General features: G+C 39.0%; 3 protein-coding genes across 6 annotated transcripts; 1 reads left to right on the top strand and 2 right to left on the bottom strand.

Annotated features, from left to right (window-relative positions):
- Window positions 1–38,508: 38,508 nt before the first annotated feature.
- Window positions 38,509–63,747, bottom strand: LOC108260375 (carotenoid-cleaving dioxygenase, mitochondrial). 2 transcript variants are annotated; one of them, XM_017460626.3, is made up of 12 exons: window positions 63,596–63,747; window positions 57,179–57,365; window positions 56,688–56,899; window positions 54,336–54,451; window positions 53,800–53,902; window positions 53,558–53,686; window positions 49,273–49,433; window positions 48,796–48,963; window positions 48,577–48,714; window positions 41,752–41,934; window positions 41,250–41,360; window positions 38,509–41,108 (listed from the first exon to the last, which is right to left on the bottom strand). In XM_017460626.3, the coding sequence occupies exons 1-12, from the start codon at window positions 63,621–63,623 to the stop codon at window positions 40,992–40,994; spliced, it is 1,653 nt and encodes a 550-aa protein (XP_017316115.1). In that variant the 5' UTR covers window positions 63,624–63,747; the 3' UTR covers window positions 38,509–40,991. The 2 variants fall into 2 exon arrangements, with proteins under 2 accessions (XP_017316115.1, XP_047007857.1); XM_047151901.2 differs by lacking the exon at window positions 63,596–63,747 and adding an exon at window positions 63,282–63,574.
- Window positions 63,748–65,634: 1,887 nt separating this feature from the next.
- Window positions 65,635–98,219, bottom strand: LOC108260373 (carotenoid-cleaving dioxygenase, mitochondrial). 3 transcript variants are annotated; one of them, XM_053677148.1, is made up of 14 exons: window positions 98,099–98,165; window positions 95,231–95,317; window positions 86,724–86,754; window positions 84,837–85,023; window positions 77,495–77,706; window positions 75,964–76,079; window positions 73,229–73,331; window positions 70,189–70,317; window positions 69,229–69,389; window positions 68,798–68,965; window positions 68,535–68,672; window positions 67,316–67,498; window positions 66,438–66,548; window positions 65,635–66,289 (listed from the first exon to the last, which is right to left on the bottom strand). In XM_053677148.1, exons 5-14 carry the CDS (start codon window positions 77,682–77,684, stop codon window positions 66,173–66,175), a joined length of 1,416 nt encoding a protein of 471 aa, XP_053533123.1. In that variant the 5' UTR covers window positions 77,685–77,706; window positions 84,837–85,023; window positions 86,724–86,754; window positions 95,231–95,317; window positions 98,099–98,165; the 3' UTR covers window positions 65,635–66,172. The 3 variants fall into 3 exon arrangements, with proteins under 3 accessions (XP_053533123.1, XP_017316112.1, XP_053533124.1); XM_017460623.3 differs by lacking the exon at window positions 86,724–86,754 and having other exon boundaries at window positions 98,099–98,219; XM_053677149.1 differs by lacking the exons at window positions 84,837–85,023; window positions 86,724–86,754 and having other exon boundaries at window positions 98,099–98,164.
- Window positions 98,220–123,767: 25,548 nt separating this feature from the next.
- Window positions 123,768–125,794, top strand: timm8b (translocase of inner mitochondrial membrane 8 homolog B (yeast)). Its single transcript, XM_017460716.3, has 2 exons — window positions 123,768–123,983; window positions 124,285–125,794. Exons 1-2 carry the CDS (start codon window positions 123,867–123,869, stop codon window positions 124,450–124,452), a joined length of 285 nt encoding a protein of 94 aa, XP_017316205.1. The 5' UTR covers window positions 123,768–123,866; the 3' UTR covers window positions 124,453–125,794.
- The last annotated feature ends 18,385 nt before the right edge of the window (window positions 125,795–144,179 follow it).

Here is a 144,179-nt window from a genome sequence, read left to right as displayed (position 1 = left end):
AGATCGATTTGAACCCTAAATTCATTTAGAGTCTATACAGGCTCTGGCTTCTCTTTCTGTTCTAGCTGAAGCAATATGGCACATGGGGGATGAGGACATACACTGTAGTGGTAAGTGGTGCACACAGATTAATCATCAACACATACACACACATGCACGCACACACATACACACACATGCACGCACGCACACATACACAAACACACACACACACACACACACACTCATATGTGGGCACATACACCATCCTCGTCCAGCTGTCGAAGCCGGCGCTGTCGCCATAGCGACAGCAGAGTGCTGCTCAACATCCTGGCCAACAGCTGCTCTCTGTGGATATGGTATTGATTGAGTCTGTTCTAGCCCCACTCTACCCAAATGTCTGTGTGTGTGTGTGTGTGTGTGTGTGTGTATGTGTGTGTGAGTGTGTTTTTGTGTGTGTGTGTGCATGTGTGTCCCAATGCACCTGATACTGGTACAGCACCTCATCTATGAGCCTGCCATGTACATATCGTGTGCCTATATTAACTATTGTGATTACTCTAAGTGGACCAGCTAATACTAAACCCTATAAAAATGGCCCAGCACTGGTCTCATTGTTCCTGTGTAGGGCGGGTGGTAGGTCCTTCACAAGACCCTTCATTTCCTTTCAGCACACTGTGTATCATCAAAGCCAGGATTACCGTGGGCCAAGCCGGAGATCCAAACCTGAGCACCTGACAGATCTAAGCTTATTAGCTCTCATGAAAAGGAACCTGCACAGGAAGAGTTTAGAGGTTAGAGTTAGCCAGAGATGAAACATACAGAAGAAAATTTGCTAATGTTTCACCTCACTTTTAGATGCTGCAGAATAATGGGGGAAAGAGAGATAAATAATCAGTTTTTGTGTGTGGTGTTTGAGAGAGAGAGCGAGCGAGAGATGAACTTGAAGTGTTATGAAATGCACTTTTTTTGTACCAGAGACAAACGTCTTTTTAGCTGACTATCACCTGCCACTTATCCTTCTCATGCAGTTTTATCTTGAACTTTATCTTGTCCTATCATCACCATCTCTTCAGAAAACCTCTCACAGCTCTTAGAAGTACCATCTAAGTCCAGTCAGTGTTTTTCTTTCTTTTGCTTACTTTGAGGGGAGAACATTTCTACACACACCTGTGGTCTAGTCACCCCTTAATCCCCAAGTCTCTCCATTTCCATTAATTTTGGGATTTATCTTTACTGAGAAAAATCTAAGGAGAGAAACCTGTTCCTCTGTTGTTTATCTTTACTTCCATGTGATCAAAATCTTATTTTGACCCAGTTGATACAAAATTTAAATGGTTTTTGCTGTTTAAACGTCTGTATATGCAAGTCTTTATTTCGAGTTAGAAAAATAACAATTGTCTTCTTTTAAATGCTTTTAAATGCTGTTTCAAATTTATTTATACTAGCAGGAATCATTCTACACTTATCTATAACTAGTCATAGAGCTACTGGTGGGTTAAAAGTCATAACTTTACTTGCAGCTTTATTTTTATGAAGTGCAACAAACACTGTCCTTTCTCTCCATCTCTATGTGTGCATCTCCCTTCCCCAATTCAAATCTCAATTAACACCTTTTGCATATTGCTTTACCACCCAATGACTCCATATGCGTCTGTCTTAGTGTGCCTTCTACATCTTACCCTGCTATTTGTTTTCTGTTCATTCTTCTTTATTTTGGTTTTATAATTATTGTATTATTCATCTTTTTTATTATTATTATTATTATTATTATTATTATTATTATTATTATTATTAATAGTAGTAGTAGTAGTAGTAGTAGTAGTAGAAGTAGTAGTAGTAGTATTACTACTACTACTACTACAAATACTACGTGGTTTTACGTTGAAAGTGTCCTTGGGTACCCCGAAAGGCCCTTATATATAAAATACCTATACTCATCCAAATTCCTATTATTATTTATCTGAAATTATATTGTGTATCATTTGTGTTTAAAATCAGCTGCAAATTAACCATGATACAAAAATCAGTTCACTGATCTTAAGAAAGAGGTCTAAACAGGTTGCATGGATTTGATACACAATTTGGTACATGGTATTAGATATCTATCTATGGACTATTGTTGTAGGATTGTTGTGGCATGTACACCTATGCACTCTCCACTGAGAGAATAAGTTGGATCTTGAAACGGAAACCAACAGCGTGCTGTAGATTGTATGCTGCACAGTTTCACTTTTGAATAATAAATAAACAAATAAATAAATAAATAAATAAATAAATAAGTCATAACAATTTGGAGCATTTTATATAACTAAATTGTATGAAATGTTACTCAGGTTGATTTTGGCATTAAGGATGAGTCTAGAGTTTGTGTCTTTTCTTTTCACTGGATTTGTGAACAATATAACAAAATATATGAACAAAATCCAACCAGATCACCAAGGTTGCCAAGTGAATTGATTGTTTCCAGTTCTGCCATGTTCATTGACTACTGACTACAAACCATCTCAGGCTATTTTAGGGAGGTGGGAGGAAACTCCTCTGAAACTGGAGGAAATCTGTATAGACACAAGGACAACATGTGAACTTCTGCATAGACAGTAACCTGAGCTCAGGATCAAACTAGTGACCCTGGACCTGTGAGACGGGAACACTACCTGCTGCACACCTGTGTTGTCTGTGACCACATTACATGCAACTACACTGTATTTATCAGTTAGAGGTTATTTGTTTCCAGACCAATGGGATGAAGGATAGCCCAATTTGGGAGGCACAACTTGTCTTGCTTGCACATTGCCTATGCTCAGTGCACAAACATCAGATTCATTATGTGACACATTTGTTCTATGGCTTTTGTAGGTTGGAGGCCTTGTGTAACTTTAGAGTCGAGTTAATTATACTGTATATGAGAAAAAACTAAAAAAAAAAAAAAAAACACAACTTTTTATTTCATACATTTTTGTTTAGATTTCTATGTACTAATTTCCTATTATAAATATCACAACTTAAATATTTTTCCTTTTGCCTTGATATAAGTGCAATTACATTTCTGCACATATTAACTTATTTATATAAGAACTATTTTTAAAATATCGAAATAATTTGGTACCAATTTTATATGAATCCAACAAACCATTTTTGCACAAATATTGCCTATTCTTACATATTTTAATTTTTTTTTTTACTTTAATTAAAAAAATCTTATCTCATAAAACCCACTAAACCTTATTTGAATTAACACCTATAGGTGTGAATTCAACAATGTAAAATACTACTGAATTAATCTATTAATATATTAATTAATAGGTAGTTGACCTATCTCAGTCCAGTGATATTGAACATGGTATCATGAAGAATGTGCACAAATTTGAATATTAAAAGTGAAGACAATGAATTTGAATATCTTTATTTTTGTGTAAATGAAACTATGACAAGTTATGAATAATATGCTAATCCCACTCCCAAGCTTAACCTTCATAACGTTTCATACTTAATTCAATCAAAATTAATTGTGTGAATTGTAATTAATGTTCGATTTGAAAAATGTCCTGACTTTTTACATTTCTTTTTACATTTAAAAATCACTGCTCCTACTTTTAAGAAAGATTTTGCACGATACAGATGCTATGACTTGTGTACAATTTTCTGTATTTTTCCCACATCTGTGCTTTATAATATAAACAAATCTAAATACTGTGCATGGCTCAGTACATATAAAAATGACTAGTGCTGTTTCATCTCTGTGGCCACTGAATATACAGTATCATCTTCATTTATTCCACATTCTAGCAGACAAGCTGAAATTGTGACACATTGACTATATAGATTTGAAAACAGTTAGTTACAGCATTTTATTGTTTATTTAACCCTAAAATACAAAAAATTATGAAAACATTTTAAGATTCCATTTTGACCATGGTGCTGGAAAATATCACACATTTTGACAGCTGATTTCTGATTACAAACTCAGTTGATTAGGCTTATAAATATATAAAATTTTATGGCATTCACTGTGTATGGAACTGACATTTTAGAATTCTTTATACAGACTGACTGAATGCACCCCCATTTATTTGTTAAATTGTCTCTGATCTCTGCAGAAAGCGAGGGTACGATTAAATAATTAAATAATAACATTTCTCTAAAATCATTTCTCTGAAATCTATTTATGTTGTATTTAAGTTGTGACAAAGCAGTTATGTTATGGGCAGAAACAAATGGTCAAAAACAGATTTGTCGTCCTTTCTGGCTGCTTGCCAGAATTCAGCCATAGCAATGTCTGTCTGTTTTTCCCCAGACAATCACACACATATAAACATTTATATTTTGATACATTTAACCACTATGTAGTTTAGAACTTCTCACAAATTTTCACTGATGTAATTGTTTTGTTTTTTTTAAACACTGACATTTTTAAACAATAGCTTCTTATAAGGTTTTGCCAGGAAAGTCTGACAAACTTACAACTTTTAATATACATTTCATTAAGATATAATATTCAATCAAAACCTATTTTAAGTTATAAACAGAACACCTTGAAAAATTGCATCTGTACAGGCAAGTGCATTTATTATTCTGTTCAAATATGCAATTCAATAATTCTAATACCATGCATTGATATCATTTAACTAGAGTTCTGTGTAACATGTAGCTATATTTTATAGCTACATGTTACTCAGACCTCTAGTTAAATGATAGAGGTCTTCTGTGCATACTTTATGCACAGAAGTGTATAAAGTATAGCATAATAGGGTAATACTTTAGAATACAGATCCATCATTAATAATTAACGCACTACTGCAACACTCCTGAAGGCCTGCCTCTGAGAGCCATTCGACCTCTGCAACTGGTCCAGAATGCAGCTTCTTGACTTGTTTTCAACCTTCCTAACTTCTCCCACACCATCATATTGCTACACTCCCTCCACTGGCTTCCTGTAGCTGCCCGCATCAGATATAAAACACTGATGCTTTCCTACACAGCCAAAAATGGACCAGCACCCACTTACCTCAAAGCACTTATCACACCCTGCACTGCACCACACTCCCTCCGATCCTCTAGCACTGCTCAACTGGTCCCACCATCTCTCAGGGTACAAGGAAGACATGCATCAAGACTCTTCTCTGTTCTGGCACCTAAGTGGTGGAATTATCTTCCCCTAGATGTCCAAAAAGCTGAGTCAAACCATGTCTAAAGACCTACCTCTTTCTAAAGTGCATAAATAAACACTTTTCATTAAAAAAAAAAAAAAAATGTCTGTGTGTTTTCTTACTATATTACCTCCCAACCGAGTTTTAAGACTGAGTTTAGCCTCCAACCTAGTGAACCAGTATTGGGATGTATTTATTGATAGAGACTTCAAAGCACTTCTGTAAGCTGCTCTGGATAAGGGCATCTGCCAAATGCCATAAATGTAAATGTACTAAAAAACTATATTAATAATGACTATTTCTTTCATGCCTCCTGGTGTACTACTAAGAAACTAAATACAGTTTCATAATTAATGAGAAACCACTACTGTTAACGAATAGACAAGATTGTTTACATAATCAATAGATAATAGCAGACTTATGATTTAGGTAAGCTGTTAATAATTAATAATTATCATTCCTCCTAGAGAACTATTTACTAACTATGGATCATTTTAAAGAAATGTCTTTTTAACTGCACATTTTGGGACCTTACTTCTATCGCCGATTTTCCATCATGCTTTTGAACTTCACCCATATTTGTAATATTTTTTCCACATTATTATTAATATATAAATAAAGAGAAGATAGCTTAGGTCCATAAGTCTCACCAAATCACTAGCGAGTCATGGAGACTACTGTAACATTTCAAGTCATAAGCCGTACCCCAAATGCCAGACAAATTTTAACCTGCAGTGCATCCGGAAAGTATTCACAGCGCTTCACTTTTTCCACATTTTGTTATGTTACAGCCTTATTCCAAAATGGATTAAATTCATTATTTTCCTCAAAATTCTACAAACAATACCCCATAATAAGAATGTGAAAGAAGTTTGTTAGAAATCTTTGCAAATTTATTAAAAATAAAAAACAAAAAAAGCACATGTACATAAGTATTCACAGCCTTTGCTCAATACTTTGTTGAAGCACCTTTGGCACCAATTACAGCCTCAAATCTTTTTTTGCGAATGATGCTACAAGCTTGGCACACCTATTTTTGGGCAGTTTCTCCCATTCTTCTTTGCAGGACCTCTCCAGCTCCATCAGGTTGGATGGGGAGCATTGGTGCACAGCCATTTTCAGATCTCTCCAGAGATGTTCAATCGGGTTCAAGTCTAGGCTCTGGCTGGGCCACTCAAGGACATTCACAGAGTTGTCCTGTAGCCACTCCATTGTAATCTTGGCTGTGTGCTTAAGGTAGTTGTCCTATTGGAAGATGATCCTTCACCCCAGTCTGAGGTCCAAAGTACTCTGGAGCAGGTTTTCATCAAGGATGTCTCTGTACATTGCTGCATTCATCTTTCCCTCCATCCTGACTAGTCTCCCAGTTCCTGCCGCTGAAAAACATCCCCACAGCATGATTCTGCCACCACCATGCTTCACTGTAGGGATGGTATTGGCCAGGTGATGAGTGGTGCCTGGTTTCCTCCAGACATGACGCTTGCCATTCAGGCCAGAGAGTTCAATCTTTGTTTCATCAGACCAGAGAATTTTGTTTCTCATTGTCTGAGAGTCCTTCAGGAGCCTTTTGGCAAACTCCAGGTCGGCTGTCATGTGCCTTTTACTGAAGAGGGGTTTCCGTCTGAACACTCTAATATACAGGCCTGATTGGTGGAGTGCTGCAGAGATGGTTGTTCTTCTGGAAGGTTCTCCTCTCTCCACAGAGACACTCTGGAGCTCTGTCAGAGTGACCATCAGGTTTTTGGTCACCTCCCTGACTAAGGCCCTTCTCCCCGATCGCTCAGGTTGGCCGGGTGGCCAGCTCTAGGAAGAGTCCTTGTGTTTCCAAAATTTTTCTATTTACAGATGAGGGAGGCCACTGTGTTCATTGTTACATTCAATGCTGCAGAAATGTTTCTGTACTCTTCCCCAGACCTGTGCCTTGATACAATCCTGTCTCGGAGGTCCACAGACAATTCCTTGGACTTCATGGCTTGGTTTGTGCTGACATGCATTGTTAAATGTGGGACCTTATATAGACAGGTGTGTCCCTTTCCAAATCATGTCCAATCAACTGAATTTACCACAGGTGGACTCCAATCAAGTTGTAGAACATCTCAAGGATGTTCAGTGGAAACAGGATGCACCTGAGCTTAATTTTGAGTGTCATGGCAAAGGCTGTGAATACTTATGTAAATGTGCTTGTTTTGTTTTTTATTTTTAATAAATTTGCAAAGATTTCAAACAAACTTCTTTCACGTTGACATTATGGGGTATTGTTTGTAGAAAATTTGAGGAAAATAATTAATTTAATCCATTTAAGAATAAGGCTGTAAGATAACAAATGTGGAAAAAGTGAAGTGCTGTCAATACTTTCCAGATGGACTGTATCCAGTGATTTATTTATTTAATGTACCTCACAGAAATATATGCTTCTAAGTAAGTCTTCTACCTCATGGTTAGATGATTCTATACTTTAGCATTAGGTTTTCATTAATAACTATTGTAGGGATCATGGTAGCCCAGTAATAATGACTCAAGTGTTACCAAATCCTTCAGAAGGAATTACTAACCCAAACCTTACAAAAACTTCAAAAGCTTACAATGACTTCAGTGTTTGGTTGCACATGATATTTATTCATCATAACTGGGGGAACAATGCATTATAGATTTTTTGTTTCTGTTCACTCAATTGTTTACATATTTGCATATCAGTAATCACTACATATTAAGACTCAGACTCAGTTTATGTTTCACTCAAATACTTTATTAATTCCAGTGCATCATTTAACTAGTTGGAGTGCACACATTCTAGTTTATATTGTATTGTAGAAACTTTTGTCAACACTGTTTTCTTTTAATTAAGTTGCCGTTGTTTTGGATGAGCTGAGGAGTAGATGACTGGTCGTGTGCATAAAGGACCAGTATGTCGCATTCACTGCTATTTTCACTTCTGTTTGCTGGTACCAAGAGGCAGATTGACTGTGGGGAGAGTGGAATGTTTGTGTTCGTTTTTTTACTTTCTTATTCATAATCATGTATTTATATATTTTTTTTCTTGATTTATTTGTTCCTATCTTTATTTCAATTATTCAGCTAGCCTTGTCTTTAATGTTGTACTTTGAAGTTTGTAGTTTGTTTCCCCCCTGTGTGTCTAAAGTGGACCAGTCCGTCTGTATATATCTTTATTTTATGTTGATTTATTTGTTGTCAGTTTGCTTCTGTTCAGTTCTCAGTTATTTGAGGTTAGTTCTGTTCAGTTTGTAATAAATAGAACATGATGTGGCCCGCGTTACAAGTTGACCTCTTTTATAGGCCTAAATATTGATTTTGATTATTTGAATTTAATTTGATTTATTTGTAAAAATATAATTTGATTTATTAAACTCTTTCTTTGGGAAACTGTGACCCTTGTCTACCTTGGTCACTCACAAACAGCTTACCCAAATCATAAGTCTGCTATTTATTTGTTGTCAGTTTGCTTCTGTTCAGTTCTCAGTTATTTGAGGTTAGTTCTGTTCAGTTTGTAATAAATAGAACATGATGTGGCCCGCGTTACAAGTTGACCTCTTTAATATTCCTAAATATTGATTTTGATTATTTGAATTTAATTTGATTTATTTGTAAAAATATAATTTGATTCATTAAACTCTTTCTTTGGGAAACTGTGACCCTTGTCTACCTTGGTCACTCACAAACAGCTTACCCAAATCATAAGTCTGCTATTACCTATTGATTATGTAAACAAGCTTGTCTATTCGTTAACAGTAGTGGTTTCTCATTAATTATGAAACTGTATATAGTTTCTCAGTAGTTCTCCAGGAGGCATGAAAGAAATAGTAGTTATTGATTAGTGACCTACCGCTTTCATCTGTATGCTATTACTTATTAATTATTTTTTTTTGTTTGTTTTTAGTAAGTTAATAGTAGTTACTAGAAAGTTAATATTGCATTATACCTTTCTTCCTGTGTAGTTAATCATTAATGACCGATCTGTAGTCTAAAGTGTTACCCATAATAGCTATGGCATAGAATGTATATAAAGTGTAATGAATACTCTTTCTTGGTAAAGAGACTCTGTCATCCTTTTATTTACTGTATAATGTCTGTGGTGGTTAGATTATGAAAAATGTATCTAGTTAGCAAATAAAAGGTTGCATATAACACTTCCTTCTCTCTCTCTCTCTCTCTCTCTCTCTCTCTCACACACACACACACACACACGCACACACACACACACACACACACACACACACACACACACACACACACACACACACACACACACAAAATAACCCCATGTTTATGTTACACAAGAAATGGAGGCACCAGAGTATCCTTATAATAAAATGTATATTATTGAGTGATAAAAGGAAATGTCACTTCTGAACATACATTACCTGCAATCTCATTCAAGCATTTTGTATCGACTGGCCTTGTAACCATAACGAAAGGACTTAATGTGCTGTTATGAGAATTCACGGAGGTTCCTGTTTATGCTATAAGTTATGTAAAAAGACTCAGGCCTGCATTGGAATGGATTTGCTATAAATCCTGTCATTTTGTCTGTAGCTGAAAGAGACACACTTCTCTGAACATTCTCGTGACAAAATCCACATCTCACCCATATACTCAGGTCAGGTACAATGCAGAGAGCTGCAAATATATCTTTAGCTGTGGATTTGGAGGTATTTCAGTTTGTTTGAGTTCATCAGACACCATAAAGCCGTGCTGCTCTTCATGTCCTACTAAAGTAAGACACACAGAGCAAGTACTATTTGTCCAAAAATAGGTTTTTCAGGCCTTTAGCTATTGGATATAACACCAAGAATAACAGAAGGGAATGCAGCGCCAAATCGAAGATATTAAAAATCTGCTCAAACCAGCATTGTTTTTGTTATTTTTCCTCTTTGTCAAGCAAAGAGTGCTTATGTTATTTCTGTTTTTATTTGGATTTTTCTAACTTTCAATAACCTGCTCCAGATCACACAAAGGATAAGAAATACAAAAAAAGCCTCAAATAATCTCAAATACAATCTCAAATAATCTCAGTCTACTTTGAGGGTAGCTAAAAATAAAAAAAAAACATACTTAATTTCTTAACATTTCATAGGATAAATACTGCTGATGAGAACAGTCATGGGACTTAAGCAATTTTGACATGATGCTAGTGATAAATAACCTGTTTACAAGACAGAACACAATAAACATGCAATGCTGCTATCTGGCTATGTCTAAGCAGTGTTTGCTATTTCGGAAGGAGCTTCTACAATGAGGTTTTTGAAATGCATGTTTTAAATATTTCATATATTTTCTCAAAGTATTTATTTAGCAGTCAGTTTGTACTATTTTAAATACCAGATTACCCCTAAATACCATATTGATTGAGCACAGGAGCACAGTTGTAGAAGGGAACCTGAGAGAATTGCTTATGATGGTAAGAATATTGATAATGAAAAATTAATAAATTGCCAACATCTTTCTAATTAGCAAATAAGTTGCATGATAGGTAAATTGCACACATTGGCCCTCATTTATCAAAGTTGCATAGAAACAAGTGCAGAAATGAAGTATGACAGACTCTGTGTCTGATTCAAGAAACTGTCACTTGACAAATGATGAATCTGTCCACTAGTCCCCTATTTGCAAGTCATATTTATAAGGCACACCCCAATTTATACTCATATCCATCAAATATACATTAAACACATCCTAATGTATGCAGATGCAGATGATGCAATAGTGAGCCAATAAAAGGAAAGCATTCAGCGGGCTATCAAGACCCAAGGAAAGAAGTAAATGTAACAGAGGTGCTTCTGTCTGAGGTTGCTGCAAATAAAGATAACAGTTATCAGAATAAAAATCATTTTATATACATTCACATGTATTAGGAATTTTTCTAGATGTTTGACAAACACACCCATCCCAGACAACACAGCATAATTACCATCATAATGTACAAATATTGCACCAAATATACAAATATGACACCTTTAATGGAAATGGTAGGATCAGTTGAAATTTACATCACAGTGGAGGTAGAAATAGTGGCTGGATGCAGTTCAGGGTGCATTAAATAAAGTGCAACAATCGTGATATATAATAAATAATAACAATAATAATTATACAGTAATGACAATATCAATAAAGAATAAGAATAAGAATAAGAATATTTAAGGTTTAGTGGTTTAGTGGTTAGCATGTTTGCCTTGTACCTCTGCGATTGGGGTTTGGATTACCACCTCCACCTTGTGTGTGCGAAGTTTACATGTTCTCCCCATGCTTTGGGGGTTTCTTCCCCCAGTCCAATGATATGCGTTGTAGGCTGATTGGCATCTCTAAATTGGCTGTAGTGTGTGAATGGGTGTGTGTGTGTGTGTCTGAGATTGTGCCCTGTAATGGGTTGGCACCCCGTCCCGGGTGTCCCCCGCCTAGTGACCCGAGTCTCCTGGGACATGCAGTACAGAAAATAAATGGATGGATAATATTTAACTTAAAATGCTAATAATAATAATAATAATAATAATAATAATAATAATAATAATAATAATATGCAAGTGTGTAGTGCAGGAAATATGAATAAAATTATTATTTAAAAAATTTAGTGCAGATACATTTAGTATAACATTTAGTGCTTGTTACTGGCAGGTCATCATTGTATTGATTACTGAATGTTGCTTAGCCAGCCAGTTTTAATGATGTGCAGTTTTTGTTAACAGGGAGCATAATCACTTGAGTGAAGTGACAGTGCTCACTGATGAGTTATTTAGGATGATTGGGGAGGGGAAGATTTCCTGTGCTTCCTGATGTCGATGTGCATCAGTGTGGTTTTAAGAGAGTAGAGCTTATGGTTGTTCCAGCTAAACCAGGAGGCTAGTTGTTGACCCTCCTGGTAGTACTTTGTCACATCCCCATTGGTAATGAAACCAATCACAGTAATGTCATCTGCAAATTTTTGAGAGGACTCAACCTTCTCGTGCTCCATTGCTGAGGGTTCCGATATGTTCTGACCAATTCTCACAAACTGCTTACAATCAAACAGAAAGATTGTGATCCATGCACAAATGGAGCCAGGTACTTGCAAAGTGATGAGTTTCTCTTGTAGGTGCTCAGGGACGATGGTATTGAAGGCCGAGCACAAATCTACAAAGAGAATCCTGGTATATGTGTTTAGAGAGTCTAGGTGCTTTAATATGAAGTGAAGCCTGATATTAAGTGCATCATTTACCGAGCTGTTGCTTCTGTGGGCAAATTGCAGTAGATCCAGAATATCCTGAGACTGGTTTTGAGAAATCCCATCACCAGTCTTTCAGTGGTCTTCATGATAACAGAAGTGAGGGCTATTGGTCTCTCATTATTCTCATCTAATCATTAAGGCCAGTTATCTTTGTTTTTTGTTTTTTTATTGAATTTTTTAACTGGGACAATGACCAATGTTTTTAAGCATGCATGAACAGTATTGAGCTCCAATGACCAGTTGAATCTGTCCATAAGGATAGAGGACAGCTGATCAGACAGTATTTGAGGGTGTCAGGTGCAACAGAAACAAGGTTGGCAGCATTCCTTACACTTACTTTTTTTTAATCGCCTTCTCACCTCATGTTCTGTGATGATGAAGATGTGGGGGGGGGTCATCTGTCACTCAAATCTGTAGTAGAAGTTGTTTATCTGGTTTGGAAGATGGGGGTCATTAGTGCAGTCCTTCCAGATGGAGGAGGAATCATTAGAAAAAAAGTTGTTGATTCAGATTATCCAAGTATTGCTGTTTGGCTAGTTTGATAGCTTTCTCAAACTTGTGCTTTGCCTTATTGATTTCTCCCACCTCCCAAAAATATATCATTGTCAAGCTTTTGTTATTGTCATGTCACATGTTGTTGCATGTCCAAGCCTTGCTCGTATTCTGCATGTTTTTGCCTTGTATCCATTGTTTACTTTTGCACTTCATACAATAAAAATCTGCACTTGTCTTCATTGCCTCTACAAATTTCTGACAGGCAGTACACCAGATCCAGATGATGCTGTGCTATAGGTCTGACTGTAGTCACTGGCTCTTACACAGATAGCCACAATGTGCACATGGCATGAAAAAGGAAAGGAACAATGACTGTATGTCTGCTGTACTTATACCAATTACCATGCCATACAGTCACTTTGTACTTTGTTGAAGATCTTGGCATGCATGCAAGTAATATTAATCAACCCAGATGGAATGCAATATAACTTCCCTGGAAAAGGCTTACCTGTCAGGTAAATCTCAGCTGGTCACATGCACTTATGAAGATTTGAATTTGGGTACATCATTATCTGGGGCCCTTATGAAACTGGGCTGTATAAGTAAAATGAAACTTGGCTGCAGGTATGTGTACATTCAATTTCAGATTCCTTTCTGAAGTCAGACCAAAGGCATGAAATAACTATGACTGTTTTGCAGGAGGCAAAATGGATCTAAACTGAAAGTTCTCTGCTGTCTGGGAAGTTATCAGAATAGCAATAACTTTAACTAATTATAGTTTAAATGGATTTATATATATACGTATATATATATATATATATATATATATATATATATATATATATATATATATATATATATATACACCTACCCTACACCCACCTACTTTTCTTTTCTGGCATTAACTACTTCTAGTTAATTTTTTTTATCTTTGGTAGATCTGTCATTGTTTTCTTTCCACAGCCACTATGCCTTTAAATAAACAACTATGTGCTAGGTAGCTAAACCGTTTTGTATGAACTTAGTCGTTACCTAGCTTAGGTGTCCATATTTCCCAGTAAAGAAAGTAACGAGGACTTTTATTTTAACAACCTGTTACTATACCTTGGCGGAGACAAGCGTGGACAAACATTCTTGAATGTGTGGGACAGATGAAAGACAAAGTACAGAAGAAAATCAAGGTCAGGCGATCAGGCAAACAGGTAATACTAGGCTTAGGCAGAATCGTAATCATAAAACAATGCGAATATCAAGACCAGGTTGGCAGATACAAAAACTAAGGCTTGGTGCATGACAGAGACGAGGCTCCTGAGCATTTTCTTCATGAGGCGCTGAAGTTAACGAGGCCTTTTATAACTTATGGTGCCTCACAGGTATTCGTACTCAATATTCCGGCGAACTTGAGCGCAGGCATGGCTGGGAAGTGTAGTCCTCATCCGCCATGTTTGTAGGCGGCACTGTAAAGATGAGTACTGCAGTCGCGTGTTCGCCATGGCTTAACAGCACCCCCCCAAAGGGCTCACTCCGGAAGCCGAATCCCTCCGAGGCCTCCCTCTCCTCCTGGGTCCTGGTCTATCTGGATGAGCTGCGTGGAAGTCTCTGGGCAGATTCGTGTCCAGAATGTCCTGGGATGGGATCCAGCATTGCTCCTCTGGGCCATACCCCTCCCAGTCTACCAGATATTCGAACTTTCCTCTCCTACGTCTGGAGTTCAGGATGTCGTGGACGGTGGGTGCGTTCCCAGACCTGTTCACTCCGGCAGAACCACTCATCTACCGCTGGTGAGTCAGTGGGGAAGGCATTCCAGGGGAACAATGGAGGCTGGTAGCCCAAGACACACTGAATTGAGGTGAGCTGGGTGGCGGAATGCCGTAGCGAGTTCTGTGCATATTCCTCCCACGGTAGGAAGTGGCTCCAGTCCCCTGGATTGGTGGAGCAGAAGGTTCTGAGGAACCGTGTGACCTCTTGGTTGGCCCGTTCTGCCTGTCTGTTGGCCTGGCGGTGGTACCCGGATGTGAGTTTAACGGTGACCCCCATCTTCTCCATGAAACTAGCCCAGACGTGAGACATGAACTGTGGACCCCTGTCACTCACAATCTCCTCTGGGATGCCGAAGTATCGAAACACATGTTGGAAAAGGAGTTCGGCTGTGTTAAAGGCAGATGGGATGGCCGGTAGTGGAATTAGGCGCAGGGACTTCGAAAACCGATTGATGATCACCAGTATCCGGGTATTACCCTGCGACTCCAGCAAGTCTGTTATGAAATCTAGGGCCAGCTGGGACCACAGGCGGTCAGGTATGGGTAGAGGTACCAATCTCCCAGCAGGTAGAGCGTGCGGCACCTTGGACTGAGCGCAAGTGGAGCATGAGGATACAATGCACTGTACCTCCCTAGGCATATGGGGCCACCAATATTTCTCAGCCAGCTGTTGGTAAGTGCGACAGGTTCTCGGATGACCTGTTTCTAGTGTCGTGTGGGCCCAGGTGATGAGTTCCAGGCAGTACCTTTTCGATACTAACTGTTTCCCGGGAGGACAGGCTGTCAGGATTCATGACCTGGGTATGTGGGCTAAGGCTTGATCTAGGGTCCACTCCATGGCACCCACAATACAGGAAGGGAGCAAGATATACTCTTCCTGGTCCATCCGACCTTCTGGGGAGTGGATGTGAGATAGTGCATCGGCCTTTGTGTTCTTTGTTCCGGGCCTATAAAACAGAGCAAACTGGAACCTGGAAAAGAACCAGCGAGCCTGGCGGGGCATGAGATGTTTGGTGCTTCTCAGATACTCAAAATTTTTGTGGTCCGTGTAGATAATAAATGGGTGTGCGGCTCCCTCCAGCCAGTGTCTCTACTCCTCTAGGGCCAGCTTAACAGCCAGGAGTTCTCGGTTCCCCACATCATAGTTGTGTTCAGCTGGCAACAACTTCCGAGAAAAGAATGCCACGGGATGCAACTTGGGTTTGTCTCCGAATATTTGAGACAGATAATCCCACCTCAGACACCTCAGACACATCAACCTCCCCGAGGAACGGTCTGGAGGGATCCGGGTGTCTGAGGATGGGGGCTGTGTTAAAGGCCCGCTTAAGCTTCTCCAGAGCCTCCTGGGCGATTGGGGTCCAAAGGAGTTGCCGGAGTTTACCTCTCAGGAGGAATGTCAGGGGTTGCGCCACCTTACTAAAGTCTCTAATAAATCACCGATAAAAGTTTGCAAAGCCAAGAAAACGCTGCAACTCCCTGACGGTTTGGGGAGTGGGCCATTCCACGACCGCTTGAGTCTTGCGTTGGTCCATGGCGACTCCCCTCGGGCTAATGACATACCCTAGGAATGTGATCGTGTGTTGGTGGAACTCACACTTCTTGGGCTTTACATAAAGCTGGTATTGCAATAAGCGACGCATTATTTGCCAGACATGCTTGATGTGCTCCTCTAGGGATGTCAATTATACCAAAATATCGTCGATGTAGGCGATGACGTACCTCCCCAGCATGTCCCTCAGGATGTCATTGATTAGATTCTGGAACACTGAGGGGGTGTTAGCGAGCCCATACAGCATGACCAAGTACTCATAGTGTCCGGAGAGGTACTAAAGGCTGTTTTCCACTCGACCCCTTCCCTAATGCGGATCAGGTTGTACGCGCTACATAGGTCCAGCTTCGTAAAGATGGTTGCGGACCATAGCTGTTCCAGGGCTGAGGGAACGAGAGGCAGGGGATACCGGTACTTTACTGTCACTTGGTTGAGGCCCCGATAATCAATACATGGTCGAAGTCCCCCTCCTTTCTTCTCTACAAAGAAGAACCCGTCAGACACGGGGAACGTGGAGGGTTGAATGTACCCCTGCTGGAGAGCCTCCTGAATGTATTCCTCCATGGCCCGCTGTTCAGCTTGGGAGAGCGGGTACACACAGCCCCGAGGTGGACTGAGGTGGACTAGCTACTTGCTCTCTCCTTGCTGAACACCTTGTGGAGGTCACGATATTCTAGAGGGACCTTGACTGGGACAGGGGACTCTCCACAGTCGAGGTGACCACAGGGACCGTGGGACCCCTCAGACAATTGTGCAAACAATACGGGGACCATTGGGTAAGTTGTTTGTTCCTCCGGGGACTGGCTCTGGTGGCAGTGGACTACTCAGCGTGGGACGGTTGGTATGGTGTAGACGGTCCAGCCGTATTGTTAGGTCTATGAGATCATCGAGGGTCAACCCGCCCTGACAGTCTAACTCTTGAACCAATTCAGGGTTTATCCCCTGACAGAAAGTGGTTTTGAGTGCTGGTTCATTCCACCCGCTCCGGGCAGCGATGGTGCGGAATTCCAGGGTGTATTCCAGGGTGTATTCCACCGCATCACGTGAGCCTTGTCTGATATACAGGAGTTCTTGGTCTCCTATCCATCGGGGGAATGGTCAAAGGTGCGCTGGAAATGGGAGAGGAGGTCCGTTAGCCAGGGTCTGACACCGCCTCCTCGCTCCCACTCCGCTGTAGCCCATGCCAGGGCGCTTCCGGTGAGCAACTCCATGAAGTGGGCCAGTTTACGGACCTTGTCTGGGTGGCTTTCAAAGAACAGTGCGCATTGTAGCAGGAAGCCCTTGCATCATTCCGGCCCCCCAGCGTATCTCTCTAGTGTAGGCAGTGGCGGGTGGTGCGCCACCAGCGTGACCAGAATGTGTGCAGCCGGCATGGCCAGAATGTGCGCAGCCGGTGAGGCCGGAATGTGCACAGCCGGTGCTGGCTGGGCATATGCTGGGGTGGTCGGTAGTGGATACATCGCTGTAGCAGAAGGCGTCACGGTGTGAAATGTGGAAGCATTCAAGTGTTTAACTTCCTCGCACAACTGTGATATCTGGTCCCACTGCACAGCTAACACGCAGCTAATGCACAGGTGTTCGTGCTCAACATTCCGGCGAACTTGAGTGCAGGCATGGCTGGGAAGTGTAGACCTCGTCTGCCATGCAGCACTGTAAGATGAGTATTGCAGCCGCATATCTGCATGTCTGCCATGGCGTAATACAACCATTCACAAGTTCCATTTGAATGCGTTATAACACCAAATGGTTCACATAACCTGAACCATTTTTTACTAATGAGGTTGTGAGAAATTGCAATCAGTATACAACATTGGCCATGCAAAGGGGAGACACAAAGTAAAAAAGAAAGGTTGTGCAATGTGTCTGTGTGTGTATGTGAGTATGTGCATGTAAGTGTGTGTAAATAGAAATCGCTCTCTCATACATAGCACACCACATTCATTACTAATGGGACAGAACTATATAAACACAACAAGGTTTGTGTTCATAAGTGGAAAACAAACATACAGGAGATGATGATTTATAGTGCTGTTTAACAGTTCAATTAACACCTTTAAACGTTAGGTCTCCATGGTGACTTCATTGTTATTAAATAGTGTCATATGATCAGTAAAAGTAAAAAGAAAAAACAACACGGCGAAAATCACTTCCAGGCATTTTTCTGTGGACTTTGTTTAGGTGGAAAGTTTTTTTTTTCCTTTGAAAGATCTGTTATGTAAATAATCATACACAGGATGGTGTGTTGTTGCAATACTAGCCAAGACTGTCTGATCACACTGCATCAGATACCGGTCACGCCCGAGGGAGCTTCCCACAGCGTGGAGCTCACAGTTATATATGAAACTAATGTTTACAGTAATAATTTCTATTATTGATTTTTTTTTAAATATTCACATTAAATATTACATTACATTACATTCTTCTTCCTTTAGTTTAGCTAGATTGCAATAACTAATCATATTCTAACTAATCAACACTCACTATTTTGTATTTAGGGATCCAGTAACCAGCAACGTCAGTGAAATTGTGTTCTAATTTTCTTATAAAAATTAATTGTAATTCTACTGTATCGGTCAGCTGGTAGTAACATGTTAAAGCATTGCGTTGGCAAGCAATAAAACTGTAACTACATGTTTCTTATGCTATAGAAACCGTTTACCACACACACACACACACACACACACACACACACACAAGCACACACACACATACACACACACACACACACACACACACACACATTAACCCTCACATTCCACTGCAGTAGCCTAGCCAATAAGCTGTTTTACAGTGTGTCTTGTACTGTAACATCTGGGCGTGCTGTAGCCTGTTAAAAGTTAAGCTAAAGTCAAATACAACTCCCCCATTCCACTTCTATGGTCTATCCAAAAAAGTAATCTTCCCCAAACACTTGAAACACATTCTCTTCATGTGCAGCAGTTCTTTATCCCCCCCCCCCACCGGTGTCTTTCTGAGGGATTGCGTGTTTGTGGGGTTTTCAAGATTTTCATTTTACATCAGTTCATTTCCTCCACTGGAATTTTCTATTCTTCTTCCTCCCTTTTACTTTCTCACCCTTTATCGCTCTCTCTCTCTCTCTCTCTCTCTCTCTCTCTCTCTCTCTCTCTCTCTCTCTCTCTCTCTCTGGCTTTGTGTGTTGTGTGTCAGTCCTCCCTTTCCCTGGCCTCTTTGCTTGGTGAGCCTTTAATTCTGTTTTGTTCTCTTTTTCCCCCTCATCTTGCCTTCTTTTAACTTGCGAATTTTCCTCTTTTTCACTTCTTTTTGGTTCAACTACTTTCTCAGATCTTTGTAGTGCGAAAAATGCCCCCTGTCTCACCCTTCTCACTTTCTACCTCTCGCTCACCCACACACACTTTTTTTAATCTTTAATCTTTCTTTGAACCTCCCGCCATCTCAATAATCTGCAACCCCTTTTCCTGTTGCCCTGGGTAATACTTCTCTATTACTCTTTTTATTATCACTCTGTCTTGTTCTAATACAATTTTAAAATTACTCTTCCCCTATTCCTACTTTTCTGACTAACCCATTTTAAAATTAAACATATTCCAGTTTTTTTTGGACTGTAAGATAACAGACCATAATGGTAATTATTTGATGTTAAATTACTTATATAACAAGTAATCCACATTTATTTTCAAATACAATACAGCATCCCTAACTTTATATAAAGCTGTCAGATATGGGAGATCTCTCTCTCTCACACACACACACACACACACACACACACACACACACACACAATTAGAACTAGATCTATGTGTTCCATATTTAAGTTTGTTGTGTACATCTTTGTGTATTACAGTTAAAATCATAACATAAAATGACTTAGTATAGAGTTGAATCTTGCATGCAAAATGTGAAATCAACAAAGTCTCACTGGTGTTACCATAGCAACTTGGACCGCCAGTAGAATGCCAAGTGTGTGTGACTGCACCGCTGGCACTGCAGGGTCTACCATCCCTTATTGAAGGGGCTCTCCACTCCTCTCTTCTCATCATGTGCAGACATCTGATAAGCGGGTGCACTTAAAAGGAAGAGCAGGACAGACTTTTTTCACAAAGCTGTAATTAGAAGGACACTGGATCACTGAGACAAATGCATCGGTAGTCTTTAATCAGAGTACCTCAATCAGTCTGCTTTTGTACTGTATGTAAAATGTACCTAAATGCTATTTATGTCACAGTTGCAGTTATAGTAAATTCTTAATATTTAGCACAACTTAAAGTGATCAGGTGATCAGGTGACCAGGGGTCAAACTTTCCCTCATAAATACATTATAATTAATTTTAGGATTTGTACCAAATATACTAGAGTTCACGATGAAACTGCATGCAGCTTGTTTATAGCATAGCATTTATTTCATGAGCACAATAGTGTAATTACATTTAATTAATGGTGCAACCCCTTTACATCAGGTTAAACAAATGTGCTTCAGCTGCTGTCAAATGATTGTTAAATATGGGCCAGAATTTATTTATTTAACCATTTATTATCTGAAAGAGCTACGAAGGTAGCTCTGTTGTCCTGCAACTGAACAGCACTGACTTAATTTTAACTTACATGAGCCAAAAATAAAATTACATTGCTTGCATTTCAAATATATTGTTAAAAATCTGCATTTTAAAAAATAAATCCTATTTTGCGCAGCTGCATCAGTTAAAAATTAATTTTTTTAGTGCAAAACTATACTATGTACACAGCTTCTGTACACAGCTTCTGTGTACATAGGTACTCATGCAATATATATTTGGAAAGCTAATATTTTTGTTATTCGATTGATATAAAGAGCAGCTACAATGAACGTCTCACTCAGACCACCAACATACAAACAAACACTTACAAAACTGAGGCAACTCACATTTGAAGCCTCATAGTAGTCCACTGATCAATAACATCCTAACAAAAACAGACTTATTACGTTGGCAAAGCTACAAACAGTCCGATCATGTAAAAATATTTAGTCCAGAACACATTATTACATCAGTAAATACCCATGGACTGTCGCTGCATCATTTCAAATTATCGGCAGATGTGCCTAATCTTTCACGTACTCTCTGTTATAACTTTGGTTCGCTTGTGAATATTTCTTGGGTGCTCCTCAAAACACAAATTGATGCTCCTCCGTACTCCAGTCCGTGCATCCAGGTGTATCCTATGCGGAAGTATTTCTTGTTGAAAAACCTGATGCACGTATTGAGATCTGCCACAATCTCAAACAAAAAGTCCTTTAATGATGTAATGGAATTTTGTGTGAAATACAATTAAATAATAATATGCTTACAATGAATATTGTAATTAATTGAGCCTTGCATGTTTGGATATGTAAAGCTACACAAAAGATGTGATAATTTATGTATTGTTTATTAATTCATTGTTGAATAACCCAGACATTTCACACACTATCAGTGTATTTTACTTTATTAAGAATGTTGTTATTAACCAAGCTCCAACAATATAATGGCACATCAAAAAAGCAGAACAGCAGATACCTGAAGCGCAGTGAGGTAATCCAGCTGAGCACAGTCATCATTAATTGATGTCACTTTGACGCGTGAAGCCTATTGCCAGTTGGGTGGATGACTGGCACATCGTATAGCCAATGAAATTCTGAAAAATATGATATGCTGCTTTAGGGGTGAGTTTCAACACTTCACTTTAAAAGTCCATGCATAAAGCTGCATAACCAGTGGCAAGTGTCTCGTTTTTCTGTGCGTAAAAGTGCGCAAAGGTTTAAATTATAAATATACATTTTGTAGGTTGATAGATATATGATATGATAGCTATTAGTGTTATCTTTCATTAATGCCCCAAATAATGAGAAAAATGAAGATTAGTAGCCTTTTTATCCTAGGTATGTGTCCATGGTAACCAAGGTCTCCTTGGGAGTCTCCAAAAGATGAGTTTGGTAAAACATGTTTAGAAAACATGTGTAAAATATTAATTTTCTTTGGTATTGTTATCAAATCTGAACTTGGACTAGGTAAGGCTATATGATTTGGTGCAATTGTGTTTTCCAGCTAATAGCTCCCAGTTGTAGTCATCTGCAGGCATCTGTACTCAAAAAATTAAAAAATCAACTGGAAAAAAAACCCTTCTATTTCAGTGTGTTCAAACTTCTATTATTCAGTAACAGTAGCACTTACAGAAAACTTTAGAGTGTCACCTTTAAAAAGAGACCAAAACCATACATGTACTCAAAATGTTTCAAGAACAGTTTTAAAAGTAGGTTTGATAGGTTTTGAAAGTAACTTGAAAGTAAAGTAATTAGTAATGTGATTACTTTTTACATGCAGCAATCAGTAATGTAATCAAATTGTAATTTTAAAGTAGTAATTAGTGATCTGTAGTGGATTACTTTTTTTGAGTAATTTACCTAACCTTGGATATATATATATATATATATATATATATATATATATATATATATATATATATATATATATATATATATATATATATATATATATATATACACACACATGTGTGTGTGTGTGTGTGTATATATATATATATATATATATATATATATATATATATATATATATATATGACACGACACATTTGCACACTCATTCACACTTGGGCCACACTAATGGATATATAAATATAGTTAGTTGGGCATTTATATTTAGTAACACAGAATATTCTATTGACCTGAGTTAACAGTAAACCCTTTTTTTTTTTTTTTTTTTGGCAGGTTGGGGGGTGGGATGCATGTGGGGGGGCTGTAATGTGCTTTCTGGTTATTGAGCATGTGAGAACATGAGCAAGGCTTATTTTTAGTTTGATTGAATACTTAATTATTTAAATGCTAAATCTTTGTTATTTATGCACTGACCACCATTCATTCCTTCATCTTATTAACAAATTCCCATCCCACACTTGCAACTTGCTTCAGGTCATGACTAGCCACTGGTAAAAAAAAATTGTACCTTCTCAGGTTGCTCATGGGAAATGAGGTCTTCTCCTAGCACTGCTTTCAACCCTGCAATGGGGCCTCTGTAACGCACTCTCTGTTCCCTCGGTTCTTCACTGAAGATGTTGAGTTGGCGACTCTCCACGTGGCATTAAAGCGCTGCGACATTCCTGCTGTCTGTGCTTAATCTGCGGTGTCAGCTCGGGTTAGCTGGGCCGCACTGGAGCCGAGGGAATATTAAAAAGCCCAGAGGCAGAATTCCTCTTGAGTAGAGGTGAGGAGTACAAGAGAAAAGAAAAGAGAAAGAAGCAAGAATGAGAGACGTGCTATCAGCTTGCTCCAATATCATAGATAAAGTGTTCGAGCGCCAAAAAATGGGGGTGTTACATGAGACGGCACCATAACTATAATTGCCATATGTTTTTGTGGATTCATTTACAAATATGCACGTCTACCCATATGAAAAATTATGAATGAGTAAAGTTAGAGTAGATTATAGCAACCTGATTTGAGATAGAATAAAAAAAATGCTCAATTTCAGAAAATAACGAATTAGTGATCTTGAAATTGTAATGGCTTGTGCAAATAAAGCAATGGAGCATCACAAAGCTACAACTGCACAAGGGATTTCAAATTGAAGAAATATGAACAAAGAAAAAGTCAGGTACAGTATATATAAATAAGTATTGAACACATCAACATTTATTTAAGTAAATATATTTCCAATGAGGCTATTCACATGAAATTTTCACCAGATTTTGCTATTCACTCAAGAAATCCAAACATCAAAATACATAAATGAAGTCATGTGTAATAAAGAGGAATGACACAGGAAAAAAGTATTGAATATGCTAACCTAAATGTATTTAATACTTAGTGGAGAAGCCTTTGTTTGTAATGAGAGCTTCAAGACGCTTCCTGTATAAAGAAATTAATTGGCCGCAATATTCACGTGTGGTTTTGGCCCATTCTTCTAAACATATTGTCTTTAAATCTTGTTCAATTGGATTCAAGTCAGGTGATTGACTGGGACATTTTTTCAACGCCTTGATTTTTTTTTCTCTGAAACCAACTGAGAGTTTCCTGCATGCTTTGGATCGTTGTCCTGCTGGAAGGGCCACCCACGTCTCATCTTCATCATCCTGGTGGATGGAAGTAAATTCTTCTCAAGAATCTTCAGTACAGGGCTCCATTCATCTTCAATTATATGAAGTCTGCCAGTACCATGCGATAAAAACAGCCCCACACCATGATGCTTCCACCTCCAAACTTCACTGTTGGTATAGTGTTTTTATTGTGATGTGCAGTGCCATTTTTTCTCCAAACATGATGTGCAGTTTGACAGCCAGAAAGTTACATTTTGTTCTTGTCTGACCAGACTACACGTTAACTTTTTTAGTAATGGAGTCTTGCGGGGTGAGCATTAGCAGTGAAGTGCATTGCCTATTGTTTTCTCTGTGACGATGGCACCTACTGCTTCCAAGTGTTTCTGGAGCTCTTTCTGAGTGGTTCTTGGCTCTTGGGCTACTCTTCTGACTATTCTTCTGACTCCCTGGTCAGAAATCTTATGAAGAGCTCCTGTGTGTAGCAGGTTGATGACGGAGTGATGTTGCTTCCACTTGCGGATAATGGCCCCAATGGTGCTTACTGGAGGATTCAGAAGTTTTGTAATACGTCTGTATTCGGTTTCATAAATATGGAAAAACAAAATGTCCAGGTACTCTGGCAGAAAAACAGCCCCAAAACATTAAAGAGCCACCACATATTTAACCATGACATACTTTTCCATATGGCTACCTCTCTGTGTGGGCCAAAATCACTTCTGGTGTTTATTGCCAAAAAGCTCTATTTTGGTTTCATCTGACCATAGCACCAAATCCCATGTGAAGTTCCAGTAGTGTCTGGCAAATTGAAGACGATTGAGTTTGTTTTTGGATGAGAGTAGAGGTTTTTTTCTTGAAACCCTTTCAAACAACTTATGATGATGTAGCTGAATACAGATTGTAGTTTTGGAGACTTTCTGATCCCCAGGATGCAACTAAATTCTGCAATTCTCCAGCTGTGATCTTTGGAGATTTTTTGGCCACTCGAACCGTCCTCTTCACAGTGTGTAGAGACAATATAGACACATGTCCAATACCAGGTTGATTCACAACATTTCCAGTTGAGTGGAACTTCTTAATTATTGCCCTAATGATGAAAATGGGCATTTTCAAAGCTTGTGTTATTTTCTTATAGCCACTTCCCATTTTGTGAACAAGCTTTTGATGCACAACTATATTCCTTGGTCTGACACATTGTTATGAATGACTAAGGGAATTTGGCCTATGCATTCCTCTTATTTATACATATTTATATAGTCCACAAGACACGATAATAGCTGTATTTATAAAAATTACACCATTCAAAAGTTTACACACCCTTGATTCTTAATACGGTGTGTCATTACCTGGATGATCTATGACTGTTTTTTGTTCTGTGATGGTTGTTTATGAGTCCCTTGTTTGTCCTGGGCAGTTAAACTGCCCACTGCTCTTCAGAAAATACTTCAGGTCCAGCACATTCTTTGATTTTCCAGCATCTTTTGCATATTTGACCACTTTCCAACAGTGACTATATGATGTTGGGATCCATCTTTTCACACTGAGGACAACTGAGTGACTTGTACACAACTATTACATGAGGCGCAAACATTCACTAAGAGCCAGGAGGATGTAAACCTTTGAACAGGATGATCGGTGTAAATTGTTAGTATTTTGTCTTCTGGGAGACATGTAACTATCTTATTTAGTGTCTGAAGGGCAGTACTAAATGTAAAAAAAAAAAAAAAAAAATCTTTAAACAAAATTATAAGAATTAACACCAATCATTCTGTTTAAAAGTCAACTCCCAGGCCTGCAGTCATGGCTGCTGAAGAATAAAACACCCATTGACAGACATCATGAGCTCTTTCACATACATGTTGCCTTAATTCTGATTGCACACCTGGCCTCAATTACTTATTCACACTGCACAATATATAAGGACACTCATTCTACCACTACTTTGTGACATATACTCTGGGTCTTGTACCTTCGATACCAAGCCTTACTGTTTTGCTATCACGTTTTGGATTAATTCGCCGGTTTTCAAATGAAAGCTTTTAACCTGCAACTGTCACGTTCTCCTCACCTGACATTAATATATACTTATATTAAATAATAAACAGGTTGGCCATGTGCAAGAGTACCATGAGTAGCAATGTAGCAATATTCTTAACATACAAAATTTAGGCAGTTTAGGACTGCTGCATGATACAGCTGATTTTAGATGTAAAATATATAACTTCAATTAAAATACCAACAAAAAATAAAACCCCTAGTTTATAAAATTTATGGCATTCGTTAGAGTCTGGCACAAGTATTATTATTTTTTATTTAATTTGTGATTTTCTGTAGAACGTTTGTAGAAATATACCAGATATTTGATAAGTGAGAGCAACAGAAATCTCCGTAATTATGTTTTTATTATTATTTTTTATGTTACAGTAATAGTCTCTAGTGATTTGGAGGAGTTTTACATCTTATATATCATTAAAAACAGCCTGTCCATAAGTGTGAACTTCACAACCCAGATAAGTGAGAAGACCTTTTTAGGTAACTAGCTAGTGAGCAGTTATTGAGGGTGCTTCTGAGCACAAACTTCTGAGCTGAGCTAGTTAAGGTGAATATTTTGTAGGTCACCCAAAACTGTTATTAGAAAGTCAAACAAAGATTGCAAGTCAACTTAATTAAACTAAATGAATAACTTACCTGTGGCACATGCACTTAAAGCATAAAATTACAGGGACAGGCTTGGTATTAATACTTCTGACTGAAATTAATTGTTAGGTGAAGATGAGATCCTTCAAACTAACACACACACCACAAACACGCACACACACACACACACACACACACACACACACACACACACACACACACACACACACACCAATTAACACAACTGTATTTTATGAAATCGACTACATTTTGTAAATTTGATGAATGACTATTAGGGCACTTTCCATTGAAAATGCAAAACTTTACCATTGTTAAATTTAAGAATATAATTTGTGTCAGCTGAAGATAGGGTGTATACGGATCCATTTATAGTGTAAAATAAAGCACTTAGCCTTGGGTAAGATCAAGTATATCAGATCAAGGCTGCCTTCATCAGAGCTTTTGTTCTCTGCAAGTCTATATTTAATGCATGTCCTCGGTTATTGAATCTAGACCTGAGTCGGGTTATTTTAGTGGAGATAATTTTTAGATTAGAGCCAGGCTAGTGTGTGAGTTGTAGTAGGGAATAGAGCACACTGTATGGTTCTGTGGCCAGCTGCAATTGAAATAGTGAGGGGGGAAAGACACATCTATAAAGCGGAGAATCATTTTCCAAGCTTAAATCCGTTGCGCCTCTTTGATGCCTGTAAACTCTTGCTTTGCATTTTCATGACCATTTTTGTGCACAGAATGAATTTTTTATGCCACAAAATGCATAAAAAATGTCATGAAGAAATCAAATAACACTTTGCTTCACTTGGTTCACACAATGAAGAATTACATTAAAACAAAGCCTTTAAATATTGTTAATGATGTGATAATTGTTAAAGATGTGAATATTTTGTGAACAAATATCAAATGGAATTCTACAGGTTGTGCACTGCATAGACAAAAGAACCTTTAATCAAATGAAGAAAAGGCTTTTGAAGGAAAATAATTTTGCAAATCAAATGTCATTAGGTATAAAATTACACATTATGCAACACAAAACCATTATGTACCTCTCTGTAGTTATTTTCTTCGATGAAATACTCATTTTATAAACATAACGGGACAGTTAATCATAAAATCCATTATTTTTTTGTGATTCACAGCATGAATTTCATGTTTCACAAAATAAATCTGGTATAAAATTAATTTAGTAACTTACAAAAGGTATTCCACGACTCATTAATTTCATTCTCTGAAAAGAACTTATTTAATTGTGGGGGGTTTTTGTTTATGCTTTGAAAATGACCTTGTTGGGCTTAATATATTTAAACAGATAACTTGACCTTAGATTAAATCTCTGTATACTTTTTAAACAGCTGTGACGTGCAGGTCCATTGATGTGTGTGTGTGTGTGTGTGTGTGTGTGTGTGTGTGTGTGTGTGTGTGTGTGTGTGTGTGTGTTTGAATGAGGGCTAAACAAGGTCGGAGAGATTGTTACTCCACAGCGACTCCCTGTGTAGTGCCTCTCGCTCTCCCAGGGTCAATGAGTGCGTCCTGTTACCCAGAATCCCCCTGGCCCAGTCAAATATGCCGCATCGTACTGGTCCTTTAAGAGTATGAAACAGGAGCCTCCTGTATGCCCCTAACAGAGACACATAGGCAGCCAAGACAGAGCAAGATAGAGAGAGTGAGAGAGAGAGAGAGAGAGAGAGAGAGAGAGAGAGAGAGAGAGACCAGGGAGGAGGGGAGATAATGAGAGGGAGGTGATATTGAAAAAAAAAAAATAGAGAGAAGGAGTGAGAAAGAGAAAAGAAAGAGAAAATAGAGGAAGAGTACAGAAAGGGAGTGAGAAAAAAAAGAGGGGGAGAGGGAGGCCAGCATGGAAGCTTAAGTGGCAAAGCAGGCATGAGAGCAGAGAGGAAGACAGAGGGATAAAGAGAAAGAAACTTACCATATCCCTGCCCCCCACTCCAAAACCCTTAACTTGCTATTATTCATGTTGTAATATTGGTTTGCTCTGTGGTGCTGAAAGGAAGCGGCTGTGTTGCTAGGAAAGCAGAGAAGCAGCCCTTTCTAATTGGCTGTGAAGATCCTTTTCATTATCCAATCAAAACTCTGGAATCAGCAGGAGAGCATGTAAAAGAGAGAAAGTGAGACAGTGAGAGAGAATGAGAGAGAGAGAGAGAGAGAGAGAGAGAGAGAGAGAGAGAGAGAGAGAGAGAGACCAGCAGACTTAATTAATATGTCAGGCATGTTTTATAGGTTGGAGTAAGTCTGAGCATAGATGCATTGAAAATACAACAGGAGATGTGTGTTTGTATGTGTGTGTGTGTGTGTGAGAAAGAGAGAGAGAGAGAAAGGGAGAGAGAGAGAGAGAGAGAGAGAGAGAGAGAGAGAGATTACTATGACCGTTCCATACTCATTTAATGTATCAGTGCTCCATAAGATGCTGGTGAAAACACCATTAAGCTCAAATTAACTTATTAAAGCATCTAATATAATTACTATTTAATAGTAATTTAATTCCTTCCGTTTTCCAGTAACTGCTAAATATATATCTGGCACCTTTGTTGTTAACTATAATCATGTAATGTACAACACTGTTGTGTTGTAATGTAATATGTATAATAACATGTAATGTATAATAACACAGAATCCCTTCCAGCATGAGATAAAATATTTTACTTTGTTTCCAGCAACAGTACTGTATTAAATAATAAATAAGTTTCAAATGAAGTTAAAAAATATTCATCTATACTTATTGACATAAATAATGTTTAGTTCACATGATAAGGTATTTCATTTATACTGTATTTAATTTTGTGTAATGTTAGGGGTTTCTCTAAAAAATGCTATTCAAATACCATCACACATATTAAGTTAACCACACCCTGCTTGGATGATTTCATCATATTAATTCTAGCATATAATTTACAACCTCTCAGTGAGGATGGGAACAAGGTCATCCTGGAAGACACTGCTCCCATCAGGATAGAAGTGTTTCATCATAGGATAAAGGTGATCAGCTGGAAGAACTCATTGGTCTGCAGCCATGTATAGATTGACATGACCTAAACCACATAGTTACCCAAAAAGATACCCACTGCATTCTGTGCCAAGTTCAATCTTTAAACTGAAAACCTTCTTACAATCTAATTAGAATCAGAAAAGTTGACAAATGGAAGATGGCCTACAGTACAATCTCAGGTCACTATAAATACCTGGTGATGCCATATGGACTGGACAATGCAGCTCTGTCTTTCAAGCATTTATTAACAGTGTACTCCAGACACAAGTTCTGAAAATTTGATTGCCCCCATTGATGGCATTTTATGTATATTCTCTAAACCAACACATCTGGAAAAGAATTGAAAATCTCACTGGCTGTGGAGAGGTTTTAAGTCACCTTTCTGGGTAAGACAAGAGAGTACAGTCATAGACAAAGCCAAGGTCCAACCAGTAGCTCAGTGGCCCATTCCTCAAAGCATCAAATACTGAAGATTCATTCAAAATATCACCATTATTGCAACCCCTCTCATGTCACAACTACTCTGGAACAACCAACTGGATCAAGTACTAAACACCCAAAAACAAGCATTCACTTCAGCCCCGCCTGCCAGTTCCACAATGCTCCAGGTTGCCATATTGCTGTTGACTTCATCACAGATCTGCAGTCCACCAATACTATTCCACTATATTAGTGATGATAGACTGCTTTTTATTACTTCTCTTTCAGCAGGTTTTCAGATATTTGTAATGCAGTATCCACTGATGTACCAGTTGTTGACAAATGCTTAAAAAAGTGAGGTACACTGACAGTTTAAGATAAGCATTTCAATGACTGAGATATCTTCTACAATGTGTCCATTTTTTACTTCTTAGAGAAGCATGGAATTGAATGCTTTTTAAATGAAATGCTGTTTGGTCCATTGCCATTTCAAAACAATTTTGAAGTACAATTCTAATACAGCCCTATGTTGTGCTGGCATCCCAGCCAGAGTATATTCAGACTTTGAGGTGTACCATGATGATGATGAAGATGAGTGAATGAATGAATTCTAATACAAGTTCACTTATTTATGAAACCCTTTTGTCAGCAAATTTAATTATTTTAATGTCCTCTAACTAGAATGGTATTCAAAGTTTTATTTATAACATTGTTATGAAGCACTATTTAAACCTTGTACAATGTTCTTGAAAGTGTCCTTTTTAAAAACAAATTACAGTAATAATCTTGTTCAGTCTTCCAATGAGAATGAGAGTGTGTTGTAAAAAATAAAACTTATAATTTTACCTCATGAGATTTGGCACTAGGTGTCCTAAAAAATCTCCATCATCAGTATGATTGAAGCAATTCCTATTAATGGTCTATAAATTCTCTATGCATGTACCCTTCAAATAAAAGTATTTTGGATGAAACCTGGTGGTCCACTGATTATTAGGATGTTGCCAAAGTGTACATCAAATGATGGACATACAGTTATTAAGTAAGAAATAATTTATTACCTCTCACAGTGTTTAAAATGCTGTTTGTGATAAAATATAGAATGTGTAATCAATAGTATGTTGTTAAAAGCTTCGCAGAAGGAAAGAAATAAGTTTCTTGATACACATTGTCCCTTTCTGTCAGTAAGCTTTTTTGTTCTGCTCTCAGGAGATTTTTGTTTCCTCTCATCGGCAGCCGTTTGAAGAGGCAGTGGGAAGCTCAGCGTGCAGATGTCTCAGGTGGATTTCCAGGGCAGCAGGGCATGAACACACACTCACACACAAGAAGTAACTTGACAGCTGTTTTTTTTTTTTTTTTTTGTTAGCAACATATGGTGGCTTCTACCAAATAACTAATAAATTGGAACAAATTCAACTTGCATTTATTTATTTCTGTTTAAAAGGTTTACAAATGGTGTATACATATGCTCTATGGTTTCACTTGAAGTCCAGTATTTAATAATGGGAACAAAGTCTGTCTTCCATGTAGCAAACCGCCCTACAATGGCAAACTGCAATAACTATATTGTAGTTGCTGCATTTTGCCTTTGTATGGCAGTGTTGATGCATGTTGTTTTATGTGTGTTGTTTGTTTGTTTGTTTACTGCTAACATTCCACCTTATTGTCCCTCTAATTAATTAATCATTCATTTATTCATTTAATTTGATTTCAATTAATAATCATATCATACCAAATGTTGGTTTGTATTTTACAGTTGCAATTATTTATGATTGCAAACACTAAAAGTACAAAGAAAAGAAATGCATCACTGAAGAACTGATCGTTTCATTTGCATGCAGTGACAACAGCACACAAAATGTAATGCTTATGGTCTGAGTGAATCACTATACAGTGAAAAACATGAAAAACGTGTGAAATATTTTGGTGCAAATATTTCATTTTACTGAAGGTGTTTATGATTTTGTTTCATTTTGCTGACAATATATGATGATTTACAACACATGTATATAGTGTTGAGAAATGTATTAGAGCATCTGAGACACTTTCCAGAAAAGGGTCCAAGCAACTGAGAAAAAAAAAAACCCCTGTAAAATAGATAGATTAGTTGGGATATGAAGAGGAGAAAGGAAGGGGACAGAGAGTATAGGAGGAGAGAGGAAATGTGAAGGAGGTAGAAATAGATGGGGGACAGATGGGAGGATAGGAGAATGGAGAAATAGAAGAACAAAAGGAAGAAAGTAGAGAGGTAGAGCACAAAGAAGAAGGGTAAAGCGGCGCCCACACTGATCATGCCCTAAGAGAGTCTGGACAGAGACAATACTGTTCTCGGATCATAAAATACAGGAAAACTTCACATTTTCTTACATATAAAAATTGTGTAACCATTGTGTTAACGTTATGAAGCCAGCTGTAATTATAACACACCTCGATAAAAACATGGCACCAGACAGTGGGACATAATTATTCACAAGTTTAAGTACTTTCAAACATTATATATGTCATAGCAGACTGCACCATCATGACATCTTTTTAGATTATAAATTAAAATAAATTTACAGCATATAGAAAGTAAGGTTTGTGCAACTTCAGTGAATTTCTATAGAGTTTATGCATATACGCACGAGTGAATATATAGACGCAGTATGTGTCCATTTGCAACTTCTCCACACCATGTGTTATCAATTTCAATAGATAGTTCTAACTCATTTATGTGGTGTATGCCAGTTGCAGTATGGTGATGCCTGGCAGCCAGTCAGGTGATAGCTTTACGTATAGGTTTCACCATAACCAAATCCAATTGTGTGATGAGTGCACATCAACAGACATATTCCTGTGCTAGGGCCTACTGCAGTGCAGACCCAGACATTCATTCATTCAGATAGGCTCCAGAGCCTATCTCGGGAACACTAAGTATGAAGCGGGAATACACCCATCGCAGGGCACCATGCTGACACATTCACACCAAGGGGCTATTTATCTTGCCAATCCAACTCCTGGCATGGTTTTAGGGGTGGGAGGAAACTTGAGAACCCAGAGAAAATGCACACAGACATAAGAAGTTAGGCAAAAATTGAAAATATTTAAGAGAGGCTGGAAGCAGTGAAAATACATGCATCTGCTATATGCTTCATCCATGAGACAGTATAAAGACAATCAGATGACAACTATATGGCTTACAAGCATTGCAAGTATGTTATGCTCTCCCTTTATTAATTAATTTAAAAGACCTCCTGTTTGCCCCATAAAAGCACCAACATTGGCTACAATTCTATTTCAGTTCCTCATACAACAAGAGCAGCCATTATATAATAAACTGCAACTTTGATCCTGTCCTTACTCATAGTGAATGTCTGGGAATACAGTTTAATGAAATGAGTATAAAATGCATTTTGATTTTGGGGATTTCACATCCCTTCTGTCCTTATTCAGATGCCACAGGATGTATAAAGCATAAATTACATTTAGCATGCATAAAGCATGCATTTAGACACCTCTAAAAAGAGTCTGGTGTGAATTGACCTTTAGTCTGAATTAAACTTGGGTTTCAAATTCAGTTTAATATTCTGGGAGTCTCTTTGATATCTGAACTCACTGTGACTACTGGGAACAATTAGAACATGCAAAAACCTAATTTACATATTGATTCCTCCCCTAGTTTACATGAAACACAATTATTATGTGTATTTGACTTCATTTAGGCCTAAGCAAGTCGATTGTCTTCTGCCTTGGTTCAAGGCATGCCGGTGTCCACCATCAGCATACTAATAATATAAATGATATAAAAATGTTACAGATCTTTATCACTAATCCGTAATGCACATAATGTCTAGAAAAAGTGTCTTAAATGCCTGTCCTTCTTACCTTCTCTGTGACATACAGTATTTGGAACTAAATAATATGCAAACCATAAAATATATGATTGCGTTGTTTTATTATTAGGAGGTTATACCAAGGAAAATTTGTTAAATAATTAGCTCCAATACATGCTGGTAAATATGTAATAATAATAATAATAATAATAATAATAATAATTTTATACAACCTTACAGTAGGCTACAATATTTCTTTGTGGAATTGCAATCATTTCATGGCATGTGTTTATTCAAATAGAAATAAGCAGACTCATTTTTATTAAAGTAAAGTATAGAAATATGTTTATAAAGACACACACTGTATTGAAAACAACACGTAGCACATTAAAATGTGTTTTAGAAAAAAAAGTTCACAGAAAAATTTCACAGTTTAACTTGAACACACTTAGGGTTAACCCTAACCCTAACGCTTTGCAAATCAGTAGTTACAGAGGTAACTGTGGTTCTGTGAATTCCGGACAGAGGCAGTGCTTAAGCACTAATGGATTATTGCAACGGCAGCTAGATAGATCAAGAGAATATACCAACAAAGTCACGTGATGACGTGGGCTGAGCTTCAAGGATAATAACCACATTAGCTCAGCATTCAGCCTCAGTACACCATTCTCATGCATTCCAAGTGACAAAGAACTCTGATGGTCATCCGGAATTCACAGAACCACAGCACCTTAAGAAAAGATGCCAGAATCCTCTGGCAACCAACGTATGTACAGAATAATTCACTAACAGACAATGCGTGTAAGTCACTAATATGTTTAGTGGAAGCAATGACTAAGAGAAAGGCAGTTTTCAGAGATAACCACGTAAGGTCAGAAGACTGCAAGAACTCAAATGTTGGCAAAAATAGAAAGTCAAGCACAAGTGGTAAATCCCACCTGGGAAAATGGGAGGCGGCCTTAAGTGCCTTGCACAAAGGTATGGGAACCAAGTTAAAAGCCATCAACAGGCACATGATATGCAGAGATGGCCGCAAAATATACTTTCAATGTGGAAGCAACCCTGCCTGCATCCAAAAGGTGTTGCAAAAAACTCAACACTCCTGGAATCTCACAGCATACAAGATCTAACTCACGATCCCTGCATTCCCGTGAAGAGAAAATATCGTGCAGCATAGAGCTGACATGTGGATGCATCTCTAGCACAAACAATAGTATGAACAACAGCAGGTTCACATTCAGCTAGAAGTGGGTTGGACCCAGTGGCAAAATCCAGAACTGCAGATGGGCTGGATCTGGGTACCAGACCCTGCCCTCCATCTGCAACAACAGATCCTTCTGGGGCAGAAGCTGCCATGGTCTGTCCACCAATAGTCTCAGAAGTATAGGAAACCAAGGTCTGGCTGGCCATCGGGGTGCTATGAGAAGCACCCTGTGGTTGCACTGGGAGATCCTGTGTACAGTCTCCCACAACAATGGAATAGGAGGGAAGGCATAAAGTAGGCAATTCGGCCATTTGTGAGTCAGTTCATCTAGTTCCAGTGGGTTGGACATCTCTGTCCTCGTAAACCACAAATGAGAGTGAGTGGTCTCTGCAAAAAGATCCACCTCTGCTTTGCCAAACTGATGCTATATGCTCTGCACCACTTTCAGGTGAAGCCTCCATTCTCCTGAATGCAGACAAGCCATTGATAGAGTATCTGGCTACCTGGTTGTTAGACTGAGGGTGGTGCACCGCCCTCAGGGATGCTAGTCAGACAAAAGACCATGTGAGAATCCTGTGAGTGAGATGCATGAACCGACCTTGTGCCACCTTAATGGTTCAGGTGAAACACCATTGAGGTATTGTTAAACAGGAAAAGCAAATGATGATCTGCTACAGCTGGCAAGAAGTACCGCATGGCTAATAAAACCGCATGTAACTCCAGGAGGTTGATGTGGTCCGTGGACTGATCTGGAGACCAATGGCCACACACACCCCAGTTATTCTACATTGCGTCCCAGCCAACGAGGGAAGCATCAGTTGTGACCACCTCCCAGTGAGAAGAAATGAACTCCTGGCGATTCCACTGTGTCAACACATGGACACAATGGTGGGAAACAGATATCAGCTGATGACAATGTCTGGTGTGGTTCAACTTCAAGCTTTTGTTCCACTGCTGGAGAGGCCTGAGGTGGAGCAGGGCCAGCGGAATCACCAAAGTGGCACTCCATAAGGCAACATTGCTCCCAGCCAGAAATGAGAAAGGAGCTGTAGAATCTTGTCTGCCTGAGCAAGTGACAGGGTAGCAAACATTGTATGGGAGTTCAGAGACATTCCAATACAGGTAATCGATTGCGCTGGACTAAGGCAACTCTGTCATATTCACTGCGAGGTCCTGGACCAAAATGGATACAGAGCCACACTCATGCACCTTTTGAATACACAAGGGGCCAGGGACATACCGACTGGTAGGACCTTGAACTGGTAAGCTTGGTTTTTGAAACTGAAATGTAGGACCTTTCTGTGTTGAGGTGTGATCGGAATGTGAACGTATGCATCCTTCAAGTCGATGCTCATAAACAAATCCCCAAGCATGACAGACTGAAGAACATTGGCTGTGCGTAACATTCTTCAGAGTCTTCAGAAACAGGTTTAAATGCTTTGAATAAAGAACTGGATGAAAACCACTGTCTCTTTTGGAACAGGAAAATAAGTTGAATAAAAACTGTCCCTCTGAACGAGGGGGTGTACCTTTTCTATTGCTCCCTTCTTCAACAGAGAACAGATTTCCTGGGAGAGAGCGACTGAATGAGCTTCATCCCTGATCAATCCTTGAGAACTTGTGGGACTGGCATCAAAACTGCAGGGCATTACCCATGCTCATGGTGGTCAAAACCCAGAGATACACAAATTAATTTCTCCAATACTGTAGGTGTTGCATTAAAAACAATCAACGGCCAGCCCAAGCACCTCAGGATTTAAGGGTGCAATCTTTGGTGGCTGTGGGAGGGTGCTGGCATGGACCCACTGGCTGCTGCTGAGGAGGTTGGAAACCTCTAGGATCCTCTGCCATCCGGTGCCCCTGTGAGCTCTTAGGTTGCAGAGTATGATGCTGGTGGAAGTGATGGTCTTGTGTCGTATAATGATGGTGAGATTGAACTGGTGGCACTTTGAAGACAGTATTGAGCTGCACCTGTGTTAGCTGGCGATTAGCCTCCGATAATTTCACCTGCTTTTCCAGCAGCACCGTACCAGTAGGCCCAAAGAGGTGCCCGGGAATGAGAGGAAGGTCCCACAGGATCCTTTTACAGTTTTCAGGCAATTCTGCCTGAGCAAACCACACTTGGTGGCGCCCTGCCAGGAGTGTTGTGGAAAGTATACCCAGCTTGCAGGTCACATGGCCCATGGTCAGAAGTGCCATCTGCAGGAACCGAGAGACTGAGGGATCAAACTTCGCTGACTCCAATGTTCTGAAAGTAGTGAGACTGACAGACTGTATTCTCTGCACTGGTTATGTAGGCAGTTGTATGCTTTCTTCCAGAGCAAGTCTGTGCAACCACATTGGGCACTGGGGCATCGCATGTTGCCCCGTAAAAGCTTGGTGGGCAAAACCACTAGGGCTGCAACAAATTTCAGGAGCTCAGCCCACTTCAATAGAATCTGTGTCAGCCATAGACGCCAGTGTATGAACAGTCTTTGACTGCTTGAGAACTTGGCCATGAAATCTTTGCATGGTCGCATAGCAAAGGAATCTCTGGGTGAGAGCTGTCTAAAAAAGCATTGGATTGTGCTGGTTGGGCAGGCAGCTTGTCCAGCCCTAGACAAGAAACCGCCTTCTGGTAAATGGCGACAGCATCATCTGAAGGGGACGGAGTCTGCCTTGATGACTGAAGCGAATCCCAGGGAAGGTTGTACAGTGCCATCCACAGTTTCACTGTTGTCATGAAACAATTCAGAAACACTTGTAGAGTGCACATCCAAGTCAAGCTGACAGGAAAGAAAAGGAGAATTAGGAGACTCATCCTCAATTCTGCTACTGGCACCACCCTGATCCACTTGTGTTATAGCCGCAGGAGAGGCAAACCCTTCTGGTTGAAGAGATTGAAGCAGACACCTTATGCCTGACATCTCAGAAGAGAATTCACTTTTTTCTATGTGGGGGGGCACCAGCTGCACAACAGACACACAACATTCTCTGACCTCACAAGGCCCACCTCCGAACTGGGGTCCAACTCCGAGATGGAGCCATCTCTATGACATGGGCAGCATGGGTCTGTGACAGCATCTCTTAGATGTTATGAAAACCCAGGAGCGTGCTGTCACAGCTTGAGGGGGATATACTTAGCTGCTCTGTAAGCTGCACTAAACAATGTGAAAAAATCACTTATCATGGTAAAGCAAGAAAGCGAAAGAGGCTGAATGCTGAGCTAATTTGGTTATTATCCTTGAAGCTCAGCCTACGTCACCATGTAACTTTGTTGGTATATTCTCTCGATCTATCTAGCTGGTGCTGCAATAATCCATTAGTGCTTAAGCACTGTCTCTGGCAGTCAGGAGGAATGAAATAGAACACCTGTAACACACACACACTATTTGCTTGTACAATTTATCTGATTGTGCATGCAAATTAGCACTCATTATTTTAGATCTTATAAATCAGGGCCTGTATGTTTATCAATCTGCCTCTCATGGTGCTATCTGATGTGCAGGGATTATAGAAATTTAAGCTCTCATTGCTAAAGCAGAGCAGATAATGCCTAGATTTATACAAAGAAATAAATGAATAGTAATTAACAACTGGGTCTAAAAAGATGCTAGGTGACTACCCAGAGTCCAAAGTGGTTGCATTCTGTTGTCAATCTCATTACAATTACCCACATCTAGCTGCTGTGAAGGCATACTGCCTCCTAGTGGACAAGATCTCAAACTGTCTGTATAATGTTTATCCTGATGTGTATCATACACTCAGGACAAAGTTTATTTTTGTCTTTTTGCCATGAAATTGCTGCAGATAATTCAAAGTAAGGACTCACACCTAACACAGTGTTTTACAGCCTGTCTATCAACTACGGCCAATAAAACTGAGTGAAACAACACTGGCACTTCTATGTATAAAAGTTTGTCTGCAGTTTATCCTCAAAGACTTTGAAAATCTATGAAATCTAAACCTATTTTTTAAAAATTCCCAACAAGCAATTTTTATTTATAGAAACATTGGAGACGATGTTCAGAATACTTTACAGATGCAGGAAAAGTTACAGAAGCAGAACTGCCAGCAGATGGCACTGGGCACCTGTTAATGAAGTTATCAAACAGTATGCTGATTAAAATTGGGTTTTTATTCATATAATATTGCTAGCCATATTCTATTGCATCTTTTTTTTTCCCCTATGTGAGTGCATGCAGTAAGATACACACAAAACTGTGTGGTAGGAGTTTGTGAAAGCTAAATGTTTATTTAATGTTTATGGAAGGAGACTCGAACATTTCAATGTTTCTTGATGTCTAATATTTTAGTCCCGAATCTCCCATAGATGATCATTTGGTTTAGAATCTCTGACAGCAATGGCTGTAGCATATAATTTACATAATAAATTAATAATCAAAGGATTTACTGAGTTCCCGTACCTTGTGGCTTATAGAGGAATCATCCTGGAAGAATCCACTGCAAAAAATGTTCATCATAGGATAAAGGTTGTCAGTAAGAGTAACTTTGATTTTGTAACTTTTTATTGAGTCGCAGTGCCCCTACCCTCTAAGGCAATTAAAGGCCCCCTGCCCCTACCTCAAAAAAATTATAGTGAAATGGTCCCTTGTACAATACTGCTCAGCATTATCACACCATCTAGCAGTCACAGCAGATCTGTAGCACACTTGAATTGAGGCCCAAACCTGTTCCAGGTTGACAGTGCCCCATGCACAAAGCATACACAAAAATTTATGGTTTGCCAAGGAAAACCCAGAGAACCCTGACCTCAACCCCACTGAACACCTTTTGGATGAACTGTAACACTGATTGCACCCCAGGCCTGCTCTCACGAACATCACTGGCTGACTTCATTAATGCTCTTGATGCTGAATGAGCACAAAACTCCACAACCATGTTCTGAAATGTAGTGGAAGCCTCACCAGAACAGTGGAGGCTGTTATAAAAGCAAAAGGAGACTACATCTGGAATGGGATGGTCCTCAAGCACATATTGGTGTGATGGTCAGTTGTGCACATAGTTTTGGCCATAATAGTGTATACTAAAAAAAATCACAGTGTGGTATGTATAATTTAGTTGCAAAGTCTGGCAAGTTCAATTTTAAGTTAAATTTAAAATTTCAGCAAGTGGTGATGGCATGAACTTATTTTTAATAATTCAAAGCAACCAATCTTATTCTTTTAATAGGGTAAATTTATATTTATGGCAGTTTTACTAAAATGATTCAAATGAAATAACATCTTAGTAATATGGGAACATGAGATCTTATATATTTGATGTTTAGGTGGTTAAATATGAACTAATAATGATAAATTTGTAGACCTTTTATGAATGTCATCACAGTGCAGCTATGTACAGTGCAGTGCAAAACAATGTTATACATACAGTTTAATAGTTTCTGTTAGACCTTTTTTCCCCAATAAACACCCTAGTAAACTGTCGTTTCAGAGCCTAGGTTATAGATATTCATTCATAGATAATAATATATAATATATATATATATTTTTTAAATGAATAGCATTAGTTTATGACCTTTCAAAGGCTGACAAAAATGCTGACATGGCCCAGAATTTCAGTTTGACACACCTGCTCCAAGGGTCAAGTGGATCCAAACCATGCTAGCCAACAGCAAAACAAAACAAAACAAAACAAAAAAGTCTTTTAAGTGAAAAGATAAACTTATAAACTTCGCCAGAGTTTCTTGTGGTGGCATTGGATGAAATTTGTTCTATACTGAGGAGCTGAACGTCCCATGGAAGCCGTATGGAATGTTAACAGGCACTTCAGCTCTTCCTAGTTCCTCAAACGTCTTAGCATCCAGAACCAGCAGGAATGTACCTTTATCCTAACCCCCCCCCCAAAAAAAGAGATACTTTCAGAAAGTACACTCACTAATGATCAAGAAATGTAAACTGTTAGATATTTAGTTGAATGTGTCTATAATTTGACAATTTAAAAACTAATAAGCACTTCCACATTGTCATACCTCAGTGGGTGTGATTACAACAGATAGGATGGCTCCATCATCTTCTTCCTCTGCATTAGGTGAGGGGACGAACACAGGCTCAGATGGATAGAGGCCTGACTGATACCATGCCTAACCATTGAACACAAAAACAGACAGATGCACAGTTATAAGTGGGATGAAACAGCATAAAAATGTGTCATAAATATACAACTGGTAATGAATTATTTAATATACAAATGTAAATTTCATAATTCATTACCAATACAATAAAATGTATGCTGTTTTAGAAACCTTGCAATATATATCCACTGGATGTAAATATAGTAAAGGTTTTTGTAATATTTTCTATACCACTATAGTCTCAAAATTCCATATTTCATACTAACTATAAAATATTTTAGACTATGACCATACAGTCATAGCCCTAATAACAATAGATTCAATGTAACATTATTTCCTTCCTGTAATATCAAAATTAACCTCTGAAAAGTTATGAATTACATCCCTGGTATGAGCATACCTTGAGCTTTTTAGTCTCCAGGTCCATCTTGATCAGCGAGTCTCCCACAAGGTGGCCAAAGCCACAGCCATAGAAATAGCGGTATGGTTTGGTGTTGCACCTGTCGTAGTGAATGTGAGGAAATTCCAACCCCCCATAATCCAACAGTTCATTGTCATGCAGATCTTCGGACATGCAGAACACCTGGTAGGTAATGTAGAATTATATAAGAGATGCGACAACATTATAACGTCAAAAACAAATTTTTGGCAGTGTGGACTTGGTCAAGCATCAGCAGTGAATGAGAGACACAGAATGAGTAAGTAGTGAGTGAGTGGTTAATAATGAAATGTACAACCCCAATTCCGAAAAAGTTCAGACAATATGGAAAATTAAAAAAAAAAAAAAAAAAAAGTCATTTCAAACTGCAATTCACCCTGTACTATATTGAAAACACATTACTAACACATTATTTGATGTTTTACTTTGTGAATTTAATTTATTTTTGAAAATATACACTCATTTCAAATCTGATGACTGCAACACACTACAAAAAATTGGGACAGGCGCCTGTTTACCACTGTGTAACATCACCTTTTCTTTTAATAACACTTATTAAGATTGTGGGCACTGAAGACACCAGTTGGTTAAGCTTAGCAAGTGGAATTTTCCCCCATTCATCCATTATGCATTTCTTCAACTGTACTTCATTGCCTTATTTTGTGCTTCATAATGCGCCACACTTTCTCAATCGGAGACAGGTCAGGACTGCAGGGAGGCCATGCTAACACCCTCACACTCTGCTTATGCAACCATGTGCTTGTTTGTCTTGCTCTGGATGGCAGCATATGTTGCTCCAAAATGTGTACATATCTTTCTGCAGTAATAATGCCCACACAGATGTGCAAGGTACCCATGCCATGGTCACTGACCCACTCCTACACCATGACAGACATTGGCTTTTGGACCTGACGCTGATAACAGCTTGGATGGTCCTTTTCCTCTTTGGCCCAGAGAACACGATGACTGTTTTGTCCAAAAACTATTTGCAAGGTTTACTCGTCAGATTACAAGACACAATTGCACTGTGCTACTATCCATCTCAGATGAGACCGAGCCCAGAGAAGTCAGCAGCACTTCTGGATATTGTTGATGTATGGTACTATGCTTTGCATATTAAAGTCTTAACTTGCATCTGTGGATGCAGCTGCGAATGGTGTTCACTAACAAAGGTTTACCAAAGTATTCCCGAGCCCATGTCAGGATATCCATTACAGACTCATGACGGTTTTAAAGACTGTGACAACTGAGGGATCTGAGCTCATGTGCATTCAGATTTGGTTTTGACTGTGACTTTTACACACTGAGATTTGACCAGATTCCTTGAATCTTTTAATTATATTGTGCACTGTAGAAGGTGAAATATCAAAATACTACCGATTTGTTTTTGGGGAATTTTGTTCTCAAAGTGTTGGATTATTCACAAAAACTATTAACACGCTCAAGGGCCTGTCAGTATTTAACCGCTTATCTTTTGGAATAACTTCCACGCCCTCCATTTTCCAGCAGATTGTGGAAAATATGATGAAAGACCTCGATGTGATTGTAAATTTAGATGAGCTGCTCATCACGGGCAAAGATGAACAGGAGCATCTGACTAACCTTTCCAAAGTCTTACATTGTCTGCAAGACAATGGGCAGAGAGTGATAAAGTCAAAGTGTGAGTGGGGACAAGCACAGATTGAGTATTTGGGCTATGTGCTGGATGGGAAGGGTGTTTATCTTGCAAAGGATAAGGTCAGGGACATACATGAAGCACCAGCACCCACAAATGTGAAAGAGCTTAGGGCTTTCACATTTGGTTTAGTCAATTATTACAGACGTTTTGTGCCACATCAGTGTTAGCACCACTCTACAGGCTGTTTGGCGCTCGAACAAGGCAGAACAGGAGGGCATTCAACAGATGTAAAGAACTACTGAGCAGTGACAAGGTATTAGTTCATTATGATCCATGTTTGCCTTTAACGCTAACTTGTGATGCATCTAATTATGGAATTGGAGCAGTCATTCAGCACATCATGCCAAATGGGGAGGAACACCCAATCGCTTATGCTTCCCATACTCTGTCTCCCACAGAGAAAAAGTACTCGCAATTTGAAAACTAAGCTATGAGTCTCATATTTGGGTTCAAAAAGTGCCATCAGTATCTCTGGGGCAAACAGTTCAATTTAATAACAGATCATAGACTCCTAGTGACACTGTTTGGGGAGCACAAGTGCCTTCCAACTATGGCTGTCGCACACATCCAGTGGTGGGCCATTATTTATCAATGCAATTTTATTTGTATAGCACTTTTAACAATGGACATTGTTAACAATGTTCCAAAGCAGCTCTACAGAAATATATAAATTCAGGATATAGATTTTAAATGTATGAATGTATCCCTAATGACCAAGCCAGAGGCGACTGTGGCAAGGAAATACTCCTTGCAACGATATGAAGAAACCTCATTTGGGTAACAACGGATAGTGTGATTATAAATAAATCCCTAATATAAATGTGCTTATACTACATGGTCAAATAGTACAATTGTGTAACCAGGAAAATCCATTACACTTTTTACATGAAGTCTGTTTTGTTGAACTTATCCACTGTTCAATGATGGAGACTTGAGTGCAAAACTGTGTGGCAATTGTAGTCCTAGCCATAGCCATAGCATAATGTTCATATGAATTGAGGTCCAAAGCTATCTTATGGTTTTTAAGTGGTACCATCCTCGGTAATCTCAATGATCTTTAGGCTGCACCATGTGGGGTCATGGGTAAGGACAATGTACTTTGGATCATAATAGTTCCATAGCAAGACTAGCTATAACAGCATAACTAAAAGGGAGAGCCAGAAGGGAACACACACATGAGAGCTCCCTGGGATATAAGGCAGCCAGCCACTCCACCATCAACAAACCTGGGTGAATGCATGAAATTGGGATCCAAAAATACCAGTTCACCCCAACACTCTTTGCCTGTGAGCCCTCTAGATCTGCTCCTTATAACTAAGAATAAAAACTATTTACAAAAATCTTGACTAAACAAATACGTTTTAGCCTGGACTTAAACACTGAGACTGTCTCTAAGTCCCGAACACTAATTGGAAGGTTGTTCCATAACTGTGGGGCTTAGTAAGAGAAAGCTCTTCCCCCTGCTGTAGCCATCACTATTCGAGGTACCAACAAATAGTCTGCACCTTTTGATAAAAGTAATCGTGGCGGATCATAAAAGACCAAAAGTTTGCTCAGCATACTGTCAGCATACGACTATCACATAGTTTACCATTAAGTCAGAGGATCACAATTATGCGGATGGATTGTCATAGGTCCCACTGCCCAGTGATGTTGGAATAGAAGCAGTGTCAGCACACATGCTCTCCTGAATGGCCACCTACAGGGAGCACCTCTGAATGTTACGCAAGTGGCCAGAGTGACTAGAACTAATAGAGAGCTCTCAAATGTTTCCAGATACATTTTTGAGGGTTAGCCTAGTGAGGTTGCAGATGAACTGAGAGTTACTATGTAAAGAGAGACGAGTTGTCAGTGGAATAGGGCTGTGTGTTATGAGGCACCAGACTGGTCATTCAGTTCAAACTCAGAAGAACTGTCCTGAAAGAAATTCATTCAGGGCATCTGGGCATTGTTAAAATGAACACAATAATACGTAAATATGTGTGGTGGCCGAAAGTTGACGCGGATGTTGAGGCAATCAGCAAGGAGTGTGAAACCTGCCAGCTGGAACAGAGGATGCAGAGGCAGGTCCCATTGCATCCATGGGAGTTACCAGGTGAGTGTTGGAAAAGGTCACACAAAGACTTTGCTGGACCATTTCTGAATAGCATGTTCATGATCCAGGTGGATGCACATTCAAAATGAATAGAAGTTTTCCGCATGTCACAAATCATGTCACAAGCGACCTATCTTAGGCTGAAAAGACTGCATTTTCTGCATACAGGTTACCTGAATAAATAGTGTCTGATAATGCCACCACATTCACATCTGATGAGTTATAAGCTTTTGTGAAGCAGAATGGCATCTTAAATACAACCAGTGATATATAAAGTACAGGACTAGTCATCTCATACTGTATACAGAGGTCATGGAGATAAACTGAGGTTACGTTCCTCTTTGGATATTCAGCATCAGTATCCTGAAGAAGAGTCAACTCAACTTGCCATAGCCAATGACCAAGAATCAGTGCAAACTGACATGCAGGGTCTATGTGAGCCTGCATTACTTTCTGAGCCCCCCGTTTTGAGTTCTATAAGTTTAAGGCACTTAAGACTGATTAGCAAGCTACCAAAGCACCATAAAGACTGAGTATTAATTTATATCAGTAATGGACTGTATATGGTCATAATGAAGTTAAGTAAAACAAAAACAAAACAAAAAAATATGGTATGATAGAAACAATATTATTATTAATATTATGTATTACTATTATTAATAGTAATGTTATGTTATAAGTCAATAACCAGCAATGCAACAAGTGTTTTTCAGTTGTCCTTAATCTTAAAGGGGAGGTGATGTGATATTTTGATTTATGAACTTAACACTTCTGGGTGACCTAAGGTTCATGTGCATGATGTGATTTACGCATGTGCAGTTCTTCCATGTGTGGCAGTTCCCTCTAAGTTTAAGTAAACGAGTAGAGCAGTATGCTGGGGAGGCAGCATCAGAGCTGGAGATGCAAAAAAACTTCAATAAACTGTTCAAGAAGGCTGGCTTGGTCTTGGGAGGCTCTCTGGATGAGTTTGACTTGGTGGTGGAAAGGAGGACACTCAAACTCATAGCCATTCTGGACAATAAACAGCATCCCCTCCATGACCTACTGTTTAAACAACGAAGCTCCTTTAGAAGGAGACTCATTCAGCTCTGCTGTAGAAAGTAACAGCACAAGAGGTTGTTTATACCAACAGCGATCATACTGTACAACAGCTCATCAGTGTGTTGGGGCACTATTTTGCACTGAGACAGTCCTTAGATAAATTCAGCGGATGATAGTTGAATTTTATCTCTATCCACTATTTATATCCATATGCACTGCCACTTTACTTATATTCATTTTTCTTTTTTTTATTTATTTTTCTCATATTCACTCCATACAATACAGTATATTCCTATTCATTTTTATTGTTGTTTACAATGTTTATTCTGTTGACAATGTTTGAAATGCACTGATCTACAGTGGTGTTTGAAAGTTTGTGAGTTTGTGTAATATTATATCATTTTCCTAAATGATCAGATATAATATTTTTGTCTCATTTGTTTCACTGGGTTCTCTTTGTCTATTTTTGAGACTTGTGTGAAAATCTGATGAAGTTTTAGGTCATATTTATGCAGAACTATAGAAAATTCTAAAAGGTTCACAAACTTTCAAGCACTTCTATCCTTCTATCTCTCTCTCTCTCTCTCTCTCTCTCTCTCTCTCTATATATATATATATATATATATATATATATATATATATATATATATATATATATATATATATATATATATATATATATATATATATATCATAATCTCACTGTGGGGTAGGTCAAGGCAAAACAAGGCACAGTTTAGCTCCTAAACCCAATTAAATCTGAAACGGCTAATCAAGGTCTTGCTAGGCATACTAGAAACTTTTAGGCAGGTGTGGAGACAAGTTGAAGCTAAACTCTGCAGGACAATGGCTCTCCAGGACCGAGTTTGGACACCCCTGCACTAGACCATGCATTGGCCTATTTCTGTTGGCTGGGCATCCACAGCATGTACACAGGTGGTGTGCGTCATCAACTTCATATGGTGAACCCTCTGGCCATACCAAAAGCACAATTGTGCCTCTGTCCATTAATCAATGGAATCATGGCATAGACCTTGTCGGGCCATTACATTAGATGTTAATATTGCTTGTTTGTTCGTTCTGGTTAATAACACAGCCCAATACCCAGAAGCAATGCCTCTTCACCAAATCTCAGCATGCAGTGCTGAAGAAGCATTCCTCTAAGTGATCTCCTGAATCCTGAAAGAGATTCTGACTGAGCAGGGCACTTCCTTTATTTCACAAATTTATGAATTATTAGGGATAAAATCGTTTTGCATTAGCGTTTACCATACCCAGATGATTGGGTTGGACAAATTATTTAATCAAATGCTTAAAATATGATTTTTAAGGGCACTAGGATTCTTAGAATTGAGTTAAATGGGTCAAACTCCTGTTTTTTCCAATAGAAGTGGTCCTGTAAACCTCCACAGGGTTCTCCACTTTTGAATTATTGTTGGGTGAAAGCACCAGAGCATATTAGATGTCTATTCAGAACACGACCCATTACTAGTGTTTCCGATCCTGTCAGAGAGGGGGAGTCAGCTCCTTGACCTGAGTCAATTACTGGACATATGTGGCAGTGAGGGCCTGGTGATGTGCCAGCTGTGAAATTGGAGAAGGATTCACCAAGAAAGACCAGGTAATCAGTGAATGGTTACACATGCGTGAGGTTAATAATGAAGTGTATTTATAGGCTGTTTGTGTTGTTGTATCCTTTGACCCACAACTGTGTCAGTGACCCCAATCATGAACAGACTGATCAGAATGGAAAAGTGTCTTTTTTTTGTCAGTAATTATTTAGTTTTCTAATAAAAGTGCTGAAAAGTACGCATGAGGAATAATTAACAAGAGAGTGTCACTCTCTGCATATATAATTGAAGTAAATAAATGATGTAAACAAAATGATCACTTCTACAAGTTACTGATATTAAAGATTTGCTGTTGATTACTTATATTACTGCAAACATAGTCTGCTCCATCAGTAGCCCACCTTATCTTTGCTGAGGCAGACTGCGGAAGCAGAGCTGTTTGTCCGTGTGTTCAGGTTCTGGTTCAGTGGAGTATCATTGGTAATGTATAGAGGCAGAACAAAGCGGCGAGGAAATGACATGGATAAGTTGTTGTACACCTGAGAAAAAAAACAAAAAACAGACATCACTCATACTATTTCACAAAAGTGAACAACAATGGAAAAGATAGCATTACTAACCTCATCCAATGCTTCTCCTGACTTGCGTAAGTTCTGAAGAAAGTAGATTTTAAGGGCCTGGCCATCATCTGAGCAGCACATATCCACTATGAGGAAGCCATCCTCCTCAAATGCATTGATCTGGTGAAAGGTGGATAGAGCCTTGGTGTGATACTTCACTGCACTCACCTGTTAAAAACCAGGGAAATTTCTGTAAGTGAATTACAAGAATTTGACTGTACAAATTAAAGTGTCTAGTATCATCATGTATACTGCATTTCTGCATATTCTGCAATCATAACCAGTATCAAATGCATATTGGTTAGTAACTGTATGAGTTAATGTTACAGTGGGTATAATACTTTGTATAAAATAAGCCAAGAGATAAATCTAAGAATTAAAAGTATGACATAGCTCAACATTATTATCAAAATGCTAATTTTTTTTTACTTTAATATGGGTTTTAGCTTGGATGTTAAGGAGGCTCTTTGGTGTCACCTTCCCAGTATGTTTGTTTACAACATGGAAGACAGTCTCTTGTTTTGGGTCCCAGTAGATACAGTCATTTATGCTTTTCCCCCTCATTCTAGATGTCACTATCTTAAATAGGTCCATCTTTATTGGCTGTTCAATGAACACCACATAGTTCTCCGACATGGCTGGGAAGAAAAACAGAATATTACACATTTTGCATCTATATTGAATGTTTCATCAGTGACCTGTACAAATACAATACAAAGCTGAAATTAAAACTTTAAAGACTAACAGTCATGTTTCACCATTTTAATCATGGAAAGTGCTTTGTCATGCCAGAGACTTTCCCATCAAGACAATTCCTGAGAATAACCAACGACATTATTGTGTCTCTATCCATATGGACTCTAAGAATCAAGAATGCACATGAACTATACACCAACCATTTCCCTAAAGTTGTGCCACATTTTCATAGCTGGGAAACATTTGTATCATGGGGCCATGGGATAAGTTACTATAGGTTTTACCTACAATAGTAGTGGAGAATTGTTGTTTTTTAATAATGACCTGCAATGGTCCAAAGAAACATCAATGGGACTGTATCCTCTTTGACTTCCCAACTGGATTTGGTGCCTGTAAATTCAAGTTTGAAAACCTTCTTGAAATCTTTTGGCTTGAACACACAAATGTTTCTCAATCTGCACGTGGCTATTTATTTATCTTTTATTTTTAAAAAAGTGGAACAGAAAATTAAGCAGAATAATTTTTTCCTTGTGGAGCTTCATAGAAATGTGGATCAGAAAAGTCAGAATTTGTTAGTGATTGAAAAGGCTGAGTCGCAGTGATGATTAGCAGGTGTGATTAACTGGTAAAAGGCATTAGTCTAACCCATGCTTTGAACTGTTATTAGCTTCAGAATCAGAATCACCTTTATTACCAAGTACCATGGGCTTACATGTATAAGGATTTTGTCTTGGTGTACTGGTGCTTAACAATAACAGTAAAATACAATAAATTAAATAATATTAATAAGAAACATTTACAAGGTGAGAAAGTAAAACAGAGAAAATGAGAAGCAAAAAAAATTAACAAATAAAAAAGCTATGAAAATTATGAGCATAAATAGAAAAATAGAAAGATTTAGGAGAGACATTCACTGTACATTAGTGCAGGATGTGCAAAAGTGGGTCAATGCAAATGCTCACAGTTTGAAGTAAGAAGGGGCAGTATAGCAGTCATGAGTGAGTTGATTTGTGTGTGTTAATGTAACACATATGAAACAACAATGTGGTGTTTATCGTTAATGTAACAATTTCCATGGAGGCAGATAAGAGACCATCCTGGGTCCTGGGTTTTGGAAATGAGGCCAGTTAGGGATGGAAAGAAACTGTTTTTGTGGTGTGAGGTTTTGGTCTTGATTGAATGCAGCTGCCTGCAGGAGGGAACTGCCGCGAAAAGTTTGTGTCCAGGGTGAGAGGGGTCAGCTACAATCTTAACTGCTCGCTTCAGGGTCCTGGAAGTGTACAGGTCATGAAGGGGTGGCAGTAACAACAACATTCTCAGCATAGCGAATGACACCTCTGCAGTCTGCCCTTGTACTTGGAAGTGGCAGCAGTGTACCAGATGATGATAGAGGAGGTGAGTATGGACTCAATGATGGAGGTGTAGAAGTGCACCACCATTGTCTTTGGTAGGTTGAACTTCTTCAGCTGCTGCACGAAATACATCCCCTGGTGCACTTTTTTAAATCAGAGAGCTAATGTTCAGCTCCCACTTGAGGTCCTGGGTGATGATGGTTCCCAGTAATTGGAAGGAGTCCACAGAATTGACTGGGGATTCACACAGGATGATGGGGGTGGGTGAGGCTGTGTTCTTCCTAAAGTCTACCACCATCTCCACTGTTTTCACATCACTGAGCTCCAGGTTGTTCTGATTACACCAGATCACCAGATGCGCAATCTCCCACCTGTAGGCAGATTCATCCCTCTTAGAGATGAGCCAAATGAGGGTGGTGTCATCCACAAACTTTAGTAGTTGGATAGACTGGTGACTGGAGGTGAAGCTGTTGGTGTAATGAGAGAAGAGTAGAGGAGAAAGAACACGCCTTGGGGGAACCAGTACCGGTGGTCTGGGAGTCAGAGACATGTTTTCCGAGGTGCTGGAGGATGACATGGAGGGTCATGTTAATCGTGTCATCTACAGATCTGTTAGCTCTGTAGTTAAACTGCAGGGGGATCCAGGAGAGGGTCTGTGATGTATTTGAGGTGTTACAGCCTGAGGCACTCAAAGGACTTCATTATCACAGATGTCAGCTCTGTAGTCACTAAGTCCTGTGATCCTGGGTTTTCTTGGGGACGGGGATGATAGTGGAGGTCATGAAGCAGGCTGGTACATGGCATATATCCAGTGAGGTGTTAAAGATGTCTGTAAACACTGGAGAGAGCTGATCAGCACAGTACTTCAGGGTGGATGGAGAGACAGAGTCTGGTCCAGCTGCTTTGCGAGGGTTCTGTCTCTTGAAGACTCTGTTCACATCTCTCTCCAGGATGAAGAGCCATACCTATGGTGGGGGAGTAGGAGGAGGGAGTTGTTGGGGCTTGCAGCTGTGGAGAGGCCCAAGTCCCTACTGTGGTGGTGGAGGTGGTGAAGCTGGTGGGCTGGAGTTGAAACTGATGGCTGGTGACACGGGGGATGGTGTCAGGACTGTCTCATTGTCTTTCAAAGCGACACTAAAACTCGTTCAGGATGTTGGCCAGACGCAAGTCCTTACGAGAGTGGGGGGCTTTAGGCTTGCGGTTTGTGATCTGTCTGAGCCCTTTCCAGATAGAAGCAGAGTTACTGGCTGAGAACTGCTCATCCAGACTATTAGTAGCAGTCCTGAATCCCAGTCAGTACAGTCCATGCATGCCTGAAGACCCTCCACAGCTTCCCTGGTCCACTGCTTTAATGTCCGCACAGCAGGTTTGGAGTGATTTAACGTCTTCCTGTATGCAGGAATCAGATGGACCATGACATGGTTAGAGTGTCCCAGGGTAGCTTGTGGGATGGTGTGATAGGCACTGCTTACTGTAATGTAACAGTGATCCAGAATGTTCTCCTCTCTGGTCGGGCATGTAATAGAATATCTGTATGTGGGAAGTTCATGTGTGAGGTTACCCTTGTTGTGAGTTGTTATGAGTCCGGGTATGTGCGCTCCATGCACAGTATCTGGTTGGCGAGCATTAAGCTATGCCTCCTGGACATTGGCTTGCGGTGAATTGTAAACACCAACCAGTATGAATGAAGCAAACTCACATGGGGACTAGAAGGGCTTGCAGTTTATGAAAAATGACTCAAGATCAGGAGAACAGTACTGCTTAATCACTGTAACATCACTGTACCAGCCACCCTTCATCTTGCATGAAAGTTTCATGTGGCGATCCGCTCTGAAGAGTTGGAATTCTGCCTGCTGCAGCGCGGAGTCCGGTATCAGTCCATGCAGCCACGTTTCCATGAAGCACAAGACAGAAGATGAAGAAAAGTCTGTTTTTCCCACCAGTAGCTGAAGTTCATCCAGTTTGTTGCACAGTGAATGCACCTTGGAGAGAAATAATTCCAGCAGCGTTGTGCAATGTCCACATTCATGGAGACGCACGAGTGCATCGGCATGCTTCTCCCTCCTCTGGTGTTTCACTGCATGCGCAAAGGTGAGGGCACCTTCGATCAGAATGTCCAGTAAATTTACAGATGTGTAGATGAAGGAAGGAAATAAATCTGTAGGGACTGCAGCCCTGATGTTCTTGAGTTATTCTCTGGTGAATGAACTCCTGGTATCAGCACAACAAACAAAACAAGACAAAACAAAGTACACCAACACACAGAGGCAGCCATATGTGGCGCCATCTTGACTGAATGATATTTTCCAAGTTGGATGGACAATACAGGTATGATAGCAGTGGTGAACTGATGAACAAAAGTTAGGAGTTAGCCCACCATACAAGAATGCTTTAAAATTAATTCTGTGTTTTATCGGTCCAGAAACAAGCTAGCAAAACTCACAATTTATCAAAAAAAAAAGTTTAACATTATATTATAAAGCTAACAACATTAGCTAGGTAATAAACTTTCATCTCTTTATTTGGGTTAGACATAAATGAACTCACTACAATAGACCAGAAACATAATCTTTTTTCCCCTAGATGATTTGTCCACTCCTGGATATCGGATGTCAAGTTAATTGATGCTAATGACCTGTTTAGATGTTTAGTGTTCAGGTTAAACCATTAATGCAACTGTGAGTAGCTGTGATGTGTCAGGTGTCTGTATTTACCAAAGCTATGGTAATAGGAAGGCTTGTTTTTTTCAGCAGGAGAAATGGAACACAGCACCTTTGCCCCATGGAGTGTTTCGTCAGGATCTTCATTCTTTGGAGGCACGCTGATAATGTTGTATAAAGCTCCTACCAAATACATGTAATGGGTAGTTATGACTTGGAGAGTTGGAGAGTTATGACTATGAGTTATGAGCTCAAATCTAATACATAGGTATAAATGATGCGTGTCAAGATCTTACCTTTCATGCTGTAGGAGTTGCCCATGTTGTAGACCGTACCATCTCGGTCAACATGGGGGTGGGCAGTGGCACCATTAACAGCAATGAACTTGCTCCAATCCACCTTTGACATTATTGTGGAAATACCGTAGTATTAAACATTGAAAAGAAAACAGTATCAAAACCTTTTTACGAACATAATATGGTGAATAAAAAATATGTATATAAGTATAAACAATAATAGTTTTTTTTAACATAATAATAATAATAAAAATAATATTATAAATACTCAAGACATTGTTTCTTTACTTTTCAAATATTTTTAAAAACGTTATGCTAGAAATTGTTTTACATTTATTTTTATTTAAGGAACATTTGTGGAACTATTCAAGACTGTCTATTTTTGGGAATATGCACATATCTGTTCAATGTGGTGTAACATTCAGACTTTTGAGACTTTTGTACGTATAATTGTGTGTTTTATACTTAGGGTTAGGTGAAAAGTTTGACACAAGTTTTATATTAAACAAATGACACATATGTTCCATGTTACATACCTTCTCTTTTGTTTCTAGAGTGTCCGGATCAATTTTGTGCATAAAGTTTGTCTCTGTGCTGACATAGTAGTCACCTTTGTATTTCACAAAGCTCACATTAGCGTTGTCCGAGATCTCTGTAGAAGGGTGAAAATTGGGCATTTAGCTGAATTAGCTGATCTGTTCTTTGGGTGCATAGAGCTGCATGATATTGAATAACAATAAATCAGATAATACAATTATTCCATGTAAAAAAAAAAAAAAGCAATGGAAAAATCATGATGTTTAAACTAATGTATCACTAATGCAAACAGTCTTGTAGGACAGTGATTTAAATTTTTAGTGTGCAGAGCTGCACATATTATAAACAAGGGAAAAACATATGTCTTTAGTTTGTGGAATGGCTGAGGAAATACCTTAGCTCATCCGTCATTTCTCTATTTGTGGGTTAAATAAGAACTATGGCCTTATGTCAAAAGTGTCTTAGTGTGCCTCAAAAAAGTTCTCTGCTCCATTACTGAACAGACACACCATATGGGAATAGTATGTGGACACCTAATCATTGAACATCCCATTCAAAAACATGGGCATTAATATGGAGTTGGTCCATATTAAAGGCTGTAACAGCCTCCTCTTCTATGAAGGCTTTCCACTAGATTTTTGAGGGTTGCCGTGCCCATCCATCCACAAGAGCACAAGCAGTTGGGCATTGATGTCCGGCAAGAAAGCTTGATGAATTGGAATTTGGCTTTCCAATTCATCTCAAAGGTGTTCCATGGGGTTGAAGTCAAATCTTTAAGCAGGCCACTCGGGTTCTTCCACACTAACCTCAGTAAACCAAGTCTAATTCTGAGGACATAAATATTTATTTCTAAAATAAATATACTAAATATTTTATTTCTTTTTATTTCTGTAGAGATTCACTTCAAAATTAGCAGAAAAATATCACATTCTAATATATTTAAATTTGATGTTGCAGTACAGCAAAAAGGGAAGTACTAATTGGGTGAGACATGCAAACTTACATTTTAATTTACAGCTCCAAAAATTATTTTTGGGAATAGTGTTCTGTATAGTTCAGTTGACCTTGATATCTCCCAAAATATCTTTCTGCATGCTAAATGCATATGCATTATTTGATGTTAAATAAAAGGGTGTGGTTGATGAGGTGGTTGACAGTTTTGCACATGACAGACAAGCCTCATATATGCACATGCACCTTCCAACACACACTCGAAGCTCATGGCATTTCTGTAGTAAATTCCGTGTCTTATTCTCCTGTATACTGTAAACAGACCTTCATTTGGGAATTCTTTGCAGTTTTTCCAGTATGATATTCGTTTTGATTTCTAAACTAGCTCATTGTACTGATATTATAACTAAGAAGCCAATGTAAATGAGCGAATACATGGCATAAATAAAGGCAGCTAGCTGCCTAAATTTCAATTTCATTTATTGACTGTTTACAGACTGTTTACTGTTTTACAGAAACAGTTAGTTTCTGTCCATTCATTTGATTGGTTGAACAGCGTTCCAAGCGTGTTTATATTTCACTGAGATGTTTCACTGTGTATCACTCTGCTTGTCTGTGTCCCAGTAAAATTCCACTTCCTAGTTCAAAAACACTACTGCAGTAGGTTTATCGACATAAGCGGATATGGCAAATTATACTTTTCAGGAATACTTTTGACTTAAAATAAGAAAGCTCCTCAGATGAAGATGAAAAGGAAGAAGGGACCTTTAATAGGAATGTACAAATCAATGTGAGCTAGCCAATATGCCATAAAGTGAATATGGCTCCTTTGGGATCTATTTCACCTAGCAAAAACAAAAACAAAAAAAAAAAACAAGTCCATCACTCTACTAGTTCATCAGCATTCGAGAGGCAGATCTACTGTCCAATCTGCCATATCTACTGCACAGACTCTGCCTAAAGAAATTCTGAGGTGGCTTAAGCACTTAAGCACTATGCCAAGAACCAGCTAAGCCACCCAGTGAACTCTAAGAACATCTCACTTAGCTCCCCAGGATACCCTTCCTCCCAAGTGGAGTGAGATCAAGGAGGTGGTGGGAATGTCAGGGTCTGCCTCACTCCAGAGACCAAATGGGATACCCATATATGGAATGAACGATCTGTCCCCAATCTGCTCTGGAATCTGATGAGAGCATATTCCAGACCCAAGTCATTCCAGCATTTCATTGTTATTCCCAAGGAGCAAGAGGCATAGCAATATGCTATTCAATCTGTTCAATCTAGGCTGTTAGAAGTTATCCTATCCTGTCTATCTAGGGAGACCAATCCCTGGCCTGCGATGAGTTTCACTGAATTACAGCATGTGCAGATCTTTGCATTTGTAAGCAGACTATACTCACTCATCCTCTCAAAATGAGATAGGAAGCGCTGGAAGATATTCTTGCATGGGTCAGGGAGAGCAAGAGTGCCAAACTCAGACATCACGATTCGATTCATCTCACTGTTCTGCTTGTAGGTGTCACTGCACAGGAAGTGACTCCTGTAGGTCACCTGACTTTCAGCAATATGAAAGCAGTGCATCATGGCCATTCCATCAAACCAATGGTTGAAGCTGAAAATAGAGAGGAAATAGTCAGTCATAAACAGGCTATATTGAGGATTGTGTGGAGTAGTAATCTGGTCAGCAATGAACACTGTGAGTGTAGGTGTGTGTGTGTGTGTGTGTGTGTGTGTGTGTGTGTGTGTGTGTACTTAATGTTTCTAAAGGCTAGAAACATAATACTAGTGCAATACTATGTTGTTGTTTTGGTTTGTTTGTACATGATTTTTTTTTTTTGGGGGGGGGTTGGTGCTGATAAACCAGAAAAAGCTCATGTGTATCTTCACTTACTGTTGATTTCCGAACTCAAACTTTCCAGGGCCATTACGAAGAAGATTTCCATGGATCCATGTAGGTATTGTGCCTTTGATGGTGGTAGGGATGGGCTCTTGGGTCTCCTCCACGCTCTGCACAAGTTGGGAAATGTCCTGAAGCCCATGGCGTTCCTTGAAGGTATTTTTTGGCTTATTGTTCAAAGCTGAAAAAAGATGAAGACTGACATCACAAATTGTCAATCAAAAGACCTGGATTTGTACTGAATAACAAATATTGTTTTAATATACATATAGTACAGCACATACAGTAAATCTTTAAAATCTTTTATAAAATAAAATATATTGCATGTACTACAATCTGTTTTAAAACAGAATACCATTCAAAAACACAAAACAGTGTTTTTCTGTTCATATAAAAAGGGATTTTGTAGGTGGATTTTTTCCCACTATACAGAGAATGTTTCTGTATTAGTGGACCATAGTTCACTATAAAAGCATATAATCTTTTAGCACATGAGAGAACAGCTGACCACAACAACATAAGAATAACTGAATTTCTATATGTGAGCTATTCTGGAAGCTGTTGTGTACCTGGACCTGATTATAGACATGTCTGTGAATCCCATAGGTCCTTCATACTCTGATACAATCTGCATAGTATATTTTTTATTTAGATTATTAACTCAAGTCACGGTTTACAAAGTATCTCTGGCAGATTAAAAACACAAGCAACAATCCACTCAGGTCAGCAAAACAGTCTAAAGTAAACAACATCCTTAAAATACATGCACAGGACACTAAAAAACATGACTCAATTCATGCTATCAAAACAGACTGAAGGCACTAATCATGTAAATGAGCACTAATAAAGTAAAAACTTTTTTTTGTTACTGTCTTGTTTTACTGCTTCCTCTCTGACATTTACTAGCATGAGGTATGTTTTTGATGGAGACAACAAAGCAACCCCCCATCTCACCACATTCGTGTAATTGTCACAGTTCAAAGTACAGACGGAAGCAAGCGCAGATTCTTAAATATTTAATAACAAACAAACATACGAAACACTCTACAACAAGGAAACAAAACACCGTAGCAAAGACAAAATACGGCAGTATAGACAAAGGTATAGTGAGACGATAATGTGAGACAAAGAGTGCATTGCAACCTGTGACTATATACAAGAGTGCTAATTACCAGGAATGTGAATCAGGTGCAGGTGATCATGTGACAATGAAGCAGTGGCTGTTGGGAACTTGTTCAGAGTTCCCTTACTGGTTTCATGACAGAACCCCCCCCACCCAAGGGCGCTTCTCCCAGAGCGCCCAAAATACACTCCCTCCCTCTGGTGGTCCTGGCCCCCGGGCAAAATGTCCCCAGCTGAACCAGGAAACTGAGCAGCGTCCTCAGCGGAGCAATAAACCAACGCAACATCCTCAGCGGAACAGGTAAGCGGAGCGACGTCCTCAGCGGAACAGGTAAGCGGAGCGACGTCCTCAGCGGAACAGGTAAGCGGAGCGACATCCTCAGCGGAACAGGTAAGCGGAGCGACGTCCTCAGCGGAACAGGTAAGCGGAGCGACGTCCTCAGCCGAGCAGGAAGGCGGAGTGCCTTCCTCAGCTGAGCAGAAAAGCGGAGTGCCTTCCTCGGCAGAGCGGTAAAACTGAGCGATGCCCTCAGTGGTGCAGAAAAGCAGGGCGAGTTCCTCAGTGGAGCAGGCAAGCATAGCAGCGTTGTGCGCAGGGTTGGCGAACAGAAGGGAGCACTTGGGTATGTTGGGAGATGGAGCAACGTCTTCAGCCAACCAGGATGACTGAGCGACGTCCTTAGCTGATCCGAAAGGCTGAGCGGCGTCCTCAGATGAGCAGGGAGGCTGACTCACGTTCTCTACTGACTCCGTCCACTGAACCAGATCAACAATAGGGGAGGGACGGTGGGAGATGGCATCAGCCCAGTCAACAGGTTCCCACTTGTACCCGGACTCCTCCATGTCCTCCTGCTGTTTACGTAGCGCAGCTTGGTGCTCCTCCTCCTGCTGCTGGCGTAGCGTCGCGTAGTTCTTCTGCTGCTTCTGAGTTTTAGGTCTCACGTTCTGTCACGGTTCAAAGTACAGACGGAAGCAAGCGCAAATTCTTAAATATTTAATAAAAAACAAACATATGAAACACTCGTCAACAAGGAAACAAAACACCGTAGCAAAGACAAAATACGGCAGTATAGACAAAGGTATAGTGAGACGATAATGTGAGACAAAGAGTGCATTGCAACCTGTGACTATATACAAGAGTGCTAATTACCAGGAATGTGAATCAGGTGCAGGTGATCATGTGACAATGAAGCAGTGGCTGTTGGGAACTTGTTCAGAGTTCCCTTACTGGTTTCATGACAGAACCCCCCCCACCCAAGGGCGCTTCTCCCAGAGCGCCCAAAATACACTCCCTCCCTCTGGTGGTCCTGGCCCCCGGGCAAAATGTCCCCAGCTGAACCAGGAAACTGAGCAGCGTCCTCAGCGGAGCAATAAACCAACGCAACATCCTCAGCGGAACAGGTAAGCGGAGCGACGTCCTCAGCGGAACAGGTAAGCGGAGCGACGTCCTCAGCGGAACAGGTAAGCGGAGCGACGTCCTCAGCGGAACAGGTAAGCGGAGCGACGTCCTCAGCCGAGCAGGAAGGCGGAGCGACGTCCTCAGCCGAGCAGGAAGGCGGAGCGACGTCCTCAGCCGAGCAGGAAGGCGGAGCGACGTCCTCAGCCGAGCAGGAAGGCGGAGCGACGTCCTCAGCCGAGCAGGAAGGCGGAGCGACGTCCTCAGCCGAGCAGGAAGGCGGAGCGACGTCCTCAGCCGAGCAGGAAGGCGGAGTGCCTTCCTCAGCTGAGCAGAAAAGCGGAGTGCCTTCCTCAGCAGAGCGGTAAAACCGAGCGATGCCCTCAGTGGTGCAGAAAAGCAGGGCGAGTTCCTCAGTGGAGCAGGCAAGCATAGCAGCGTTGTGCGCAGGGTTGGCGAACAGAAGGGAGCACTTGGGTATGTTGGGAGATGGAGCAACGTCTTCAGCCAACCAGGATGACTGAGCGACGTCCTTAGCTGATCCGAAAGGCTGAGCGGCGTCCTCAGATGAGCAGGGAGGCTGACTCACGTTCTCTACTGACTCCGTCCGCTGAACCAGATCAACAATAGGGGAGGGACGGTGGGAGATGGCATCAGCCCAGTCAACAGGTTCCCACTTGTACCCGGACTCCTCCATGTCCTCCTGCTGTTTACGTAGCGCAGCTTGGTGCTCCTCCTCCTGCTGCTGGCGTAGCGTCGCGTAGTTCTTCTGCTGCTTCTGAGTTTTAGGTCTCACGTTCTGTCACGGTTCAAAGTACAGACGGAAGCAAGCGCAAATTCTTAAATATTTAATAAAAAACAAACATATGAAACACTCGTCAACAAGGAAACAAAACACTGTGGCAAAGACAAAATACGGCAGCATAGACAAAGGTATAGTGAGACAAACGTGAGACAAAGAGTGCATTGCAAACTGTGACTATATACAAGAGTGCTAATTACCAGGAACGTGAATCAGGTGCAGGTGGTCATGTGACAATGAAACAGTGGTTGTTGGGAACTGTAGTTCAGCATTCCCTTACTGATTTCATGACAGTAATATGCTGTAACATGCAGATTCCAGTTATCCTATGCAAAATCAAAGAGGGTGCATCCAAAAATACATGAAAGTAGTGGTCTCCATATTTCGATTATACTATCTTAAATGCAAAGAGTGATTAAATGGTACCACAAAGAAAAGCTTGATAGTAAGAGATGTCAGTATAGTATTGGATTATAATATCATTATACTTATTTTATTTATAAGAATATTCAAATGCAACAGTGTGTGTAAGATCAGGTTCATAAGTATTTGGACATCGTCAAATGTATTGCTATTTTAGCAGTCTACCACAGTACATTGGATTTGAAGTTAAATTATGTATATGAGCTCAAAGTGCAGACTTCTGAAAAGTATATCCAAATCGGGTATATATATATATATATATATATATATATATATATATATATATATATATATATATATATATATACACACACACACACACACACACAGTATCTCACAAAAGTGAGTACACCCCTCACATTTTTGTAAATATTTGATTATATCTTTGAATGTGACAACACTGAAGAAATGACACTTTGCTACAATGTAAAGTAGTGAGTGTACAGCTTGTATAACAGTGTAAATTTGCAGCCCCCTCAAAATAACTCAACACACAGCCATTAATGTCTAAACCGCTGACAAAAGTGAGTACACCCCTAAGTGAAAATGTCCAAATTGGGCCCAAAGTGTCAATATTTTGTGTGGCTACCATTCTTTTCCAGCACTGCCTTAACCCTCTTGGGCATGGAGTTCACCAGAACTTCACAGGTTGCCACTGGAGTCCTCTTCCACTCCTCCATGATGACATCACAAAGCTGGTGGATGTTAGAGACCTTGTTCTTCTCCACCTTCCGTTTGAGGATGCCCCACGGGGGGGGGGGGGGGGGTTGCACAATGTGCAACAATTGAGAATGAGTGAATGAAAAAAGTGTAAACTGTGATAATATTTGATTAAAAAAAAGTATATGTACAATGTGACAATATTTGCTATTTATGCATAAAACAAAATTTTAAAAAAGAAAGAAAATAATTAAAGCAGAAAAGATCTCAAGGTGATCTAACAGTAAAGTTTGCAAGCCTGACTCCAGAGATACCCAGAAAGGTTTTCATCCAACCCCAAAGATTCACACCCACATTAATGTTGTCAGTACTAACAGCAGTAATAACAAAATTAGGAAAATGCATTTATATTAGGAGATTTCTGGTCTGTGAAAATAAAAATCATAACTAATGTAACTGAGACCTTGCAGTGGGAATTCCTGATAGAAATAACATGACTTAATTCATGTGACATCATATAAGGGGTTGTCATCAGCATCAAAATGGAAGCTGAACATAAAATCTAGTTTCGTTAGGTTATAAAATTGTCATGACTAATTTATTCTGTAGGTATAGCTGCATGACCTCTGACAAGTAAATAGCACAGGCCTTTTCTTGCAAGTCAAACCTCTGAGCTAACAATGCTATTACTTAATAAATGTATATGTCTCTGATTTGGTAATTATAATGGTCATCTAAGTATAAAGCTGTTCAAATTATATGTATAAATGAATGCTGAAATAACACTTTCAGCACTAACTAAAAGGTTATTGTTTGAAATTAGTTACGTGAAGGTAACCTAGTAAATTGGAGTCAGATAATTACGTTAACAATTATTATAAATTGGAGTCAGATATTGAATTAAATATCAGAGTAAAAAAAAATGTATAATTAAAGTTAAAACGTGCATTTAACCTTCAACTGCGCCTATTTTGGCCATAGGAGAGCAGCGGAGTAAGATAATATAATTTCATACTTATGAAGTCCTACAAATCAACTTTACTCAGTTTACTATGTTCATACAATCAGTCCCTCTCGGATTTTGCGATTGCAGAAATGAACACAAAATCAATGAAATTCCACAATATTCACGGGAGCTTGCAATTTTTCAAAATTACCACAGATTTGGGCCAAGTTGCGTCATGTGACGTCATCACAACGCACATTCAGCGAAAGCCCTCTTCGATTCACGTCTGTCGAATATGAGTACAACTAAAAGGTCTCATTTACCAACAAACATCACTGCAAAAGAACATGTAAACAATTTCATGCAAATGCAATTTCTCCAATGCAAGTAGTTTTCCACAAAAAAGTACAAAAACTCCTTCAAATTTTGAAAAATGTCACAGCAAAACACAGTTTTTTTGCACATAAATCCATCAATGCATCATTTAACCATAGTTTTGCATGCATCTGTTACAGCCTCTCAATTTTCCTTTTTCTACTTATTGTACTTTAGGATTGCCCCCAGTTAACTTGACACCGTGTATAAATGTAATTATATACATCTGTACATGATCTGAACACACTTTAGGCTTATTTTGTTACATTAGTACATTTTATGATTATGTCATGATTTCATGTGTAATATATTAGTCATGACATTTTTTTTAAAAACTGAACGAAAATTTATCCAAAGTTAGCCCGGTGGTCACCTTTCCAAGCAGTGATGTCAACATTGTCGTTCGTTAGGGAAGTTACGTGGCTTATGTTGTTTATATTCCGACGTCAAAGCGAAGCGTCCAAACCGTGCGTATCATATAATGTGACAAACAAAAAGGCACGAGTGATCTCTCTCTCTCTCTCTCTCTCTCTCCCTCTCTCTGACACACACACACACACACACAAACACACACACGCACACACACTCCCTCACACACACACACCACTGCTGTTGTGACCAGAGCTGAACCGTCACTAGCCTAATTTTCATAGAAAAGTGACACGCATGACAGAAGTGATATCTTACCTGCGTGATGAGGCTTCACATGCGACATGGTGAAAGATGATAGAAGAGAAGAGAAGAGAGAGCAAAGCGAGCGCGGGTGCGTAGGGCTGTGGAGGGAGAGAGAGAGAGAGAGAGAGAGAGAGAGATGTATAAAATCTTCAGCGACATTTGGGAAATAAAACAAATCATTATGAATTTCCCCCTTCCTTCTTATTGCTATATTATTTTATCGAACTTTTTTTTTAATTGCATGTAAATGTGTGTAAATATGTAAAGCCTTTCACAATGCCAATAAAGCTCCCATTATTTAACTGTTTGTGACAGGCAGCAAGTGTTGTCTGTTTCCTCTAGATGGCAGAATTTGCACCTTGTTTAATACAAAAATAAATAGACATAGCATTCGATTTTATATTTTATTATTTTATACAGAGACTAGTAACAGATCTTTTATATTAAAATTACTGGTGTTCCATTAGATAAGCCTAAAGTTACAAACAGGCCACTCAAGCTCTTCCACTCCAATCTTGGCAAATCATGTCTTCAGGGACCTTGTTTTTTGCAGAGAGGCATTGTTACATCCTCATCTGTAGTTCTGCCTGTGCGGTGTGCCACTTGTGTGTCTCTGTCAGGGGTAGGATGGGTGGCTTTTGTCTCCACCTCTTTCAGGTTCATTCCACTGCAACACGTCATGTTCCAGATTGCTATTTGAAGATCACAACTTCTACATGCCTTGCTCCCACCTCATGCTTTTAGATTAGTTGGCAGTGCGTTTCCAGATGTGTATTTAAAAATTGTCAATCTACATCCCCACGCAGATCATTGCCTTTGCATGTAATTTTTATGTGTACTGATTTCTTCATGTATGACTCTTTACCTGTTGTTGACCTTGTTTGTGCTTTGCCCCTTTTGGTTTGACTGTTTCATTTGTCTATATCTTGTAAATAACTCACACCAATAACCAGCTATTTTAAATAGTACATTGTGGTTAGTTGGAAGTTGGCACTATTTGTATTTAATGTGTTTTCTCTTGGTTTGGGGTTAGCTAGGGAAGGAAATGTATTTTTGCTTCTTTTTGTTTTGTTAGCTTAATTAGCTCACTTTGTGTATAGTTAGAGGAAATGTTTGTGTTTTTTGGCCTGGCCGGCTTCTGAAGCTTTACCCAGAGTAGAGGAGAGCATAAAATACATAGCAAACGCAATCTTGGTGTTGCCACCCCTTTATTGTTTTGTATGTTGCAGTGAGACCTAGACCAGTTCATAACAGAATTAGGGGCTTGTCCTGTGCATTCCGTCGATTCATCCCGTTTCTCTCCTGGCACATTTGTCTGCTGGTTTATATTTTTGTGGAGGTGTAGTGTGTGTGTTTAGTTTATGAGATATGGCTTGACCAGTTTAAACCTTGTCCAGTTTACAATGTGAAACAATGTTTGGTTAACTATCAGAGATTTGTAAAACCAGCAATGGCAAAACACTTTATTTAACAACATTATTTCCAAAAACTCCCATAGTCCCAAAGTCTTATTAAATACAATAAATACAGTGCTGCATGTTGTTGCCCCCACTGTTCTATTCTTAATAAACAGTGACCTTAAGAGTGGTTCCATTCTGTCTTGTCTTAAATACGCACTGCATACGTTCTGCCTTCAGATTATCAAAAAGCCAAGTCTAGACCTATCTGTTCATATTCATTTTAGACTAATCTCTAAGTTACCTTTTATTTTGACAGTTGTGGGGAAAAAAGTTGTTTTTTAATCAGCTTTCTATATTTCTAGCTGAAAATTATATTTTGAACAAAACCAGTTTTAGAGTACACCACAGTACAGAGTCTCAAAAAGGATACTTCTCAAAGTATTTAATGATTTACTTTTAACTGTAGACTCTGGGAAGTGTGCTATTTTAATTTTACTGGACCTCAGTGCAGTTTTTGATACAGTGGATCATGCTAATATTCTGGATCATTTAAAATGTAGTTTTGTATTGCGTTTACCTTTAACTACACCCTCTATACGATGTAGTAAAAATAGTTGAAGTTAAGGGTAGTACACAAAGTTCAAGAGAAACTGGACAGATGAGTAATATATTTTAAATTCATGTAAGAAAATACAATTTTGAATTGACACTGCTGAACACAGGTTTCTAAAGCACAACATTAGGTACAATGGTTACAATAATGGTTACAAAGTAGTGACTGATATCTTTAACTGTGCCTTTAATGTCTTCCAAAGCCACAATCAAGGCAGCATGTTCCACTGTGTTGTAATACTAATTGACAAATTTGAATTATATGGCACCTAACCCAAGTTGCATACAAATGACATGATCTGTACAGCATTAAAAAGAAACAATTATGAAGTAGAACAATAAAAGACATACAACAATAAAAACAATAGTGTTGTGAGAAGAGAAAAGTTGAGTGTATGTTTTTGTACATTAAGGATGATCAGCAAAGTGGTGAAAACAAGTTCTGATACCTGGGGAACACCCTATGAAACAGTGGCAGAAGCTGATTTATGTTTGCCAATGGCAAAAATTTGTTAGTGAAGTAACTTATAAACATGGCAGGAGTTGAAGCCTCTTATTACCCTATATGAGATCTGTTCTATACCAAAGTGTTAAAGGTTCCATGGAAGCCTGAGGGAATGTTAACAGGCACTTTAGCCCTACCCAGTTCTTCAAACGTCTTAGCATCCAGAACCAGCAAGAAAGTACCTTTATCCTAAAACCAACACAGAAAATATCCACTTTCAGAAAAAAATTAACCACAGACAGATCGATAGAAAATATTCAGTTAAATAACAAGAAGATACTTGATATTTGGTATGTTTGAGGTTTTCTTTTTAATGAGCATTTCAGCAGTGTCATACCTCAGTGGGTGTGAGGATAACAGAGAGGATGACTCCATCATCTTCTTCCTCTGCATTAGGTGAGGGGACAAACACAGGCTCAGATGGATAGAGGCCTGACTGATACCATGCCTAACAATCGAACACAGAAAAAGATATACAGTTACAAAAAAAATTATAGCATCATAACTGTAAAATCCAGTGTGGGTTTTATATGCTACCTGCTTCACAAGGATGGCATTAAATGACATAATACTGCAGCAATAGTGCAATGACAACAAATATCATTTTGACATTATTTCCATCATAGAACAAAAAGGACCTCTGAAAAGTTCTGAATTACACTATATGGCCAAAAGTATGTGGAAATCTGACCATCATACCCATATGTTGGCCTTACCCAAACTGTTGCTACAAAGTTGGAAGCATAAAATTGTCTAGAATAGCTGTGTATGTTGTTGCATTATGATATCACTTAACTGGAAATAAGGGTCCCAAACCTGTTCCAGCATGACAATACTGCTATGCATAAAGCCAGCTCCATAAAGACATGGTTTACTAAGGTTGCTGTGGAAGAGCTTGAGAGGCCTGCACAGATCCCTAACCTCAACCCCACTGAACACATTTGGGATGAATTGGAATGCAGACTGCATGCCAGTCCTCCTTGACTGACATCAGTGCCTAACCTCAATAATGCACTTGTTGCTGAATGAAACAAATCCCTATAGCCATGGTCCAAAGTCTAGTGGAAAGCCTTCTCAGAAGAGTGGAGGTTAAGTTAGAAGCAAAGGGGAAACAACTCCATATTAATGCCTATGATTTTGGAATGGGATGTTCAACAAGCACATAGCTGTGTGATACTTTTGGCCATCCAGTGTATATCACTGGTATAAGTTTACCTTTAGCTTTTTACTCTCCAGGTCTATTTTGATCAGCGAGTCTGCAATCAGGTGACCAAAGCCACAGCCATAGATGTAACGGTATGGTTTGGTGTTGCATCGATCATAGTGAATGTGTGGGAAGTCCAAACCACCATAATCCAGCAGTTCATTGTCATAGAGATCCTCAGACATGCAGAACACCTGGAAGATAATTTAGAATTTTCAAAGAGATGTGACAAGATTGTACAATCAAAAAAATTGTAAATAATGCTGCAATCCATTGTACTCTTTTCAGTGAGCTCTGAAAAACCGACCTCTGATACAGGAAAGAAATAATGGTCATTCAACTTGGGAACATCCACCTTGCACCTGTTCTCTGACAAACAAACCTCAGAGAACACATTGTGCTGGTGCACCGTCAATGGTAAACAGAATTTCTACTTGGTAAAATTAGATTTTACTTGTTATGTAGATTTTCCGTTTTAGGTGTTTTAACTGCTTTGTAATGTATGTGTATATGTAATGTATAATGTATAAAGATTTGTAATGTAATTCTTAATTTCTTTTTGTTCACTGCTTAGTAATAATTCATTTAGGTCTTATTAATGTGTTTATCAAATTCAGAGACTAGGCATACAAATTATACATTGCTCTGGGCATCTGTGTGTTTTTCTGAGCCAAAGTACTGAACACACAAAATAATAATTTCTACAAAAGACTAATATTAAAATTGTTTATCAATTTACATTATGTCATGTATGTTTTAATAGCTATAAGCAATTGTTCTCTCATCAGCCTTTCTTTTTTAACCTATCTATCTTGATGTTAATAAGATGAAAATGGAGAAACCATAAAGCCGTCCATCGTTAAGACCTTCCAATGTTGGAAAACTTAAAGGAATGGCCTTACTTGTGACTGTTACAAAGTACTAATGCTGGAGATTCTTTCAAAAAATGCTAAATAAATGTTACTTTCTAGAAAAAGTCATCACATTACGCAGGTTTTTACATTTTGCTTATGTGGAATGTCCCTGTGTGAGTTATCATTATAATGATGATGACAAATTAACACAAGCACAATAATACAACCAGAGACTTGCCTAGCTTCTGGAACTAGTGTCAGAGTCGTGCTATTACTGAAAATTAATCAACACTTTCAGACCAATCAGAATTGAGAATTGAACTGTGCTCTGGTATCATGTATATTACTACAAACACAGTCCACTCCATCAGCTCACCTTGTCTTTGCTGAGGCAGACTGCAGAAGCAGAGCTGTTTGGCCGTGTGTTGAGGTTCTGGTTCAGTGGAGTATCATTGGTAATGCACAAAGGCAGAACAAAGCGGCGAGGAAAAAATTTGTCTATGCTTTTGTATACCTTAGAAGGAAACCAAACAACAGAGTGAACAACATGTGCACATTACAACAGTGACCTCTCAAATGCACATGACGATGAGGAATGCACACAGCAATGAGAAAAACTGGAAAGACAGCGTTACTAACCTCATCCAGTGCTTCTCCAGACTTGCGCAAGTTCTGAAGATAATAGATATTAAGGGCCTTGCCATCATCTGAGCAGCACATATCCACTATAAGGAAGCCATCCTCCTCAAACGCATTTATCTGGTGAAAGGTGGATAGAGCCGTGGTGTGGTACTTCACTGGATGCACCTATTACATAACCAGCAAAAAATTCTGTTACTTATTAACAGAATTTAATTACATTAAAAAAAAGAATCTAAATGTCTATTATGATCACGTATGCAGCACTGTGTAAACAGTATCAAAAGCAAAGTATTATTGGTTGCTATCTATAAGAGTTAATGATACACTGGTTATACTACACTAAACAAGATAGGGAGAGAAATACATTTAAGAATGAAAATCTCAAAATAAGTTTTAGCTTGGATGTTAAGGAGGCTCTTTGTTGACACCTTTCCATTATGTTTGTTTACAACATGGAAGACAGTCTCTTGTTTTGGGTCCCAGTAGATACAGTCACTTATGCCTTTCCCCCTCATCTTAGATGTCACTATCTTAAGAAGGTCCATCTTTATGGGCTGTTCGACGAACACCACATAGTTCTCAGACATGGCTGGGATGAAAAAAAGCAAAAGGGATTTAACATATGTTGCATCTATACACAGCAAAATTACCAGTGTTGATTTAACACCCACAGTGTTGAATTCACACCCTACAGTGTTTAAATAAGTCCATTGGACTTATTGGACACTCCTGGTGTTAATTCAACACTATGGATTTTACTGTGTACTGAATGTTTCATCATTCAGTGACTTCCTCAAATACAGTACTAAGCTGAAATGAAAGGAAGAGTCATGTTTTAGCATTTTAGAGTGCTGTGCCATGTCAGAGCTTTGAAAAAATATTTAAGCCATTTCAGCCAGAACTCAAGTTTCATATTGTCTCTATATCCATCTTTTGGAGCACTCCAAGACTCATTAATGTGCAAGGTCTGTCCAACAATGCATTACCTTGACTTATATTATAGTTTTATAGTATAATATAGTTTACAAGAAATATATTTTCAACACTTTGGCATCATACCTAGTACCATCAAATGGCAATGGGAAAAGTTACAATAGGGGTTACCTAAATTCAAGCTTGAGATTCTTCTTACAATCTAATAGCTTGAACACACAAACATTTCTCAATTTGCATAAATGTTTTCTTGAAATTGTATTTTTTTATTGAAAATCTGGTATGAAATTCTGTTTTTAAACATGTATAACCTCTTTCAGAGTCTTTGTGATGCTCACTGGTTTTCTGCAGGAAATTTAAAAGCACAGATGTCCTGATTGTTTAATGTCTAGTGTTCAGATTAAATTATGAATGCAACCATGAGTAGCTGTTATGTGTCTGGTGTGTGCAATTACCAAAGCTGTGGTAATAGGAAGGTTTGTTTTTATCAGCAGGAGAAATGGAACACAGCACCTTTGCCCCCTGCAGTGTATCATCATGGTCTTCATTCCTTGGGGGCACTCTGATAATGTTGTAAAAAGCACCTACCAAACACATGCAACATGTGATTATAATTTACTTTAGCTCATATCCAATGCTTACAATGCTGTGAAAAAGTATTTCTTCTATTTTTGTGTATATCTCATACTAAATTGTTTCAGAAATTAAAACAAAATCTAAGATAAGACAATGGCAACCTGAGTAAACACAAAATACAGTTTTTAAATCATAATGTTATTTATTGAAGCAATAACTGCATCACATTACGTGCTTTTGGCATCGTGTGCCATCGACTGGGAAACGGCTTATACTTCCAGTTAGTAAAAAACGCTAGTGTTCCATTTGAGATGATACTACCCTATTAAAATTCATACACTAGACGGTAGAGTATATAGTGCTTAGTGTAAGTGAACAGTATGTCATTTGGGAGCCAACTTTGATATGCACTCTCTGATGCATGTTTTCAGAACAGAAGTAACACAATGAGTAAACGTAACCCAAGCCATGCACACACCAACTAATCGATAATGAGATACGTTGACCGTGATTTCCATAATCAAATTTTATCAATTTGTTGTTGCAGCTCTAAATGAGAGAGAAGTGAGTCACCTGTTAAAGTATTACAGGTGCTTTAACTTATAATAGGAGCCTTCTCTCAGAGAGGACCAATCCTATTCAAATACCTACTGTATCATATTGTGGTGGTCTTGGTCACATAAAAGTATGAACCTCAGTGTTCCATTTCTAGCCCTCTTTTTCCATTTCTAGATCACTTTAGCCCTGGTGCCTGGCCTACCTTTTACATACTGTATATGCCAATGAATATCATCACAATTGTACAAAGGTAAAGAACCAAACCCAAGCTCCTCTTCAGGTTCAAGATTGAAGAAAAGATTATTCCAGTGAAACAAAAGAGTCCAGGAGAAGAAACCTTTCATTCTGTCCAGCTATCTGTCAACAAATAAGAACCTAGAGCCATGACAAGAAATAATGGCCACCTTCAACCCTGGCAACATGGAGAATGGAGATCACCTGTTCTGATAATTTACCTCCACATCGCCGCCATTTCATTTTATCCACCCTCTCCACCAAGCCCCCAGGCTAAAAGCTTACAAGCCTTCTGATCCACCACCACTCTCTAGTCCAAGATGGAGGAAGCAGACTTCCAGACTGTTGATGTGTTAAAAAGAATCATGGGCCTGCAGGGTATCACATCAATCACAGATTAAATGGAATGGATCTTGGACAAAGCCCTTACCTTAATCAACAAAGAGAAATTAAAAATGAGTTACAAAGAAGGAACAAAAATTCCCCTGAGCAACCAGCCCTCAAGAAATTAGAGAAGGGTAAAGGCAGTACTCCCAGTGAATTTCAAACTCTCTATCCTAAACAACAACAACAACAACAATATGTATCCGACAACTGCACCCTTCCAAAAGACTCTTAAACTGAATGCATCTCCTGTCAGAACCATAGACAACACAAGTATGAGGATCCAATGTCACTTAACACAACAAAAAACCTGACAACACAATCTCACAACTGAAGACTGCTTTACACTTGTTGAGGTTGTCATCCCAAGCATACGCTGACAACCAAGATTATGCCTATTCTTAATTTTACCCCAGGCACCCTCCCATCCACGCAAGATGAAAGAGATGGTTATTTCAACTGAGAGGTCAAGAGACTTCAGCATGCAAAGCAAACCAATTAAGATCTAGACCCTTTTCATTCGAGCAGTTTTAGGAAGTAGAACAGAAGGCTAGAGACACCCCAGAATCCAACCTCCATCAGAAGACCTAACCCTACCAAAATATAGACAAGTCAATGGCCTGACTGCTTACAATGCACATGACACTTTTTGACACAGGGAGTGGAGTCACCAATAATTTCACAGAAGCAATAAAAGTAGTAACCTGCTAGACAATCAGTGCACTTGGACTACACCCAGTACAAAAATGCAGAACGTTTCCTTAAAATAAATCAATATGTATTCCGAGTCTGCATGTGGATAGGACCTTATTCTGATGCTGCTGACAAAACTCTCTCTCCTTCAATTAACTGTGTATGATCACTATCCCCAGCATCTCAAACCATTGACCACATCTTCAGAAATACCCCCATTGAGAGGGGCATAGGGAATTCAAAATTTCTCATGGACAAACACAGTTCCATCTGAGTAGGACACTAGAATGACTCCAAACTAGCAAAAGTAGAGTCATTGTGTTATGAAGAAGAGGCAGATAAGAAGTACTCCATCAGGATGGAAGCAATGGAGGCAACCCAGGAGGTTGTTGTGGAATGCTATGAACATGTTGATCCGCCTACAAGCAGGGGGCCAAAAGTTATTCCTGTTTCACGGCTCTTGATCTGGCAAATGACTTCTAATCATTAACATTTCACTCAGAATCTTAATGTTGCCTTCGCCTTCAACATGGGCTACACAAAGTCTCATTGGACCTATAGCTATGTCACTCAGGGCTTTCAAAAATCACTAATTATTTTCTATGAGAAACTTGAAGCAAAACTGGCCAATACCAATGCCAAGACTGCCCCATGCAAACTCCTACAATATGTAAATCATTTGCTTATCATTAACCTGGGACCACTGGCATGCCTCACAGGAACATACATTGTCCTCAATGATCTGGGGAAAGCATGCTTCAAAGTAAATGAGATAAACAGTCAAATCTGTGATACCACTGTTATCTACCCTCATCCAAGGATAGAAAAGCACCACCACAGAAGGAGTTGCGGTGGTCTGAGACCTCCCATGACCTACCACAATCAACATGCTTCACATGATTTTTGGGACATATTATCAAAGATTTCAGTGAGATGGCAGCCTGAATGTAAAGAGCAAGCCAGCCTCCCAGGACAACAACCCATACCATGGACACCCAAGGCAAATAAGTGTCTTCTGTTCTTCAGTGTGTATGTGTGTTATGATCTCACCTTTCCTGCTATAGGAGTTGCCCATGTTGTAGGCTGTACCATCTGGGTCAACATGGGGGTGGGCGGTTGCACCATTAACGGCAATGAACTTGCTCCAGTCCACCTTGGCATTATTGTGGAAATACCATAAACAGTGAAAAGAAAACATAATCCAAACCATTTACAAACATAAACATAAAAGGCTGTATTCAGAATTCAAAACATACTTGGAAAGTTCCTTGTGATCATAGTCAGTTTACAAGTTTCTCTCTGGATGGCACATTCAGATTATTACATTTATTATTAAGGTTATGTGTGTGTAGTTCATGTCTCTGAGGCTGTCGATTTTTTCTTGATTAGAGGTATGCGAAATGGGATTTTCAATATCATCTAGACCACCACAAGCACTTGCCTTTAAGTCACAAAAAATCAGGACTAGAAAATTTGGACTTGACATGACAATGTAAAAATAAAAAATGAAAAGAAAGAGAGAGAGACTAATATGATTATGAGTGGCATGGTGGCATAGTAAGTAGCATGACCCCCTCACAGCTCCAAGGACCCCAGGTTACTGTCTACACAGAGCTTTGTCCCCTTTTATACTATTTATGCATATAATTAAAAAAAAAAAAAAAAAAAAAAAAAAAAAAAACACTGTTCTTGAACAATGTCTCAGATTAAAATGCTGTCTCCTCAAATGTCCTCCATGCAAACATTTTTTTTTTTTGGTGGATTTTTAAGGGCTGATACTATCAAGTATATCATATTTTTGTATTTAATATTGGAATCACATGTAATTGAGACACGTCTGTGTTTTAAGCAGACACAAACTGAATACTAATGTGTGCAATTACACACATGTTCACTATGCACATGTAACTCAACTGTTAATAAGATGCCACATGCTCAAATATACATAAAGTCACAAAACATCTCATAAATAAAAGCAAAGCAAAATGTGCATGTATAAATTCAGATTCATATAATCATAACACATTCCGCAAATAAATGCAAACATGCATAGAATAAAAGAGAATTGCAGCTCACTTTGCAAATACACTTGTAGTCAAAATTATTCAACCCCCATTGCAAATCAGGTTTACTGTCAAAATTTACAGACTTTCAGCTCTTTGCAATGAAGAAATCAAACAAAAGCAATTCAAACAGTTCGACACAATGAATGCTTCAAATGGTTTCCCCAAATTCAAGTGAAAATGCAACTTATAATGAGTTCTGCTGACAATATACAGTGGCAAGAAAAAGTATGTTAACCTTTTGGAATTTCATGGTTTTCTGAATAAATTTGTCATAAAATGTGATCTGATCTTCATCTAAGTCAAGGGTATTGACAAATAATGTGTCTAAAATGATAACACACACAAAAAAAAGATCTTTCATGTCTTTATTGAGAACAACCAAAAAACCTCATATTGCTTGTGGAAGAAGTATGTGAACCCTTGAGTTAATGACCTCAAAAAAGCTAATTGGAATCAGGTTTTACCACACTTGGAGTTAAGAAAATGAGTTTGGAGGTGTGGACTACAGCTACTTTGACTGATAAAAACCCCTCAAACTTTTGGAGTTTGCTCTGCACAAGAAGCACATGTTTATGTGAGTCATGCCTTGCCAAAAAGATCTTTCAGAGGATCTACGATCAAGAATTGTTGATTTACATAAAGCTGGCAAGGGTTACAAAGTGATTTCAAAGACTTTAGAAATTCACCAGTCTACAGTTAGGCAAACATTCTACAAATGGAGACACTTTGGGACTGTTGCTACTCTACCAAGAAGTGGGCACCCAGTCAAAATGACACCAAGAGCACAATGAAGACTCATCAATGAGGTAAAGAAACAACCCTGTATGACAGCCAAAGATTTTAAGGCATCATTGGAACTGGCTAACATCTTTGTTCATGAGTCTAAAATACGTAAAACATTGAACAAGCAGGGTATCTACAGCAGGACATCACGAAGGAAGCCACTGCTTACTAAAAAGAACATTGCTGCACGCCTGAAGTTTGCAAAAGAGCACAGTGACACTCCACAGCGGTATTGGCAAAGTGTTTGGTGGACTGATGAAACTGAGATTGAACTATTTGGAAAAACCACACAGCACTACATCTGGGGTCAATCAGTTATTAATTCTAAGGGTTCACTTACTTTTTCCACTGCCATTTTGAATGTTTAATGAGTGTTTTCAATAAAGACATGAGAGATCAGAATTTATTTTGTGTTATTATTTTAGACACATTATATTTATATAATTATACCCTTGAAGATCAGATTACATTTTATGACAAATTTATGCAGAAAACCATGAAATTCCAAAAGGTTCACATACTTTTTCTTGCCACTGTACCTGATTTGCAATGGGCTTGAATCATTCTGATTGCAATTGTATAATACAAATGTACAAGTACATGCTATACAATACAATTAAAATGTTATTTTTCAAATGTTATGCTACAGATACGAATTGTTTTATAGGTTTTTGTGGGACATTTGTGGGACTATTCAAGAAAGTGTCTATGTTTGTGCATGTATTTGTGGAATGTGTTGTGACAGTTTTAGACTGTGCTGTATGTGCTGTGTAATTGTGTATTTTGTGCTTTGTGTATTTGTGAAAAGTTTGTTACAAGTTATTTTTAATTAAACAGAATTGAATGTAGACATTAAAATAAAAAGAAACTTGACAGAGGGAAGTCATTTTGATTAGAGTGAAAAATGAGAGATGGTATGTCCTTCACATTACGTACCTTCTCTTTTGTTTCCAGAGTGCACGGATCAATTTTGTACATAAAGTTAGTCTCTGTGCTGACATAGTAGTCACCTTTGTATTTGATGACGCTCACGTTAGTGTTGTCTGTTGGCTCTACAAAGGGAAAATTGCACAATAAAATGAACTAGCTTATCTGTTCTTGACTTAGCAACATTTTGAAATTTGCAAAAACATTCTAACTCTTGGCAAATTGGCTGGGCATTGCCTGGGCACAGCCATCTTCAGGTCACCACACAGATTTTGGATTGGATTTAGGTCTGGCCTCTGGCTGGGCCATTCAAAAACCTTGATCTTGTTTTGGTGAACCCATTCCTTTGTTGATTTGGAGGTTTGCTTTGGGTCATTGTCATGCTGAAAGATGAAATTTCTCTTCATCTTAAGTTTTAGCACAAGACTTAAGGTTTTGAGCCAAAATTGACTGGTATTTTGAGCTATTCATTATTTCCTCCACCCATTCCCCATGGGGATGGTGTTCTTTTGGTGATGTGCTGTGTTTTTTGTGCCAAACATATCTTTTGGTATTATGGCCAAAAAGTTCAACATTGGCCTCATCAGAGCATTCGACATTATTCCACATGTTTTTGGAGTATGGGTGATTTTTTAAAAATGGTTTCTGTCTTGCCACCTTAACCCATAACCAAGAGATATGAAGACTTGGTTGGTCACATGTAGGGAGCAACCAGTACTTGCCAGAAATTGCTGCAATTCTTTTAAGTTTGCTATAGGCCTCTTGGCAGCCTCCCTGACCAGTTTTCTCCTTATATTCTCATCAAGTTTAGAGGAACGTCCTGTTCTTAGTAGTGTCACTGTCATGCCATATTTTCTCCACTTGTTACATTTTTTTTTGTAACTGTCTCCTGATATTTGTCAACAATGAGATCCCAAACCTGCTTTGTAAGCTCTTTTTGACCCATGACTTTTGGCCCATATTTACATAATCACAAATATTTTGTTGCAGCACTTGAAAGTTAACCACAGCATTATATTGCTAAAGGTCCTACAAATGGTATTTAAAAAATAGAAATATGATCCACAGAGGTATTAAATAATTGAAAAAAAAAATAGTTCTTTAACTGATGCTTTTGTTGGAATAACCAAGCATCTATCTGTATAATATTGTTTTGTGGGACATTATAATTCTCAGTAATTAACAGGAAAATAAGGCTCAATTTTATTTAATTGAGCCAGGCCATTAACTCTTACTATATGTGGACAGCACATTATTTTATGCTTATGCCTTGAGTTTTATAATAGCACTATGTCCCTACCATTTAAAGTTTTGGTCTTAGATCCTGTCCTGGTGTTCCCCTGTACTGCATATTTTCGTATAAATTCTGTTCTTTCAAACCGGATCCAGTAAGGTATTAAAGATTTGCATAGAAGTTTAATGACGTAAGGGAATAAAATGTAACAAAAATGTAACAAAACCAGATCTGAACTGGAACTGTGTAGTACTAAAGTACAATATCTGTACATTTTTGCATTCATAACCAGGAGACTATACTCACTCATCCTCTCAAAGAAGGACATGAAGCGCTGGAAGATATTCTTGCATGGGTCAGGGAAAGCAAGAGTGCCAAATTCGGACACCACAATTCGATTCATCTCACTGTTCTGCTTGTAGGAGTCACTGCGCAGAAAACGACTCCTATAGGTCACTTGACCATCAGCAATATGAAAGCGGTGCATCAATGCCATTCCATCAAACCAGTGATTAAATCTGAGAATAGAGAGAAAATTAAGACAGGCATAAATTGGCTATGACCAGATTTGTGTAGGGGTGTGTACATGGGTCATTCTATCTCAAGTAGTCCAATGCGGAGTGGCTTGACCATTGTTGATTTTCCTAATTTTTTGTTTTGAGTGATTACCTCTATGTATTGTCATTGCAAAACCACCACGTTCTACAGATGTACAGAATTTATCTCCAAAATTACCTGCTTGTAATTTTCTACTAATCCTGAAGACCTTGGTTAGCTTGTTCAGGTGTGTTTTATTAGAGTTGGAGCTAAACTCTTCAGGATAGTAGACCTCAAGGGCCAGATTTTAAGAACCCTGATCAATCGTGCTGGTATAGATTTACAGTTGTTATGCATGAATAGATTTTATCCAGTTGTGGAAATACAGCGTTCAGTTGGGTGTTTTACAAATGAACAGTGTCAGAAACAGAGCGGTGCTGTTGTTTCTCCTGTAATAAAAGCAGTATGTGACTTCTGAGCTGCTTTTGTACACATACCTTGTAATGTGCTCTAGAGATCAGTCTTTGTTCCAAGGAGCTAGGACCGTCCTGAGCCAAGATATTGACATTTCCCTATACAGCTGTATAAGCAATTTTTTTTGTGTGTGCGCCATGGCACAGAGATGGCCATCATAGTTAAACCAAGTTAAATAAATAAATAATAACTGGTTGTTCCCTTTCAAAGGGAACTTCGACGTTGCACTTAGCATAACAGTATGGGAGCGCCCTTGCGCGTGTGACTGGTATCTGAAGCTTGTGTAAAATCATGCCTCTACTTATAGGCCTGCCATGATCAGGTGATGTGGCAATTAAGCGCATCACATGATATATATATGGCACCTGTGAACCACGCCGCCAGCCTTATTATCTTCAGCGAGACTGCATGTCTGTTTGTGTGACAAAGACACTTCATTTCGACTATTTCTCAAAATCTCAAAACTTTTCTATCCCTTTTTAAAAAGAAAAGAGAAAGAAAGAATGAGCAAGAAAGGATTCAGGAAGTGTATTACACCTTGCTCCCGTTTCATCACGGGAGGAGACAAACATGCTTTCTGTGTGAAGTGTTTGGGCGTAGAGCATGCGACAGCAGCCCTCGAGGGGTCTGTCTGTCAGCATTGTGAACATTTCACAATTAGGCAGCTCTGCTCTCGTCTTGCTCTCTTCCCGTCTGAAGGGAGTTGGGTTTCAGAGCCTTGTGGATCTGGGCCGGCCGCTGCCGAGGCAGCCAGCCGGCTAGGGTCGTGGGTTTCTCGTATGGATTTGGAAGAGGAGACATAGACAAGCGCTGCTCTATCTCTTGCTCTGTCTTCCAGGTCTGGCTCTCCGCCTGACTTTGGAGCTTGTGTTGCGACTCCTCCATCTCCTATGGAAAGCCAAAACACTCTCGCTGACTCCAAGAAGTCGGTGGAGGGTGCCATTGCACCAAAAACTGACAGCAGCTCTCAAGCTTATAAAGAGCTGCTTGAGGTGATCAGTAGGGCAGTTGAAAAGTTGAATATAGACTGGACCGGGGAAGCGGAAGGGGCTCGTAGCAGGCTGGATGAGCGCTTCCTCTACAGTGAAAATAAATATAAATCTCCCTCACACCGCAGAAAACCCTTTTTTCCCAGCATGATGAGATATCACGCTTCTGGAGAAAACCATACACTAGCCGTGTTTATAACCCCGTGACATCTGATTATGTGACAAGTTGAAATGTGATATGCTCTATGCTGTAACAAGGTATAGCAGATTCAAATTCATGATCAGTAATGAAAAAAAGAGTAAAAAGTTAAGTAGTCAAATGTTTAAAAAAAAGAGTTGAGTGTTTATTTTTCGCTGTTGTTCCATTTTTATGTGTTAATACATTGATTCAAGTGAGTATAATGCTGATCAGTCATCTATTAGGATGGTCTGAATCCTGCACTGTGGGATAGATTGCTTTAGTCGCCACCCAAATAATGGAGGAAAAGCGGTAATATTCCATTCGAGTAAAGCTCTCGTGGAAGTAACACCGACCGTCATGCTTGTGACTTATTTTTCCTCTATATAGTTATGTTGTGCATGCTTAACTCACCTGTTTTATCTGTGTTAATTTGCTGACATTTTGAGATTGTATTTTGTTTCTGATGGTTTTTGAGTAGATGTGAGTAAGTTTTGTCGTGTGTGTGCGTGTGTGTGCACGTGCGGGTCCTCACCTTGTACGGAAAACCAGAAAAGCGCTAGCTTGTGTTTAGCCGTAATTTTAACATGTGGACATGAAAGGCATATTTTTATGTGTACTTTTATTTAAATAATGTCTTAATGTACTTTAGGTTTACTGTTTTGTACAGCTGTTTATATGTATTGTTGTATTTTTGTAATGAATTTGAGTAAAGCTCTCGTGGAAGTAACACCGACCATCATGCTCGTGACTTATTTCTCCTCTATATAGATAGGGGGATGACAATTACTCAGCCGTCATGGGGAGGAAGCGCTTGCGAGCCACCTCTTGCCATCAGTGGCAGGTAATTTAGGGAGGCCAACTTTACCCTCTAAGCCTTGTAAGGCCACCTCGGAGTTGGTGGGCAAAGCCTATGCGGCAGCAGGTCTTGCTTGTGGGTCACTGCATACAATGGTAGTGTTGCAAGCCTACCAAGTAGACCTGCTGAGTGAGCTCGATACTGAGGAGGGAATTGGGCCCGAGGCAGTGGCAGTGCTGCGCCGCGCCACAGATTTATCAGTGCTACTGTGGGGCCTGCCCTGGCCAAGGCCATCCCACGTTTTCAGCCTTCTCTGGTCAGCGAGCTGTCACAGGGCGACGGAAATCTGATGCTTTCCCTCCAATGGGATGTGGAAAAGCTAACATCACTGAAAGACCATTTGGCAGCATGGAAACTACTGCCAAAAGTGTCTCCATGGGCTCTGTCTACCATAGAAAAGGGTTACCGGGTCCAGTTCAGAGCTCGACCCCCTGGTTCAGACGTGTGCTCACCACAGTTGTCAGTACAGAGCAGAGCCCAATGTTAGCGCAGGAAGTAAATTCCCTTTTGGACAAAGGGGCCATAGAACATGTACCCCGTTCCCTGTGAGGTTTTTACAGCCGTTATGTCCTGGTCCGCAAAAAAGATGGGAGTATGCGGCCAATTTTAGATCTGCATCATCTGAACCGTACTCTTCTGACATACAAGTTCAAGATGCTGACGCTCAAACTTATCGTGCCACAGATTCAGTTCGAGGACTGGTTTGCGACGATAGATCTGAAAGATGCATATTTCCACATAGGAATATCACCCAGTCACAGGAAGTTCCTGAGGTTCGCGTTTGGAGACAACACATACCAATTTTGGGTTCTTCCCTTCGGGCTAGCTTTATCCCCTCACACCTTCACAAAGTGCAAGAATGCTGCTCTGGCTCCCTTGCGACTCCAGGGCATCCGTGTACTAAACTACCTGGACGACTGGTTAATTCTGGCATGACCCAGGGCAGTTGAAACAGTTCAACATCGAGATGTTGTTCACGCCCACATGAGGAGCTTGGGGCTCAGGTTGAACCTCAAGAAAAGTATGCTTTATCCAGTGCAGAGTACATCTTTTCTAGGGGTTATAAGGTATTCTACTACTATGAGGGCATTTCTATCCCCAACATGCATAGGATCAATCCTTTCAACTTTGAGATAAAAGCTAGGTCTGGGCATCCCCTCCAGTCTCTACGAGAGACTGTTGGGCCTTATGGCAGCAGCAGCCAATGTCATACCGTTGGGCCTATTACACATGAGACCATTTCAGTAGTGGCTGAAAAGTCATGGGTTTCATCCGAGGATGAAAGCTCTGAGAGTAACCAGTGTCACGCAGCGATGCCTACGTGCTCTGAGTATTTGAGGTGTCCGAAGATTCTAGCCTCGGGTCACACTCTAGGGGCGTCTCCTTATCGCAAGATGGTAATGACAGACGCGTCCCTCATGGGCTGGGGTGCAGTCTTAGATGGCTGTCCAGCTCACGGTCTTTAGATCGGCGCTCATCTGGAGTGGCATATAAATCGCCTATATATGAGGGCCGTATTCCTAGCACTGAAATTCTTTCTTCCTCAGTTGAGAGGCCACCATGTGCTAGTTGTGTCAGACAACACAGTGGTGGTCTCATATCAACCACCAGGGAGGGTTACGTTCACACCCCCTGTTCAGGCAGGCACAACTAATCCTTCACTGGGCAGAGGGAAAGTTCTTGTCAGTGAGCGCAATGTACATTCCGGGCAGCCGGAATGTATGGGCAGACATCCTCTCAAGGCAGGGGCTGAGGCCCAGGGGTTGGAGGCTCCATCCACAAGTGGTGGAGTCCATATGGCGGCGGTTCGGACAAGTGGAAGTGGATATGTTCGCCTCCGAGGAGACAACATACTGCCCACTGTGGTTCGCCCTCACTCCTGAGAGGCCTGTGAATTGCATCCTCGCTTCAGATAATAGAGGCTGATGGTGTGGTTCACAGGTGCCATATTATATATATAATATGTATGTATATATATATATATATATATATATATATATATATATATATATATATATATATCATGCGTTGCACTTAATTGCCACGTCACCTGATCATGGCAGGCCTATAAGTAGAGGCATGATTTTACACAAGCTTCAGATACCAGTCACATGCACGAGGGCGCTCCCATACTGTTAAGCTAAGCGCAACGTCTCGTTCCCTTCTCAGGGAACAGGGTTACATGGGTAACCCAGACGTTTTGCGATGACAATACATAGGAGGTAATCACTTAAAACAAAAAATTTGGAAAATTAACAATGGTCAAGCAACCAACTTTACAATTATTGTACCACTTGAGATGGACTGGCCCACATTCACTTACTGTGGCTGTTAAGCTGTTAACTGGTTGAAGCAATGGTAAAGGAATGCAGGCTAAATTTAGTTTTATTACTGTCTAAAGTTACTTTTCAGGTAGAAAAAAATAAAAAATAAATAAATAAATAAATAAATAAATAAAACCTTTGCACTGTGCACTAATGCTGCTAAGGGGCCAAGCCCAAACATGTTCCAGCATGACAATGCCCCTGTACAGGGGCATAAAATTTAACAAGGCCGCTAGGTACATGTCCCTATCCAGTAACTACTGAAATGTCCCCAGCAATCATTTTGATCAAACGATTCAAATATATTTATATATAAGCACTGTTGTCCATCGGTGTCTTGTGGTTTTAATTTATTTTATTTAACCAGAAAAAGTCTCACTGAGATTAAGAATCACTTTTACAAGTGCATCCTGGCCAAGACAGTAGCACAATTTGTGGTACACAAAGAGTTAACAGATCTCGTTCTCTACTACGAGTCCCGCGGTTGGCTTTGCCATTTCTTGCTAATGTGTGAGATGCTGCAGCTACATCCGGTTGAACAAAGCGACAAAGCTCTGTCAACTAGCTGTGCATCATGCAGACTACCGATATATGACGAAGACACTATACTTATGCCGATATTTCTGTTCTATGCACAAAAATATGGGACAAATCGCATCTCATATTGATTTTGTGTGTGTGTATGTGTATACTTTGACTTGTTTTAAAGTAGCTCCTAATGTCCACCTTTCTTTTTTTGGCCACCAATCTGACTCAGCATATCAGCAAATTGCCAAAATTGCCAAACACATTGCCACACACACACACACACACACACACACACACACACACACACACACACACACACACGAGTGGACATTAGGAGTTACTTTACAAGAAGTCAAAGTGTAAGTTACTTAAAATATTCTCTCAATTTCTACTGTGTAGTGTCAATTATGGTAATAATAATAATAATACCACAACAACTAAGCCACAAATGTGTTTCCTCACTGTTTATATGGCATGTAACGATTTGTTATTTTGTCAGGTCAGGTGACAGAAGTAGTCCTGCCAGGTAGTAGCTCAGACAGAGCAGGAAGAGAGGCAGGGTTACAGGTAAGATTGAACAATGACATGGTGATATGTTAGTAGTCTGACTCAGTATTGTGACAAATGTTAGGCTGTGGACTGCTTTTGTGCCGCCACCAATGTCAAAATCAAACTTATGCCCCCTTTGTATAAAGCAAGGTCCACAAAGACATGGTTTGCCAAGGTTGGAGTGGAATAAAAATCAAGTGACCTGACCTTAACCCCACTGAATACCTTTGAATTAATTGTAATGTACATTGTGCCCCAGGCCTCCTCACCCAATATCAGTGCCTGACCTACTAATGCTCTTGTGGCTGAATGGGCACAATCCTTACTAATGCTCTTGTGGCTGAATGAGCACAAATCCCCACAGCCATGCTTCAAAAGCTAGTGTAAACATTCCCAGTGTAAAAAAAATTAGGCCCAATATAAATAATAGTAAAATATGTTAAAAGCATGTCATCTAATGGCACTCATAATGACAATAACTATTATGTTAATATTTCAAACAAGGGTTCCAAAGATTTAGGTAGTTGAATAAGTAAGGTTGAAATATTATGGTCTGTGGAAAGCATGGCCTAAATATTTCAGTGACCATGAATGTGATTATGCAACTGGTTACCAATACAGAAACCAGAACCAGTTACCAATAGATAAAGAAGACTTAAACATAATTTTTAAATCATTTTTATTAGAGATTAAATTAAAAACACATAATTTTATATAAATATAAAGGCACTATAATTAATGTAAATCATTTAGAATCAAATGTATATTTACATGCTCTGTAAACTTTTAGTGTACAGTTTGTATGTAGAAAAAATGTAAATGATAGTGAACACTCATTGCTACCAAGTGAGAATGCAGTATTAAAATTGTACAAAATGGAGCTTCTTCCATTTCATTTCACCACCACATAGCACAGTGGTGAACTATCACTGATAGACATTATTTGCTGATGTTTAGCAGCATTTAAATGCACTAATAACATTTCATAAAATAGTGATATCCCAATATAATTTACCGTTTATTATAATTATGACAAGTTGACTAGTCAACAATATATTAATGTACTATTTATTAATATTACCCCAAAACTGAATAATAATAATAATAATAATAATAATAATAATAATAATAGAGCAGTACTTATATTGTTATTGATTGATTGTATATGACAAAAGCAAACAAACAATTGCTTTTGTGTATCTTCACTCACTGTTGATTTCCAAACTCAAACTTTCCAGGGCCATTGCGAAGAAGATTTCCACAGATCCATGTAGGGATTGTGCCTTTGATGGTAGTAGGGATAGGTTCTGGAGTTTCCTCCACACTCTGCACCAATGGGGCAATATCTTGAAGCCCATTATGCTCCCTGAGGGTACTTTTTTGCTTATTGTTAAAATCTGAAGAAAATTCAAATACAGACATCACAAGCTGTCAGCAAAATAGCTTTATCTGTTATGAATTAGATTTTAATCTATGTACAGAACATACAGTCATGTGAAAAAATAAGCACACCCCATGGAAGTGTTTTTGTTTGTTTGTTTGTCTTTTACATATTTGGCCAATCTTGGACATTTGATCTTTGAAATATTGCTTATTAATAAAGTTGATACTGTCACGAACCTTGAATCGGTACGGAAGCAGGAGCGGGAGGCAGGTGTAGAGCGTGGTATCGGGAAGTTCAAGAAACGTAGTCGTAAGACAGGCAAAGGTCAAGAGATAGGACGAACAACACAAATGGGGTCAGGCAGAGAGCGTAGTCGAAACTGGAAACAAGGGTCGAGGATCACGAGAAGACAAACTAACTAGAACGGCTTGGTAACGCAGAGAAAGGAGTTGACTGAACGTATACTTCGCATTGACTCTAGGTGAATGACATCCCTAAGTACTAGCGGTGAGAGTGTGTGGGTGTGATTGGTGCCAGGTGTGTCTGATCAGAACTCCGGGGATGGTGAGCGCATGCGTGCATGAGAAGTGAGTGTTGCATCTTGGGAAATTTAGTTCTGATCTGACTGAGCTGTGACAGATACACTATAAAATGAAACATAAAATTGACATTTTGTAGTAATTTCACAATTTAAATTAAGAAAAAACAGATCAGTCACATGGAAAAAAAACAAGCACACCCCTACATTTATCACATCTTCAAATCCATAAAATTTGAATCAGGTGTTCAATATTGGGTGCCAGTTATTAGAACCTGCTTAGGGAGTGAAGGTGGAACCTGTCTTATTTATACCCTTCTCATATCTAGTGTCTGGTGTTCCCTTTGCTATTGTGTGGTATCATCACGCCGAAATCTAAAGAGTTCTATAAGGCCTTCGGAAAAAAAAGGTTGTGGATGCCTATGAGTCTGGCAAGGGATTTAAAATGATCTCCAAATTATTTGAAATGCATCATTCCCCTGTAAAAAAATAATCTATAAGTGGTGCAGATTTCAAATGACTGCCAATTTGTCCAGGACTGGCTGTCCCAGCAAATTCAGCCCAAGAGCAGACCATCTGATGCAAAAAGAAGTCTCCAAGAACCCCAAAATTTCACCATAGGATCTGTTAGTTGGTCTTGCAACTGTTGGTATCAGAGTGCATGCACCTCATTCCAACTGTGAAACATGGTGTTGGAAATGTTATGGTTTGGGGTTGCTTCACTGCCTCAGGGATTGGACAGCTTGCATTCATTAATTCAACTATGAATTCTGCATCATATCAAAGAGTGCTTGAAGATAAAGTGAGGCCATCTGTCCAAAAGTTGAAGTTGAACTGAAAGTGGACTTTTCAATAGGATGATGATCCTAAGCACACTAGCAAATCCAACAAGGAATGGCTCAGAAATAAGAAATGGAGGGTTAGGGAATGGCCTAATCAAAGCCTAGATTTGTATCTTATTAAAATGCTGTGGGAGATTATTTGAAAGAGGCAGTACATGCAAGAAAACCCTCAAATATCTTGCACCTGAAATAATATTGAATGGAAGAGTGGTCAAAAATTCCAGCAAGACTGGTGGACAATTATGCAAAAAACAAGCAAAAAAAAAAACCCTACAAGAAGTTATTTCTGCTAAAGGGGGCAATACTAGTTTCTGAGGCCAAGGGTGTACTTACTTTTTCCACAGAAGAATATCTGTTGATATTTCTGTTGAATAAATGATTGAAAAGATGATCAAATGTCTGCTTGTCCAAATATGTCAAAAAAGCCAACAATTTACATTTACATTTACAGGGTGTACTTATTTTTTTACATGACTGTGCATAATATATTGTATGTATTACATCCTGTTTTAAAACAGAATATCATTCAAAAGCACAATAATAGCTTTAAGGCATGTCATCTTTTTATTCATACAACAATGTCATTACTAGTGGCCAACAACCATTTTGGAAGACAAAAGCCTTAAACCTCTTTTCCTCTCAACACACTCACTGCTGTACTATATACTATGCTGGAATATACAAATTCCTTTTATTCTATATAAACAGTAGCTGCAAATATTTTTGTGGATATTCACTATCTGAATGTAAATCTGAAACTCAAAAATCATGAAATGACCATCATCTACAAATAAAGTTATTATAAACACCAGCATTGGGAGCATGTAATAAACTATTTGAAGCTTTTGCTTGAATGCTATAAGAGAGAAATAGTTTGTATATAATGTAACCTTAGTTTTGACAGGTATAGGTCAAAGGTCTAAAAGATACATATTCTCACTCTCTATATCTAGATCAAAGGTCATGATCATAAAAATATTTATAGTTACGTTAAATCTGGATCACATACATTCGTGACACAAACGTTACCATACATGGTACGGCCATGTGTATTCCAGACACCCACACACGTTGCACACATGTTCTTTCTTTTCACATAGAATATGAAACTCTCTGAGGTAGGTCATAAAAATATATATAGTTATGTTAAATCTGGATCACATACATTCCTGACACAAACGTTACCATACCTGGTACGGCCATATGTATTCCACCCACACACGTTGCACACATGTTCTTTCTAACACTCTGTGGTAGGTCATAAAATATATATATAGTCATGTTAAATGTGGATCACATACATTCCTGACACAAACGTTACCATACCTGGTACAGCCATGTGTATTCCACCCACACACGTTGCACACATGTTCTTTCTAACACTCTGAGGTAGGTCATAAAAATATATATAGTTATGTTAAATCGGGTTCCCATCTATTCCTGACACAAACGTTACTAGTTATGTTAAATCGGGATCCCATCCATTCCTGACACAAATGTTACTATACATGGAATGGCCATGTGTATTACACACAGACATCCAAACAAAAATATGACAAACACAAACACACTTTATTTTCATATTATTTAAAAGGAATTTAAGTGTTATGTACTAAATTACCATAATTATGAACACAAGTTGTTAAGTTGACAATCATTTTTAAAATTACGTTTCTCCATTTAGATTGTCTGCAGTAGAATGCAGTCTTTTAAACCAGGAAAAATGACTGCCTTTAAGTTTTATAACAATAGTAAGTAAAATCCAGTGTGATTTACATTACAAATCTCATACGTAACGTCTCTGCAGGATTTATACACGTTAAAGCACTGAATGAAATGAGCAATATAGACAAAAAATAAACACTCTACTAAAAGTGTCTACTACTTTTATCTCTCTCATAGAACTATCCACAGTCCAAAGGCTGTGGAGCTAGAAGGCTACGTGTGCGAATGACAAAAGATTTTAAAAAATAAAATAAAAAATGTATCAATACATGAAATTAGATTACACAATGTAATTGAGGTTTACATGAATAAGCAGAAATGTAATCATGCTTATCTTTCCTATAGCACAAATGAAAAGCCCTCTCTAGATGAGCAGATTTGTCAAATGAAACTTTTTCCTTCTTATCCACTGCTATGGTAAATTAAAGAGTAGATATTCAAATTACACTGCTAAATATGACTAGCATTAGCTACGTGTAGTAGTGCAAAATAGTCCATCAAATGTATTAGCAGGTGTAGCCTATACACGAGTCCACTATTGGTCATATCACTATTGAGAACATGCCCCAAATTCATCTCTTTAGTAGAATTTAATTGTAAGTGAAATGATACTCACATTGTAATGTCCTTAGTATTTGTTCAGTCTACAGGTCCTCTAACACTCTGTTAAATGAATAAACGTAAATGTACTAAAATGTAAATTTTGTTTTAAATCAATTAATTCAGAAATTACACACAATATTAAGTTGATGTAATTATCAACATTATTATGTCAACACAACTCATCAAAATAATGTGTATAACTTTAAATATTTAATTAATTCAATAAATTAGAATTTTTATCTTGCAACCACACATTAAATTTAGATTGTAGGGGTTTGTTTTGTATAGCTCTGCTGTTAGAAAATACATGATGGTTGAATGTGAACATAAATGAGCAGAATGTAAGCTTGTGAAATAAATTAAACTTTATTGATTGCACTTTTGAGAAAATGGCATGACTTTGAATAAAAATTTACTGAAATAAATACTCTAAAACATTGATATACCCGAAGAAATGTAAAAAAAAAAAAAATAAATAAAAAAAAAAAAAAGTTTTTACATACCTTCTAAATAGGTCCCTTTAGGAGGTAAACGTTTTAAAGACGGTGTTTTATAAGAAACGCGCGTATTACATGCCTTCTAAACCTAACCCTTTAGGATGTAAAATGTTTAAAGTGCTGCTTAAAAGAATCGAGAGTTTTGTTTAAACTAGAAGACACATTTTCTGGGCGATGTCTTGTAGGCCTATACACACTGTCCTACACATGTGTTTTCCCGGGGTGACAGTTCTGTAGATAGTGTAAATTTTACATTTATAAGCTCTGGTGACAGTGTCTGAAGTGTGTGTGTATGTGGGTGTGTGGGTGTGCGTGCGTGTGTGTGGGTGTGTGAGAGAGAGAGAGAGAGAGAGAGAGAGAGAGAGAGAGAGAGAAAGAGACAGAGAGAGATAGAGTCATGTGTTTCTTGGGGGTTTGCTGACCAGAATGCTTACAGTGTGTTTATGTTAATGAATTAAGGGACGAGTCGTGTGTTTCAGGGTTTTACGATCCCTACCAATGTGTACATTGGTGGTTTAAGTGAATCTTTGTTTCTGAAATTACTTCTGTGGTAATTATCAGTTTGTGTAACTAATCTATCAGAAAATACTAGACCCGGTGACTGAATGTGGTAGATGTATTAGAATTTTGGACATGTTATGCATGTGTAGCTCCCTATGTGTATGATCTATGTGTAATCCTTCTGTCAAGAAATGAACAGACTGAGGTTTGTGAAATAATTGAACTATTTATTGGCTACGTTGTTGAGAAAAACATTGTGATGTGTAAAACATTTCTACAGTCCTTCAATGCTGTATGATGTCATTGTTCTCTTTTACTGAAAGAAAGGTCAAAACCATCGGTGTTATTCGTTGTGGAGACTGAAGTGACAATATGTCTGAAGAAAATGAAAATATGTATTACATATCCTACCTTCTAACCAGGTTATTTTAAGGGTGAAAAAAACTTTTTTAAAGACGGTGTTTTAAAAGAGTCGTGCATTTTGTTTAAACTATAAACAAGATTTCAGAAAATGGTTCGCCAACGAGGATACTTACACAGAACTATCGCTAAATACATAAGCTTTTGTCTATGCTTTGACATCCCATGTCCCAGCAGTACATTTATGACCTCTGATGACCATGTGGGTGTGTGGGGGTGTGGGTGTGTGAGAGAGAGAGACACAGGTGTTCTTTTGGGGGTTTTGCTGACCAGAATTCGTACAAATGTGTTTGTTAATGAATTAAAGGGAGTCGTGTGTCTCAGTGTTAAAATAATGGTTAAGATGTCGTAGTTAAAACACAGAAGAAACTCTGCAATTATCTGTTACAATGTCTGCTCCGAGAAATCCTAATACCCTTAGATGATTGCTGTGTATTCACCAACAAGAGGACCTGTTGAAATGAGAGAGGACCTGACTTTTGCTCCAAAAAAAAAAAAAAAAACCAAGAGGTTAGTTTGACAATTTATTAATTAAGGTAATGTAAAGACGTTGTTGTTTAACCCTGAGCAGGGCGTCAACAACTCCAAAGATCGTGTCTTAAGTCCGAGGGTTTAGTTAGGAGGTAGAAAAACATTTAAAGATGATGTTTTAAAAGAAACAAGTGTTTCATCCTTAATGGTAAAAAAGAAAAATGGTTGTACTCCAATATAAAATAAAACGGCGGAGACACACTGAGTACATTTCTGTTCCACAGTCTATAAGGATCCCCAAACTTCATGCAGTGTGAAAAATATATACACCCTCCGTGACTACGTTACTTAAGGTTTAAACATTTTAATTTTGTGATGGCAGCAAGACAAAACGGTTGTGCATTTGGTATCTGGTGATTTTAGAATTAGGCCTCAAATGTCAAATATGTTTTGTGTGTGGTTTTGTCAGGCAAAGATCACGATGGTATGGAAAGAGTATACAAGAGTAATTGGGGTGATCTACTGCTTAGGACTTGTACAGTACTTCAACTCGGGAACGTCCCACCATGGCATTCAGAGGGGCATTATCTAAGGTACACGTATATATAATATAGATCAGATCACCAGTCTGTCTTTACCCAGGGTTCGGGGGGGGGGGGGGGGGGGGGGGGTAACGGTTGGGGGGGGGGGGGGGGGGGGGTGTGACGAACCATTGTTGGCGAACCATTTTCTGAAATCTTGTTTATAGTTTAACCAAAATGCACGACTCTTTTAAAACACCGTCTTTAAAAAAGGTTTTTTCACCCTTAAAATAACCTGGTTAGAAGGTAGGATATGTAATACATATTTTCATTTTCTTCAGACATATTGTCACTTAAGTCTCCACAACGAATAACACCGATAGTTTTGACCTTTCTCTCAGTAAAAGAGAACAACGACATCATATAGCGTTGAAGGACTGTAGAAATGTTTTACACATCACAATGTTTTTCTTAACAACGTAGCCAATAAATAGTTCAATTATTTCACAAACCTCAGTCTGTTCATTTCTTGACAGAAGGATTACACATAGATCATACACATAGGGAGCTACACATGCATAACATGTCCAAAATTCTAATACATCTACCACATTCAGTCACCGGGTCTAGTATTTTCTGATAGATTAGTTACACAAACTGATAATTACCACAGAAGTAATTTCAGAAACAAAGATTCACTTAAACCACAAATGTACACATTGGTAGGGATCATAAAACCCTGAAACATATGACTCGTCCCTTAATTCATTAACATAAACACACTGTAAGCATTCGGGGCAGCAAACCCCCAAGAAACACATGACTCTCTCTCTCTCTCTCTGTCTCTTTCTTTCTCTCTCTCTCTCTCTCTCTCTCTCTCTCTCTAACACACCCACACACACGCACGCACACCCACACACCCACATACACACACACTTCAGACACTGTCACCAGAGCTTATAAATGTAAAATTTACACTATCTACAGAACTGTCACCCCGGGAAAACACATGTGTAGGACAGTGTGTATAGGCCTACAAGACATCGCCCGGAAAATGTGTCTTCTAGTTTAAACAAAACTCTCGATTCTTTTAAGTAGCACTTTAAACATTTTACATCCTAAAGGGTTAGGTTCAGAAGGCATGTAATACGCGCGTTTCTTATAAAACACCGTCTTTAAAACGTTTACCTCCTAAAGGGACCTATTTAGAAGGTATGTAAAAACTTTTTTTTTTTTTTTTTTTTTTTTTACATTTCTTCGGGTATATCAATGTTTTAGAGTATTTATTTCAGTAAATTTTTATTCAAAGTCATGCCATTTTCTCAAAAGTGCAATCAATAAAGTTTAATTTATTTCACAAGCTTACATTCTGCTCATTTATGTTCACATTCGACCATCATGTATTTTCTAACAGCAGAGCTATACAAAACAAACCCCTACAATCTAAATTTAATGTGTGGTTGCAAGTTAAAAATTCTAATTTATTGAATTAATTAAATATTTAAAGTTGTACACATTATTTTGATGAGTTGTGTTGACATAATAATGTTGATAATTACATCAACTTAATATTGTGTGTAATTTCTGAATTAATTGATTTAAAACAAAATTTACATTTTAGTACATTTACATTTATTCATTTAACAGAGTGTTAGAGGACCTGTAGACTGAACAAATACTAAGGACATTACAATGTGAGTATCATTTCACTTACAATTAAATTCTACTAAAGAGATGAATTTGGGGCATGTTCTCAATAGTGATATGACCAATAGTGGACTCGTGTATAGGCTACACCTGCTAATACATTTGATGGACTATTTTGCACTACTACACGTAGCTAATGCTAGTCATATTTAGCAGTGTAATTTGAATATCTACTCTTTAATTTACCATAGCAGTGGATAAGAAGGAAAAAGTTTCATTTGACAAATCTGCTCATCTAGAGAGGGCTTTTCATTTGTGCTATAGGAAAGATAAGCATGATTACATTTCTGCTTATTCATGTAAACCTCAACTACATTGTGTAATCTAATTTCATGTATTGATACATTTTTTATTTTATTTTTTAAAATCTTTTGTCATTCGCACACGTAGCCTTCTAGCTCCACAGCCTTTGGACTGTGGATAGTTCTATGAGAGAGATAAAAGTAGTAGACACTTTTAGTAGAGTGTTTATTTTTTGTCTATATTGCTCATTTCATTCAGTGCTTTAACATGTATAAATACTGCAGAGACGTTACGTATGAGATTTGTAATGTAAATCACACTGGATTTTACTTACTATTGTTATAAAACTTAAAGGCAGTCATTTTTCCTGGTTTAAAAGACTGCATTCTACTGCAGACAATCTAAATGGAGAAACGTAATTTTAAAAATGATTGTCAACTTAACAACTTGTGTTCATAATTATGGTAATTTAGTACATAACACTTAAATTCCTTTTAAATAATATGAAAATAAAGTGTGTTTGTGTTTGTCATATTTTTGTTTGGATGTCTGTGTGTAATACACATGGCCATTCCATGTATAGTAACATTTGTGTCAGGAATGGATGGGATCCCGATTTAACATAACTAGTAATGTTTGTGTCAGGAATAGATGGGAACCCGATTTAACATAACTATATATATTTTTATGACCTACCTCAGAGTGTTAGAAAGAACATGTGTGCAACGTGTGTGGATGGAATACACATGGCCATACCAGGTATGGTAACATTTGTGTCACGAATGTATGTGATCCAGATTTAACATAACTATATATATTTTTATGACCTACCTCGGAGAGTTTCATATTCTATGTGAAAAGAAAGAACATGTGTGCAACGTGTGTGAGTGTCTGGAATACACATGGCCGTACCATGTATAGTAACGTTTGTGTCACGAATGTATGTGATCCAGATTTAACGTAACTATAAATATTTTTATGATCATGACCTTTGATCTAGATATAGAGAGTGAGAATATGTATCTTTTTGACCTTTGACCTATACCTGTCAAAACTAAGGTTACATTATATACAAACTATTTCTCTCTGCTATACACTCACAATCCACTTTAATAGGAACACATGTACAGCTGCTCATTTATCCAGTTATCCATTCAGCCAATCATGTGGAAGCAGCACAATGCATAAAATCATGCAGATACAGCTCATGAGTATGAGATAGTCTCTAAGCTTCAGTTAAACTCTAGAGACTGTTGTGTGTGAAATTTCCAGGAGATCAGCAATTTCTGAAATACTCAAACCAGCCCATCTGGCACAAATAACCATGCCACAGTTAAAGTCACAGAGATCACACTTTTTCCACATTCTGGTGTTTGATATGAGCATTAACTCTGAGAATGAATGGACAGAGGTTTGCATTCAAATGCAGGTATATTGGCAAAGCAGACAAATCCAAAGATCAGACACAAAGTCAAAACTTGCAAAGATTAAGGTGATCAACAAACAGACTAGACCATGGGTGTCAAATCCTGACTAAATCTGTTTCATCGGTTGATGTTGACATTCAATAGAATATCAGGTGTGGATTCTGCTTGGTTGGAATGAAAACCTTCTCCCACAATGGCTCTTTCAGGATAAGATTGGACACCCCTGGACTAGACCCTAGTTTAAAAGCAAACTCAATAACTTAGACAATGTCAAAATACAATACTGTGCACTCAAAGATAGTAACAATGATGTCAAAGTTCAAAAAGCCAAATTTAGAAGCACAGTGAATGCTTATGTGTGTGATTGGCTCCTATAAGCACATGTGTGATTTGCCTTAGCCTTCAGACCCAAATTAATCCATTTTAGTAATATTGTGTGGAACAAGTTGAACTTTACGCAAGTGCAAAGCAATTTTTCTCTGTGTGGTGAGATGGTGCAAACTGTGCACATCAAATAATGTAAAACAGACTCGCATGAGTGATTCCACCCTCATCATTGCTGATTTGACCACAGCTGACGCATCAATAGCCACATTTTTAAAACACACACACACACACACACACACACACACACACACACACACACACACACACACACAGAGAGAGATATATATCTGTAGAGAGAGAGAGGAGTGGAACATATGTCAAAAGTGACTTAATCTTACCTATTGGATGAGGCTTTCCATGAGACATGGTGAAAGGTGATGTGCTGCCGATGGCAGAGCGGGAAATGTGGAAATAGTTGCGTTGGGCTGTGGAGGAAAATCAAGTACTGTGTTTTACTTTAGAAATGAGATCATTATATTCAAACACCAATTTATTTGTGCAGCTGGGATATTAAGTGAAATTGCGTAAAATGTTTTATTTGATATTTAATATAATGCTCTGTTGTGTTCTCTATGTAAAACTGTTCTATTTGGCTTGCATGCTGATGTAAATGCTTAATCAGGATGGTAAAAAGTTTTTGCCAACTCATGGCATTAGCATCTCTAACACATCCCCACCCAGATACCATGTAGGGGTTCTATCACTGCCTACTGATTTTAGGGTAAATCATAGTATATTTGGTCAGATAAACAGTTTTGATGGGAAAAGGAATAAATATTTTTTAAATAAAAATAACACCAGATTATATTTAAAACATGATCATAAGTGTTTTATTTTACTGTTCTTTAAGCATGGAAAGTGTATTGAATTTGAAAGTTTATGGAATATTGCACTCTTGCTTTTAATATGCTTAAACATATCTGCTTATTTTAACTGCCAATAAAACAATAAAAAAGAAAAGCACTGTAGAGAACAATAAGGGTACCGTAATGTAACTGTAATATTATCTGAAAACATTGGTTTGAATGACTGTGTCATGTAATGCAAAAATGTAAAGGTGGCAAAAATAAAATAAAAAAAAACACTGACCATTACTTTGCTAAGAACAAAGAAACGTGGAGTTTAAATACACAAACTGAAACACACAAAATGGTAAATGGAAACAGGTGTGAGCAATTAGGACAAATGAGGGAGACACCAACAGGACATGGGTGACAGGACATAAAGAAAACAAAACAAGAAGGAAAGGAGGGCATAGAGATCCATCCAGAGGTCGATGAGGTGGCCTCTCCAGCCAGAGGCCAACAGGGCGGTCTCCCCTGTAGAGCTACCTCCAGAGGCGGATGAGGTCGCCTACCCAACTAAGCTCTAGCTAGAGGCCGTCAGGGAGGCCTGCCATGCCCTGTTCCTGACTGAGGCAGACGGCGTGGCCTCCCACATCTTGAAATATGTCACATCCTGACATGAAATAAGTATAATGTTACTATATACTATAGATGTATTTATGTTATGTTATATGTTTATTCCAATCATATGAAAGTAGGGTTTCTGTCACTGCCTACTGATTTTAAGGTAAATCATAATATATTTGGTCAGATTAACAATTTTGATGGGAAAAAATGGATAGTAACCACAGATTATATTTAATACATAAGAACTTTTCTTCTTTGTCGGCTCCCCTGTTATGCAGTCCATTTTACGCCCTCTTCTTTTTTCACTTTATATGCTCCCCTTGGATGTTATTAAAAAAAAAAGTTTAAGATCTCCTACCACTGCTATGCCGATAATACACAATTTTATCTACCATTAAAACTGACAGTAGTTATACTTTGGAACTGCTTTGCGACTGTTTTGAGGAGATTAAATGTTGGATGGCAAATCATTTTCTGCATTTAAACAAAAGTGAAATTCTGATTTAAGGCCCCTCCAAGTCTCCATCTGCTTTTAATTTAGGTTCTCTTTCTGTTGGTGTTCAACCACATGTAAGTAATTTTGGGGTTAAATTTGATTTATCACTAAATTTTGAGAAACAAATCAGTACAGTGGTAAAGGGCAGTTTCTTTCACATGAGTTCGGTTATGAAATTAGAACAGTTTCTGCCCCCAAAAGATTTGGAGACTGAATCCATTCATAATATCACGTCTGGACTACTGTAATTCCCTATACTGTGGCCTGCCTCAAACTTCGATCTCTAGCTGGCAAATTGTCCAAAATGCAGCAGCGAGACTTCTTGAATGCACAAAAAAGAGGCATCACATTTCTCACATTCTAGTGACTTTACATTGGCTTCCTGTAAAGTTTAGAATCGATTTTAAAATTGCTGTTTTTGTGTACAAGGTTTTATCTGTGTCACACCAAAATCCATTAGTGACCTTCTGATTCCTTACTCTCCTCAAAGAGCACATAAGTCATGTAATCAGTTTCTCTTAACTGTCTCCCATTGTCGCTGTAAATCTAAGGATGGCAGGGCCTTCTCTGCTGCAGCACCTAAACTTTTGAACAGTCTGCCCTTAAATGTGAGGTATTCTCCTCTCATTAAGATTAGTTTAAGGGTTTTATGTTGAAGTTTTATGATTGCATTCTGTTTAATGTGTTTATATTGTTACACTGCATATAGCAAGCATATTTTGTTTTCTTTTAATGCTTTCTTTTTATATGCTCAACATTTTATTGTACAGCACTTTGGTGAAATTCTCACTGCTTTTAATTGTGCTCTAGAAATAAATTTTGACCTGACATAATTGTGATCATATTTAATGATCACAAGCTTATTATTTTACTGTTCTATTAGCAGGGAAAGTGTACTGAATTCACAGGCTTATGGAATACTGTACCCTTGCTTAAATAAATGTTTATATGCTTAAACATATAATCTTATACCATGGTCTGTCTGAATACTCGATTCTGATTGACTGGAAGGTATGCATTCAAACTATATAATGCACAGGTAATTCTAGACACCACCCAACCCTTTATTTAACTATAAAATGACATACATTACTGACAGACCCAGCAAGTGTTGTCTGTTACCTCTGTGGGCAAATGAGGACATAGTCACTGACACTAGAACAGAGACACATACTGTATGCATGTGAACTCTGATTTCATTACATAAAATTAAAAGCTACAAACATGTTTGATATCCTGTAGACAGGAGAACAAAGAAGTAATCAAAAATAAACAGCAAAAGTAAAGATCAGACTTACCCATCATGGCTATTTCTAACTATTTTCACCAAAACTGAAACAGCAAAAAGAAAAGAGCAACTGTAATCCAGATGCTTTTGCTTTGCACTGGAGCAGGAATGCAATCTTTGGTCGACTTATGTAAACATGCTTGTAACTGGGCCAGGCTACTTCCTGGTAATAAAAATAAACATGCCTAAACCCTTTAGAGCAGGGTTTCACATTTCCCCAGAAGTATTTATATTAAATCACCTAACATTGAATTGACTCAAAAATATCTTTAGAACTTGACCTTGGAGTAAAGCAAGCTTGAGCTCAGTAAACTATAATTATTAAAATAAAGTGTGAATTTTGATTGATATCACTGTTCCTATATCAATCACCACTGACAGGTATCAGAACCTTGACATCATTAACTATATGGTTTAAATGACATGTATTCATATGACATACTTTGTTTGTTTGTTTGTTTGTTTGTTGTGTTTTTTATTAAAACTCAGGTTTTTGTGATGTAAAAATGTCTCATAATTTATGCCAGATCTTTTTCCACTTTTATTTTGATACAGTGCCCAACAAAATTCAATTGACAAAAGGCACATTGTAGGGAGGGGGAAACCCCCACTAACCTGGTTGCATAGGTGTGCACACTTAACTTTATTAATGCACCTTTTGCTGTAATGTAGCACTCAGTCTTTTTGGGTAGTTTTATTCCACTCTTCCTTGCAAAAATGCTCCAGATCTATCAAAATATGAGGGGATCTCCTGTGCACAGCTCTCTTCAAGTCATTCCACAGGTTTTCAATAGGATTTAGATCTGGACTCTGACTGGGCCATTTCAAAACATTGATCTTCTTCTTGTGAAGCCATTGTTTGGTTGAGCTGGATTTGTGTTTTGGGTTGTTATCGTTCTGGAGTGTGACATTTCATCATCTTCAGCTGTGTAACCAAAGCCTGCAGTTATTGTACCAAAATAGATGAGTATTTAGAGCTATCCATTATTCCCTCTGTCTTGAATAGAACCCCAGTCCCCACTGAAGAGAAGCAGACCTATAGCACCATGCTTCACTGAGTTCTTTGAGTGACAAGCTGTTTCTGCACCATTGTTTAGAATTATGCCAACACTAATTCTACCTTCTTCTCAGACTATAACACATTTTACCACAATTAGGTCTTGGTTGTTGTTGATTTTTTTTTCATGATAAAGGGCTTCTATCTAACCACTATTCCTTGTAGACCAGACACGTGAAGAATAGAATAGATTGTTGTCACATGCAGGGAGTGACCAGTACTTGACATTTATTCTTGCAGCTGCTTTAATGTTGCTAAAGATGTCTTGGCAGCCTCCCTGATCAGTTTTCTATTTGTCCTTTAGTCAATTTTGGAGGGACGTCCTATTCTTGGTAACATCTCTGTGGTGCCCCATTTGCTCCATTTGTTGATGATGGACTTCATGGTGTCCCATAGAATATCTAATGTTTTGGAAATTCTTTTGTACCCCTCTACTGATTGATACCTTTCGACAGTGAGCTCTCGTACATGCTTTGTAAGCCGTGAACAATCTCCTCAGCCATCGGATGAAATCAAGAAGATGTCAAGAAAATCTTACAGAAACAGCAGGTCTTTATTTTGGGTTAATCAGAATCACTTCAGTGATGACAGGTTTATGATAATTACTTTTGTACATGAGTTTGAATGTGATCGGTTCATTCTGAGCATAGTCATATGCCCCATTATTATTATTTTTTTCTTTTCTTTTAAAAAAATTTTTCTAAATGTTTGTTTATTTGAATTTTGTTGTTTGCTATATCACATTAAAGGTGGAAAAAACACGATTTATCTTGGTTTCTTTTTAACCTTTTATATCCACTGTAGCTTTTATTGATTGCTTAAATTTAAGTTGATTATTTTTCTAGGACAGCATATACCCCAGTATGATTTATTTATTAGTCAATGTTGTCACGTCGTGAGACGTAAGGGAGATTAGGACAGACGCAAGTGCAGTTAACAGTTTTATTAAAGGAGACAAAGGCAGACAAATCCATATCGTAATCCAAATTGTAGTCAAGACAGGCAAAGGGTCAGGCGAACGGTAAACAGGCATAAATGGGGCAAAGCAGGAATCAAGGTCACGGTCACAGAAAACAGGGTCAAGACACAAAACAAAAGACATGAACTATGACTATGAACTGGGAGTGGAAAAACCAGCGTGGACTAAATAAACTAATCTAACGTGAAACTAACTATATAACTATATCTATCAAGGAACATAACTTAACTAATCTAATGTATCTAATACTCCGCACCGTGTACTGGGGGGTATGGTATATATATCAAACATAATCAGCGCTAAGCGTTGGCAGATGAAAACAATAAAGCCACACCCCGAACAACAACCAATAACAGAACAGGGAGGAGACAGAACAAAACCAAAACAAACGCACATGTCCATGGTAAACAATGTCACGGTTGTCAACATTCGAAGAGCGGGCACTCGCGCACCTTGCTTGTGCACGCACGTGCCCTCATGCTCTCCAGCGCGCTGCCTAAAGGGGAAACTGTGACATAACACACACCCCCCCCCCCCCCCGCCAGGCGCTCCTCCTGGAGAGCCATTAACATCCATCTCCATTGGCGGTCCCGGCCCCCTGGGCAAAATGTCCCCAGCTGAACCAGGAGACTGTGCGGCGTCCTCAGCGGAACAAAAAAGCAGAGCGACGTCCTCAGCGAAACAGAAAAGCATGGTGGCATCCTCAGTGGAACAGGTAAGCTGAGCGATGTCCTCAGCAGAACAGAAAAGCAGAGCGATGTTCTCAGTGGAAGAGGTAAGCAGAGTGACGTCCTCCTTGGACCAGGAAAGCAGAGCGACGTCCTCCTCGGAACAGGAAAGCAGAGCGACGTCCTCATCGGAACAGGAATGCACAGCGTGGTCCTCAGTGGAACAGGAAACTAGAGCGACATCCTCCGTGGAACAGGAAAGCAGAGCGACGTCCTCAGCGGAGCAAGAAAGCAGAGCAACGTCCTCATCGGAACAGGTTAGCTGAGCGACGTTCTCATCAGAACAGGAATGCACAGCGTGGTCCTCAGTGGAACAGGAAAGCAGAGCGACGTCCTCAGCGGAACAGGAAATCAGAGTGCCATCCTCAGTGGAACAGGAAAGTAGAGCGACATCCTCCGTGGAACAGGAAAGCAGAGCGATGTCCTCAGCGTAGCAGGAAAGCAGAGCGATGTCCTCAGCGGAGCAGGAAAGCAGAGCAATGTCCTCAGTGGAACAGGTTAGCTGAGCGACGTTCTCAGTGGACTCTGCAGGCTGAACTTGGTTGGCTGTGTTAGCAGATTCAGGCATGAGCAGGACTTGGTTGGTTGTATCTACAGACTCGCGTGAGGATAACATGGCTGGTCATGTCAGCAGACTTGGACGTGAGCAGAGCTAGATTGTCCATGTCAACAGACTCGAGCGTGAGCAGAACCTGGTTTTTACTGACTTTGGCACCGACCTGGGACAGGAACTTGGTGTGAGCAGGGCCTAGGTTGGCCGTGTCTTCGATCTGGGACAGGAACTTGGTGTGAGCAGAGCTTGGGTTGGCCGTCTCTTTGACCTGGGACAGGATCTTGGTGTGAGCAGAGCTTGGGTTGGTCGTTTCCTTGACCTGGGACAGTAACTTGGCATTACAGTGGACCTCTGAAGCTGAGACCTCCTCATGGGTCTCAGGCTGTAACTCTGGGGCTGAGGTCACCATGTTGACCTCTGGCTGGGGCTCTGAGGTCATCACGTTGACCTCTGGCCAAAGCTCAGCGGGTAAGACCATCTCATGGGTCCCAGGTTCGAGCTCGGGTTCTGAGGTCGTCATGTTGACCTCTGGCTGGAGCTCAGGTGCTGAGACCTCCTCATGGGCTCAAGCTGGAGCTCTGAGGTCGCCACATTGACCTCTGGTTGGAGCTTGGCAGGTGAGACCTCCTCATGGGTCTCAGACTGCAACTCTGGGGTTGAGGTCACCATGTTGACCTCTGGCTGGAGCTCGGCAGGTGAGACCACCTCATGGGTCTCAGGTTCAAGCTCTGGTTGTGAGGTCACCATGTTGGCCTCTAGCAGGAGCTCTGTCGTTGAAACCTCCTTGTGAGTCTCAAGATGGAGCTCTGAGGTTGCCACATTGACCTCTGGTTGGAGCTCAGGTGCTGAGACCCCCTCATGGGTCTCAAGCTGGAGCTTTGAGGTCGCCACATTGACCTCTGGTTGGAGCTTGGCAGGTGAGACCTCCTCACGGGTCTAAGACTGCAACTTTGGGGTTGAGGTCACCATGTTGACCTCTGGCTGGAGCTCGGCAGGTGAGACCACCTCATGGGTCTCAGGTTAGAACTCTGGTTGTGAGGTCGCCATGTTGGCCTCTAGCAAGAGCTCTGTCATTGAAACCTCCTTGTGGGTCTCAAGCTGGAGCTCTGAGGTCACCACACTGACCTCTGGCTGGGGCTCGGCAGGTGAGACCACCTCATGTGTCTCAGGTTCGAGCTCTGGTTCTGAGATCACCACGTTGACCTCTGGCTGTAGTTCCCCAAGGGCTTTCCTATGTAGATGCTTGTGCTGATGCTAGCTGCTCTTGAAGCATTCCTTAGAGCAGAAAAATGCTTCCTGGAGACCTAGCTTCTTGCAGGTAACACATTGTAGCTGAGTCTCTTTCCCGCAGCCCTCAGTAATGCATTTCAGAGAAACCTCCCCCATATTGGCCGGAACCTGAAGCGGAACTGTGGAGGCTGCCCTGTCAATCCCCTCATAATAGATGTGGAATTGCAGGTCAGCCTGGGGCATTCCATTAACTTTCCACCCCAGTAAATCTAGACCGTGTAGCTGCCCTGGCTGCGTGAACTCCTCCATAAAAAGTTCCACAAACTGAGTGACATCATTGAGGGCGGTGGACCCTGTAACTACCAGCTGCTCCGCCCAGTCATGGGCTGGGCCGCAAAACCGGGACACTAAGAATCCAAGCCACTGTTTCTTGTAAGGCTTTGGATACGCCAGGCTACAGAGGTATATCTGGCAGTGGCAGAGGAACTCCAGCGGGTAGCTCCCTAATCCCGCTGTTTCCAGTGGGAGTTCAGTGGCGTACCTTCGAGGGAACTTCACGGACAGGAAACGCGGCCAGCAATCCGAGTAATTCCCTTGTCGGGAAACGTAGCGTGATGTCTCCCCCATCTTCCTGCTACATCCATGTTAAGGAGGAGTATCTGTCACATCGCGAGACGTAAGGGAGGTTAGGACGGATGTAAGTGCAGTTAACAGTTTTATTAAAGGAGACAAAGTCAGACAAATCCATATTGTAATCCAAAACATAGTCAAGACAGGCAAAGGGTCGGGGGATCGGCAAACAGGCATAAACGGTGCAAAGCAGGAATCAAGGTCACGGTCACAGAAAACAGGGTCAAGACACAAATCAAGAAACATGAACTATGACTATGAACTGGGAGCGGAAAAACCAGCGTGGACTAAATGAACTAATCTAACGTGAAACTAACTATATAACTATATCTTTCAAGGAACATAACATAATTAATCTAATGTATCTAATGTTCCGCGCCGTGTACTGGGAGGCGCGCAGTATATATATCAAACATAATCAGCGCTAAGCACTGGCAGCTGAAAACAATAAAGCCACACCCGGAAGAACAACCAATAACAGAACAGGGAGGAGACAGAACAAAACCAAAACAAATGCACGTGTCCATGGTAAACAATGTCACGATTGTCAACATTCGTAGAGTGGGCACTCGCGCACCTTGCTTGTGCACGCACGTGCCCTCATGCTCTCCAGCGCGCTGCCTAAAGGGGAAACTGTGACAAATGTATTGACATTATATATTGTTTTGACAACTTTTACATCTTGAAACATACTAGTACACAACGTTTCCCAAAGAAAAAGGATGCTTCCATATACAGTGGGATTCAAAAATCTAATATCACAGTGAAAATCTGGGATTATTTTCAGATAAAACTGGAAATAAACAAAAAGATTTAGAATTTTGAAAATGTTAAATAGGTCATTATTTAAAATATTATTATTTATTATTATATTATTTAAACGCATATTTGTAGTTATATTTACTCACTCATTTTAGTAGCCGTTTTATCCAGCTCAAGGTCGCAGTGGGTCTGGAGCCTGAATGTAGATTGGAAAGAGCAGACAATGTTTTTCCAGGCTTCAGCTGTCCAGGTTTGAGCCTGTGCCCACTGTAGCCTCAGATTACTGCTCTTGGCTGACAGGTATGGAACCTGATGTGGTCATCTACTGTTCTAGCCCATCCAGTGTGGCATGTTATGCAACCAACGATGCTTTTCTACTCACCCTGGAAGTGGGCATGTTCTATACCGGAAATGCTTTTTTGTTTTATTTTTGCTGGTTTGTTTGTTTGTTTTATTTTAATGTTAACCCTACACTACACTCTGGATACACTGGAAAATGGGGCTGCTGGAAGAATAGCTAGGGTTAGAGTTTTTCATTTGCAAAAAAACAACAAATGGCATATAAAGATGTAATATAAACATATTTCTAAACCTGAAGCCTAACTTAAACCACCACAATCCTAACAGTTCAAGTTTTGTCTCATTCAGACCAGAGAATATTTTCCCATATGCTCCCAGAGTCCTTTAAGTGCCTGCCATATTGCCATGTGGCTTCTGTCTTGCCACTCTACCATAATATGATTGATGTGACTTTTTTCTGAGATAATTATCCTTCTAGCTGGATCTCTATGGAGGACTTCTGAAGCTCTGTCAGAGTGGCCATTGGGTTCTTTATCACCTCAAGGTCCTTCTAGCCTGGTTTTTGAGTTTAGCTATATTTCATCTCTAATCCTGGTGGACCTACACTCTTCCATCTCACAAAGATGGAGCCTACTGTCCTCCTGTGAACATTCAAAGTTTTATACCCTTGCCCAGATCTATGTTTTGACAATTTGATAGCAGGGGTCTTTCACTAGAAACATTTAATTACATTATTTTTGAAGGCAACTTTGCTTTGCAGCATTTCTTTTCATGTACAAGACTTTTGCACAATACTGAGGATATGAGAACAGTGTGTCATGTTAGAAGAGAGAGATACTTTGTATATATTGTAACCTTAGTTTTGACAGGTATAGGTCAAAGGTCAAAAAGATACACATTCTAACTCTCTATATCTAGATCAAAGGTCATGATCATAAAAATATTTATAGTTATGTTAAATCTGGATCACATCCATTCGTTATAGAAACGTTACCATACATGGTACGGCCATGTGTTTTCCACCCCACACACGTTGCACACATGTTCTTTTTAACACTCTGAGGTAGGTCATAAAAATATATATAGTTATGTTAAATCTGGATCACATCCATTCGTGACACAAACGTTACCATACCTGGTACGGCCATATGTTTTCCACCCACACAAGTTGCACACACATGTTCTTTCTTTTCACATAGAATAGGAAACTCTCTGTGGTAGATCATAAAAATATATATAGTTATGTTAAATCTGGATCACATCCATTCCTGACAGAAACGTTACCATACATGGTACGGCCATGTGTATTCCACATCCAAACAAAAATATGACACACACACACACACACATACACACACACACACACACACACCCCCGCACAAACACACACATGCATGTACAGACAAACGCATGCATACGAACCTGCTTATAAAAGTCGAGCATCCCTCTAGGTTTTATAATACTCTGTACTTAGAACAACGTGTGCGAGCTTACAACATGGCTGATGTTTGTCCCAACGCGCCGAAAAAAGCTCACCCTTTTTTGGGAAGAATAGAAAAAATGTTAGAACATGAAAAGATTCAATATTGGGTAATGTCAAACGGATGTACAGCCGGGTTTTTTTTTTCGATGCAGAAAAAGGAACCGTTTTGCTTTTCAAGTTCTCGGTCCCGGGACACATCCACTGGAGCCGTACTACAGAGAACGTAGCTTTTAACAAAGGTGATTGGAAAAAGTTCAGAAAATGGTGCAAGGATTTTGACTACATTGTTAGAATGGACTTCTTTTCCCCGGATGCATACAGACGTAAATGGAACAGTACATCTCTTCAATGCAAATACCGCATCAGAGCAACAAATTTCTCCAAGAACCAGGTTTCACTGCACTGTGCTGCTGTATTAACCGGTGACAACGCCCCTGATAACAAAGAGAATTGTGAAGTGCGGTATGACCGAACCAGCTGGCATGATCTGCAACGCTACTTCCATCAAATCGATGAATTATTCCAAAAAACTGGATTAGACAAAGAAATGATGCAAATAAAAGTAAAGCTAGAAGATGTCTTCTTCTGAGATCGTCAATATACTATTCTTGATCAGAAACTCCACCTCCACCAAGACTCCTCCCACACACTATATCAATGAGCCTGATTACATATCGAGTCAAAGTAATCTGACCATCAACCAGCAACATGTCTTGTGAATTCAACCCCGTTTTCTACAACTCTGATGCAACCCTGTATGATGATGATGATGATGATGATGATGATGATGTGACCAGTTCGGGTTTTGAAGACGGTGAAAACCTAGGAAAAAGAAATCTGACCTATCTGACAACGAACGATGAAGCCGACGGGTGTATAACCAACACTGTGCTAACCATCATACGTGCTGTTACAGGGGAACTGCTGGACAGAGTTATCCAACAAGATCTGAAGGACAACTGTTACGGCTGCGCGATCGATCACCCGAGCTGAAAAAACTGTTTAAACCATGGTTCAAATACACATTGGCAAGAGGTCTGAAACTGTGTGGAATCAAACACACTCCTTCCCTGGAAAAGATTCAAGGTATCGCTGAAGCCACCGTGTGTGAATGGCGAGACGAGCCTCACATCAAAACCGTGCTGAACGAGGTCAAGGAGAAAACCAAAGACGTTTTCAACGAGCAAGTGTGCGAAGACGTCGTAGATTACTGGACCTTTCACTCATCTCTGGAACCTGCTGAACCGTCACATACATGGGAAACTTCAAAACAAGCCACGTCTATTCTGACTGCGAGAAAAGCCTGAAGCCGATTAAAACAAAATGCTGAAGACATTCATAAATAGCGTGTGTCCCTAACACATCGGTGTGTATCAAGTTTTTTATATGTATTGCTGAAACATTTGAATGTAAAACTAAACATGTATCTAAACCTGCGTGTGATATAAATTGTTTAGAATGGAAAATGTTACTTTGATTGAATATGTAATACCTAGCTCACGTGTTCTGAGATAAATGCTTAATCTACACTGGTGTTTGATCATTCTTGCCTTGACACTCGAAATGACTGAACGATTGATGAAGAATATATATTATACACCGTCAGAACCTGGTTCGTACGGTGGTGTTGAGAGTTTGCAAAGAGCTATTGTTGAGAAAATAGCTAATGATACTGAAATAAAAAACTGGTTAGCAGAGCAGGATGCATACAGTATACATAAACCAGTATCTACAAAGTTTAAAAGAAACAAGGTTTTTGTGAAGAACATCAATGAACAATGGCAAGCTGATTTAGTCGATATGAGCAACTTGTCAGAGAGTAACAACAACGCGAAATTTATGATCACGTGTATAGATATTTTATCCAAATATGCCTGGGTACGTGTGTTACGAAACAAGACCGGATTCGAAGTAACTAAAGCTTTTGATTCCATTCTAAATGAAGGTAGAGTCCCCAAAAAACTACAAACTGATCAAGGGAAGGAGTTTTTTAACAAATCTTTTCAAACATTAATGAAAAAACATGACATTATTCACTTTGCTACGGGTACAGGGCAAAAAGCATCAGTGTGTGAAAGGTTCAACAGAACGCTAAAGACCAGGATGTGGAGATATTTTACCGCTTTTAACACCACAAAATACAATGACATAGTTCAGGATTTGATTCAAGCGTACAATCACAATTACCATTCCAGCATCAAAATGAAACCCGCCGAGGTCAACAAAGCCAATTCCTTCAGAGTATTTAAAACCCTCTACGGACTGTTCTCACCTAAATTAAAGAAACTAAATTTCAAGTTTAAAGTCGGTGATATCATTAGAATTTCTCGTTTAAAAAGACAGTTTGAGAAAGGATACGAGCAAAACTTTACGGATGAATATTTTACAATCTCTGAATGGATACCGAGAGATCCCCCAGTATATAAATTACAAGACTATGATGGTGAAAAAATTGAGGGAACATTTTATGAACCCGAGTTACAAAAGATCATTATCGGTAAGGACAAGACGTTTAACATTGAGAAAATCTTGTGTGAAAAGACCCGAAACCAGAAAAAAGTCTGCCTGGTGAAATGGGTGGGTTGGCCCGATAAATTTAATTCCTGGGTTCCGGTCGAAGACGTAGTTAACATAACAAAAGGATCGCCGTGAACAAAACTGAAAACTATACTCATTAAACCATGGAAGAGTGTGGATTCTTTGTGACCCTTCCAAGCAACGCATCTTTGGATATTTACCCTAATAATAAGATCGCGCATTACACTACTAAATTCGCCAAACCAATCGATTTGAACGGAATATGGGAAGTCTCGCTCACAGAGGTTCAATATATCCAGAGTTGGTACTCGTTAACGGAGGAAGACAGTATGTGTCATATTATTCAGAGGGATGGAAATAGAACACAAAACAGTAACTTTAATATCACTCCAGGATATTATAAAAATATCGATGAAGTGGTTAGTGAAATCAACAACAACATAAAGAAATTGGAACTCGGAATAGAGCTATTCTATAACCCTATGAAAAATAAAATACGCATCGTATCCCAAAAACATTTTGGGTTCAAAGCTAATGGAAAATTAGCATATATGCTCGGTATGAACCCCGGTGTTCCGAAAACGGCCCGAGAACCAGACACGCCTAACCCCGCTGATATTCACGCAGGCTTTTATACGATGTATGTATATACAGACGTTATCGAGTATCAACGAGTTGGTGACAGTTTTGCCCCGTTACTGAGATGCGTACATATAACGGGTGAAAACAACAAAGTCGTCACAATTACTTATGATAAGCTGCATTACGTACCTCTCACCAAGAACCACATTACTGATATAGTAATCGAAGTCAAAACGGATCAGAACAAGCCTATACCTTTTAGTTACGGGAAATTTATTGCTAAACTACACTTTAGACCCGCTAAACATTCGTTCCGTATGTAAAATGATGGATAGGGGCTACGTTCATCCGCAGACCTACGTGGATTATTATGTCCACCAGGCTGGAAATGGTCTTCCAGGGTTTCAAGGCGCCCCCACCATGTATGGGTCGGGGCTAGGAGGACTGTTCAAGGGTCTTTTTAGAATGGCGGTTCCGTTCCTCAAAAGGGGTTTTGCTATTGCAAAGCCTCATTTAAAAACAGCTGCTAAAGGGTTTGTAAGTGACGTATTCAGCAACATTATGAGCAAGACACAAGCTCAGAATCAAGACGGATTGGGACTTGCGTTGATTGCGCATAAAAAATCTAAAAGGCTCTCAGGGCGTCGACATGTGGTTCCTAATAAAAGACATAAGGTTACTAAAATCAAGAACAGTTTGAAAAAGACCGAGCAGAGAGGCAACAGGCACCCTTACATCTCTCACAAGAGAAATCGGCTGAACATTTTCTAACATCATGGCGTTCTTACACAGTCTATCCTCAGAGTGTACCAAGACAGAATTGGATATTTTCACATTACCTTATACCCAAACGAGTATCGGAAAGTACACTTATGTCGAAATACCTCCACTTTCCGCTCTTACGGACAACGGGCCCCTGGAGTTCTACGTGGCTGGAAACGGGGAGGATTACCCCGGCTTGAACAACACTTTTTTACATCTGACCTGTAAAATCGTGAACCCTGACGGTTCCAATATAGCTAACGATGCAAAGGTTGGGGTCGTTAACTACCCCGTAGCCTCACTTTTTTCACAAGTGGATGTCATGCTCGGGGACCGTCTTATTTCTCAATCTAGCAGTACATACCCATACCGTGCTACCTTTGAAAGTCTTATCAACTATGGAAAAGATACACTGGAAACACAATTTTGCACCGGGCTATTCTACAAAGACACAGCGGGGCAAATGGACACCACAGACCCGGACAGACGAAACGAAGGTCTCAAAAAAAGGGCCAGTTTCAGTGCTGAAAGCAACACCTTCGACCTGATTGGACACATTCACTCGGATATATTTTTTCAGGATAAACTTTTACTGAACAGGATCGATTTGAGGATTAAAATGGTTCGCAGCAAAGCTGAATTCTGTTTGATGAAGGAAGGAAATGCAAATTTCAGTCTGAAAATACTCAACGCTTCTCTTTTTGTGAAGAAAGTAACCGTCTCACCGTCTGTAAAAATCGGTCACGGACAAGCACTTCTCACTGCCACAGCCAAGTATCCGATCGAAAGGGTCTGTTTGAAGACCTTCAGTCTAGCTGCAGGGAGCCGCATTTGTTCACAAGAGAACCTTTTCCTCGGCCCCTTACCTAAAACCATTATCTTTGGAATGGTAGACAACGATGCCTTCAGCGGGTCGTACAATAAAAACCCTTTTAATTTCAAACATTACGATGCAGAGTTTATCGCGTTGTACGTAGATGGTACGCAATATCCTGCAAAACCGTTTCAGCCTGTTTTTCAGTCCGGTAACGTGGTCCGTGAATTCCATTCTTTAATTTTAGCATCAGGAAAGCAGCTGAAAGATCAGGCATTGTCGATAAACAGAGAAGAGTACCTGAACGGATATACTTTATTCGCATTCAACCTGAATCCCAATGACGATTGTGGGCAACATTTGTCATTAATAAAATCGGGCAATATGCGATTGGAACTCAGATTTCGTCAACCACTTCCGAGCACGGTGAATCTAATCGTGTACGCCAGTTTTGACAGCATTCTAGAAATAAACAATCGAAGAAACGTGCTCATCGATTACCAGTAACTCATGGATACCAGAGAACTAACGGAGGTTATGAGAAGTTGTCCTGAAATAGATAAAATATTTCATGGCGTGATGGCCTGTGACGAGCTACCTACAAGTACTCTGAGAAAGTTTCCAGCTTTATTTATCGTAAACACACATCCGAGACACATGCAGGGTGAGCACTGGCTATCGTATTTGTTCAGATCAGTCCTCGATAAAATACCTCGTATTGCATCGTCCAAGTTGTTTTCAGCAGTCTTTCTTAAGCTTTCCTTCTCCGCGGCGATGTTTCTAAGTTTATCGATCTGATGTTGAGGGACTAAATACATTTTCTCTGCAGTCTCCATGTTAATTGTTGCGGGATGCGATTAAGCTGCTTATAAAAGGAATGGCTACACTGAGCAAAGGCAGAAGAAATCCTCCGGATTGATTAATAACTTTCTTTTTTCTTTCTACAGATGCTCTTTTATCAGCAAATAGTTTGATCCATTTTTTTTGTTTTTTTAAAACCCGATACTGTTTTGTCGTCAGTGGTATGTTTCCCCTGAGCACGTTTAAAGCTAGTTCACATATGCTCAGGATGAGATCTGTGGGCGCATCACGTAATATATCCTTTCTCCTTCGGGATGGAGACCTGTGTAATGAATTCAGCAACGGGAGGGTTTTTTTCAATCGCTCAGACATTTGTTGTCGATACTTTAAAGTTTTTTCTTCTTCTTCGGAACATACACAACCGGTTTCTCCCCCGGAAACAACCCTGACCGGAGACGAAGTTCTTCTGGCGTTTGTGCTTTCAGGTCAACAAATAAATACCCGTAAGGTCTAGAGACGGCATCGAGAAAGCATTCTAAAAAATACTTGCTGTTACCCGGATACATTTGACGAGCCAGTATGCTGATCTGTAATTTATCTCTAGGGTTTTTAAAAAGAACCATGTAGTTGGTGTTCAGGTTGATTGTTCTACTGGTCTTGCCTTGAAAAAACAAGTTTTGAACGAGGTAGATGACGCTTAGATTTCTGTGGTGTGTGTATTTTGTAAAAGCCTTTTCTACTTCGTCGTTTTTACTATCGGATTCCATCAAGTCATCGATTACCAACAAGTTTTTTTTATTTGGAGGAAATAGTTTGTCATCACACAAAGAATCAGGGATTCCTTGAAGAAAATGTATTTTTATTCTGGTCAATAATTCATCGTACAGAGGCTGCCAACACGTATAACACCAGACAATGTTTTCCGGAACAACCGACATTGCCTCTTTACAGTTTTCCAACAACATTTTGATGAAAAAAGATTTTCCACTATTACTCAGTCCACATACGATACATGAAAAGGGAAGTTGCATCCTAGCGTCAAAAGCAGTCAAGTTCATATTTTCCTTTACAAAACACATCAACTATAAACTATATACACATATATACAAGAATAGTCTTAATATCCGTAAGGGAGAGTTGTTAAATCAGATAATAAAACAGGCTTATCGTACACAACCCTGAACCTTTTCAACTGTGATTTGTTTCTCAAATGAAACCCCTTTTTATCTCTCACGATTTGGTTATGAGTGGTTACGAGATGACCTGTATGATCCGGATTTTTCACTCGCTCGTCCACCAGTTCTATTAGTGATTTCAAATTGACAATTTCAGAATTGATACAATTTAAAGTAATGCCTTTAGCTTTCATGGTTGTTTTTCCTTTCATGGTTTTGTAACCGTAGGTTTTAGGACCTGAGCTTACAAATTCCACGATTTGATCGCCATCATCTAGTTCGCTGGTAAGACCACCCAAGTAATCGCTTAAGGGCGGCATCCAGTCACCTTCCTTACTTTTAATAATGACGCTATCGGTGTCTGTGTACAAACAACGCTGATCCAATCGATCCATCAAATGTACAGCTCAAGTCTAGCGTACGCTGTAGTGAAAATGCCGATGAATACATTAGCGTTTAGCGGTTTAATCAATCTCTCGTCTGCGTAACGCCACTGTACCATCGCCACCTTCTCATTCAAAAAAGACAACTGACACACATTATAAATATCGGAGAACATGAACTGTAAAAACTCGGCAGGATCACGAATTAAGGTCGTGTTTGATCTGTCTGGTCTTTGACACATCTTACCCCACAACGAATTTAGTGCGAGTTTAGCCACTGATCTTTTGGCAGGATTAACAGTGATAAATTTTGGATCCAACGTAATCCCTTCGTTCTCCTTATATTTGCGAATGTACTCACGTTTAGATGATTCATCAACGACCCAGGACGGATAACCTGAACTTTCCTGTTTGATCTTGAGGAACATTTTAATATATCTCGTAAAAAGCTTATCAGACCTTTTAGGAAAGTGCCACACTTCAAACACTTTTAGAATTTTGTAACCTTTTTTCGACGGCTTTCTCAATTTCGATAGATGCCCATGTTCCGGTAAGAGCTCTCTCCTGAGCCGTATGATCGCATTGTTTTAGCTGATGTTCGGCACACGTTCTACATAGAGGAAAGAGGAGTTTGCTTTTTACACGAAACGGTAGAACAGGTGCCCACAGACCCCTAGGTGGTAATACCTTTGCTCTAATGATAACAAAGTAATATTTCAGAGGTCGAAAGTCACGATAAATGATGATAGGGTGATCGATCGTCTTTGTCTTATTTACGAATGGGTAAAGAGAGGTAAAGTCGAAATAATCGATTCTCTCACCGGGTTGAGCTACATAATGCAAATTTAACGCGTTTGTTCGACCGCCGTAAAGAGCATCTCGCGGGTTTAAACGCTCAGGAAAGTCAAAGTCTTTTAGAAAATTTTGCACGAGATTGTCGTTTTTCTTCATTTCATTCCACTCGTGTTCCCACATCAGAGTGACTTGCAAATTGAGAGTATCTTGCAAATTCTTAATTCTCTCCATCGATTTTTGACAGATATCTCCGAAGGTTGCGTTTGATTTGGTAAGAGGATGCGGGGTCATTGAGGGAAAACACTTTTCACAGCCGTGATAAAAACATCCAAGAAACTCAAAAACCTTACGGTTTTCCCCATCCTCACAGTAACCATCTACGTAATAGGTACCAAACCTGACTTCACCTTTGTTCAACGCGTGGCAAATGGGTAGGTTTTGCGTTTTTGAAACATATTCGAGCCATTGTATGGAAGGTGTTGAGAAAGATTTCTGAGTGGTGATGTAATTATCAAGCGGTGGAATAGCTAAAGTGTCTTTACTCAGGAAGTTGGTTCTAAAGATTTTCATGCACACAGATGCGATCGTTATGCATTTAAAAGGATCGACCTTTGTACTATCCAGAATTTCTTGTCTGAAAGCTATACAACCCTTTCTCAAAATTTATACGTCGTTCACACAGTATTCCGCCATCTCTTTCTTGAAACCAAAGACTTTGTCAGAAACCGTTCTGTACCACTTAAAGAATTCTTCTCTATCCTTAGGCATCATGCCATCTACACCGTAAAACTTAGGGTCAGGATACGGCCCTACGTAATCCTGATGTTCTACGGTGTTCCAGAAATGGGGAAAATAGCCTTTCTTGCTTTCTGAAAAACCCATGGCTTTTGGGATGCTACTCAATTTCATGGGTAAGAACGATAGACTATCAATGTAGGACTGACGAAACGCGGTATCGATGAAGCACAAAATTTTACCGCCTTGCGCTATGATTTCGGGTGTGATTCCTTCTTTCACTAAATGGTTTAATAAAAGTTATGAATCGAACCCTCTAGCGTTATGGGCGATAAACTTGTAACCGTGGTATGTATTACACCGAAAAAGAAGGCACTGACGCAATCATCCCCTTCAGCCACCCACTCCTCTCCCTTAAAATCAATACAGCATATGAAATTAGCTACATGTGTTCCTGTTTCCTGCCTAGTCTCGAAATCGTAAAACACATAATCCGTATTTTCGCTTTCTTTCCTGGCCCTCTGTATAAAACATCTATGCTCGATATCCTCATCGAGTTTTTGGCCACAGAGTATGCATTTCGAATGGGCTCATACGTGATTCTCACGATTAGAAGGTTTATCCCGTATCACACGTTTACATTTACCGCAGTAGAATTCCGTTTCACACATGGAATATTCGCCTTTGTGCGATTGAATCTTTGCTTTATGCATCTCGAAACAGTATTGTGAGCTACACAGTCTCTGACACGCTGGACATTTAGTAACATTCTTAGGGTGTTTGTAACAATCAGGGTCGTGACAAACGTTGCAGCTATAAGCAATAAGTGGTGGTCACACTCTTGACCTCATACTAACATACGGACTAAGTATAGAAAATATTATCATTTTTCCGCAGTCTGAAGTTGTCTCAGACCATTATCTTATCTCGTTCATAATACGTATTGATCATAATATTCCCACCTCGCCTCGCTACCGCATAAAACGTACCTACACATCAGCTACTGCACCGAGCTTCATAAATAACCTCGCAGAAACATCAATTAGATTTGGATCACCGTCAGATCACACAGAACTCGATCAGGCGACTGAAAGCTTGGAGTCAACACTCCGCTACACGCGAGATAGAGTGGCTCCACTCAAAAGGAAAATAATTAGAGAAAAAAAATTAGCACCCTGGTATAACGATCAAACGCGAACCTTAAAACAGACAACTCGACAATTAGAACGTAAATGGCGTCAAACCAAACTGGTGATATTTCAAACAGCATGGAAGGAGAGCCTACTGAAATATAGGAAATCTCTTGGCGATGCTAGAAAAATCTATTTCTCCACCTTAATAGGAGACAACAAAAACAATTCTAGATTCCTTTTCAACACAGTAGCAAAATTAACTAGGAAGAAAACCACTACAGAGAGAAACACTCAATCATTACATAGCAGTGAAGATTTCATGAAATTTTTCATTGATAAGGTTGAAAATATTAGACGTGAAATACAGGCCATTAAATTAAAACCGGACAGTACTGTAACAAACCCATTACATGACAATGTAGCAATATCAGATCAATGTTTAGAGTGTTTTGCTCCGCTTAGAGAGACCGAACTAGCTACATTAATCTCTTCAGCCAATTCCTCAACTTGCATACTAGATCCCGTACCTACATGTTTGTTTAAACAGATTTGTCCAGGAGTAATTGAACCACTTCTAAATATAATCAATTCTTCCCTAAGCACTGGCTATGTACCTAAATCACTTAAATTAGCAGTTATTAAACCCTTGATTAAAAAACCTGATCTTGACCCGTCTCAATTGTCCAGCTATAGACCAATATCAAATCTCCCCTTCATCTCTAAGATTTTAGAAAAGGTTGTAGCAAAGCAGTTATGCTCGTACTTAGATAGGAATAACATTCATGAAATGTATCAGTCAGGATTTAGACCTCATCATAGCACAGAGACAGCGTTAGTTAAAGTAGTAAATGACCTTCTACTGACTTACGATCAGGGTTGTGTCTCGCTGCTTGTGTTACTCGACCTTAGTGCAGCTTTTGATACTATAGATCACACTATTCTACTTGATAGATTAGAAAATGTTGTTGGTATTAAGGGAACAGTCCTCTCCTGGCTCAGGTCTTATCTGACCGATCGTTATCAGTTCGTAGATGTAAATGGTGATTTCTCCATGCGTACTGAGGTTACTTTTGGAGTTCCACAGGGTTCTGTTTTAGGCCCACTGCTCTTTACTTTATATATGCTACCCCTAGGTCAAATTATTCGTAAACATGGAATTAGCTTCCACTGTTATGCTGATGATACACAGTTGTATGTTTCAGCGAAGCCAGAGGACAGACAGACAGAAGCTTAGTAAAGTTGAGAATTGTGTAAAGGACATTAGACATTGGATGTTAATTAACTTCCTTCTACTTAATTCTGATAAAACAGAAATACTTTTATTAGGCCCACGTGTAGCTAGAAGTAATCTTTCTGATCACATGGTTACTCTGGATGGTCTTTCTGTTTCATCATGTACAGCAGTTAAAGACCTTGGAGTGATTATTGACTCCAGCCTATCATTTGATGCTCATGTAGATAATATTACTAGGATAGCCTTCTTTCATCTCAGAAATATTTCTAAAATAAGAAACATATTGTCACTACATGATGCGGAAATACTAGTTCATGCATTCGTCGCCTCTAGATTAGATTACTGTAATGCCATACTGTCTGGATGTTCCAGTAGGAATATAAATAAGCTCCAGTTAGTCCAGAATACAGCTGCTAGAGTCCTAACTAGAACTAGAAGATACGATCATATCACACCGATATTATCAATACTGCATTGGCTCCCAGTAAAATCTCGCATTAATTATAAAATACTTTTATTAACCTATAAAGCACTAAATGGTCTCGCGCCACAATATCTAAGCGACCTTTTGGTTTTATATAATCCGCCACGCCTACTTAGGTCAAAAGATGCAGGCTATTTGACGGTACCTCGAATAGTGAAGGCTACAGCAGGGGGAAGAGCTTTCTCTTATAGAGCCCCACAGTTATGGAACAGTCTTCCTATTAGTGTTCGGGACTCAGACACAGTCTCAGTGTTTAAGTCTAAGCTTAAAACGTATTTGTTTACTCAAGCCTACCCTGACTAGATTCTGTTCTACTACTTCGCAGTCATAATTATCTTTTTTCTCCCTCTCTCCTTTCGCCGAGCCCCACACGAATTTATGGAGATACTAGAGATCCAGATCCTTTCTGCCTCTGGATGGAGCTCAAATCTTCTTTAATTCCAGACTGCTGGGACTACGGCTGCTCCTAACGCTATACAGACTTCATATAAATCAATAATGAACTTTTTCACACTAACTGTTGTTACCCAGATGAGGATGGGTTCCTTCTGAGTCGGGTTCCTCTCAAGGTTTCTTCCTCTTAAAACATCTTCGGGAGTTTTTCCTTGCCACCGTCGCCACTCAGTGGCTTGCTCAGTTGGGATAAATTCGCACCTTTAATATCTGTATACCATGTTGATATTTCTGTAAAGCTGCTTTGAGACAATGTCTATTGTAAAAAGCGCTATACAAATAAAATTGAATTGAATTGAATTGAATAAGCGCATTTATGATTCCATAAAACGTCAAACCCCGAATGGCAGAAATGACAAACATGACTCGTTCCTAAAAGTCCGGTGATACTTTTAACCCCATAATAGTGGTTGTCATGTAAAAACAAGTAAATCGTTTTTTCGTGGGGAGTCTTGCTAGTTTGAAAGAAAGAGTATCCGGCTTTGCTAGCAGAACAGTGTACGATTACGATTTTACAATTCAAATGTCTCTCAAATCTCGATACGTCAGCGAAGCTGACCGCGGTGTTTACGGATAATCCCACATCGTGTTGTAATTTTCTAGCGATTTGTTCGGTTTCAAAATCTTTTTTTTCACGATTCAAAAGTTGGCTGACACACAAGGCGAAGCACATGTTGTCTCTGTTGTGAAAAATGTATAGAGGCTGCATTTTCTTCTGCAGGGTTTCTGATTTGAATATATGGCCTATTTTCCTTCTAATTCCACCGCCCCGAGGTGGTCGGACGATTTGGACGACTATTTCAAGGGTATTACCGGTAAAAATTTCACGTTTACTCTGAATTGCATTTTCGAGCATGGTCAGAAAAGAACCTAAATCGATGACACCATTGTCTAATTGAACGCGTGATGAAACATTGATCGTATCACCTCTAATTTCAACGGTGACTACATCCTTGGCAGAAATTAAATTGTTAGCGATTTCAATCACACTGTTTAAAATCTCTAAAACATAATTATAAAAATCTGCAAAGCTGTCAACGTTCGCAATAGAAGAAAAATTCACTCTTCTCCTAATCTCAGTGTTGTTGACTCTTTCCCGATTAATTATTCTAATATTAGGATCTAATCCATCACCCTCTTGCTCTACTTGGATATCGGGCGAGTTTTCCATTTGAGAATCTTGGATATCGGGCGAATGTGTGTTTTCCATTTGGGAATCTTGGGTATTAGGCGAGTGTATGTTTTCCATTTGGGAATCTTGGGTATTAGGCGAGTGTATGTTTTCCATTGGACGGTTGTGTTCATTATCGTTTTCCGAATTTTGTGCAATATTGTCAGGGTTTTTGATTAAGTTAACAAGACTGTCATTTATCCTTATAAGACTTTGATTAAGTTCGTGTATCATATCATGAGAAGATAACGGTCTAGGTTCCTGAGCGTTTTCTGGAGTTGAGACGATATTCTGAACGGGAGATAATGACATATTTTCATTGATTTGATTCGCCACGTCTATTAAACATGGATTTATCTGCATAGATTCTCTTTGTTCGATTAGGTTATTTTGTAGCTCTAACAGACATTGATTTAATTCGAAAAATATGTCGTGCGACGTCACCGGCGTACTTGATACAGTTTGACTGGAATTTCAGCTGGGGTTTTCATTTTGAGTATTGCTCTGCTCTGACAATCTTAAATTTTCATTCAACTGATTGACTGCATCGATTAGATCAGGGTTTATTTGTACTGAATGACCGTGTTCATTTAGGTTATTATGTAACTCTAACAGACATTGATTTAATTCAGAAAATATATCATTTGGCGTCACCGTTGTGTTTGATACGACGTAATTTGGACTCTGATTAGGTCTCTCACTAACGACTTGGTGTGACGGAATTAAACTTTCGTTCAGCCGGTTGATCGCTTCAGTTAAACATGGGTTCAGGGGTGTGTACGAATCATGATATAACGGACCATTTGAAAAACTCTGGTTTCCATCATAAAAGAAATCATGCGATAATGGAGAATTTTCGGTTCTCTTTTTTTTAGTCTCTATATCCGAACTTCATTTCAGTCGTTTCTGCGCCATATCTATCATACAATTTTCTAATCAACTTTATGCTCACTGAGAGACATCTATTCACATTTTCAAGCATGCTGTACAGTAAATGGATAAAATCTGTACCTCGACCAGATTCAAGTGTATAATCAATCTGTCCAAAGTTTTCCAATAAATCAGTCTTTGCTTCGAAGAATTCACGCCACACTGCACAGATCTGTTGTAGTTCGATGTCTTGTTGAATGTCGGTTTCCGAGATGATTTCCTCTTGGTCTTCTATTGCATCACTCGTATCTATAAGTCACAGAACATGTGGAAGAGCTTTTATTTATTTATTTTTTGTGCAGGTAAATAGAAGGTAAATATACATCAACTCACCTGAAATATCTCCGTCGTAAGCACTGTTAGTCACGTTTCCCTCAACTTCTGAATATGATACAAACAATGTTATATTCACGTATGAAAGACTTTTACAGCATGAAACATTCATAATTTTATGTTATGACTTACGTGTGGAGCTCAGATTCAAAAGGTCATGAGTGGTTGTTTCGGGAATCTCATCATCAGAAATAATCACCAAGCTGTCTATAAAACAGTAAAACATACTTTTAATAACTTAACATTCCCATTTTAGATCACTACATAGATCTAAGAGACAAATTTTAATTACCTATACACTAGAATCAGATGAGCTTAACTCGGTCTTGCACTGTAATATAAATGTAATGAATATTTAAATTTTAGATAAAGTATTGTACCAGATTACATAATGACCAGATAAGGATGATGATTTTTGTACTCAGAAAGATTAGTTCTAAGTTTATATCAATATCATTGCCAATTGGATAATTACATAAACATTGTATTTCAATTTATATTTAACTATTAATTGATTAAAATGCATATTTTTACCTGCCGAGAAATCCATGGTGTCTGGAAGTAGCGAAGGATAGACTCTGGAAATTCTGTTGAACTTTGCCGATGTTCAAACTTTTGAAGTGTTTGATTCCGGAAGTACTGAAGAATAGACTCTGGAAATTCGGTCGAACCTTTGGCGATGTTAAAACTTTCGAAGTGCTCGACTTTTATAAACAGGTTCGTATGCATGCTAGTGTGTGTGTGGGGTGTGTGTGTGCGTGGGAGTGCATCAGAACGGGGTTTTACGGTGTTGACCTTTGACCTAGGCCTGACTCAGAGTGCTTCATATTCTACGTGAAAGGAAAAGATCGTGTGTCCCGGGACCGAGAACTTGAAAAGCAAAACGGTTCCTTTTTCTGCATCGAAAAAAAACCCAGCTGTACATCCGTTTGACATTACCCAATATTGAATCTTTTCATGTTCTAACATTTTTTCTATTCTTCCCAAAAAAGGGTGAGCTTTTTTAGGCGCATTAGGACAAACATCAGCCATGTTGTAAGCTCGCACACGTTGTTCTAAGTACAGAGTATTATAAAACCTAGAGGGATGCTCGACTTTTATAAGCAGGTTCGTATGCATGCGTTTGTACGTGTACGTGCACATGTGTGTTTGTGCGGGGGTGTGTGTGTGTGTGTGTGTGTGTGTCATATTTTTGTTTGGATGTGGAATACACATGGCCATACCATGTATGGTAACGTTTCTGTCATGAATGGATGTGATCCAGATTTAACATAACTATATATATTTTTATGATCTACCACAGAGAGTTTCCTATTCTATGTGAAAAGAAAGAACATGTGTGTGCAACTTGTGTGGGTGGAAAACATATGGCCGTACCAGGTATGGTAACGTTTGTGTCACGAATGGATGTGATCCAGATTTAACATAACTATATATATTTTTATGACCTGCCACAGAGTGTTAGAAAGACCATGTGTGCAACGTGTGTGGGGTGGAAAACATACGGCCGTGCCAGGTATGGTAACGTTTCTGTCACGAATGGATGTGATCCAGATTTAACATAACTATATATATTTTTATGACCTACCACAGAGTGTTAGAAAGAACATGTGTGCAACGTGTGTCGGGTGGAAAACACATGGCCGTACCATGTATGGTAACGTTTCTGTCACGAATGGATGTGATCCAGATTTAACATAACTATAAATATTTTTATGATCATGACCTTTGATCTAGATATAGAGTTAGAATGTGTATCTTTTTGACCTTTGACCTATACCTGTCAAAACTAAGGTTACAATATATACAAAGTATTTCTCTCTGTTAGATAGATGTTTTGTCTCAGAGGGAAAAAGCTGAGAGGCAGGATACTTAACAGGTGCTTCTCGATTTTATTTGCTGCAAAGAAAAAAACACCAATAGAAACTTTCATAGAATTTGTGATGGTTACAATGGATATAATGCAAATTATATTGGTTTTGTTGTCCTCTATTGGTGGGAGGTTATGTCTAGTGGATACCATTAAGGACCAATAATGGTAATGGTTTTAATTATTAGTTGCTGGTTTGTAGTGGTATTTGTAGTGGAAACCATTAGAATTTCTGTAATGGTTTCTATAGTTGTTGGGGTTTTTTTCAGCAGGGCTTTCATTTGAAGTTACTGCTGTCCAAGAGAAATAAGGAAATTTATTTTTAGATTTGGTGAGGAGGTTCCCTGTGTGAAATGGGTGACCCCGCCATCATTTGAACAGAAAGCAGGACATGCTGCATTTTGTTGGACCACTTAAGTACTGTACTGAGATTTATCTAATATATGGTAGTATGTTTAAAATTAGATAAGACTTGTTTGTGGATTTCTGACTGAATAATGCTGAATGAATTTTTTGTCAATGTTTATAATGATTTAAGTTATTAGCCATAATGTTAGCTTGAGGTGGCTGTCATGTTAGCTTTAGCTATGTTGTGTTCAGTTTTCATTCATGACGTATGTAAAGAATCAGTTCGTTATGGCAGATTTTATTATGGTAGACCCCCATCTCACAAAGTCTGGCCCTTTCCAACGTGGCGGGCGCGTTTTCGCATCGTAATACTGTAAATAGCACCACATATAATTTCCTGTCTGTGGTCCAGAGTGGTGCAGGGATGACATCATTTTGTACCGGAACCCGGAAGTTAGCATCAAACTGGTTACCTCGACAAAAACCCAGTAGGATTTTCCCACAGGCGTTTGGATTATCGCGCAAAAAAAAAAAAAAAAAAAAAAAAAAAATCTGTGATGAACAAAAGTTTACAATACTAACACGTTTTACCATCCAGATAATTTTCACAAATGAACACTTGAAATAAAAACTTTTATGAAGTTTTTATAAAGTTTGAAACCTAAATACAATCACTAGAAATAAAAAGCTAACCATATGCTATAAACAAACTACACCACAGGTCGCTCGACACAACGTCACCATCAACAAGCTTCCGACAACTTTTACAAAATACATTTAAAAAATTCTATAATACTGAAAAAAAAACTGATAAACTGACAAATCTAAAAACTGCAAGAACACGAGGCTGTAAACGCGGTCTGGTGAGTATGATATTTTCCTGTTCGGCGTGATGACGTTTAATGTCCCCGACAATGTCTGTAGTCCCATTTAGCAACTTGTTAGCCATAGCCTTTTTCAATACACGTAAAAGCTTGAGAGGGGTATCACTGGTGTATTTTATGTCGTAGAACAAAACGTGAAAATATTTTGAGCTTGTGTTCACCACAGATCTTATTTCAGGCTTTTAACCAAAATCCCATTAAAAAAAAAAAACAAAAACATTGACTTCGGGGACGATGGAACCGGAAGGGCTAAAATGCTAACTCGTATCCGGGTTTGGCATACAAATTGACGTCATCCCTGCGCCACTCTATATCGGAAACGTGGCCAAATGTTTTTTCCCCTTTGCTGCCACCTAAGGTACCGAAGGAGTATTTTTTACAAAGAACTTGAAGGTCAATATAATTTCGTGGAATAAAAAAAAGAAGAAGAAAGGAAAATGAGACAATATTGTGCAGTTTGTTTTAAGGTTTTTTTTTGGAAATTTTCTTAATTGTATTAATCTTTTCGAGGGCCGATATCTTGGGTGTGACGTCATATCCACCCGGCTGCGGAAGTATTTCCAGGTTGCACGCTGCTCTCTCCCTGCTTTGCCCTTTTGAGGTGACTATAAAATATCGCACAGTATTGCCAATGGCGGATTTCAGTAGTTTCGATATGCCGTCGAGCGGTTCGTCGGAAAATGTGGACACGGCGGAACTTCAGCGTCTGATTGCTGTGGAGCAACAGAAAGCACAGTTTCAGGCTCAGGTATGTCGATCAACACGAGGACGCCTGCACTGCAGAGTCTCCTATTAGAGAGACTGAGACTGATATGAACGCTCTGATTATCGTCCTGCACCTGACACTGATCCGATACTGTAACCGAGTAGAGACTTTGCAAACGCTTTGAAGCAACATAGTGGTGATGGCCCTGTGCTCACGTGTAAGATGTATGTTAGTTAAAATAGATCTGATACCACTCGGGGTAGTATTGATCCTGATATGTGGATCAGTACACCCTGTTATATTGAGCTGTTTGAATTGATGTTGAGACTGTGTGTATTTACAGGTGCACAACTTCACAGATGTGTGTTGGGACAAATGTATAGAGAAGCCGAGCTCAAAACTGGACTCGCGCACTGAGGCGTGCCTTGTGAGCTGTGTTGAACGCTTCATTGACACCACACTTGCCATCACGAACCGCTTCACACAGATGGTGCAAAAGGGCACACACTGAGCACGTTGTCACAGGGTGACCTCTCAAGGACAAGTGGCCTACGTTCCTGTTAGCAGCCTCTACCTTGCTGGTGAATAAGAAGGAAAGGTCTACTGCCATGTCTAAACTGAATCCCAAATGACTGTACTCCCTGTAGATGTGTGCTATGTAGGGAATGAGAAAGTGATGAATGCCTCCAATTACAGTATGCCAGTGTATATCCTAATGTACCCTGAGACAAGTCTAGAAATCAGAGTCCCCTGAGAAAATCTTACACTGAACCCTTCCTCCCTACTCCAGCAAAATCTACCGTAAAGTAACCCTGAATGTGCCATTTTAACCCACTAAGGAACACCTCTACACCTATATCCTCATTAAAATGAAAATATCTTTTAAATATCCCCATGCCTTGATGTAATCCAGAATAGCTATCCAGCAGTTTACTTGCTAGTAGACAAACTAGCGTTTGTCACAGATAGACACAAGTGAGATCAGTATCTTGATTTTTCCTTCTAATAATTTGTGATTTAACAGTAGTAAAACCTGTCAAAATATACTAGAAGTGTTTCACTAACATTAAGTTAGCTACCTATCACAGTACACAGATTATGTTGTCCTCTAGGAATCTGCAATCATGCATTGGGCAGGACTGGTCCAAACTGTCGATTTAGCACAGTGTTAAATTTTTTAAATCAAAATATTAATGTTGATACTTGGACTCTGACGTCTTTTAGAGCAGGGATGTCCAATCATATCCGCAAAGGGCCGGTGTGGGTGCAGGTTTTCATTCCAACCAAGCAGGAGCCACACCTGATTCCACCTGTTTAATCAGTTGAGCTTGGCTTTCAATAGACTCAGGTGTGGCTTCTGCTTGGTTGGAATGAAAACCTGCACCCACACCAGCCCTTTCCGGATAAGATTGGACACCCCTGATTTAGAGTTTATGGGTACGTTAATCACCAAATCACAAAGCTGCTCATGCTCTGTGTAATATCCTATACGTCAACTATGGAGCCATTTGGGATATAGCCTCAATTTTTGAGCTCATGACACATCTCATACCTTCACTTATGTTATATCTACAGGAGAACAACTAGGAACTTTTCCCAGTGAACTGTGTGTGATTTATAGTTCACTTAATGAACCTCACCACATCGTTTCCAAGCCTCTATTGTCCTTGTCTATGAACTCCCTTGGACCTTTGTTTGAAATTATCAGATGTAACAATTATCTCACTGATTGCTTGGATTAACTGTCAAGTCTGTGAATCTCAGTCTTATTTTTGTTCAAGTTCAAAGTGTTTCTATGTGTAACAGCTCTGATTAAATATGAATTAATTAATTAAATGTTATGGGTAACTGTAGCATTGTATTTGATTTTTTTCTTACATTTTAGCAAGTTAAACTAAGTCCAAAATTTGAGTGACAGCTGCGAGCTTTAAGAAAACCTTGTTACAGTTTTTATATTAACATTTCCTTCAAACATTTCTTTTGTTGTTTCCCGACAATAGTTTTTATTGTTATCTTGGATTTGTAAAGTGCCGTCCACAGTGATCAAAGAGGTGAAGGTGTGTATCCAGTAATCTACCAATTTCCTTATAAAGCTACAAGAGAGAAGAAATGGTAGAGCAACTGTTGTAGACTATTTTGTTGGTGCTTTGGTAATTTTACTACTAATATTTTAGTTTTAGAAGCAGTTCTACTGTCTTTATTCAAAGAGAGATAATTTTATGGCTATCTTCTTTCTGAAGCATGGAGTTTCAGAAAGGAATTACCAAATTAGGTTCATAGCACTGGAAAATGTGCAGAAAAATGTTGGAACTTTACAGGAATTGGCATACTGAATGATCCAAAAATGACTGCAGTCATAACTTTATGAGCAACATATGAGCAAAATATGTCAAGCACATGTTTCCAAGCTCCCACAATTCTGAAAGCTGTCATATAACCATTGGTATAATTTACACTCTTTCTCACTGAACTAAATTACAGATTCATGTTACACAACTAAAGCCACCTACAGTTATTTGCCTATTAATCCTCTGCAATGCTATAGGCAGTGAATAAGGAGGTCAGTACTAAGGCCTTTGAGGATTTGGCCTTTTTGGTTTCTCTGTGTGTTATACACAAAGTGGCCTTTGATGGATTTGTGTGCATGTCTTGTAGGCAGGGTGTCTGTCATCAGACCTAATTAAAAACAGGAAGCAGATAGGTTAGCAATGCTTATTGGAGCATGCAGGAAGTCCATAGTTATAGAACCTTCACTAGCATGACCGCTGAGGGTTGATGAAAGCTGGCAGGACAACAAACACTCCCTTTTATCTGTCTTACAGCCAGCAAGAGGACTGTTTGTGAAAGAGTCAGTCTTAACTGAACTGTACAGTAGTGACTGCCTCTATGTGAGCACCTCAGTGTTTTTGAAAAAAGATACTGATTTTAAAAATCTATTTAAAATCTCTAACATTTTTTTTAATGTCTATTTTGGCAATACAAAAATGTTATTTTAAAAAAGAAGATAAAATAAATAAATGTTTAGTCACAGTATGGCTGCAGTTGAGGACTAGTCAAGATTAAGTCCAAATGAAATTGAGACTGAAAACCATCAAATCTATTTTGAGGCAAAGCCTCTAGTTCGCTTCATTTGTTCTTTGCACCGATGATTAGGTGGTTTTCTAGAGGAATGTATTACTTGTCAAACTATGTGCATGCAAAGAGAAAAGACAAACACAAATGTCATTTTTGCAAAGCTGGTCAAGACCAAGACTATATTTACCGAGACCCATGCCCAAGATTGAGACAAGTCCAAGTCAATACAGAACATTCTAGAGACCAGACTCCAGTTCTACATCATGTTGGTCTTCATATGCGGTGATCTTTGACGGGCTTGTCAGATTTTCCCCAAAGATTTACATTGCACCTTGATTACTTCAGAAGACAGATATAAAGGCCTTTTTTAAAAAAAAAAGAGACCATTCACATATATATATAAAAAAAAAATTGTTCTTGCTCAGTTTAATTCATTTGTATACTTTCTTTTGTTCTGCACTGTGATGGCAGTTTCTTTAGAACTAATAGCAATATAGATTATTCTTGTTTGCTTACATTATTTTTCATGAGACAAATGCAAGAACTGTTTGTGCAATAAAGTGCAGAATTCAGAGAATAGTACAGCTGCCACCCATACATTGACAGAGCCTACTCTTTGTTATTGTCTTGCAAGGTGCTTTATGTGATGGCTTTTATATATGGTCTACACTAGTTATGAAAGAAATAGCACTGGCAGGCTATAATGAAAGGATGTAAACATGTTTCTACATTCTGAAGGAACAGTCCTTCCATTCATTTATAGACCAATCATCATAAATAACCATCAGTTATAACAGTCAACTTACAGCATCATCTTAAAGAAATGACTGTATTTTTTTTTTACACAATATTGGGGGTTGTGAAGTTTATTACATTTTTTTGCCTAAATTTTTCTTTAGCAATTGTGAAATTTTTTAAACAAACCAAGAGGTTGTTTATTGAATTTCTAATGTCTCTGTTCTCTCTTCATGAAGTCCATAGGAAGGATGCGATTAAAGATTTTTTTTTAAGATTACTGTTCTAATCTTAATGAAAAAGGGATATGAAGGATATATAAGATAATGTTACATTTTCTTTACATTATCAGAGAAAACAGACCCAGAGCCTTGTCCTATACAAAAGGCTACTGTGAAGCTGAAGCCTCAAGATCAACAAGTTCTTAATTAAACCTGCAGCATAATAGGATCTAAACCTGCTGTGATCCACGTCTGTGTCTGTGCCATGTCTTTTCCTGTGCCTGGAGAGAAAGGGCCCAGTGTCTTAAAGCTCCACACAGACACTGTGCACTGTAAGACTGACACCTGACGGACAGTAAGATCTGTGTGATTCTGCCACTACAAAGATACCGCAGTGGAAATCTAAGCCTGGCCCATGCAGCTCCACCAGGCTTTCACTTTCTCTGTCTTCTGGAAGCCAGTTTTGTCCAGAAAGGAGTTGCAACGACAAATGTAAATTTCATGTTTTCACAATACACATGCTATACACTGTACATCATAATATATATTTCAAAGTGTGTTTGGCAAAGATCTACTTTGACCACAGTAGGTCCAAATGGTCTTAATATTAATATTAATTAAAACCCAAAAGTAAAAATAATAATGAATTGTCATTACAAAAACATGACACAAGTCTAGAAAGTTCTTGAGGGAAGATGTGACCTTTTGCTTTTATGTTTCAAAGATCTTAAGTTAATTGTAGCATTTGTTTATAGTAGACCTTATTCACCAAAGTTGCATATGGTCAAATATGATTAGAAAGCAAACGTATGCAATTTCATCACGCAGTTTCCTTATTCATCAATCTTTGGTGTAAGTGTATATGCCAACTTGTGTGGTTGAAGTGTGTGTAAATCTGAGCCTAACATTTTCAACAATCTGAAAAATTTTGATTTGCAGTAAAATAATCAAAATCAGCACTGTCAGTAATTATAGCGTGTAGCAATAATTATAAGTGTAGTAAGTAGTAGTGTAAGGAATAAAAATACAACTCAAATGAAGTCAGTAATCACAAAAAATTGTAAACGATGGGTTTTAATATCAGCATGTAATTTATAAATCAGAATGTGCAGATGTTTCATCGGCTCATTCATTCTTTGAGTAATAGGTGCTTTAACATAAAGAAGGTACAATAAAGCACTTACCTTGTATTGAGCAGGGAGGCTATTCAAAGTCTTTTTAAAATTACATGATTTCATATAAACACTAAAACATGCCAGGTAAAATTTTATCAATGTTGGTTTGATTAATTTCTTTCAGTGATTTGCTTATATTAAAAAAAAACAAAACAAAACAAAAAAACATTTGTTTTGTTCAGAATGGAAACCTGGCTAATCAATATTAATATATAAAGCTTTAATAAAATTTGGCTTTAGTTAATCTCACCTATTCAATTACTAAAATGAAGAGAAAAAAAAAAACCTTGCGAACAACTTTCCAACTTTGCCAACTGTCTGTATGTACACAGTATGTGTATCAGAGTTTCCTTTAGCCAGTAACTACTGCTTTTTGACCGTTAAAAATTCTAAATGTCCGATAAAAAATTGTCGGACACAATGTCTGGTAAAAATATTAACAAGCTAACATTAGAAAAAGTATGTTCGCAATTGCACACCCACATAAGGTCTCAGTCTGAGCAAAATTAGTTTTTTCATGTTTCTCTTGTAACATGTACTCTGATTTGCTTGCATTAAAATAGCCTTGCGTAGCCACCTTCAGGAGGAAAAGGTCACCAGGCTGATGAGCATCTCAAATTAGTGTGGGAAATTATATGATTTTCGTTATTTTAATATTTCCTTGTAAATGAAAATACATGGCAAACTTGCAGTTTAACGTTTTACTGCACCCGTTTTTGTGTTGAATTGTTTTGTTTTATTAGACCTTAATTCCACGACTGCAGTTTATAATTTTGAATATTGTGGAAAAGAAAATGTAATAAATAAACATTTATCTTTCATTTGACTTCATGTTTTTGTTGTTATATTGCTGTAACACATCTGGTTTGGGTCAGGAATCAGGGGGCAGGCTGAGGACTCAACTCAAAAGGCCTTTTTATTCTCTATTTCTACTTTTGCGTTTCGCTCTCTCTCTTTTACCCTCGCTTGCTCGCTCATTACAGGATGCACTGAAAGCACAAACAGAGACACAAGTAAACTCAGGCTAACAGCTGACACTTGTACACGCCCCCGCCACCACAATCGCATATACTATTTTTCCAGTTTGTCCAGTAAACTTTATCATACCCGCACTTGATGACTAGCACCAAAATTTGACAAGGGCCAAATTGTGATGGCTAGACAACTGGGTCAGAGCATCTCCAAAATGTCCAGTCTTATGTTCCTGGTATGCAGTGGTTAGTACTTACCAAAAGTGGTCCAAGGAAGGACAACTGTTGAACCGGCAACCGGATCATGGGTACCCAAGGCTCACTGATGTGCATGGGGAGCAAAGGCCAATCCCACAGAAGAGCTACTGTACCACAAATTGCAGAAAAAGTAAATGCTGGCTATGATTGAAAGGTGTCTGAGCAAACAGTGCATTGCAACTTGCTGCATATGGGGTTGCATAGCCACAGACCGGTCCAAGTGCCCATGCTGACCCCTGTCCACTGCCGAAAGCACCTACAATGACTACATGGGCATTCAAACGGGACCATGGAGCAATTGAAGAAGCTGGTCTGGTCTGATGATTTGCATTTTCTTTTACATCCAGTGGCCGGGAGTGTGTGTGTCACTTCCCTAGGGAAGAGATGGTACCAGGATGCATTTTGGGAATAAGGCAAATCAGCAGAGACAGTGGAATGCTCTGGGCAATGTTCTGCTGGGAACCCTGGGGTCCTGGCATTCATCTGGATGTTACTTTGACACGTACCACCTACCTAAACATTGTTGCAGACCAAGTAAACCATTGCAATTGTTTACCCTAATGGCAGTGGCCTCTTTCAGCAGGATAATGCTCCCTGCTACACTTCAAAAATTGTTCAGGAAAGGTTTGAGGAAGGGGGGCATGGCAGCTTAATGACTGGCTCCCTGCGACCCTGTGTAGGATAAGCAGTACAGAAAATGGATGGATGGTTTGAGGAATATAACAAAGAGTTGAAGTTGTTGACTTGATCTCCAGATTCCCCAAATTTAAATCCAAAGGAGTATCTGTGGCATGTGCTGGACAAACAAATCTGATCCATGTATAAATACAGACACACTCACTGTCCACTTTCATATTCATGCAGTTATCTAAACAGCCAATCATATAGCAGCACAATACAAAAAATCATGCAGATACAGGTCAAGAACTTCATGTTCACATAAAATTTCAGAATGAATAAAAAGTATGATCTCTGTAACTTTTTCTGGCTTGGAAATTGGTACCATATGGGCTGGTTTAAATACAGTTGATCTCCTGGGATTTTCACACACAACAGTCTCTATTGTTTATGCAGAACTGTGTGGAAAAACAAAAACCTGGTCTTTTTTTCAGTCTTCAACTGTCCATTTTTGTTGAGTCTGTGCCCATGATAGCCTTAGATTCTTGTTCTTGGCTGACAGGAGAAGAGTGGAGCACCTCAAGATGTGGAGCACCTCAAGGTTTGATGTGTTGTGCATTCTGAGTTACTTTCCTGCTCACCACGGTTGTAAAGAGTGATTACTTGAGTTATTTTACACTTCCTGTCAGCTAAAACCAGTCGGGTCATTCTCCTCTGATCTCTCTCATGAACAAGGTATTTCAGACTGCAGACCCCTGCTCACAGGGTGGTGTTTCTTTGTTTTTCACAGCATTCTGTGTAAACTCTAGAGACTGATGTGTGGTAAACATATAAGACTGTTCCACATTCTAATGTTTGATGTAAACAATGCATTATTTTATGCATTGTGCCACTGCTACATTATTGGCTGATTGGATAACTACATAAATGAGCAGGTATACAGGTGTTCCTGTTAAAGTGAATGGTCAGTGTATATTGGAGCATGGCTGTGGGGATTTGTGCCGCCTCAGCTACAATAGAATTGGGTAGGTTAGGCACTGATGTCAGGTGAGGAGGTCTGGGATGCAATTGGCATTCCAGTTCATCCGAAAGGCATTGAGGTCAGGGCTCTGTGCAGGCCATTCGAGCTCTTCCACTCCAACCTTGGAAAGCCATGTCTTCATGGACCTCAATTTGTGCATAGGGCTATTGTCATGCTGGGCCTCTTAGTTCCAAAGTTCCACTACCTTCTTGATCTCCGTGACTAATTTACTGGAAAAAGGTCTTCCTACTGCAGTCAGTAAGCTATTAGTCATTTTTGGTAACATTTGATTGTCAGACAGCAGATGAGAGACATGCATCATCAACCTGGTCCATCTATTAATTATTTGCCCAAAGTCATTTCCTGTGTGATGCATAGACAGAACCCAGCTGGTAGAAACCTTATAATGGTGAGTGAATGCTTAGCTAGCAGTCTATGTGTTTACCCCTAGGCAAGTGACAGTAGCTGATCACTTTGCAGGTGTGTTTGCACCATGTGTGAGCTCACTTGGGCATGGAATGGTGATGATGACATCATCACAGTGCCAATCGGTAGCAATTCCGCTGTAGTTGACAGTGTTTGTCTGTCCTATGCCCAAGGATTTGATGTGCTGTCATCCCTTCAGCTACACTGTAATCATGAAAGATGACGGCTTAACTTATATACCAGACAGGTAAACTGGAACTAAGTAATTTAAGATGAACATTTATAAACAGTTATATTACTGGACATTCATTTTCATGAACTGATTCTTATTACACCATCTGGGGGCAGCATTCTTCAATGTTACACTTGTATAATGGGGAACCAGAACTGTAAATCTTTCTCTTACAATTGTGTTGACAAAATAATCCACTGCAGTTATGATATTTAGATGGCAGACACTGTTCAGATGGGGACAACAGCGTTGCAGACTATATAAGGAGCTCTGTGACTCAAATCACTATTCTAACATTAATCCCAGCTGCCCTGTTTTTGCTATGCTTTTTAATTTTTCTTCTTTGGTATTTTTGAGTGGCATAGTATGGCAGAATAACAGAATAAGAATAATGTCTTTGCCCAGGAGATTATGTAATGTGTTTTGTCCATGTTAAGAAAATTTAATGATGGTCTTATGCAGCTAAACTGGTCAACCATATGCTTAAATTTCAAAATTTAATAGCATTCCATGTGGATACTGGTCAGCATGATATACGTGTGTGTGTATGTGTAAATGCAGTAATACTTTATTTAAGCTGTGTAACTACCATGCAGTCTGCCTGATGAATGTGGTAGCAGAAAGTATCTGCCTGTGGTTAGTGGATTTCAGTGGTTGTGGGTTTTAAATCCAGACATAACCTTATTAGCTGTCATCATCTCAAATCTCTCAAGAACACTAAAAGAGATTAACATTTAGAATCGTAAACACAGTCTTTTTGCCATATTTTTTTCCTAAGGTTTCCCCCAGACTTTTCCACTCTTTCCCTCCCTGACAGCTTTTCCTTTTGTTATGCCTAATGCATAATATTTTAATGAATATAAAAAAAAAAGCTGTGTCTTCCAGCATAAGAGAAGTCAACTACATAAAATACCCTTTGGGGTGTGTGTGTGTGTGTGTGTGTGTGTGTGTGTGTGTGTGTGTGTGTGTGTGTGTGTGTGTGTGTGTGTGTGTGTGTGTGAGAGTGTGTGTGTGTGTGTGTGTGTGTGTGTGTGTGTGTGTGTGTGTGTGTGTGTGTGTGTGTGTGTGTGTGTGTGTGTGTGTGTGTGTGTGTGTGAGAGTGTGTGTGTGTGTGTGTGTGTGAGAGTGTGTGTGAGTGAGAGAGACCTTTGATTCATGTTGCTCCATGCTGCTAGCAGAGCCTGATTGTATGAGTGGGAAGCTGTGGCCAGATGTGTGAAGGGAGAGATAGACTATACTCTGAAATCTTTAGTTACAACCTTACACATCTGCTTAGGAATGGTAAGCTTGAGGTAGCTTCATATACAGTAGCTCTATTCCCAATCTCATTTCTGTGATATGATGCTACCATAGAAATGCCTCTCCCTTTAATATCCGGGGGTATAACAATAATGTGCTCCTGCTGCCCTCACACACTGAGTCAGGATTATACCTCATACTTACCACTAAGATGAACAACTGTACTTACTGGTGTGAATATGAGTAATATTTTTTTTGTTAGCTCTATGGAGCTTGTTGACATCTGAAGAGCAGATGATAGTGGTGGGTTGTGTATTGACAGAGTACAGTCACTGATCATCCAGGTAACAACACACAGTATTACAAATCAAGTGTATGTAAACTTTTGAACTGGTTCATTCGTGTAAATTCAGTTATTATTGTGTCTTGTGGACTATATGTCAACATCTGTTATGTGAAATAGCTTATTCAGCGCAGTACTAAATGAGAAACTAAATGCAATTTTTATAATAATAATAATAATAATAATAATACCAATAATCTTCATCATCATGATTATCATTATTATTATTAACATTTTGCAGATTCTGCAAGGCATATGTATATGTATGTCCTCAACTGTATGTCTTTGCTAGTATTCTCTAACCATGGTCATGTGAGACAACAAGTGCACAATTTTCAACAGCCCTTTCCCCCAGATTTCCGTTATGTCATAATAAAAAATTTTGCAGCATGATTTCAGCCATGATGTGACTTATTGGCCTGATGGCAATGGACATATAATCTCTATCTAGGCCAGTAATGCAAAGACACACTGTACGGTCTATATTTAACTATTCTGTGCCTGGCTTTAGTTTAGAGAGATCTTCTTCTTAGTCATCATGAGATGGAATTCTGCATAGATAATATATTTGACACTTTTCTATCATAAGAAAAACAATAATAATAGTGGATAGAATGAATGACTGAATATTGAATACTTTCAGTGGTAAATGAAGGGATTGTGTGTGTAAAGCTGAGAAAAGGAATTTAATGGAAGGCCGCCAGCCTGATGGGAAGGACAGACAGGCAGCGGGTGGATCGAGGCTTAGTCCCAGTCTGGGTTCCGGTTGGAGTCTGTGAAAGCCATCGCAGTGGATTTCCGAGACCGACAGGGACATGCACACATGCTAGTGTCATCAGCCTCTCTCAAGCTGCTGGCTGAGGCCAGGTCATTTTATTTATGATGGCAAGCACCAGGTCTTGGCTCTTTCCCACTTTTACATGGGTACACATAGGCCACACACTGGTGGGTGTAGTTGCACAGTAGTGCAGTTATTGATAAAGCTCAGAGGACATGCATTAATCATGGTATTAATATAAAGGAATTAGACCTTTTCTGTGTTTGCAACTGCTTAGAAATGTACTGGATAATTTATATAAACATGCAGTGTCCTGCACTAATATTGGCACCCTTGGTAAATATGAGCAAAGAAGGCTGTGAAAAAAGAAAGAAGAAGGCTGTCTTTATTGATTAAGCTTTTGATCTTTTGTTCAAAATATTCACAAAAATACTCTGCTTAAAACACAGGTTTATCAAAAAAAAATATCTTTCTTAAATATGTGTGCCACAAGTTTTGGCACCCCTATGAATTCATGAGAAAAATATAGAAAAATTTTAAATATATTCCCATTGATATTTAAAAAAAATTTAGTACACCTGGTTGACTATAAAGAGGAAATTGTTCAACCATGACTTCCTGTTTCACAAGGGTATAAATATGAGGTAACACAGGCCAGATTCCCTTAGTCATTCATAACAATGGGTAAGACCAAGGAATATAGCTGTGATGTGCAGCAAAAGGTTGCTGAGCTTCACAAAATGGCAAGTGGCTAGCAGAAAAGAGCATTGAAAATGCCCATTTCCATCTTCAGGGCAATAATTAAGAAGTTCCTGTCAACTGGAAATGTTTTGAATCAACCTGGACGAGAACATCTGTCTATATTGTCTCAACACATTTTGAAGAGGATGGTTCGAGTGGCCATAAAATCTCCAAGGATCACAGATGGAGAATTTCAAGGTTAGTTGCATCATAGGGTCAGAAAGTATCCCAAACAACAATCTGAAGTCACCTACATCACCACAACTTGTCTGAAGGTTTTCAAGAAAAAAGCCTATACTTTCATCCAAAAACAAACTCAAGCATCTTCAGTTTGCTAGACACTAGTGGAACTTCAAACTGGAATCGGTATCTATGGTCAAATGAAATCAAAATAGAGCTTTTTGGCAATAAACAACATGGTTTTGGCACACACAGAGAGGTAGCCATATGGAAAAGTACATCATGCCCACGGTTAAACGTGGTGGTGCAGGGGTGTATCCATCCAGACATATGTAATCCATAAATTCAACATTAACAATTCACCATCTTATTCTAATGTGAAAGACTCTGTAATAAAAATGGTGGTGGAAGATTTTAGACTGGACAAGTCAATCACCAGACCTTAACTCAATATTATGCCTATGAGTCCTGCAAAGGATTTAAAATGATTTCCAAATTATTTGAAATACATCACTCTAAGGAAAAGGACTATAAGGAAAATCATCTACAAGTGGATCAGATTTCAAGTGACTGCCAGTTTGTCCAGGACTGGCCGTCTCAGCAAATTCAGCCCAATCAGTAGCTCATCTGATGCAAAAAGAAGTCTCCCAAAATTTAATCACAGGATCTGCTAGTAAGTCTTGAAGCTGTTGGTGTCAAAGTGCATGCTTCTACAATCAGAAAGAGATTGCACAAATTTTTAACTGCATGAGAGGTATGTCAGGAAAAAGCATTTGCTGTCTAAAAAGAACTTTAGAGTAAGACTACAGTTTGCCAATGAGCATATAGGCAAATACCAGGCCTTTTGAAATAATGTGCTCTGGACAGACGAATAAGAGATAGAGTTGTCTGGCCACAGTAACAGCAGACATGTTTGGTGCAGACCAAAGACAGCTTTTCAGGAGAAGCACCTCATACCAACTGTGAAGCACGGTGGTGGAAATGTTATGGTTTGGGGATGCTTCTGTTGACTTTCTGTTGAATAAATGATTGAAAAAGTTATCTTTCCTTGTGGTTTTGTTCAAATATATCAACTTTATTAATAGGCACTGTTTCAAAGATGATCAAATGTTTTCTTGTCCAAAGATGTCAAAAAAGCCAACCATTTCCATGGGGTGTTCTTATTTTTTCAAATGACTGTACATATTGTTAAAATGTTCACCTATTGTATGAAACAGTTTATAATACATTTATTCATTCATTCAACTTCAGTAACTACTTTAGGTAAATAGGAGACCTATGCAGACACAAAGAGAACATGTGCAGAAACAATACACAGACCTGAGCTGTCTGTTACTTTGAGGTCACTTGGGCTTGCATCATCAGCATAACAACAACAATAATACTAATTTCAAAGTCTAAAACCTTTTTCCCCCTAATCAGTTGATGTTTCTCCCGTCTGTTTTAAACTTTAATTTGCATCAGGTTGGCTTTTCCATCTATTCTCCAAGGACGAATGGAAAACAGCAATGGAAAATAAGAAGGTCTCACACATGAGAACTGAAAAAAACAACAATATAACCTATCACTTATTTTCACAACACTTGGCTGTGTCTCAGAGACACCAGAAATTATGGTGTTTATGACATACCTTCTATTTAATAAGAAAATAAATACGAACAATTTAATAAAAAATATATATACTTTACTCAGTGAAAACAGAACACATGTCTGGCCAACTGTTAATTAGTGATGAACGTTAGTAATAGCTTTACAATGAAACAGCCAGCTCTTCGGCCTATAACTGCACAAAGTCCAGACAGTAAAACATTGGAAAGATCTGAAAGTTCCACCGTGACCTATTTTAATGAACTACAGAACAGATGGAACATACAAACTGCAGTAAAAAACAGTGTATGGAATTTCACATTTATTTGTATAAAGCAAGCTAAATGAAATCGTAAAACTTATCAAACAGTCCAACTACGAAAACAGGACTATTTAATGGATTTAAATTGAAAAATAAATAGGAGTAGCAGTGCCAGCTTTCCTGGCCCGCAATATGTAGACTCTACAAAAGGCTCACTTGTCCAACAACAGATTTGCTTTGGATTCCATATTTATGATCAGGCAAAGGTAGGACTGACAGCTATAAAGGTGGATTATACCAATCTGAACATAAAACAAATGCCTTGTAGAATTACCTTAATTGATTCAGCTAGAGGAACAGTTAAAATCCATCATCATCTGTGTAGCAGATGAAAGGAGGGAAAGAAGAAATGATTTCTTTATTTCTTTTGTCTGCAGGCTGTGCTAATCCACTTTATCTTTCTTGACATTGTGTAGACAAAGGACAGCTTCCTGGCCCGCATTACGTCAAATTACAAAAAGTAAGCCACGTGGACAGTTTCCTTGGCAACAGCTGCAAACATCAAATGGCACAATGCCTGAGTGGACGTAACGGCCGACTCATGCGTCAAGAAACTGATTCCACCATCGTGGCAAGAATTATAACATCCTTGGACACTGCAGCTTGGAATGAGTCATAGTATATGATATCAGCCCAAATGCTTTCTCCAAAAAAAGATGAGATTCCATATTACTGCATTCTGAATTCAGTTCCAACAATGTGTGTGATGCACTACCATTAAAAGAATCTTCATATTGCTGGCCAATTTAATATACAGTACACAGCATCTTTTCAAAATTTTATAAAGAATAGTCATAAAAACTACTTAAAGCAAAGAAAGACGGATGTATTACAGGATACAAACACCCACAATAAAAGAGAAAGAGCAGAACTGATCACCTGAGTGAGTGTGTATGGTTGCAAAATTGGAGAAGTTCAGCAAAATAGAAGCTGGACTTAGCAGGCCAAAAGGAGCAGTTTTTACTGTTCGTACACAATGAAACAGGAAGACAAAAAAAAAAAATTAAAAATCTAAAAATATGGTTATATGATTTTTTTTACACATTTATTTCTCCCATAAGACTATCAATGTCACTGGCAATATTGGAATGCCTAGGAGCTGATATGTTAGGGCCATTACACAGAATTTCAGTTTTCTCTGTGTTCAGTTACAGAAAGTCAGAAACGATCCAGGCTTTAAGTTAGGAATAACATCTACAGGAGGCAGCGATTCATTTGATGGATTGTCAATTTGTCCATGATGTCGAATGATTTAGCCGCATTTAAACAATAAAAAGATGTTGTCCAAGGACTGAGCCCTGAGAGACACCTTGCATGCTATATTTGTCAATAATTAAAGTGTTATTTGTTGATGAGAGAGAACCTGTACCATGTGAAAGCTTAACTTGAACTTAGTGTTGACAAATGAGAAAGTATGTTATTATTCAATGTCGAAAGTAGTTTTGAGATACACAAACATATTTAGAATTTCATTCTCAATAGAAAGATCATTCAATAATTTTAAGAAGGTAGTCTCAGAGTTAGACAGTATATGGTAACCTGATTCAGTGGGCTTACAGAGATTGTTCATTCCATCATTTTCAGTAATAGCTTTATCCCAGTCATGGTTGCAGTGGATCTGTAACCTCAACCCAGGAACACTGGCTGTGATGTGGGAATACGCACTGGTTGGGACAGCCCATCACAGGGCAGCACACACGCACACGTTCACACAATCAATAACACACAGGAGCAATTTAGGGTAGGTTTACACGACAACTGTACTAAAAATGGAAAAGGTTTTCCTTTGCGTTTTTGAAAAGTTTCACGTACAGATGACAACGTTGTCACACAGTTCCACAAAAATGACTAAAAATGCTGTATTATGCAGGCTTTTGACATGGGAAAGTTTTCCTTCCATTCATACTTGTCAACAATGCCACTAATAAAGTTCTCCAACCAATTGCTTGTCCTACCAGGTCTAGCTCCCTTCATCAGCGTAGATGTGGGTTAATAATTTGGTGTACGTAACAAATGTGTCTTCTCTGGTTGTAGTAGTGATAATGAGTATTTATTGGTCACATATACAGTAGAGCACAGTTAAATTGTTTTCTTCACATACCCCAGCTTGTCAGGAAGCAGAGAGGGTTAACAGTAACAGCTTGGCAGTGCTGGGGCTTGAACCCCCAACCTTCCAATCAGTAACCCAGCACCTTAACCACTAAGCCACCACTGCCCCAGTAAAAGATGCAGTAGATATACTCTTCATTGTACAAGCGTCAATAAACTCAAACTCTTGAGCAGCACAAATACAGTCCTGTAGTCCACTACTGTAATTTTGAATGTTTTGTGCATTGTTTGAATGTCTTGTGCATTAGACTGAACATGTAATACACGTGCGCATGACGTCATCATTTTCAAAAATTGCCTTTTTTTGTATGTTTACATGGAGATGATGACAGTATCGTTTTCAAAAACTTGCACTTTGAAACTCGTTTTAAAAGTTTGCGTTTTCAGGCCCCAAAACGCTGTTGTGTAAACAAACAGCCAAAATGCATAAAAAGTTTTCTGTTTTTACTGAAAAATGTTGTCGTGTAAACAGCCCCTTAGCTTAGCCATCTTTAGCCATTAGCATCTTTTTGGGACGTGGGAAAAAACAGAGAACCTGGAGGAAACCCATGCAGACACTGGGAGACCATGCACAGAAACTCCACACAGAGATTAACCTGAGCTCAGGATCAAACCCGGGATGCTGTAGCTGTGCAGCACCTGAGTGTGATTTGATGATGTAGTCCCTGAGAACTTTAAAATGCACCTTCACCATAATTGCTACTTGTAGCAAAAATCCTCCAACCAACATCATTTATAAGCACAAAGTCACAAATATTATCTTTTGTGAATTATCTTTTGTGAATATTATCTTTTGTGTGTGAATCTGAAGTGGATATATACATTGGAAGTACAATATATAATGGCAAAAACAAATGTGTCCGAATACCTATTTCCCCTCACTGTAATGTGGAGCAAGTGACATGTTGTGCATTTTACCCTCATCACACAAAGCTTGTATATAATTGGATGCTTCTCTCCTCATCTAATGTTCTCTCATCTTAGTGTTTTGTCTTTAATACCTAAAATTGGACTGTGGCTAGACAAACAGAAAGCTCTGTACTGCTTTAGCACCTCATTGGATTAACAGCAAAAAAAAGTGTTTATATTGTCTAAAACCAAGCCAAGATATTTCTATTCATCTTTTTGGATGAACATAACTTGACCCTGTTGCTATTGCCTCTTTTAGCACAGGAACTTTCTTTCTCTTATAATGAGAGAAGCAGACCAAGCAGAATTTCTGCATATATGGTAATAAACATATTTGAACACAAAAATGCCTGAGTATGCACTCTGATCCTAAAGTGAAGTTTAAAATGAAAAACATACCTGTGTTATTTTATTCACTGTGTTTGCCAGTCAGTTCTCTCTAACATCCCAGTATGTCCCGGTAAACTGTCTAACACTGTACTGCTGGCCCTGAGTCTAATCCTGCACAGGTGGATATGTGTACACTCTTTTTGCCAGAGGAAGTCAAAATCACCATCATAACAATAACAATAGCATTTCAGTATCAGAGAGCTCTAACAATATAGCTGAGATAACCACAGGGAAGAGCTGAAATTAGCTGATTGACCAAAATCAGATGTTTTTCGTCCAGCTTGCTGGGATTATGGATTTGTAAAAAGAGAATTTATCCAGTTTTAATGGCATTTTAAGACCTTCTGTGCATATCTGAGGCCTTTGTCATGCAATTTAGACAAATTAGGATCCAAACTAGTATAGTACACCATTAAGTTGACTATGCGTATCTAGAGTTTAAACAAGTGAAAGATGTCTGCCAAAAACAAAGAGAACACACTGTTTCCAGTGCTCACAGGGACTTTTGCGTACATCTGTTCATGTGTCTGCTCTGTTTAATAGGGCCATGTTTGATAGAAGACATGATTTTCTTGGCCTCCATCCTGGAACTTTTATTAGAGGTTTCCACCAGACTGCTAGGCCACCTCGGATTGTTGTTGATAAACAAATACGGTAAATTAATCAAGGTGTTGAAACAGTCCTGTTGAAAGTGGTAGTCATTGTGGCAAGAAACTTGTGGAGATGCTTATACAGCACCATTTCTGTCTGGCCATTATATAAAGGCTTTGCTCTATAGTGTTCCGCATGTACATAATCCAGGTACAAAATGTTCTTCACACATTGTGAATGGAATCTTTGAAAATGCATCTAAAATGTCACAGGAAATCCACTATTTCAGCAAAGTAACATATGGATTCCTGCATCATTTTTGTAGCATGATAATAATTCTTCTCCCCAAGAAGGGGGCTGTAGTAACCTGCTGTGTAAAACTACTGCAAACAAAGCCAGGAAAAGCAGCATGCACTGCAGTAATTTAACTGGTTGATGTTTAAACAATGTATAATGGTTACATGTCATAGACAGTGAAGACCAGCCAAGATGCCTCTAGTACACAAAAAAGACTGGAGTTACAGTTCCCTCTAAAAGTATTGGAAGCAAGGCCAATTCTAATTTTTATACAATGAAGAAATTTGGGTTTGAGATCAAAAGATGAATATGACATGATAGATCTGAATTTCAGCTTTAATTTACTGATATTTACATCTAGATGTGTTAAACAACTTAGAACATGGCACCTTTCATGGCAGACCACCCAATTTTTAGGTGAGCAAAAGTTTATGAACAGATAGATGTAAAGTAAATAATTAATAAATACACAACCCCTTTGGTTGCACATCCCTTATTTGGTAAAAATGCATCAAGCCGGTGACCCACTGACATCGCCAAACTGTTGCATTCTTCTTTTCCACGCTTCTACTGCTACTTCTTTCAATTGTTGTTTGTTTCAGGGAAGGTTTCTCCCTTCAGTCGCCTCTTTATGAAGAGAAATGAATGCTCAATTGGGTTAAAGCCTGATGACTGACTTGGCCAGTCTAAAATCTTCCACTTTTTTGAAGTCCTTTGTTGTATTGACAGTGTGTTTAGGGCATTGTCTTGCTGCATGATGAAGTTCATCCCAATTTGATTGTAAGCATTTCTCTATAAATTGGCAGACAGAATGTTTCTGTAGACTTCTGAGTTCATTCTGCTGCTACCGACATGACCTACATCACTGTTAGTCACATGTTCCAACATTTTTATCACTTGAAAAATGGGTTGGTGCAAGCAATAGATGACATGTTCTAAGTTAACACATATAGATGTAGATATGAAAGCCGAAAGCTGAAATTCTGATCTTCGTCTCATATTCATCTTTTGATCTCAAACCCAGTGTATAGCAAAAACAAAATAATTGGCCTTGATATTCCAGTATTTTCAGAGCAGACTGTATATAATATTGAAGATGAATAATTTGAGATATCTAGTAGGAACATATTTCACCATTCATTCTAAGGACTTTAACCAATAAACCAATGAGAAATTAGCAAAATGCATTTAAGTTACTGTTTAAGAACGGATGCCTTGACTTAGTGTTACTATATGTTTTATAGACAGATATGGATGTCATGCGCATCTGGCAAGTCTGGGACAAACTCAGTCAAGTTGTTCACCACACCATTGTATCAACACTGAATACTAAGTTTTGCACATATGTGTCTTCTTATGGCTATGTAAGTGCAGCATTGTGGAGAGTCTACCATCTATCACCACCCTGGAGCCTTGGTCTTGGTAGGTGGTTGTCCAGAGTTATATAACTGATGGAATGAACAAAGAAAGTGTGGGTTCTTTTTGGCATATAATTTGCCCTTACAAAAATGTATATATAGCTGCCCTGATATATTGCAAAAAATTAAGATAAATGTGCCGTCTTAATCCAAGTATTAAGAATTCAGTGTTCAATGTTTCAGTGCTGACTTTTATCTATTTTAATTCTCCAATATATCCTGACACATTATCAGATTCTGACCCGTTTATTGGAGCACACCACCAATTTCCAAGTCCTCTAAACCCATCCCTTCATCCTTTTTCACTCTCTGGGCCCATGTAGGTCACAGAAATGAAAGGGCACAAAATTACAAGCAGGTGCTTGGAGTCCACGACCAATGCGCTGTGTCATTTAAACCTTATCTCAAAGACCAAGGCAAAGTTAGAGCTTAAAGAGTTTTTTCCTCTCATCATCTGTTTGTGCAGCTGGACAGTGTGCAGTCAATTCAGTATGCTGAGCCTCTACATCTGTCGTCTGAACATTGTAGGTTATTAGATTGTGGCATGGTATCTCAGGTTGCAATCTCGTAACCTAAAGGTGGGGTCGGAGACAGAAGGCTTT

This window comes from Ictalurus punctatus, chromosome 28, assembly GCF_001660625.3.
Source record: "Ictalurus punctatus breed USDA103 chromosome 28, Coco_2.0, whole genome shotgun sequence".
NCBI lineage: Eukaryota > Metazoa > Chordata > Actinopteri > Siluriformes > Ictaluridae > Ictalurus > Ictalurus punctatus.
Note: the sequence above shows the minus strand (reverse complement) of the source record. Positions and strands in the feature narration are given on the sequence as shown.

Coding starts and splice junctions, on each gene's coding strand:
- LOC108260375 (XM_017460626.3), bottom strand. CDS start 63,623: ATGTCGCATGTGAAGCCTCATCACGCAG. Junction 53,903..54,335: donor CTCTAGAAACAAAAGAGAAG/GTATGTAACATG, acceptor ATAATGTCAAAG/GTGGATTGGAGCAAGTTCAT. Junction 41,935..48,576: donor TCTGCCTCAGCAAAGATAAG/GTGGGCTACTGA, acceptor ATTACCTACCAG/GTGTTCTGCATGTCCGAAGA.
- LOC108260373 (XM_017460623.3), bottom strand. Junction 85,024..95,230: donor TGGAAAGCCTCATCCAATAG/GTAAGATTAAGT, acceptor AATTTTCTTCAG/ATTTTAACAATAAGCAAAAA. Junction 76,080..77,494: donor GTCCTTCTTTGAGAGGATGA/GTGAGTATAGTC, acceptor TTCCCTTTGTAG/AGCCAACAGACAACACTAAC.
- timm8b (XM_017460716.3), top strand. CDS start 123,867: ATGGCGGATTTCAGTAGTTTCGATATGCCGTCGAGCGGTTCGTCGGAA. Junction 123,984..124,284: donor AAGCACAGTTTCAGGCTCAG/GTATGTCGATCA, acceptor GTGTATTTACAG/GTGCACAACTTCACAGATGT.